General features: G+C 36.0%; 5 protein-coding genes, 2 long non-coding RNA genes and 1 other non-coding gene across 8 annotated transcripts; 3 read left to right on the forward strand and 5 right to left on the reverse strand.

Annotated features, from left to right (window-relative positions):
- Positions 1 to 11,136: 11,136 nt before the first annotated feature.
- Positions 11,137 to 11,691, reverse strand: LOC141831466 (zinc-finger homeodomain protein 11-like). Its single transcript, XM_074718823.1, has one exon. It carries the CDS (start codon positions 11,689 to 11,691, stop codon positions 11,137 to 11,139), a length of 555 nt encoding a protein of 184 aa, XP_074574924.1.
- Positions 11,692 to 29,623: 17,932 nt separating this feature from the next.
- Positions 29,624 to 30,185, reverse strand: LOC141832351 (uncharacterized). The gene has a single exon (XM_074719855.1). The coding sequence runs from the start codon at positions 30,117 to 30,119 to the stop codon at positions 29,841 to 29,843; it is 279 nt and encodes a 92-aa protein (XP_074575956.1). The 5' UTR covers positions 30,120 to 30,185; the 3' UTR covers positions 29,624 to 29,840.
- Positions 30,186 to 35,060: 4,875 nt separating this feature from the next.
- On the reverse strand, positions 35,061 to 36,549 carry LOC141831435 (uncharacterized). The gene is made up of 3 exons (XR_012602071.1): positions 36,465 to 36,549; positions 36,123 to 36,206; positions 35,061 to 35,268 (listed from the first exon to the last, which is right to left on the reverse strand). It is a non-coding gene; the product is annotated as an uncharacterized LOC141831435 (long non-coding RNA).
- An 11,388-nt stretch (positions 36,550 to 47,937) lies between these two features.
- TRNAA-CGC (transfer RNA alanine (anticodon CGC)) lies at positions 47,938 to 48,010 on the forward strand. The gene has a single exon. It is a non-coding gene; the product is annotated as a tRNA-Ala (tRNA).
- Positions 48,011 to 59,235: 11,225 nt separating this feature from the next.
- LOC141831831 (ATP synthase subunit gamma, mitochondrial) lies at positions 59,236 to 64,910 on the forward strand. The gene is made up of 9 exons (XM_074719232.1): positions 59,236 to 59,413; positions 61,388 to 61,434; positions 61,540 to 61,692; positions 62,667 to 62,780; positions 62,858 to 62,985; positions 63,818 to 63,940; positions 64,038 to 64,157; positions 64,382 to 64,503; positions 64,627 to 64,910. Exons 1-9 carry the CDS (start codon positions 59,319 to 59,321, stop codon positions 64,694 to 64,696), a joined length of 972 nt encoding a protein of 323 aa, XP_074575333.1. The 5' UTR covers positions 59,236 to 59,318; the 3' UTR covers positions 64,697 to 64,910.
- Positions 64,911 to 70,372: 5,462 nt separating this feature from the next.
- Positions 70,373 to 74,467, forward strand: LOC141831512 (beta-glucosidase 6-like). The gene is given in 14 exon segments (XM_074718883.1): positions 70,373 to 70,475; positions 70,478 to 70,512; positions 71,023 to 71,089; positions 71,203 to 71,261; positions 71,351 to 71,426; positions 71,869 to 71,940; positions 72,024 to 72,111; positions 72,441 to 72,696; positions 72,975 to 73,090; positions 73,216 to 73,439; positions 73,575 to 73,606; positions 73,722 to 73,824; positions 73,914 to 74,022; positions 74,293 to 74,467. Coding segments are annotated over 14 exon segments (1,515 nt in total).
- Positions 74,468 to 75,746: 1,279 nt separating this feature from the next.
- Positions 75,747 to 84,513, reverse strand: LOC141832293 (putative DNA primase large subunit). The gene is made up of 19 exons (XM_074719783.1): positions 84,372 to 84,513; positions 84,171 to 84,232; positions 83,997 to 84,100; positions 83,836 to 83,917; positions 83,697 to 83,756; positions 83,477 to 83,531; positions 83,200 to 83,219; positions 83,026 to 83,109; positions 82,877 to 82,941; positions 79,414 to 79,462; positions 79,257 to 79,304; positions 79,098 to 79,187; positions 78,966 to 79,025; positions 78,763 to 78,822; positions 78,211 to 78,285; positions 78,050 to 78,135; positions 76,234 to 76,327; positions 76,015 to 76,122; positions 75,747 to 75,931 (listed from the first exon to the last, which is right to left on the reverse strand). Exons 1-19 carry the CDS (start codon positions 84,511 to 84,513, stop codon positions 75,917 to 75,919), a joined length of 1,359 nt encoding a protein of 452 aa, XP_074575884.1. The 3' UTR covers positions 75,747 to 75,916.
- Positions 84,514 to 87,287: 2,774 nt separating this feature from the next.
- Positions 87,288 to 100,021, reverse strand: LOC141831338 (uncharacterized). Its single transcript, XR_012602044.1, has 3 exons — positions 99,911 to 100,021; positions 99,633 to 99,733; positions 87,288 to 87,422 (listed from the first exon to the last, which is right to left on the reverse strand). It is a non-coding gene; the product is annotated as an uncharacterized LOC141831338 (long non-coding RNA).
- Positions 100,022 to 118,315: the final 18,294 nt, after the last annotated feature.

The raw sequence follows: 118,315 nt of genomic DNA on the forward strand, positions 1-118,315 counted from the left end.
ATTCCACAAAGCTGTCCAAGAGGCCTTGCGGCATCAGCCGCACCCACCACCGCCCGCTGTGAGCTTCCCCATTCGTTGGCTCAGCAACCCGCTCTGGTGAGCCTGAGCAGATTCTGCTGGCCTGGTCCGGGGGCTCCTCCGGTTATAGTTTCAATCCACCGGGAGGTGGCTCCACCCCGAGGATTCTCATGAATCCCAGACTAGTGAAGCCCCACGGTACTACCGAAAAGGAAAGGCTCCTACCCCCTTGGAGAAAATCGAAAACACTCCCTTCTCCAAGGAGGTCCTTGATCAAGAGTTGCCCCCACACTTCAGACAACTACAAATTTGGCGAATACACTAATGCTATTAAATCTTGAAGATCACCTTTGCCACTTTGAGAATGCGTTCTTGTTGGATTGGTATACCGACGGTGTAAAATGTTAGGTTTTCTGAACACTATATCGGGCTTCGCTCAGAGATGGTTTAAGTGTAGCTCTGTTTCTTCCACCATCTTTTAAAGACTTCAGGGCTGTTTTCCTGGACTAGTTCACTAGCAATAAAAAGTACTAGAAAACACCTCTCCATTTGTTTTACTCTGAAGCAGAAGCCGCGAGAGACTCTGCAAGAATAATCCCCTGAGCGATTCGATCGAATCGTCTGGGATGTGTCTTCTACCCTGCCCGATATTCTCATCAGTGCATTCACCCAGGGGCTGACACAGGGTGACTTCTTCAGATTTCTAGTTAAGAAACCATCCAGTAGCTACCAGCAGCTGCTAGAATGGGCGACGAAGTATATCCACCTGGAGTAGACCCAACTGGCCCGGAAGGTTGATGTAGGCTCAGCTCCCTGCTTAAACAAGAAACCTACTCCTCACCAAAGCATTATGCCCTACCTAAGCTGCTTAGTTACAAGGATGGGCGTATAGTCAAGGTGGTAGAATCCGTCCTTCTTTTTACGATGGGCCCAAGCCACCCCGAGGAGAAGCCCCTTCGTTTTTGCACATATCACCAGTCTTAGACTCATGATACTCAGGAATGCCGACAACTAACCTAGGAGGTTAGTCGCATAATAAAGGAGATGTAACAAACTAAGGGAGCGGCATTCTCCGGAGTCCGGCGTACACCCATCCAGGAGGTCTGGCGTGAGGATTTCCCACCTTGACGCTATCCTCACTCAACGGGATCAACCACCTCAATGTCCCTCACCGCACAGGCCGGATCAATGTCGTGATGCTCCCCAAGCTAAGGACAATGTGCGGGATCGACGTCGTAATGAACCTCGAACGGAACAACATAACACCCCTAGGGATATGCAAGATAATGTTGCGTACCGAGGAGACATCAATATGATCTCCAACGGGGCTACGGATGGAGATTCCAACCATGCCCGGAAAGCTCATGGCAGGAGGTTAGGGGTATACAGCATCGATGCTGATAAGAACTCTGAAGATGGCCCTCTCATTCACTTCAGACCTCAAGACATAGCTGGAGTCTCCACCTCGAACGATGATGCTCTAGTGATCCGAGCTAGAACAGATCATCCTACCCCTGTCCTTAGGGGAAGAACCTCTACGGTGCACCCGAAGTGTTGTCTTTGCGGTGGTGGATGCCCCCTCCACATACAATGTCATATTGGAAAGGTCGGCCCTTAGCTCATTTTGAGCCATCGTGCCCACTTTCTACTAGAAAATCAAGTTCCTCGTCACTGATGAAGTTGGGATGGTTAGTGGAGACCAAGGCATCGTCCGTCGATGCTACATGGATATGTTCCAATCTGGATTCATAAAAGACATGGACCACTCAGTGGAGTGAAGTCCAATCTCTTCATGAAGCGCCCCCCTCACTGGAAGCCTGCAAGAAGGAGGAAGTGCAAATCGTACCAGGATGCCTCGATCGCTCACACAAATATCATCGGATCTGACTGGCCGAGCTCAAGAAGTCGTTGATCACTTGCCTTATTTAAAATAATGATGTCTTTGCCTGGTCACCTTCAAGAAGTCATGGGAATATCTTCGAGCATCATGGAGCACCGTCTTAACATCCTCCCAAGATCTTGACCCATGCGGTAGAAGAAGCGGAGTTTCACGTCGGTGCAAGACCAAATCATCCGCAAAGAAGTGACCAAGTTGTGGGAGGTGGACACATTCGAGAGGTGCAATTTTCCTTCCTGGCTAGCCAACGTTGTTCTTGTCCCTAAGCTCAGGAGACAAGTAGAGAGTCTATATCAACTTCAGAGACCTCAATAAGGTTTGTCCCAAGGATTGTTATCCCCTGCCTCGGATTGATCAGTCGGTTGACTCTACAGTCGGATGTGAACTCATCTGCATGCTTGACGCCTACTAGGATTATCACCAGATCCCTCTAGTTGTAGAAGATCAAGAAAAGGTTAGCTTCATTACCTTTGACGGTACCTTTTGCTATAAGGTTATGCCCTTCGGACTCAAAAATGTTGGTGCCACCTATCAATGACTCATGGACCGAGTCTTCAGACATCAAATTGGGTGCAACGTTGAAGTACATGTGGACGATATTCTGATCAAGTCCGCGTGAGCTAACCCTTCTAGCAGACATCGACGAGACATGCTCCACCTTGAGGGAGCATGGGCTCAAACTGAATCCAAGAAAATGTGTATTCGGTCTAAGGAGTGGTGTTTCCTCGGATACATCGTCACCGAACGGGGTATAAAGCTAACCCTGAGAAGATCCAAGTCTTGCAGAACATGGCATCTCCTGAATCTCAAAGAAGTTCAGAGCCTGGTTGGGCGCATCACCGCCCTATCGCGCTTCATCTCCCATTCTGCCGAGAGAAGCCTCCCTTTCTTCAAGATACTGCGCAAAGCCACCCGTTTCTCCTGGGACGAGAAGTGTGAAGAAGCCTTCGCTGCCTCAAAGACTACTTGATGACTCTGTTGATCGTGTCCAAGTCAGTTGGGCAGGAACCCCTGTGGGTTTATTTGTTGGCATCCGAGGATGCCTTGAGATCTGTGTTAGTCCGATAAGATGACAATATCCAGCACCCCATTTATTTCTCAAGTCACCTATTCAAAGATGTAGAGACATGCTACACTACCCTGGAGAAGCTGAAGTTGGCTCTGATTCTGATGGCCCGTAGACTCCGACCATATTTTTATCTCACCCCATCACAGTGCTCATTAACAGTGCCCTGGGCAAGGCAATGACCAACTCCCGAAGCCACGGGAAGGATGATCAAATGGACAAGTCTGAACTCAGTGAGTACGACATCCAGTACCAGCCAAGAACCGCCATCAAAGAACAAGCCCTAGCTGACTTCTTGACCGAAGTGCCCGGGCCAGTGGAGCAGGAAGCTTGGAAGGTTTACGTCGATGGGTCAACTACCAAGAAGAAACAGTGGTGTTGGTGTGTTCCTACAATCACCACAAGGCGACTCATTACAGTTGGTCGTCAAGCTCCACTTCCGCACCTCCAACAATGAAGTCGAATACGAAGCTTGCTCGCTGGCCTTCAGGCCGCTAAGCACGTGGGGGTGACCCAAGTCATCATCCACTCAGACTCGCAACTCGCTTCACAACAGCTCGAGGGAACCTTCGAGATCCGCAATAACCGACTTCAGTGCTATGTCGAGGCCTTCGACAAGCTGAAGACTGAGTTCCAAGAAGTCACCCTGGTGAAGATACCTCGGGCAGATAATCACAAAGTCGATGAATTAGCCAAGCTGGCTAGTGCCTTGTAGACATGGACAGTAGAAGAGCCCACAGTCCTGGACCAATTGATTGCTTACATAGAGCATGCCTCCTCCTCCACACCATCGGTGGATTGGAGTACTCCTTTCATTTCTTTCCTCAAGCATGGAATTGTACATGCTAGTCTAGAACACACTCGTACTTTCAAACAAAGGGCCATCCATTTCACCCTGGTCGGGGATGTTCTGTACAAGAAACTTTCTCCGTCCTCTTATGAAATGCCTAGATGATGAAGATGCCGACTATGTTATGAGGGAAATCCATCAAGGTTGCTGTGGAAACCACATCGGAGGAAGGACATTGGCCAGGAAGGTGCTTTTGGTCGGTTATTTTTGACCTACTTTGCAGGCTGACGCTGCCCGTCTTATCAACACTTGCCAAAATTGCCAAAGCATCAGCCCATCCTCCATCGCCCAACAGAATTCCTAAAGGCCTCGGCTGTATCATGCCCTTTTAATCAATGAGGTATGGATATAGTAGGACCCTTTCCTACAGGCCTAAATCAGAAGAAATTCCTCCTGGTCGCTGTTGATTATTTTTCCAAATGGGTGGAGGCTGAGCCCTTAGCAAAGATCACTAAGGATGTTGTCCTTAAATTCCTATGGCGCAACATAGTTTGCAGATACGGTCTTCCTCGTCAAATCATCTCAGACAATGGGTGACAGTTCCAAGGTGTAAGCTGCGCGAGTGGTGTTAAAATTTCGGTATACTCCACACCTTTACCTCAGTCTACTATCCACAAGGTAATGGACAGACGAGGCCGTCAATAGGGAACTTGTAAGAGGATTGAAGGTCTGACTCGACCACGTCGGGGGTAGTTGGGTTGAGGAGCTACACAATATTCTCTGGGCCTACCGCACCACTCCTCACGAAAGCACAGGAATGACTCCCTTCCATTTGGTCTATGGGGGAGAAGCGGTAATCCCTATTGAAGTTGGCCTGCAACCACTCGAATCCAAGCTTATGAAGACTGGAACAGAAATGTGGACAAGCGACTCCTGGAGTTGGATCTCATAAGTGAGACCCGAGACGTGGCGGACATGTGACTCAGGGCGCACCGACAGTGCATGAGCCAAACATACAACAAGAAGGTCATCCCCGTGCTTTTCAGGTAGGGGACGTCATATGGGAAAAGCTCAAGCCCATGGGAGACGTCGGCAAGTTGAAACCCCGATGGGAAGGACCTTACCGCATCACCCGACGACTGGAGGGAGGATCTTATTACCTTACTGACCAGTAGGGAGTGGAGCTGACATTGATACTTCCTCTTCTTTTAAAAGTGAGCTAATGTCCCTTTTGTAAGCAATCCTTCCCAAGATAATAGGACAACCGCTTTTCCCAACATCATTTCGATAGCCCTCTCAACTTCACTCGCCAATGACTCGTCCTTCTCCTAATTCTCTGGTTAGCCCTCTCGGCCCCACTCGCTGACGGCTCAGTCTTCTCGAAAGTATCTCGCCAACCTATATATCAAAGAGTATACAATAATGATGTATTTGATTCATCAAATACATGGTCTAATAATGAACCATTTCATTTTAACATAACATTGAAATTTGTTGATAATATTAGTTGATTATTATTATTTTTTGCTAAATTTGGTTCCAGCAATCAAGTCCATAGTTCCTTTTGAACCCCTACCAAATCAAGTTCACATTTTAAGAATCAATGTCATAAAAATAGAAAGAATTGCATCATGACTCTGTTTGTGCAATCGACCTTTAGGATTTTGATATTTGTTTGACAATATATTTAATGTAGTTTGGTCAATATTGATCTAGTCAAAGAGAAGTCTAGTCAGGTTAAGGTTGATCAGATGACTAATTAGATTAAAGTCCAATCAGGTCAAGGTTGATTGGATAGTTGGCAAAGGGAAAAAGCCCGCAGGTCAAGGGTGATCAAATACTTGGCAAGATAAAAAAATCCTAAGGAATTGAACCTTAGGTAGTGAGAAGTCTTAGAAAAATAAACTCCAATCATAAAGAAAATCTTAAGGAAGTAAACCTTAGGTAGTAAGAAGTCTTAGAGGAGTAAACTCCAAGCAAAAGGAAAATTCTAAGAGAGTGAACCTTATGTAGTGAGAAGTCTTGGAGGAGTAAACTCTAAGCAAGAAGAAAATTCTAAGGAAGTGAATCTTAGGTAGAGAGAAGTCTTAGAGGAGTACAGTATAAGCAAATGTAACTAAAACAAGATTTTCAATCGACCACGTGCAGTTGACCGGACCAATATATTTTGATCAACCAAAGTATAATATTGTTAACACTATTTTACATCACTATTATTGCTATTATACTAATTCGATGTTGTAGGAAAGTCTTAATGGATTGGATCGATCAGAGACTAAGTAGAGAAAGTTCAAATAGATCAACTAGACTGGATGTTTAGTAGGTAAGGTAACTCTTGAAGAGGTCTTTTGTTCTAGAAGGCAGTGAGGATATGCCCTAGTTAGGACAATCTTAAATATTGATCTTAAATAAACAAGCGGAGGTTTCTAAGACGAGATCAGACAGTTGAATGACTGTCAACTGATATTATATTGTTTGTGAGTTAACTCAATTTTACAGGAATCTAGGTGACCTGATAGATTCCAAGTGATTGGAAGTCTAGGCGATCAGATCATTTCCAAGTGCTCGAATAGCATTTTTGGCAATTAGGAACGGATAAGGCCGCACTGGGGCCCTTGGAAGAAAACCCAAGCGACTAGATATCTAGGCCACTAGAAGGATCGATTTTCCAAATAGACACACTGAGGTGGAGTTGCTCGAAATGCTATTTAGGCAATCAGAGTATACATATTAAAGAAGGCATGAGTTTCAAGGCTCAGTATCTATCTCAAGCTTTCAACTCCTCGATCTCTGTGATAATTTCGTCATTTGAGCAAGTTGTACAAGTCTCCGACAACCTACGTCAAAGTTGCATCTTTCATTGTCGGTATTCTTTCATTTGTAGCATTCTTTTATTATGAGAATTGTATTGTTGTTACAATCTCCTACTTCTTGTAATGGTACCCCCTTTTCATAAAGTTCTTTGGATGGAGATTTTAGTGATTTGCCCAATGAGGTAATCTGGTATTATATTACGTGCCGTAGAGTAGCAATCTGACAAAGATTGTGAACCAAATAAATTCTTGTGCGTTATTCTAATTTTCCGTTGCGATGTTTGATTTCAAAATATTTTTAAAATGAAAGAAAAGTTTTAAAACATGAGATTCATCCCCCTCTCTCATGTTTCTTGATCCAACATGCTCGAAATGAATCCAAACTCGTAAAACACAACATAAATCAATATTTAACCATACAAGAGGATAGAAACAAAAATTATACGAGCAAAAATAATGTGATAAAATATTAGTTATTATTGACATTCTAATTACTATTTATTTCTTTTACTTCAATATTTATATACATGCAGGTGGTCTATCCCGAGATATCAGTATAGACTTTTGGAATAATACAAGTATGTCTACCCAAATACGACGCCTACTTTTAAGGCAACTTTACTAGAGAGACCGCTTTCTCAGGAAGACTTCTGTCACGATGTCCCATGGTCATTTAGGTGTCATCCTCTATTTTGTGAAACTGAATCGAGGTCTACTCATGATGCTTTTGTATTAGCCAATGGTTTCCTCGTGAGATTTTAGACTATTTTCGTGAACAATCCCTCACGTCTCGATCTTTATGGGTCAGAGATTTGGATTTATCTTTCAATCCTTCTCTGTGTCCCATGGGACATAAAAATGCACGATTAGTATCAAAATTATATATGCACAATAAAGTCATATCATGGATAAATAAATCATATGGAAAAGAAAGATAAATAAATATAAAAGATGAATGTCAACAATGCATCTGACTACTACCTCATCATAGAATTTAGAGTACAACTCTATGGAGATGGAGTTACAATTGAAAAATAGAGAAGAAGACATCCTACAAACTTAAATCAAAGAGAAAAGAAAATAAGAAGCTTAGTCATGTTGTTGCCGGTGTCTTCCGAAGAGAACAACTCTCCTAGGGTTCCTTGTCACGTGGAAACACCTCCTCCCTCTTCTAGGACAGGGGAGATACTCCAAATCCTAAATGATCCAAAAAATATCAATTACATTCTGATATGTGACTGCCTTAACCAATGTATCATTCAACTTTAGTTTCCTCATCTACTCATCCAAAGTGCTCGGAAAGTTTCCATTTTCCCTTATAATATCCAAGCAATATTGTATTATATTAGATAGTCATTCGCCTATATTACAACCTCTGATCTATGATCTTCTATAATAACCACTAGGCTAAGATTTTATATAACAGTCCTTGGACAGGATCTTTTATGACAGTCTCTATGCTATGATTTTTTGTAATACCCCTCGGGTTGTGGTCCTTTATAACAACCTTCGAGTTGGGATCTTCTATGAAATCCTCCAAGTTATGATTTTCTTTAATAATCTCCAGACTAGGGGTCTTTTATAATAGTCATGTGGGTTAGGGTATTCTTTAACAACCGTTCATCTATATTGCAGCCTCCAAACTATGGTTTTCTATAGTAGCCTCCGGGTTAGGGGTCTTTTTATAACCATCTAGACTAGGACATTCTATAACAGCTGCTTGGCTATATTATAACCTCCAAGCTATGATTTTCTCTAGTAGCCTCCAGGCTAGGGGTCTTCTATAATGACCGTTGATGCTAGGGCATTCTATAACGACTGCTTAGCTATAGTATAGTCTCTAGGCTGAGGTTTTATATATAAACCTTTGGGCAGTGGTCTTTCATAATAACCTCTAGGCTACGTTTTTCTCTAATAGCCTCTGAGCTGGGGTCTTCCATGACAGCCTTTGGGCTATAGTATGTTATAACAGTCTTCGAATAGGGGCATTTTATAACAACCTCCGAGCTATGGTCTTCTCTCATGGCCTCTAGGCTCAATTTTTTCTCACAACTTCCGAGTTACAGCATGCTATAATAGCCTTCAGGCTATATTAGATTATAACAACCTATGTGTTATAGTAAACTATATCAGTCTCCAGGTCAAGTAAAATAGTCTATAAGCTATAGTATCAACTCACATCGTCCGGGTGAACTATAACAACGTATGTGTTATAGTATATCTTAGGGGTCTCCAGACAAACTATAACAGCCTATGTGCTATAGTAAATTACAACAGCCTTCGGACCAACTATAACAATCTATAAGCTATAATATCCTCCAGTAACATCTGGGCTAACTATAATAGCATAAAAGCCTAGTAGGCTCCGAGTAAAGTATAACAACCTATGTATTATAATAAACTAGAACAACCTCTGAGCTAATTGTAACAACCTATATACTAAGTATTTTATGATAGCGTACGGGCTATAGTATCTTATAACAACCTTAGGGCTATAGTACTTATAAGCTCCAAGTTTGCTCTATGACATCGCCCAGCAGAATCGGGTCTCTTGGTCTTATTAATTTGCTCAATAATATCCCTGGGCGGGATATAATTTTGGATCTCATTAATCGGCTCAATGATATCCTTCGGTGGTATTGATTTTCTAGTTTTCTTAGTCTACTCTATGATATCCCTCACTGGGATCAGTTTTCTTATCTTATTAACCTGCTCGGCAATGCCCCCAACGAGATTAGTTCTCTTAGTTTATCAATCGTCTTATTAATATGTCTAGCAATATTCCCAACGGGATGTGATTTTCTTATCTTAGAATGTTGTGCAGTAAAATCCCCAAGCGAGATTAGGTTTTTTTCTTGATATTATTAGAACTCTACTCAACAATTGGTTTTCTAATATACTTGATTGCATCTTGTGCGGGACTAGTTTTCTATTCTGGCAATCTTTTGAACCCTTGGTCTCATTACTTTTTTTTTTTTTATTGGACTTCATTCGACTTTGTTTTTCTGTCCAACTTTGAAGGGGGACATGTGATGTAGCTCGAGGTAGACCGTAAGGGGCCGGTTAGGCCATGCAAGGGCCGATTGATCTCTAAGGGCCTAGTTCTTGATGCTAGATCATACTTGACAATAGTCGATTGTTGCATACTGTCAGACTTCATTCAACTTCGCTCCTCAATTCGACTTGAAGGGAGGACATGTGATAATACCTGAGTTATTTTTCGAGTGGCCGATCTCGCTTTCCGATCGTTCATGCCCAATTCCAAAGACTCCCTTGAGCATAGTAGCATCTCCGAACACTAAGTGTGACGGCATTATCGAACACTAAAGGGACAACATCCCCGAGCACTAAGCATGGCAGCATTCCTGAACATTAAATGGGGCATTATCCTTGACCATTAAGTATAATAGCATTCCATAACATTGGGTAGGACAGTATCTCTGAGTACTAAATTTGTATGCAAAGGTCTTCCTCTCAGGATCGAAAAAAGTTACTTGGGATTTGTTCCCTGAGTAATTAACGTCTTTAGGACTACCTAGTGAAACTCGATCAAATTGGTACTCAGTGCCAGTTTTGGTTTATCGAGCAGACAATCATCGTCCATGTGGAAATTCTCTACGATGGCTGTCACCTCTTAGTCTCTTAACTTCTCACAAATGGATAGCAGGTGAGTACATGACAGTCGACATGAAGATTTCCCCCCAATGATTGCCCCCCAACAGCCTTTTAGAAGGTGAGCATATGAACGTGCGCTACCCAAGAGATATGATTTTCTTCTCATGCATGGAGTCAACTCTTCTCCGTTACACTCTCCTCTATGTTTTCTCTTTCTCTCTAGCATTTTGTAAGTTTTTTTCTTGTTGCGGTCTCGATTCTAACTTGAATGTCGGAGTGGTCACACCGTATAGCCAACCAACCCGACGTACCTTTCCTAGCAAGCCATCGAGTTTGGCCAATCAACATACCATCATAACCTCAATTTAAGATGCGTTTAGGAGAGGAGTTTGAATAAGCGAAAATGACACTATCAATTACCATAATTATCCTAAAGAGATTAAAACTTATTTTTTTCAGACGAGTTGGTCTTCTTCACTAAAGCAACAGAATGGCAAATGAGGGGTCTTGGACATGCAACGAGACATGGGACAATGTGCAGGAGCTTAATTCGTTTAGGGGGAGACAGAAGGGACAAGGAATTAAAGTTCACTCCGTTCGTTGGATGTGTGAGCATGAGGAATAAAGACATGGGAGAGCACAACTCGACCCCTCTTGGGGACGACGAAGCTATGGGACGCTATTGTGAAGGGGAGGGACAAACCCTATGGATTCGAGCTCCCCAATGGAAATCAGATTGGAAAGGTTTGGACATGCATGAATCTTGTCGATAAATCAGACTGGAAATTAAAACAAGAAATGGTTTTCATCAAGGATTCAGGATTAATTCAGATGATGATGATTTATTATTGATAAAAGAAAGCAAGCCCAATCAAACATATATGTTCCACATCTAAACGCACTGCTTGCAGTTACTAGCTAGATAACAGGGATCATCTCAATCCAGATCTTTAGTCTCCTCCTCCTCCATCTCTTCGTCGCCGATCTTGATCACCTCCTCTTCTTCTCCTCCATCCATCGCCGCGCCGCTGCTGGTTGTGGCCTCCGACGATGCCACCTGCGCCGCAGCCGGAGCAGCACTGGAGCTGCCCTTGTGGTTGTGCATCCACACCTTGAACGCCTGCTTACTCACCCCGATCTCACGGCAGAACCTCCAAAACTGGTCCACCGCCTCGTCGGCGCCCATGGCCCGGCCCCTCGGGACCATCCACCCTATTCTCTCCGCGTACCTGGCCATGCTCTGCTTCTGCTCCTCCGTGAACCTGGTCCGCGGCCGCCGCCTCCCGCTCGCCACTGGCAGGGTGGCGACGATGCAGTAGTCCGCGCGGTGGAAGTTGCGGTGGCAGCCACACGCGCCGCACTGCAGTTGCTCGTCGCCGGACGTCGGAATGAACTTGCAGCAGCCATCGATGGTGTAGCTGCCGCCGTGCCTCAGGGAGTGGTTCCTCACGCACTCTCTATACACCTCTCTCACACTCTCGTGGTGCTCCATGGGCTCTCAACTCTGAGGTGTGGTGTGGTGTGGTGTGCGGGCGGAGTTTATAGCGTGGAACATGAAACTTGAAATTACATCCAAGGACATGCCATTTTTAGCTATATGCAACCCTACCAAAGGGGCTCCCCTCTATACCGGCATATCTACCCCATACTCTTAGCACTCGCTTGGTGTTAAAATAGGAAATTCAGGCATACGAAATTCCTACTCCGGGGTTTCTCCGGATATAGGCTCGCATTGATGACAATAATCGAAGACGACAAAATAATATTAGAATGCTTTGATGATTATTCTCACTCAGTTTACGTTACAATAAGGACATAATCTTCCGGTACATTTTTTGTTGATATGTTCGAACACCCTTTGAGACAAATGTGAAATGACTATGAGTGGGCTCATAAAAGATGATTGAATTGAAATATTATATTATCATAATAAATTATTAAATTAATCAAATACTTTCGGATGAAATTTAATTGTGACTCTTATATGAAATACTCATTGAAGACTAGAAAATATAATCGAATCATGAAACAAAAATAGTTTTCACTTCTCTACTATGCAATTTCACACATAATCTAATAGTTTTTTAAAATACATTTTATATAACCATGTTGTTAGGATATATAATATGACTTTGAACAATTAGTTCTTGATGAAGAAGTATAATATTGCATTGGCAAATTAGCAAATTCTTCAAGGAAGGCTTTGGTTGGTGACAAGGTGCTCCCTCATGGTTCATGAATTGAATTATTCTCTTTCCCCTACCTTTTGCTCAATTGGTTCACATGTTCAAGTTTGATCACCATATGAGAAAATGGGGTCATATTATATGCAACCCTACCAAAGGGCTCCCCTCTACCAGCATATCTACGCCATACTGTTAGCACTCGCTAGGTGTTAAAATAGGAAATTTAGGCATACAAAATTCCTACCTTTGGATATAGACTCGCATTGATGGCAATAATTGAAGATGACAAAATAATATTAGAATTGTTTGATGATTATTCTCACTCAGCTTACGTTACAATAAGGACATAATCTTCCGGTACATTGCTCCAAAAATTTTGTTGATATGTTCAAACACCCTTTGAGACAAATGTGAAATGACTATGAGTAGGCTCATAAAAGATGAGATGAAACATGGCTATGAAGGGTAAGAAGTACCCTACCTGATGTATCTAGTTAAGTAGACGTAGCTAAAGCTAACTCACCTAGTTCTAAACTGGTTAGACTAAGGAATTGCACTAAAGCTAGTTAAATTCAAGATTCTTACATTAGCTTTATTTTAGAAAGTGATCGTTGTTCCGATTTCAAAAAGGCCTCTATGCCTCGCCACCGCCTATAAGTTAAGTTAAGAATTTTTTATTTCTAACCCAAAGCAAAATTTGAATCTAACTTAGGATGAATTTTATATTTTGGGTTGGAACCAACACAACCTAAAGACCTACTCTAACTCAACCAAAACCAAATTATAACCCTATGCTAAATGGTCTTGCAAGAAGGTTTTAGCACATCCCATCCTCCACTATTTAATGACAATAACTTTGTATATTGGAAAGGAAGGATGCAATACTATCTAATGAATTAGATAGAAAATTGGAGTATCATCAATGTAGGGTTTGAACTACCAAGACATCCAACTAACAAGCTGGCTGACTTCAGTCACTAGAAAAGTGACACCAAAAAGAAAGCTCAAGTCAATGCTCGAGCCACAACTACACTCCTATGTGGTTTATCTCAGGAACAACTGAGTAAAATCAGACCCTTTAATAGTGCTAAGGAATTGTGGGAGAAGCTGATTAAGCTTCATGAAGGCTTAGCCGACTCACGAACCGCCAAGAAGGACTTATTACTAAGTCAACTTCAAAATATCCAAATGAAGGATGATGAGTCCGTTAGTCAATTGCATAGCTAATTCAAAGAAATCTTCAACGACATTTATGCACTAGCTAGGTGAACAAGTAGATAATTGTGAGTTGATTGGATACCCCTTAAAAGCCTTCCTAAGAACAACCCTATAAGCATCAATGGTGGATGCCTACAAACTGTCTAAATACCTGTCCATAATAAAATTAGGTGAATTTTCTATGATTTTAAACTACATGAACAAACCAATCTAGAACAAAAGGAAAAGGGGATAGCCTTAATGCTAAGAAACCTAAGTTTAAGTCAAAAACCAAACCTAAGGAAGAAATTGAATCCAAATTCAAATCTGAATTATCGACTAATGAAGATGACTTACCTTTAGAAGTCGTGAATCTCATTAAATGAGTGATCTGATTGAAGAGATTCTCCAAGAAGTTTATGAGAAAGGAAATCTCAATAAAGGATCTAGCCAATGTCTGATGTTTTGAATGCAACAAAAAGGGACACTTCAAGACAGATTATCTACTTCTAAATGATAATGAGAAGGACAACAATAAAGATAGAAAGAAAACAAAAAGGCACTAAGTACAAGTCACAAGTCAAATCTTTCCTTAATGAAGTCAAAGACCTTAATAAAAAGATTGCTTCTAACTCATCAACTAAAGTTTGTCAAGTTGGAACCTCAACTCAAGTCTTAAAACTTGAGGAAGAGATTCTAACATGAAGAACCAAATTAATGAGCTTGAGTCAGCACTAAACAAGTTCACATCTGAGTCTAAATATTTGAATATGATGTTAGTAACTAGACGAGCTGCTTACAACAAGACTGGAATTAGATATAGCTCAAATCAAAACCATATCTCTTACCTATCCTTAGTTAATCAAAATGTTAAAAGTAAGATGACCTAGGTTCCAAAGTCATACCTAATCAACCAAGTAGTAATTTAAAATATTTGAGTACCTAAACAATATATTCACATAATTAACACTAATATTTGCATCTTTAACCCAAATAATAAACTAAAGTGTGTTAGACCTCCCAAGTAGGGGGAGCTAATTTTTTTAGTCATGAGACTAGAAACGATTTCAAAACTTTTAATATTTTTGAAAAATATGTATTGTATACTTAATCTAGGTATTAACTTTAGAATGCATACACCTATAGATCTAGATAACCAACATCTCACAAAGAATATTAGACATAACTTCTTTGTGTATTGAGAAACATAGAAAGATGTGAGATACATAGGGTTAGAGCTTGGACTGCCAGATGCTTATATCAGTGTATCAATATGAATCTAGGCTAAAAATATAAATATTAATCAAGTTAAGCAATCCCCAAGTTGACAACAAATATTTCATAAATATAAAACTGAAAACTTATACTTGACTTGACCAACAAGTTGAAGGATTATATATTTTTGATAGATGGTATGAAAAAAAGTTGGACATATTAAAAAGGTTTTCAAAAAAAATTCTTTATAAAAACTCTATCTTTAATATCTATTTCATAAAAGCATTATTGACTTCTTGATCGACTCAGATGTAATCCAGGCGATCAGACTCAAACCATAACGGAGTAAATTAATTTGATGGGTAGGTAAAATGATAGATCTCGATCGATTGGGGTTCTCCTTGGTCGTCTGTAACCCAACCATCAAAATTAAATGATAGTTACTCTAGTCGTAAACATTAGGCACCTTAGCGACCAAGAACCACCTAGTCGCCTGTATAACTTCGAGCAGGCGCCTCAAAATCAGACCCTCCTGGGCAATCGGGAACCTTCTCAATCATCTGAGAACTCTATATATAGGCAACCGCAAGCATCCACCAAAACTCAAAACCATTAATAGAATGTGAGTTTAGTACACTTAGAAGAAGACTTAGACTATGCAAAATAGACTAATTGGGTATTTGACTCATGCTGCTTTTTGTATACCATGCTTTGATTGACTTTTTAGGTTTATATCATGCTGTTAACTTGACTTGGTTAATTTATTTTAACTTATTCAGTTAACTTATGATTATTTAGCTTTTAGTTTATATTCAGTCTATTATAATGCCTATTTTTCTGATTGAAATGAATTTTCTCCATATTAAATTTTTAATGTATGAAAAAATTGGAGTGATAAAATTAGGGAAAGTTACAAGTTTTTTAAAGTTTTAATTTCTCCTTATAAGAACTTAACATAAATTGAGAGTTGTGATTATGGAGAAGATTCTAAAATTCTTGTATGACTGTGCTTAGTATTCTCTAGTACCATACATTGAATATCATGCTCTCATAAACTGTTTCATAACTACTATTTTATAACTAACTTTAACTAAGTTTTTATAGGAACAAAAAGGAGGAGATTATTAGTGTTGGGAGCACCACAGTGAACTAGTATTTTGATGTTTGACTAAGTGTAAAGTTAAGTGATTATAAACTGATGATTTATATTAATTAAAGTAGGTTACTTGGTAGATGGAAGTCCTAATTAGGAATTAAGCAAATTGGCTAAGTCCTATTGAATCTAGGCAAGTGCAAAGTCCTGGATAGAAATTAAATAGTTGAAAGTCTTAGTTCGGAAACCAAGAAGAAAAGTTCTAGTTGAGAACTAGGTAGAACAAGTCAGAGTGTAGGCAGCTGAGAGTTATGGCTTGGCAGACAAGTTCAAGTGGAGGCAACTAGGAGGTGTGACTTGGCAGACAAGTCTAAGTGAAGACAACTAGGAGGTGTTGCATACCAGACAAGTCCAAGTGGAGGCAACTAGGAGGTGTGGCTTGGCAGACAAGTTCAAGTGGATGCAGATGAGAGTTGTGGCTTGGCAAATCACACTAAATTGATCAGTTGGGAGTCGAACATCTAGCTAAGGTAGGTGTGATTAAAGCTAAAATCAATTTTATACTGATTATGCGTATCAAGTATAGAGAAGCAAAGTTCAACGATAAAGGTGATCATGAGGGAGCCTGGGCGACTAGTTGGAGATATCCTTTGACAGTTAAACTTGAGGTCTCATAGGCGACTAGAGCGAGGGCATGACCACAAAGTCTAGGATACCATAGATGCTTCTGGGTGACTGGTATAAATGGAATCCTACTATACGGGAAAGTTAGGTCAAAAAAGAAAGTTGACCTAGCTCTAGGTGATAGGGGAAGGGGGATCCCAGTTGATCAGGATTGCAGATAATATTTATTACTGGATAAAAGTTGTAGCCATGTTAGTAGACTTTCAAGCGATCCGAGATGGTCCAATCGACCGGGAGGTGTCACGTCAGCATCCGAAGAAGGCCTGTATATGGAGCTACGAGGCAGAGCTTTCAAATATTTCTCTCAATCATTCTCAACGTGCTTGTGCTTGCATTCAATGCTCTTCGGATGCTACTTCGGCCACGTGTTGCAACATCGCGCTTCACTTTTTGAATACAACAAATCAAATGTAACACTATCATTACATTGTTATTGGACATTATTGTATTCTTGTGTGTTTTATTTTTAGATTCTTTTTAAGGTTTTTCCACCTCTAGAATCTTTCTAAAAATTAGTTAATCATAATAAAAATTAATTTATTAATATCATGTGTTCTTACAATTTATACTATAGAAATCTTGTATGCTTAACTTAGAAAAAATTATTATCAAGTTAGTCATATACCTAGTTTAATTACTTATCTTTTTTTCCATTGCTTTACTCTATCTATATTATTTAGAGTTATTTTTTATCTTTTAAAACTCATAAAATTTATAACGCTATTCACCTCCCCTCTAGTATCGAGTTTAACCCTACATGAGTTTCATTTCATCCTTTGCTTCTATGTCATCCATCTTTTATTGGTCGCATAAGCTAATAATCTTTTCAAAGAAAAACCTACAAGTTACTCTATAAAGAAGGATTGCTTGACTTTGAATTTTGTTGGAGATAACTCTGTTAGGCATAGAGTGAAAAATTGTACTATTTAAGATAATTAATAGTTTGTAGTGGTCGACTTAATCCTTGTAGAGGAAGGATTATACTATCTCATGGTGTAAGTGACTCTACTACTTTAATGCTTTATAAAAAAAGAGAAATATCATGAAGATGAGTTTCATTTCATCCTTTGCTTTTGCGCCATCCATCTTTTATTGGTACAATAAGCTAATAATCTTTCCAAAGAAAACTTGCAAGTAACTCTATAAACTAGGATTGTTTGACTCTAAATTTTATTGGAGATACTCTCTGGCATAGAGGAAAAAAAGTATACTATTTAAGATAATGAATAGTTTGCCATGGTCGACTTAATCCTTGTAGAGATTGCACTATCTCAGATAGCGAGTATTTTGCTGTAAGTGACTCTACTCTAGGTAGAAGAGTAGAGAAGGTTGTAGTTTCTCGAATAGTGAGTACTTTGTTGTAGATGCCTCTACTCAAGGTAGAGGAGCAGAGAATGTTGAACTATCTTGGATAGTGGGTAATTTGTTGTAGAACTCTACTCCAAGCAGAGGAGTATAGAGGATTACACTACCTTGAACAGTGAGTATTTTAATGTAGACAACTCTAATCCAAATAGAGGAGTAGAGAGGATTGCATTGTCTCGAACATTGAGCACTTTACTGTAGGCGACTCTACTCCAAGCAGAAGAGTAGAGAGGATTGCACTATATCGAACAGTGAGCACTTTACTATAGGCGACTCTATTCCAAATAGAGGAGCAGAGAGAGTTGCACTATCTCAGACAGTGAGCACTTTGTTGTAGGTGACTCTACTCCAAGCAAAGGAATAGAGAGGGTACAATGAATACTTTGTTGTAGATAACTCTACTCCAAGCAGAGGAGTAGAGAGGGTTGCACTATCTCGAATAGTGAATACTTTATTGTAGGATACTCTAATCCAAGAAGAGGATTAGAGGTGCACTATCTTGAACAGTGAATGCCTTGCTGTAGGTGGCTCGACTCCAAGCAAAGGAGTAGAGAGGGTTATAGTGTCTCGGATAGTGAATACTTTGCTATACGCGACTCTATTCCAAGCAGAGGAGTAGAGTACAGAGGGTTGCACTATCTTGAACAGTGAATACCTTGCTGTAGGTGGCTCGACTCCAAGCAAAGGAGCACACACATACAAAGCAGGAATTATACAAGTACAAGGCATGACAGAAAATTAAAATTTATAGAATAGTAAATTATTCTAAACGCATACCTCACGATGACGTTGTGCGATGTTGGTATCAATCGAGCGGTCCTTGTCGGAGTCCAGCCTCTACTGGTGATCCACGTCAAGCTCTCGTCTGGACGGCTTCGAAAGCCACGAGCGTGTCATCGTCTTCGGTACTAGCCGATGATCAATGACGATCAAATCGAGAGAAGTCTTTTATGGAAACCACGCAACAACGTTTGTTGTGATCGTTCCGAGGCTTTCTAACTATCACCGAGAATCGTATTCCCGATGTAGTATTAGGTGGTCAATCTTTGACTGCCAACTTGGGACAAAATTGTCAGAACCTTTCTGACAAAGATGGAATAATTTCGGAAAACTTCGTAAGTTTCCGTGAAATTGACAAATGGTCATCAGACGATCAGGGTTTGATTGGTCGCGATTGGATAACTCTTCACAAGAATTACCAATACGTTTCTTCTCCGACAATGATTCCGGTATTAACGGGGCAACGTCACAAGCTCCCGAGCTAACTTCTCGGCTTCGTGTCCCGGCAAATCGGATGTACTAGGACAAGCACAACAAAGGGTTGCAATCGGGACAGAGAGAAGCTAAACAAAAGAAGTAGGCTGACAGTCCACCATGACTCTGGCAAGCATAGCTAAGGGAAGAAGAACGTAGCCGGCCCTCACTTCCTCTTATGCGATTGGGAGACAGCGCCAATTACTTGGGAAGAGCCGATCGGGGCGGTGGTCTAATCGCCTTAGGGTCTTGCATCCTCCTCCACGTGGTAGGCGGCGTCCGGCGGAGCAGCCGGCACGTGAGCCCTCGCTATCTCCTCTGTTTCTGACGGTGGAACAGAAGACGCGAGAGATCGACCGAAGGACATCCTTGATCGGCCGGAGGGAGGGATCGCGTCTCACGTGATCGGCGGCGATGATTCTCCTGTCTGGCGACGCCCTCACGCGGACGGGAGAAGCGGCGGATGGCGGCGCTCGCACGGGAGGGAGAAGTCGGGAAGAGGCTCTCGTGTGAAGGAAAAGCCGGCGTCCTCCCATGAGGCTAGGGCAGTCGGCGGAACAAGGGAGCGAGCGGGCGACGTATGGTCGGCGGCGAACGCACGAGTTAGGGAAGCTCGCGAACAGCAACACCGAACAGGGAGAGGTCTGTTTTTGTCGTGGCGTGCGTGAAGAGGAGCTACAGGATCCATCAGTTTTTAAATCCTAAACTCGTAATTAGGGTTTGGCTGAACCAGTGAAGCCTGAACCAGACTTGAGTTTTAATTTGTACTGTAGCAAACTAAATTCTAGGCTTTACTGTAGCAACCCGAACTGATTGTTGTAGCAAATCAATTTCATTTTTGGTTTGCTTGGTTCACTAATCAAACGAACTTTGATTTGATCCAAACTAATTTTGCTCGTTTCGTCTTCACAAGACAAAACTTCTCATCACTTCTGTTCTGTCAAAATCTCTTCCATTGCGAACCAAATCAAGTTGGTCCAATTCGGTTCAAAATTGAATCATTTGGTTCACTAACCAAACGACCTCTGATTTAAACAAAATCAGTTTCGTTCATTTTATATTCGTAAGACGAATTTCATCATATTCCTTTGTCTGGTCCAACCAGACTTTATTCCTCTCATTTTGAGAATCCAATTTTTAAACTCGTTTTAAGTCCTTCGAAGAACTTGTAGTGCGTGTGACCCAATAGGTTCTCGGCTATATTGGTCGTCTGTAATTAACCATTAATTATGAAAAGATCATGAGTGACACCTAGTAGTACATCATGATCCATAATTGATCGAAAAATTAATGATCTATTTCAGAACAATTTTAAACTCTTTAGCAACTCCAATTAAACGTGCATCATTCCTTTCACCGTCTTATACCCGTTTGGTTCAGGACATGATCTATGTGTCGGTCCCCACTAGGCTGACTACGTCACACCTAGCCCAAGCTGCTTTCTTGTCCTGTGGATTCAAGTTACTTGTACATGTATCCAAGAGTACTGTATTCTTAACATGTAATGCTTTAGCCAAAGATTTTTAATAACAATCCTGACAAGCGGCCGCAAGGTATACGTCTCCTTTTTCAAAGAGGAGTGAATCCTCTGTGGGTTATTCAAACACCTTCAGGCATTCGACTTATACCCAATCATCTCGGGTCCACATCTCCTCGGAGATGCTTGCTTAAGATGTCAAAGTATAAGCCTCCATGACCAAGATGACTTGAATACCGCAAGTCAAAGGAAACTCGCACTTAAGCTGCACTGAGATCTTCATTGACATATGTATCGAACCATATGAAGTCAAGGCAGGTCACTCCAATGAATCGGTTACTTTTAACCAGCATCCATGTTTAACTCTCAACATCCAATGTCTCCAGCCGTGAGATCAGCTGCTTAGCTAACCAAGGAGTTCAAAACGTGTAGTCTCGACAGAATCGATGATGTTCGTACTCATCAATTTCTCAACTAGGGATAATTTCAATACATTCATAATTATACGTGTAGAAATACTCACTAGTTGTGATCCAATCATAAATTCTCTCACGCTATGAATCGTATTGCGGACATTCAGTATTCGAGTTTAAGATTCACTCAAACACATATGGAATGTGCACTCAAATAGTGAATTGCTATTTATCCAATAAATAGTATAACCATAAGGCGATTGCCTTAGGACACCTCTCAAATCTAACAGATTGTAGTGTCTCGGATAGTGAATACTTTGCTGTAGGCGACTCTATTCCAAGCAGAGGAGTAGAGTAGAGAGGGTTGCATTATATCAAACAGTGAATACTTTGCTATAGATGACTCTACTCAAAGCAAAGGAGTAGAGAGGGATGCACTATCTCAAACAGTGAATACTTTATTGTAAGCAACTCTACTCCAAGCAGAGGAGTAGAGAGGGTTGTGCTATCTCGGACGGTGAATACTTTGTGTTTTAGTTTCCATGAGAAACAACAGATATTATAAAATGATATCTTTATTGAAAGATATAAATAAAAGGTACATAGAGATTATTTCTTCTTTGGCAAAATGAAACAAAAGATATTATTCTACCACAGTCGATAAGGATGCAGATGGAAAGCATTCCAGGGGTGAGTAAGTTGTTTACTCTTTTGATCTTGTAAGATAGTAACTTTCCAAGCTTAACTTCTGACATGATTTATAAGGACCCTCCCACTTGGGTTCTAATTTTCCAACTTTACCTACAGGTTCTTTTTCCAAACAAAGTCACCTATTTGAAAGAATAAGGAATAATCTTCTTATTTTATGCTTGACACATTCATTTCTTGTATGATTGGAGTATGATGGTAGCTTCTTGCTCAGGTTTACTAGGAAATCCAACTCAAGTAATCTTTTTTTCAACATGAGTTATCTTCATCACACGTGCTTAAACAAGCAGTTTTCATCCCAATCTCTATTGAGACCACAACTTCTCCTCCATAAACCAACTGAAACGAGTCATCCTAGTTCTTTAGGAGTTGTTTTGTAAGACCATAACATACTAGGTAGTTATTCTACCCAATTACTTCCTTCTTTGTCCAGCCTAACTTTTAAAACACGTACTAATTCACGGTTCACACCTTCGATTTGTCCATTACTTTGAGGATAAGCCACATAGAGAAAAAAGATTGTTATATTTTTAGTTTTGAAAAAATTCCCACATCTTTTTCCTTGAAATTATCTTCCATTATCTGACATTATTTTTCAAGAGATGTCATACTTGCATATGATATTCTTCTAGAAAACTTCCATATAGCTTCTTCTATAATTGCAGAGAGAGCTTCAGCTTCTACCCATTTAAAAAATAATCTACCTCTACCAAAAAACTTTCTTTAGATTTGGCCGCATAGAAAATGGTCTCACTATATCCATGACCCATTAATCAAAGGGACAACAAGCAAACCATGTTTTCAAGTATTCAATTGAACATCTAATAACATATTGATGTTTCTGACAATTAAGGCACACAGTTGTAAAATACTCTAAATCTTCTCGTACAGTTGGCCAAAAATATCCTAGTTAATAATATTTTTTGAGATAGTGTCCTTCCTCCAATATGATTGCCACAAATACATTCATGTATTTCCCTCATCATATTCGGCTTCTTGTGCAAATAAACATTTAGGTAGAGGTCTAGAAAAAGATCATTTATAAAGGTTTTCACCAATTAGAGTCAAACTTGAAATTCTCTTTTTAAGCAATCGCTTTTGTTTTGGATCTTCAGGAAATTTTCTCCATCAAATAAATAATAATCTTAGTATGCCAATCATCTGTCGCCTGTGGTTGATCCACTTGTACTATCAATTCTACATGAATAATTGGGTATCTAGTCTTCCAAGTAGATAGAGTACTCGCCATTCAAGCGAGCTCATTAGCCTTTTTATTTTTCGCTTGAGGTATTTTCCGTAGTATGACCTCTTGAAATTTGACTTTCATCTTCTCATACATTGCGATATATTTATGAAGTCGATCACTTTTCACTTCATACTTGCCTTCTATCTGTTGTGCTACTAATTGTGAATCTGAATGGATAATTATTTTTAAGGCACCAACATGTTTAGTCTCTTGTAGACCTGTTAATAATGCTTCATATTCGGCCTTATTATTGGAAGCTTTAAAGTTGAGTTGAATGATTAGGGAAATTTCATTCCCTTGAGGAGAGATCAACACAATACCAACACCACTACCTTGTTTGGTTGAGGATCCATCTACAAAAACTTTCCATGCTTCTTCCTTCATTTCCTCCTAGAATTTCCACTAAGAAGTCAGTCAAAGCCTAAGCCTTTATACAGTACAAGACTCATATTGTATATCATATTCATTGAGTTTCGTAGTCCATTTAATTAATCAACCAGAAGCTTCAGGATTAGATAAAATTCATCCCAAAGCACTATTAGTGAATACTATGAAGGGATGAGATAAAAAATATGACCTTAATCGTCGAGCAATCAATAACAAAGCATATGTAAGTTTTTCCAACATACTGTATCTACTTTATCACATCTTTTAATAAATGACTAATGAAGTAAATGGATTTTTGAATACCTTCTTCTTGCTTGACAACGATAGAGCTAATAGCTTGCCTTAAAAGCAACCAAATACAACCATAATTATTCACCTATGATTGGCTTAGCAAGGGTTGGTAAATTTGAAAGATACCTCTTAAGGTATGTAAAGGCCTCTTCACATTTTTCATCCCAAACGAATTTTCATGACTTCCGGAGTATTTTGAAGAAAGAGAGACTTCTGATTGACTAATCTAGATATAAAGTGAGATAAAGCAATAATTCTCCTTGCTAACCTTTGGACTTCCCGAATATTTTGAGGTGATTTCATATTTTGTAAAGCTTGTACTTTTGTAGGGTTAGCTTCCTATTCCTTTTTCTGTGACAATATAACTCAAAAATTGGCCACTTTTGACTCTATAAATGCACTTGTCTGATTATGCTTCAAATTATATCCTGTAAAGTTCAAAAGTTTCTTCAATATCTTTTACCAAAGATTCAACAGATATTGACTTCACCAATATATCATATACATAGACTTCAACATTATTGCCTTTTTGTTCCTCAAATACCTTATCCATTAGCCTTTATAAGTCAGCATACTGCATTTTTAAGGCCAAAGGACATGACTAGATAATAAAAAGTTACATCTGAAGTAATAAAATTAACCTTTTCTTGATCTTGTTGTGCTAAAGGTATTTAATGATATCCTTGAGTATGACATCTAACATATAAATGACTTCATGCCCTGCAGTTGAGTCCACTAATTGATCTCTGATGGTAAAGGATAACAATCTTTAGAGCATGCTTTATTAAGATCTCAGAAATCTACGCATACTCTCCATTTATCCTCAGGCTTTTACATGAGCATTACATTAGCAAGACTTTGACATCTTAAACAAACGTCTATATGGAGGTATGGACCCGGGATGATTGGGTATAAATCAAAATGTTCAAAGGTGATTGAGTAGCCTACAAAGGATTTACTATTTCTTTTATTATGAGACGTATACTCTATAATCACTTATCATGATTGTTACTCATAAATCTTTGGCCAAAGCAGAAATATATCAAGAAGATGGTTCTCTTGGACAGTTGTTTTGAGTAACTTGAATTCACAAGGGACAATTGCTTAGGCTGGGTAACAACTGCTCGTGAGCTAGGTGTGACGTAATCTAGCTTAGTCCACTTTGGGCCTAAGGATTCGTACATAGATCATATCCAAAACTTTTCCATGTACTTTAGAGAGGGGCAACCAAACATAAGATGCATAAAAGGAACAGACCCATGAAAAATTATAGCTGCTGAAGGGTTTAGAAGTGGTTCTGGAATCAAATGATTTTGTGATTTTCATGATGTATTACTAAGTATCACTCATAATCGATCCGTAATTAATGTTTAATTAAAGATGACCAACATAAACTGAGAACCTATAAGGCCACACACATTATAAATTTCTCTAAGAGATATAAAATGAGTTTGAGAATTGGATTTTCAGATTGAGAAAGAATGGAGTCTGGTTAGACTAGATGAAGGACAAAAATAGAAGATATTTTATTAGAACGGAAGCATAGATGGACCACGTCTTTTAAAAATAAAGTGGGTCATCTTTAATTTAATTATAAATCAAATTGATTTGATTTTAATTAAAGGTAGTTTGGTTTTGAACCAACGTGGTTTAATTGTGAATCAAACTTAAGGCTAATGGTTTGGATTTTGGGTTAATGGATGCTAATTTTTGGTTAATGAACCAAACCCATTAGAGATTTATAAATACATCTTTTATGAAGAGTTATAAGATTAAAAATCTAATTGTTAGATTTAAAATCAGCCCCTCTCTTCCTCCTTGTTGTCGCCCAAGCCAAACCCTCCCCTCTTTGTGTTGTTATCGCCCACCTCTTGGTGGTTCTTGTTACCATCGGCTAAAGGAGGCCTTCCAAGCTCACCACCAGACATTTATCTTCCCTTAGATCAGTATCCTCCTAAGGGCCAGCCATCCCACAGCCAAAGGAAGCTACAACCGATAGTGGAAGTAAGGAATAAGAGGAGAAGCAACAATTGCTTCTCCACTAAAAGGTATCACTTCTTCCTTTCGTTTTGGCTATTGTTCAAAGGCAATTGTTGTTGCTAGAACTACCATGCCATTAGGTTCATTGCCCCTTCTTGATAGTGAACTGTTCGACCTTGAACGGTGGTGTGACCATCTCTGTTCAATTTGATTCATATCATCAGATTGCTTCAAGTCACCGAATACGAAATCGGACCATAGGTTCTCTCTCGGATCACTTATCTCTCTCCTTTGATTAGTATCAAAATGGAGACACGACACATGACTTAGAGAAGTCATCTCGAGGAGATCTTGGTATGGATACGATTAGAGGCAACTTTGCTTAATGTTGCTAGTTGATGTCGTTTCCGCTTTGCCTCATCCAAAAGGTATAAATTATTTATCCTCTTATTTATGATTATGTTTGTATATGTGTGTATCCTTGTATGGTTATTATGCATAGATAGTAATAAAATATTTATTACGCTTCCGTTGCATGTTTATAAAAATATAAATTTTAAAATATGCATATCGAAAATCCAATAGTTAGGTTGGAAACAACACCTCTTGGATGCGACCTACTTCTTTGAGGATCTATGTTCTAATAATCTTATCCTTCTTAGCCCTAACGTGTCTTTTTTTGTCTAATCGACTAAACACCTGGTAGTATATTGAGTGTGTGCTCCATTACATGTGTGAAACACCCTGAACTTCTAATGTTGACCAGATAAAAATATCTTTATTTTTTATGAAGCAAGAGATTAACCTATTTTTTAAGTCTTTGGGGAGGTCAGCTGCAACTTTAGTAATTTTATTAGGTTGTCCTGGTTTGATGGATACACTTTATGTTCTTCTTTGAATGGTTTTGACATAGGAATTTCCTCTAGGACCTGAATTTTTGCACTTCACCTTAGATGTTTATTTTGATTAACTTGGCTTTGTCTTTGATTCACTTAGATCATCTCCACATAACACTTGTGCACAGAGATATGATCACCTTCTACCTCACCCACTGAAGATCCAACAGGAAATTTCATTTTTTTTTGGTGGTATGTGGAACAACCACCTAAACAATGTTGATTGCAGGTCTTACCATGATGACATTATAGACGGAAAGAGTATTCACTACTATAAAAATAGTAGATTTGGTCATCTGTAAAGGCTCGCTACCTAAAGAAATAGGTAGCACAATTTGTCCAATAGGCTAGACTTCATGCCCTACAAATCCAAATAAAGAAGTAGACATAGCATAAAATTCTATTATGGATTTGATCTAAAGTATTCTTTAAAAGAACATTAATTGAACTTTTCATATTCACAAACACTTGAGCTAGTCATAATTAGCTATGGTAGCTTGAATCACTAGTGCATCCGTATGAGGCATTGATACGTCTTCTAAATCTTTTGGACAGAAATTCATCATTGGTCCCTTCATTGATTTCTATCCAGTCTTTACACCATAACTTTCTAGTCGTCGACCATGAACTTTTTGAGCCGGATTTGAATCCCCATCGGTTGTTCCTCCTACAATTATATTTATCATGCCTCTTTAAAGGGAATTACCTCAAGGTATCTAATTTCTATTATCTGGATTAAATTCTTAGGGTGTATTGCTATTGAGAACCCCCTCTCCTCCTTTCATCATGACAAATTCGTTGAGGTGTTCTCTATCATTGCCTTTGAGGAGATCACTACTGAGGGGAAAAATATGGTCTCGGAGGGGAGCAAAATTGACCTTGAGTACAGGGAGGGGATCGAGCTCGTTGTTGATGGGGTATGACTTTATCGATCTCCCCTTAAAGACCTAGATATGATTTTGTGGCATGTCCATAAAACTAATGGTAGGTGCAAAATGATGTATTCTTCTATGGAGACCATTATCTAGGAGGCATTGATGCAAAAGGCGTTAGTACAAGAGGTGCTGGTGCAATAGGAGGTGTTGGAGCAGGTCTCTGATATCGATACCACCACCTGTACATCCCTTCATTGATTGATCGCCTCAAATCTTTCATGGATAAATTTTGGCGGTGCATAGTTAAAGAATGGGTTGGAAACTAGATTGAGAGGAAGTAGCCATTTGACTCTTCTTTCAAGTTGAGGCTTAGATCCTTTGAATGAATTCATTTCATTCTTCCTGGCTCATTGAGTTTCTTCTATATGCACATATTTCTCAGCTTTACCCAAAAGATCTTTGAAGCTACCTGGTGGCTTTTTATTAATGATATGAAGAAGTCACCTTCTAATAATCCTGGAAAAAAAACTAATTAATACATCATATGTTGTTGAGGGTACTTTCAATGCTATGCGATTACAACATTTGATATCATTCTGTAGGGTTTCCTAATTCTTTTATTTTATCACAAAGAGGCTAAAGGTTGTCTTTCGGTATCACTTGCTACTAGAAAAATATTATCAAAATATAGTACTGAATTCTTCAAAACAATGAATAGAGTTAGGAGGTAGTCTACTAAACCAATGTTGAGCAGATCCTGCTAAAGAAGTTAAAAAGACTCTGCACTTTACACCATTTGAGTATTGATGTAAAAGAGAAGCATTTCAAATCACCACAAATGCTCTTCCAGGTCTGTTGTTCCTGCATATTCTCCTATTTGTAGTGATTGGAATCTACTTGGTAATTCTTCATCTAAAATAGCTTGAGAAAAAGGAATAATTCATGCAGTTGTTCTTCTCATAATATATCCTTGATTTCTTGGAGTTTGAGGAGGAGGCACAATAGATTCTTGAGACTGTTCCACTCTAGGAGATAATATTTCTGGCATTCCAACAGGAGGTAGGATGGAAACTTGTTGTTGTTGTAATATTTCATAACCAGTAGCCATTATAATTTATTCTATGTTTTCTATATGCCTATAAGGTATAGTTTGTTCTCTATCAGTGGAAGTAATTCTTTCGTCACCTGTGTGGATATCGCCCATCTCTATGTCTCAGCTTGGTTTCCATAGACGATGTTAAAATATTCTGATTTAAGTATGAGGGGTGAATCAAATCCCTAACAAATCATGGAAGATTGATTTTTGAGGATGATATAGCAATAACTTCTGAAATAAAAAGTCGGCTACCCCTAAGAAGACTCAGTAAGATGTAGAAGGAGGTCAAGGTTCACTTTGATATTGCCGTTTCGATACTCAAGTTAGAGTAGTATGGAGAAATAAATGGAGAATGTGAAAATGTTGCTATGATCTAAGAGATTGCATACCTTCAATTGAAAAAGTAAAATACCTTAATAGAGAAGAAAGAAACCCATCTCTTCATTAATTGAAACCCTTTTTAATGAAGTGTCTCTTCCGAATACTTCAACACTTGGGACTTTACGGACGGACTTTAATAATTTATTAGGCGAAAGAAATAGACTCCATAAATAAGTAACTAGTAATCGTCCCTTAGTTTTATATGTGTGCGTGCAATTGACGCGACTGTTCATCTGATCCATTTGTATATGAAGTGGAAAATAACTGCATTAGTGTCTCGACTGTTTACATGACATCTTTTCACTCTATTCAGCTTGTTGTTAGCATCTTATTACTCTAATTTATCTATTGACTTGGTATAGACTTTGTCATGTTTCAATAAGTAATATTTGGATTTCAATGAGTGAGCCTTTAGGAGTGTTGATTTTTTTGTAAATTGAATACTTTTGAATCCAATCGGGATCTTCTTGGATTTTCTGAGTTCCTTAACTATTTTGAACAATGAGAAGCAACCCGACTTTTTTCTATAATGGATCTGAATAAATGGGAGACGATCCAATTTTTTTCTATAACATATTTGAATAAATGGAGGTGATTCTATATCTTTTTATAATGAATCTGAAATAGAAGACAATCCGACTACTTTATATGATAATCCAAATAAATATGATAGATCCAAATAAATAAAAGATGATTCGATTTTTTTCTATAATAAATCTGAATATATAGAAGATGAACTGACTTTTTTTCTCACGGATCCGAATAAATGAGAGACTATCCAACTTCTCTATATGAAAATATCACATACCAATCAAATTTTTAACAATTGCAAATTAAATCCACGAAAAAGAATACCACACCACCTCAAATCTGTAACAAATAAATTAACAAATTTCATCAATTCTTCAGGTCGTCGGACGACAACAAGGAATCCTCCCGGCGAAGCCTTGCCGCCGACGGCGAGACCTCCCCGCCTGGGGGCATGTCAGAGAGCAGGGCCTGCAAGCGGCGGACGCTGACAGAGCGCGCCGGTCGGAAGCTCAGGCTCCTCCTCATCCCGTCGGTGGAGAAGACGGTGGAGGACTTGGAGAGGATGAGATAGACGAGAGCTTGGACCAGAGCAAACAGCGCCACCTTTGTCAACATGTCGGAGTCGGAGAAGAAGCCGTCCATCATTTTCACTAATTAATTAATTCGTCGGGCTTAATCAACAGAGAGAGAGAGTATCAAGATAGGATTAGAGCAGAGCACAGAGGAACTCCTTATATGGACGGCAGTTTTGCTTGTGCGGAAATCTAATCTTTGACTGACACGTCAACTTGGTGATCAAGATTAGGAAGAGGACCAGAAAGAGCCGTCATCGGTAAACGTTGTCGGCTGACGCGGTTACGTTTCGTGGCGGTGGATGGAAATTAAAACGTGCACGGCAGCCGCCACGGGAACTTGTACACGTGTGGATTTCGCGTTAGATTATGTGTAATAATTGACTGGTGCATTGCGTTCCGATTCCGCGTGACGGCGCTGGCGTTTAATATCGGCGATTTACGGAATTACGTATTAATATCTAATATATATTTCATTTACATGATTTGTACGCGTTGTTGACATGGTTGGAATTTTCTCTCCGCATGCATAACAAGTAGAGTCACATTGGTCGAAAAAAATGATGCTCATCGAACAAAATCCGATCCCACCAGCTAACTCTAAAATCCTGTGGGAACTTACGGGCTTAAAACCTAGTATTATTGGCCAATGTTCTATGGCGCATTCAAGACAGGCAGGATGCCCTGTGGATCAAATGGATACACCATAGGTACTTACAAATGGTGGGGCTATGGGAGTGGAGAACAGGCCATGATGATTCCCTACTCCTTAAGCAGCTACTTCATATCAGAGACAGCCTCCTGGGGACAGCAGGGAGCCCAGCAGCATCAGCGGAGCTACTATCATCATGGTTCCAACAGTGGCAGGGAGGCGTTAGGAGGGCATATGATCATTTCAAAGGTGTCAGACCGAGGCAGCCTTGGATGAGGACAGTCTGGCACCAATCCATATAGCTACGTCATGCTTTCACACTGTGGTTGCTAGCACGGGAGACTGCCAGTGAGAGCTCCGCAGGACTACTTGTCGAACAGGCGATGCACATTTTGCCAACACGAGGAGACCCTGGAGCATGTCTTTTTCCGAAGTGGGACCACTAGTCAATTATGGGGCGGATACGTGCATGGTTACGCATGCGGCCAAAGATGATCACATACAGGAGTATGTTCAGGACATTCAGACAGCAGTACTAGAAGACTTTCACTGCCTCACGGGCATGACATGTAGCTCTGGCAGCTCTGGTACATCATATATGAGGGGTCTGTAACCGTAGTATGCATGAGGGGAGGAGATTGGATGAGACGACGCTCATTTGGTGAGTTTAGACACATGTTTATCGAGCGCTGGGCATCTACACGGATTGGGAGTTGAGGCAGGAGTAGGCCACGGTGGACCACGACGTCTTTGGGATTCGATTGTAACGACCCTCCTCCTTTCTAATATGGTTAGGGGGATGTTACGTATACCTTATCATTATTAAATTATTGGTAGAAAATCCAATAGATAAATTCTATCAAAAGGAATATTCTTATAACGGAATAAAACAACTGTTCAATTTAAGATGCGGAAGCCATTGATATAAACAAAAAAAACATAATTGATATAAGGTGTTTATTCATTTATTTATTCTAATCCGCTGTTCCGCCGCCACACACACCAAACACTGCTCCTGCTGCCTCCCGTCACTTAAACCTTTTCTTATCCTCTATCTGCAGTATAAGGAAATGCAACTATAAGCAAAGCTTAGTAAGTACATACCTAGTCTCACAAAACCACGGAAATCATTGCAGGCAACATAAACAGGAAAGACTTGTAATTACAAAGACATGTACTTAAGCAAAAACTACCTGAACATGGAAATACTTGTATTGCATAGAAAATTTCTTAGCTTCTTTATATTTGAAAATCCATACTTTTGAAAATAAGTAAACATACTTATGGGCCCTGGCGAGTCCAATGCGCGCATCTCTGATAGAACTCGGGGTAGCTAGCCACCGAATGCTACCAGAGGACTTATCTTATCAGGCGACCTTTGGCCTGGAATTCCTTTCCTTATGGGCGACCTTTGGCCCGACCGACTTTGTGGTCGTCGACCTTTGGCCTGGAATTCCTTTCCTTATGGTCGAACCTTTGGCCCGGAATTCATTGTGGGCGAACCTTTGGCCCGATACCCGCCTCTTAAAAGTAAAATACATTTCTTTACATATCATAAAGTTCTTATACTTTTACTTACTATATCCTTGTCCTTTCATCAATCATTTATCATGCTTTACTTCCATCCTAAATAGGAAGAATAATTTACATATTCATGGTTAAATCCTAAATCATACTATGGAAAGAACATATATATATTCCTATTTTAACATGAATCATACTAGAGGAAGAACACATAAATACATTCACGTCTAACATAAATCATGTCATGGAAAGAGCATACATATAAATACATTCATGTTTAACAGAAATCATGTCATGGAAAGCTTAACATAATCATGCGAAAGAACAACACGAAAACAACTTATACTGCAGGTGAGAAATGTACTTACCTTGTCCGCTCACTAAGTTTTAATGCTAATATTTGTGAAATCGGAGACCTTCTCCGAGGTGCTCTAGCGCCTTCTTCGCATAATCTAGCAAAACCATTACTATCACTTAACCAAAAGTATTAATCAAATCACTCAACCTGGTTAAGAGTTAATCCTATCCCAATCTAACCAATCATTTATCTAATTAAACTGATTAACAATTACATTATTAACTTAATCAACCTAGATTAATAATTCTAATTAACCAACTTAATCAAATGAACCTTAATTCATTACTTAATTCTCTTAATTAATCCTACTTGATTAATTAACCTAATTACAATCCTTTAATTAAACACTTTACCTTATTTAATTAACCCCGTTAATTGGTTAATTAATCAGCTGGTCTTCGTCTTCTTCGCGTGAACAGGGCAGAATCTGATCGGCGTCGACTTCCTTCTTCGGCGAAGGAAAGCGGCGACAGTGGCGTCGGCAGAGGAGAATAGAGAAGGGATACTAGGGTTTCTGTTGGCTTCTCCCTCCTTTAGCGTGATCAGAAGCTCTAACCGGCGGAGCAGGCGGCGGCGTCGGGATCCCGCAGCAAGGCAGCGACTGTGGGAGGAGGCGTCGGCAGGATGCTCGTTTCCTCACGCGGCGGACGGCGCGAGAAGGGAGGCGGCGGCTGCTTCGGCTTCGTCTTCTCCGCGCGGACCGTCCAGAACAGGGGCGGCACTGCAGACGACGGAGCAGGGGCGGCTGGCAGCGAAGGGCGCGGCGGAGGATTGCGGTCTGCCGGGGACGCTAGGGTTCTGCCCTCCCTTTAAAGCCTCCTATCCGTTCCGCTTCTTCCGCCGGCGGAATCGGGCGCGGCGGCGGGCCGAGCGCAGTCACGCGGACGAGGTCGCGTGGGCTGGGTCTCGCGGCGCAGGAGAGAACGAGCGGTAGTTATAACGAGGAGTGCACAGTAATCCCTATTAAATCTAAATTTACCGGCTAAATTCAATTATAACGATTGAACCGAACCGGGTTCAATTTTGGTTTACTTGGTTTACTAACCAAACGACCTCTGATTTGGTCAAACTTGGTCTCGTTGGATTCGTCTTTGCAAGGCGAATCTTTTCACCTATTTTATTTTATTTTACCAAATTCCCTTCTATCCCTTAACTAAAGAACCTTTTAAAATTTTAAATCTAAGTAAAATTCCTAAAAATATGGAGAAATATTCCGGGGTGTTACAATCTCCCATCCTTATAAAAGTTTCGTCCTCGAAACTTAGAACAACTCCTGTGTATTTTTATCTCATACCTTCTTTACATTCCCAAGTTGCTTCTTTGAACCTTTGATTTTATTTTTTTTTTTTCCACTTTTAGTTTTCAAACTCTAGAATTGTTTCTCCTCTTTGGACATTTCTAAATATATTCTTAGGCATGTGTTTATCTTTCTTCAATAGCTTCCCTAGGTTCCCAATTACCCTCCTATTCTTGGATCAGATAGTCTTATCATGAACCTTTGTCCTAGGGTTATGATGACCATTTATACTACATATACCTTAAGCTAAAATCATGCATAGGTAACTACAACAATGAAGCTTATATCCTTAGATGGGATTGGCCGTATTTTATCCTCTATTATATCGTCCATAATAAAATAATTTTTTTTTTTTTTTCATAGCTAAGTCCCCTTTTTTTTTTTTTTTTCCAGATTGATATGTCTATCAAAGTTCTATGTAAAGATAAAGCTAGGAAAACTTTCATTCCTTTCACTCATTCCTATCAATCATAACATTTTCTAAAGTCTTCTTATCCTCCTACTCCTCAGTAAGATGGTACGATGAAACAGAAAAGTCAATACCTTATTGACACTACTAAAACTTCATTATTACACATGCATGTATCACTTTCATTTTGGATACAAACAATAATCTCTCTACATGTCTAACTTAAAATTCATTCTTTGTGTTAATCATAATAAGCATGCCTAACTTAAGAATCATTTTTTTTTTTAAAGGCTAATAATAAACATGCCTAACTTAACAATTATTCTTTGACTAAAAGAAAGAATATTGTAACAACCCTCCTCCTTACTACTAGAGGGATGCTACTTACTTTATCATTTTTCAATTCTAAATAGAAATTCCACTAGCTAAATTCTATCAAAATCTTGCATCTATTAATCATGCATAACTTAATAATTATTCATAGGCTAATGAAAAACATGTCTACTTAAAATCATTCGCTGGGCTAATCATAATAGCTAGGTTTGACTTAAACATCATGCTTGAGGCTAATAATCAGAAGCATATCTAACATAAAATCATACTAATCAAAATTAAAGCCTAAGTATACTTCTTACTTGGAAGCGGCAGGATTGATGCTGATGTGAGTGTGACGGAAGGGCGGAACCGGCTCTGATACCATTTGTAACGACCCTCCTCCTTTCTAATAGGGGGATGTTACGTATACCTTATCATTATTAAATTATTGGTAGAAAATCCAATAGATAAATTCTATCAAAAGGAATATTCTTATAACGGAATAAAACAACTGTTCAATTTAAGATGCGGAAGCCATTGATATAAAAGACATAATTGATATAAGGTGTTTATTCATTTATTTATTCTAATCCGCTGTTCCGCCGCCACACACACCAAACACTGCTCCTGCTGCCTCCCGTCACTTAAACCTTTTCTTATCCTCTATCTGCAGTATAAGGAAATGCAACTATAAGCAAAGCTTAGTAAGTACATACCTAATCTCACAAAACAACGGAAATCATTGCATGCTTTCTTAGTAATTAAACAGGAAATAACTTGTAATTACAAAGACATGTACTTAAGCAAAAACTACCTGAACATGGAAATATTTGTATTGCATAGAAAATTTCTTAGCTTCTTTATAATTGAAAGTCCATACTTTTGAAAATAAGTAAACATACTTATGGGCCCTGGCGGAGTATCAATGCGCGCATCTCTGGCGACCCTTGTGGTCGTAGCCGTCGAATGCTACTCGAGAACTTATCTTATCAGGCGACCTTTGGCCTGGAATTCCTTTCCTTATGGGCGAACCTTTGGCCCGGAATTCGGCATGGAAATTTCTTAGTTTCTTTATAATTGAAAGTCATACGTTTGAATTGTAACGACCCGGCCCAGCCCATTTGGCGGTCCATTCGGCGGCCCATTTGGCGACCCTTGTGGTAAAATACATTTCTTTACATATCATAAAGTTCTTATACTTTACTTACTATATCTTGGTCCTTTCATCAATCATTTATCATGCTTTACTTCCATCCTAAATAGGAAGAATAATTTACATATTCATGGTTAAATCCTAAATCATGCTATGGAAAGAACATATATATATTCTTATTTTAACATGAATCATACTAGAGGAAGAACACATAAATACATTCACGTCTAACATAAATCATGTCATAGAAAGAGCATACATATAAATACATTCATGTTTAACACAAATCATGTCATGGAAAGCTTAACATAATCATGCGAAAGAACAATACGAAAACAACTCATACTGCAGGTGAGAAATGTACTTACCTTGTCCGCTCACTAAGTTTTACTGCTAATATTTGTGAAATCGGAGACCTTCTCCGAGGTGCTCTAGCGCCTTCTTCGCATAATCTAGCAAAACCATTACTATCACTTAACCAAAAGTATTAATCAAATCACTCAACCTGGTTAAGAGTTAATCCTATTAAATCTAACCAATCATTTATCTAATTAAACTGATTAACAATTACATTATTAACTTAATCAACCTAAATTAATAATTCTAATTAACCAACTTAATCAAATGAACCTTAATTCATTACTTAATTCTCTTAATTAATCCTACTTGATTAATTAACCTAATTACAATCCTTTAATTAAACACTTTACCTTATTTAATTAACCCCGTTAATTGGTTAATTAATCAGCTGGTCTTCGTCTTCTTCGCGTGAACAGGGCAGAATCTGATCGGCGTGAACCAGGCCGAACAGGGCAGAAGCGATGACTTCCTTCTTCGGCGAAGGAAAGCGGCGACAGTGGCGTCGGCAGAGGAGAATAGAGAAGGGATACTAGGGTTTCTGTTGGCTTCTCCCTCCTTTAGCGTGATCAGAAGCTCTAACCGGCGGAGCAGGCGGCGGCGTCGGGATCCCGCAGCAAGGCAGCGACTGTGGGAGGAGGCGTCGGCAGGATGCGTTTCCTCACGCGGCGGACGGCGCGAGAAGGGAGGCGGCGGCTGCTTCGGCTTCGTCTTCCGCGCGGACCGTCCAGAACAGGGGCGGCACTGCAGACGACGGAGCAGGGGCGGCTGGCAGCGAAGGGCGCGGCGGAGGACGGTCTGCCGGGGACGCTAGGGTTCGGCCCTCCCTTTAAAGCCTCCTATCCGTTCCGCTTCTTCCGCCGGCGGAATCGGGCGCGGCGGCGGGCCGAGCGCAGTCACGCGGACGAGGTCGCGTGGGCTGGGTCTCGCGGCGCAGGAGAGAACGAGCGGTAGTTATAACGAGGAGTGCACAGTAATCCCTATTAAATCTAAATTTACCGGCTAAATTCAATTATAACGATTGAACCGAACCGGGTTCAATTTTGGTTTACTTGGTTTACTAACCAAACGACCTCTGATTTGGTCAAACTTGGTCTCGTTGGATTCGTCTTTGCAAGGCGAATCTTTTCACCTAAAGAATTTTATTTTATTTTACCAAATTCCCTTTTATCCCTTAACTAAAGAACCTTTTAAAATTTTAAATCTAAGTAAAATTCCTAAAAATATGGAGAAATATTCCGGGGTGTTACAATAATTTGTTCCCACCAGAATTAAAAATATACACTTCAGTAGGAAAAATGCATCTTAATCTTCTTTACATGCTGCATTGTCTGGATGATCTGGTCTATTCTCCCATGTTGAATCTTTAGCCTAACCAATAACAACTGTTATAAATTAAATGCTCTCAAAAAGTTTGTCAAACTTAAAAGTATCTCGCCAAGATCACTGATATGTTACTATTGTTACACTTATAGAAGATACAATGCACTTTGGTAGGACCTATTTTACTGCTAGGTCCGTTACCATAAGAAAAGATGACACAAATTCAAATATTTTCTATATTAATACATTGAAGTGGGTACTAACTTTCATTTTTCTCTACCATTTCTGTAAAGCTTCTCAACTTCTTAACCTTCAAGGAAGCTTGTTCCAACGCAATTAAGGGTGGAATTTGCATAAAGCCCAAGAAGCATAATCCTTGAAGAACTAAGATTAGCTAATGGCGATTAAGAGCACAATACACGAAGGAAAGATCCCCTATGAATATAGTTTAATGTGAGCATCAATCATGTGCATGCTTTAGCCATTCTAGTCTCATGACTTTCTACCGTGGAAAGCAACCTTCTACAATTGTTCATGTTAGTGCAAGTATTTTGTCTCAACTTTACACCATGCTTTAACCACTCTATGAATTAAGATCATGTTGCATATTCCTTTATTATGATTTTGGTTGCTGTCATAAGATGAAACAAACAAGTGAGTTTATATATTTCATTTCCTTGTGCGATTATTTTGTCTGTTTTTTCTTTGGAGTCAACTAACCTACCTTCTTAGAAAAACATAAGATTTGTTGATTATTTCTCTAGATATGCTCTATGAATTTTGAACCATAATTAGTTAAAAGAATTGTTGTTGATTTCTGAACTTGTTGTTATCTTCCTTTTTCATTTCTAAATGGTGGTTACAAATTTTTTTATCTTATCTTGTTTATGTCTATTTGATTTAGAATATTTTTATAGTTATATGGTGCACGAGACTGATTCAAATAACATATTTAGTAGGTGTTTTTGGGCAGATCATATCCCAAGGAGGGCATATAGTGTATTTGGTGATGTAATTATATTTGATACAACATATAATATTAATAAATATAGATTGATTTTTGTACCATTTGTAGGAGTTAATCATCATCATCAAACAACTATATTTGATTGTGACTTTTTAAGTGATGAGAAAGCTAAGTCTTTTGTTTGGCTGCTTAACAAATTCATTGAAGTCATACCTAATGGTGCACCTAATGTTATCATCACAGATCAAAATCCTACTATGACGAAGGTCATTGCACAAGTTTTTCCTCAAACAATGCATCGATATTGTTTATGGCACATATTGAATAAATTCCTAAAGAAATTAGGCCCTTTGACTTTCCATGACAACTATCAAAGCATAAAGAATGTTATTAGAAATTCTACAACACTGGATGAATTTGAGAATTCATGGAAAGAGATTATCAAGTATGCTAACTTGGAGAAAAATGATTGGTTATCTTTGATGTACGAATTGTTACAAAAGTGGGTGCCAGCATATTTTAATCATGTATTTTGTGCTGAAATATCAAGTAGCCAAAGATCTGAAAGCTCACATGCATTTTTCATGAAGTATATCTCAAATAAGAACTCATTGATGGATTTTATCACCCGTTTCAATAGGGCCTTAAGACACCAAACACACAATGAGTTAATTGATGACCATATTAATATGAATGAACATCTCAGGACTAAGACAATCTAGCCAATAAAAACTCAAATGGTTAAGTTGTATACAAACAATAAATGGATGGAGTTTCAAAGTAAAATGAATGAGAGTCATGGTTATTATGTGAAACAGATATCTATAGGAGTTGATTTTGCAATTTACCTTGTGATGAATTTTCAAAGTTGTTCTTCCTCCAAACCAAGGGTCCTCACGCATGACAACTAGAGAGACTACATATCCTGTAATTGTAAGAAATTTGAGTTTGATGGCATTCCGTGCAGGCATATGTTAGCTTTTTTCCATATCAACCAAGTGTTTCATTTGCCTGATAAGTATATACTTAAACGATGGACACAAAATGCAAAGGTTGGAGTAATATATGCTTTGGGGGAGCAAACTTTCAACGATTATCCAGAAACATTTTTGATGTCAAGGCACTCGAAGTTGTCCTATAAAGCATCAATATTAATTGATGATGCATCCTTGACTGATGATGGGACAAATTTCTTGGATGAACAATTCGATTGTATCTACAATAAAATTCAAGAGATGAATATTAGTAAAAAATGCAATAATGTAAGTCAAAGAAAGAAATCTATAGACAAAATTCCTGTTATTATTGATCCTTCTTTAGTAAGAACAACAGGATGCAAGAAAAGATTGAAATCATCAAAAGAAAAGTCAACCTCAAAGTCCCAACTATGTCATGGATGTGGGCATCGAGGTGTGTCACATGACAAGTGAAACTGCTCACTTTTACAACAAAGTTATGTGTCGATTAATTTTACATTTATATGATAATTTTATTTGTAAATCGATTAATTTTATTAAATGCTATAAATATGATGACGATGTGTCGATTGCCAGATCAAGTATAGATAATCATCATAATAGCGATGACAACACATATGAAGAAGAATTGTTATCTATGGCTGATATTAACAAAGTTTCATTTTATAAGATTATAGTGGTTAATTGATTGAGAAATTGAAATTAATAATTATCTTTATTGTTGTAGGTTCTAACAACATGCTTTAGGATTCAATGTTGTGTGTATTAGGTGGTCATCTCCTATGTCATCTCCTGCATTGTGGTAAGCAGGCCAATATGTGCATATTTCTTTGCATTTCTGGAGCTTATCTTAAGAGTTTGTGTTCAAATGTTATCTCATATTTGTCTTTTTCTTCTTTTATCATTGTTGGACTAGATGTGTAGCAAGTACCCTTGAAGTCAGAGCAACATGCATTCCTTACACTTTTGCACCTTGTATTGCAGTAAGAAAATGTGATTCATTTTCTGTTTCCCTGAACTTTTCATTTCTTTGGCATTAAAATCTCAATTGTGCAGATAATAATAACAAAGTCAGCAACTGGGCCAAGGAGAGATTAACAACCCAACATGGAGGAGGATTAATATCACATGGTATCTGACTAAAAAGTAGAATCTTATGGTTATCTATGTTTTGTGCGTGAGATCGTTGTCAAAGTTTTGATGTATTGGAAATCCGATGATGTTGTTGTCAAAGGCAATGTACTTAAACACGATTACTATTAACTTTTTTTTCAGAGTTACAATTTGCAACGTTAGGGTGATAAATATTTTTGCATGTGTGGGAAAACCGATTATCATGTATGTCTTGTGAATTCTCTTTGTTGGGTTATCGGGTAAAAACTATGAATATAATGGCATGTGTGGGAAAGCCGATTATCACGTATGTCTTGTGAATTCTCTTTGTTGGATTATCTGGTAAAAATATGAATATAATGTGCCTCAATTCGAGTTTAGTTTGCTTAAAACAATTGTTGCAAAGAAAACTAACTCTGCATTTGATATGGATGGATGAATGCATAAATGAAAACGACTGGAATCTAAGTTAATATAAGTTAATATAGTTAATGGAGTGAAAATTATGAAGAGATTGCTTATCAATCAACCAAAAGAAAGCTTTAAACATGTGCTTATCAATCAACATCCTAGAATCACCTAAATATGTTAAAGCCACTGATGCTTTTAAAGATATAAACATGTGCTACTTTTTAAGCGCAGGTCGGAAATGATAAAGAGTAGAGCAGGGTACATGCATGATTTAGGGAAGATTTTCCAAGCAGGAGAAGAAATGAAGCCAAGACAAACATTATCACAAGGGATAATTGGGAAGACTGATATGAAAAAAGCTGACAATATATTGTGGCAATTATGGAGAGAGGACTGCAAGGTTTATATAGCAACAAAAACTAGGGGAAAATAGCTTCAAGTGCAATGCACATCAAGATGAAGCAGAAAGTTGCAACGAATACATCTTGCTAAAGACTGTTAACTTACATTTTCATTGTCACAGGCAATCCTATCACCAAATGATATCTGAAGATAAAGTTAATTCTTGCTGCAACACAACGATAGACTAGATATGAAAGAATCAACTAGCTATTCATGAACAGAGATTTATATAATCACAAAGTTAATAACTGAACCTGATGGCAGACACAATATGTTAGTTCATTTGGATCAATAGGCTGATCCACATCAGAAGATGCCGAAATATTTTTCTTATGACTGCTTGGAGGAGGTATGATCTCAATATCCATTTCTCATTCTCTGCCCCAATCCCTTTCTCTAAACCTCTTTGGTTGAGGAGTTATATAACCCCCCCCCCCCTGCGTTTATCATTAGAAAAGACTTGGAGCGCCTTCTTATTAACAGGCTAAATAAAAGAGAAGCGTAGAGTATATTGGGAAAGATCCCACATCTGGTTAACTACTTGAGGAGTGAAACTCCAGGCTAAAGAAAAGCGAGGCTATGAAACTGTGAAAAAGAATTGCATAGCAGAGGGCGATGAGCTGCAACCTCGGCGATGAGATGCAACCTCGGTGATGAGCTACAACCCTCGGAGTGGCGACGGGTGACTGCGAGAGCAAAGCCGCAGAGTGGCAACGGGCGACTGCGAAGGCGGAAAGCCTAACCTCGGCGACGGGTGACATGTAGAGAGGCGAGCGTGGGGCGACGGGCAACGGGCAGAGAGGCGAGCGTGGGATCAGGATCGAGATCAGGATAGGCAGAGAGGCGATCATGGGATTTTAGGGTTAGCCAGTGGGATGTTTTGTTACGAGCGAGCGTGATTTTTTTTCGGCCAGCGCGGCTCCGTTTGCCACGCACGTGTAAGGAAAATCCCAGCCAGCTCAGCAGCGCACACAAGTCACGTGCAGTATAGTATTTTTGTATATCATATTCTAAAAGATAATATTTTGAAGGGTTATTTGAATAAGTCTATCTAGAGATCGTATCATTCCATCATCCTTCAAAACAACCTTGTCCTCAAGGTTGATCTTTTTCTTCTTCTTTTTTCTTTCGATGATTTATATAAAATAGCTTTTTATTGTGCACCAATTGAAATCTCTTTTTGACAAAGACAAATGACCTTTTATAATTCTTTCTTAAATTTGAAAATTTTCTTTGGGTCTTCGTTGAAAATTTATGAGCATGTCAATATTTTATTTTTCTTCGCTTAGCCTTACGTTGGATTTTGACTTCATGATTAGTTGGATGTTGTTAGAGAAGACAAGGCATTATCGTTTCGTTCACTAGAATGATGGTAGTAGAGATTGGTGTAGATCCAACGACTTCAATTACGGGTGTCACAAAGTTTCACTCCTCATATATATTATCTTTGTAACTATCTCATTGTTGTTCAATGAATCCTCCTTTTATTGTTTGTGGAGGTTGTAATCCTTCTGATACATGAATTGATTTTATTGTCATGACATCTTTTTTTTATTGGCACTTTCTTGTATTTTTTTCTTCATTGATATCATCTTTTTCCTTTGAATCCTCTATTGGTGCATCCATCAATACTCTCCTTTGTGTACATTGATGACTTCGATGCCACTCATCATTTCATATTCAGCAATTTTTGTTCTGACCAATCATAAGTTTGGTTAAAGAGTCGAAAAAAAATAATTATGATATTCTATTACCGTGGTGATCTGTTGAATTTTGGATAATTTCTCATCTACATTATTATATTCTTGAGGTGTAAAATGAGTTAGAAGACCATCTACAAACTCTTCCCATATTATAGATCTATAACATGACATATATAATTGATACCAGTGAAGAGCCTCTCCATCCAAATGCAAAGAAGCTATTTCGACCTTCGAATCATTTGATATATCATATAGAATAAAATATCTTTCTGCTTTAGAAATAAATCCAGTAGGATCTCTACTTCGCCAACAAGGAAACTCATCTTCATAAGATCTCCAATTTGTCATAATTTAACCTTGCTTTGATACCAATTTGATAGAAATCCGTGTCCTATCTTGCGAAAAATCAGAGAAAAAATAAGAATAGGGGATAGGATGATCACTTCGGGGGATCGACCTCCAATAATCAAATAGAATTGATTAATCAAAAGAATTTACTTCATTGCTTGTCCAAAAGATTACATAATGACTCTATATATAACCCTTTAACAATACCAAGTCAATATAAAAAATATTAATAAATCTAATAACCTATTCAAAGGATAATTATTAATAAACCTAATGACCTTATCTAAATTAATAACAAATCAAATAGCATATTCTAAAAGATAATATTTTGAAGGGGTTATTTGAATAAGTCTATCTAGGGATCGTATCATTCCACCGTCCTTCAAAATAATCTTGTCTTCAAGGTTGATCTTTTTCTTCTTTTTTTTCTTTCGATGATTTGTATAAAATAGTTTCTTATTGTGCTTCAATTGAAATCTCCTTTCGACAAAGTCAAATGGCCTTTTATTTTTTTTTCTTAAATTTGAAATTTTCCTTTGGATCTTCGTTGAAAATTTATGAGCATGCCAATATTTTCTCTTTCTTCGCTTAGCCTTGCGTCGGGTCTTAACTTCATGATTTGTCGGATGTTGTTGGAGATGACAAGGCATTATCGCTTCGTTTACTAGAATGATGAAAGTAGAGATTGATGTAGATCCAATGATTTCAATCACGGGTGTCACAATAATGGATGAATTCTTCTTAACATTATCAAAGTTTAACTCCTCATGCAAATTATCTTTATAACTATCTTGTTGTTGTTGTTATTGAAATTGCTGATTTATTTCTTCTTTGATTGGAGTGCTTGAGTTGGAGCCAATGATGGATGAATTCTCCTTATCATTATCAAAGTTTAACTCCTCATGCAAAATGTCTTTATAACTATCTTGTTGTTGTTGTTGCTTTTGCTGTTGAAATTGTTGATTTATTTCTTCTTTGATTGGAGTGCTTGAGTTGGAGTCAATGATACAATCCTTCAATTCATGTACTATTGTGACCAAGGATGCTATAGTTTTTTCTAATTTATCCATCCGTGTCTCATGCTTAGCTTCAAATTTATCCATCCGTGCCTTAAATTCTATAGCCCATTTGTTGTCGATTTGAGCTCCTTCAGTCGTCATATCAGAGTGGATCTTCTTCTCTTGAAGTTAGGTTAAGACCATGTGCTTGTTAGTGGGCGTGTACTTGAGGTGTGGAAGAAATTGATGCTCGAGGATATGCGATGGTGGCGAGGAAAAAGAACTTGGCTCTGATACCAAGTTGATTGGAACCTGTGTCCTATCTCGCGTAAAATTAAAAAAAAATAAGAAAGGGGATAGGATGATCACTTTGAGAGTACCGACCTCCAATAATCAAATAGAATTGATTAATCAAAAGAATTTGTTTCATTGTTTGTCCTCAAAAGATTATATAATGACTCTATATATAACCCTATAGCAATACCAAGTCAATATAAACAATATTAATAAATCTAATAACATATTCAAAGGATAATTAATAATAAATCTAATGACCTTATCTAAATTAATAACAAGTCCAATAGCATATTCTAAAAGATAATATTTTGAAGGGGTTATTTGAATAAATCTATCTAGAGATCGTATCATAGGAGAAGAAAAGGGTCGATGGTGGTTTCACTAGAAGAAACAGAGGTGGTGGTTAGGAGAAGTTGTCGCGCTCCAGGAGGAGAGGTTGACGCTCTTGTTCAGCTCCTTCTCCTCTAGCGGTCAACTCCCGTCTCCTCCTCTGGAATTGGTGATCGGCCAGCACATTGAAGGATGTGGCGGCGCTGGACTTGCCGTTCTTCGGCTTCTCCTCCGGAACTGGTGATCAGCCAATGCGCAAAAGGATGTAGTGGCGCTAGGCTTGCCGTGCTCGGGCTTTCATCCCCGCAGCCAGCGATGCTCGCGCAGACGGGAAGCGGCAGACAACGCCTATGCTCAGGCTTCTCCTCCCCACAACCGGCGACGCTCACGCAGACGAGGAAGCGGCAGACGACACCGCGCCCATGAGCCAAAGCAGAACAGGGCAAAAATCGTGATTCACGTTATATTGAGAAGCTATAGTGCGGTTGGGGCAAGGCTGAACCAACGGAAGAAAATAGGAGAGAACCAGACTGGCTAAACCGAATTTAACCCTAAACACTGTAGCGAACTCATACTGTAGCAAACCAATACTGTAGCAAATCAGGTTTGAAATTAAATCGCTTGGTTCACTAACCAAACGACCTCCGATTTGATCCAAACTAGTTTTGTTCATTTCATCTTCACAAGACAAAGCTCCTCATCTCTTCTATTTTGTCAAAATATCTTCCATCATGAGCCAAACTAAGTTGATTCAATTTTGATTCAAAACTGAATCGTTTGGTTCAATAACCAAACGATCTCCAATTTGAACAAAATTAGTTTCGTTCATTTCATCTTTATAAGTTGAATTCCATCATTTTGTTCTTTGTCTGGTCCAACCAGACTTTATTTCTCTCATTCTAAGAATCCAATTCTCAAATTTGTTTCAAGTCATTCGGAGAACTTATAGTATGTATGACCCAATAGGTTCCCGGTTATGTTGGTCATCCGTAATTAAGTATTAATTATGGAATGATCATGAGTGGCATCTAGTAGTATATCATGATCCCCAATTGACCAAAAAATTAATTATTGATTTTAAAATATTTCTAAACCCTTCAGCAGCTCCAATGAGATGTGTCTCATTCCTTTCACCGTCTTATACCCCGCTTGGTTTAGGACATAGTCTATATGTGTCAATCCCCACTAGGCTGACTACATCACACCTAGCCTAAGCTTACTTTCCTGTCTTGTGGATTCAAGTTACTTATACATGTATCCAAGAGTATCATGCTCTTGACATGTGATGCTTTGGCCAAAGACTTTTAGTAACAATCCTGACAAGCAGCCATAGGGTATACATCTCTTTTTACAAAGAGCAGTGAATCCTCTGTAGGCTATTCAAACACCTTCAGGCACTTTGACTTATATCCAATCATCCCGGGTCCACACCTCCTCGGAGATGTTTGCTTAAGATGTCAAAGTATAAGCCTCCATGACTAAGGTGACTTGATACCGCAAGTTAAAGGAAACTCACACTTAAGCTGCGCTGAGATCTTCATTGACATATGTATAGAATCATATGAAGTCTCAAAGCAAGTCACTCCAATGAACTAGTTACCTTTAACCAGCATCCATGTTTAACTCTCAACATCCAATGTCTCCAGCCAATGAGAATAACTATTTGATAAACCAAGGAGTTTAAACGTGTTAGTCTCAACAGAATCGATGATGTTCGTGCTCATCAATTCTTCAACTAGGGATAATTTTAATACATTCATAATTACACATGTAGAGATGCTCACTCGTTGTGATCCAATCACAAATTCTCTCATGCTATAAATCGTATTGCGGACATTCAGTAAATGAGTTTAAGATCCAATCAAACACATAGAGAATATGCACTCAAATAGTAAATTTCTATTTATCCAATAAATAGTATAACTGTAAGGCGATTGTCTTAGGACACCTCTCAAATATAACAGAGAGAACCCCTACCCTTACCGTAGCTCAGAGTTTCTAGTTTATGCTATCATCAAGTGTTCCATTTGTGTATCTATTTATTGGACCATTCAGGAAGGTGTCAGTAGCATGTAGGTTCGTATTCACTACATTGTTCAATGGCCCTTGCACTAGTCTCTTATCCTAGCTGAAGTTCCTCCAAGACTGAGAAGATAATACCTAAAGATATATCTCGTTGTCTTTCAACTCACCATTGGGGTTCTAGCTTATATAGTAGAGTTCTCATTTTGCATGCGAGAGGCACGGGGTTTGATTCATTGGACCTCCACCAATCTTTAGTTTTTTACTATTCCTTATTATATATCAATTAATAAACAATTATAGATTCTTTCTTACCAGTTGGTAAACCTAAGGATTATAGTAGTTCCAGGTGATCCTTAGGTCGCTAGTTTGAATTTAGTAGGTTAAAATCTTAATTTTTTTATCTTTTAATTGTTTCCTTTTTCTAAAATAAAAAAATTAGTCATGGTCTCTGTAAAATCAAAATGGTACACTCTAGTGGCGACTAGTCTTAACTCAAGTAGTGGAAATTCAGTGGGGCTTTCTTGCTATTACTACTACGTATAGTGAATGATCTCCAAAGTTTTATGTATTTAGAAGGGATGTTTTTTATCAAACTATCTTTTGTGGTTCTTGAAAAAACTTCACTACTTACGCTAATTGATGCGTGACTTTCTTCATCAATGAACATTGGCAAATGGGTTATTCACTGGAGAAGTACAAGAATGGAGAGAGAACCCCTGCCATCACCATAGCTCAGGGTTTCTAGTCTATGTTATCATCAAGTGTTCCATTTGTGTATATATTTATTGTACCATTCAGAAAGGTGTTAATAGCATGCAGGTTTGTATCTACTACATTGGTCTTTGCACTAGTCTCTTATCATAGTTGGAGTTCCTCCAAGATAGAGAAGATAATATTTAAAGTTAAATCTTAATGTCTTTTAATTCATCATTGGGGGTCTAGCTCATATGGTAGAGCGCTCGCTTCGCATGCGAGAGGCATGGGGTTCGATTCCCCAGACCTCCACCAACTTATAATTTTTTATTATTTCTTAACAGAGAAGATAAGTGTTTGTTTCACGTGAGAGAGACACGGGGTTTGATTCCTCTACTAACTTTTTTTTTACTATTCTTCATTGTATATTAATAAATAATTATAGATTTTTTTACCAACTTACAATTTTTTACTATTTTTTAACAGAGAAGATAAGTGCTTGTTTCATGTGAAAGAGACACGGGTTTTGATTCCTCTACTAACTTTTTTTTTATTATTCTTTATTATATATTAATAAATAATTATAGATTTTTTTTCCCAGACAGTGTAGGACTTAAAGTAGATGGAGAGATTCATTTTTATTAACCTACTTTAAGTTTATCTACAACAATATATATAGTTATTTATTGATAGTAGATATTATTTAGCTACAACAGTGGTTACTTTAATATTAGTTATTTTTATAATGATGATGAAGACTTTGATTTTTATGCAAGTAAGTTTTATTATCTTAATATAACAAAAATATGATTTTTTTTCTTCGTTTATGGTAATATTTTTTTATGTGAGTAAATTTAGTTTTATTTTACAAATATACAAATCTCATAACTTAATTAGTTGTCTGATTGTTATCTCATTTTTAAATTTATATATTTTATTTATTAATGTACTGTATTTTTTTTCTATAGATCATTAGAGATTAGAGGTGATATATTGGTGTCTTGTTTCTCACATTTAAATATGATAAATTTTTTCATATTCTTCATTATGCATATGATGAATATGCAATTTTTATTTACTTTATTTTAACAATTATGAGTGATAGTTTTAACGTGGCGCCATAGAGAAATACTGATGGAAGATCACTATCAGAGTCTGCTTCGACACCTTCGCAATCTTATTCTTTTGCTGGCAATGTAAATATAATTAATTTTTTTCCATTGCAACGAGCATTCACTTGGGATAATATTGAAGAGTTAGAAATAAGGAGGATTTTTAAGAAAAAAATATGACGATCAAATTGGACATGTACTAAATCATGTGAAGATCAACGGGAAAAAGTCAAATTGCATCACCAAGGACAATTGAGGCAAGATTCAGAATTTTTTAGAATCTGAGGAGAGCAGACGAAAGAGTCAACAGAATAAAATAAATCAAACTTAGAATTTTGAAGAATCATCTACGACGTGTGCAGGAGGTTTGATCAATATTGGTGAACATAACAAAGATTGATAATTTTTTTAAAACACTAATTTTTGAATCTATTCAGACTATTTCATTATTTCTAATGATATTTTTTATGCCAAGGAAATGAAGACCGAGTCATTATTTATAGACACTTTCATGCATACATTTCAAAAAAAAAAGACAAGATGAGGAGAGAGTTAGAGTAAGTAAGATTTGTAATTTCAAAACTTTCAATTATTTAATGGATATTATCAATGTTAATATGAATGTTCATAATTTAGTTATAACAATAGTCTCATAATCCTATATATCTAATCAAGATTATATACATTTCTATTATATTATATGCATATCTAATCAAAACTTCCAATTTTGTTGTATGCTTAATTTTTAATTTTTTAAAAAAAGATTTCTCCACTCAGAATCTTTTTAGAAAGGAGTTAATCAAAATAAAAATTAATTTGTTTAAATTGCACACCTTTATTATTTGTGCAAAATCTTTGTATACTTAAATAAAGATATTGTTATCAACTTCATTGCATGCTTGAGTTAACTGTTCATATTTATTCTGCTGTATTACTTTAGCAATTTCTATTTTAATTTCAAACTCATAAAATTCGTAACGCTATTTATCCCACTCTAACATCGAGTTTAATCTTGCACAAACGGTCAGGAGAAATGACACGATCTTAGCTGAAAGGCTAGGAAAAATGACTCAATCCTGACTTTTGGCTAGGAAAGATAAGTGGATCCTAATTGATTGGCTGAGAGAGAATGGCATGATCCTGGTCGAAAGGCCAAGATACATGGTTCAATCTTGGCCTTTTGGCTAGGAAAGATAAGAGGATCTTGACTAGTTGGCCAGGAGAGAATGACCAAGTGACCAAGTAGATGAGCGACCAAATTTCTGAATAGCCAGGTAGTTAAGCGACCGAGCAGACGAGTGATTCAAGGTCAGAATGGGCAAGTGGTCGAATGGCTAATGGGTCCAATGGCCGAATGATTGAATCCTAGATGGTTGAATTTCGGATGACTAAATGGTCGAAGGGCTGAATGGATGAATGGTCAAATGGCTGAATGGCTGAATTTCAAATGGTTGAAGGGTTGAATGGCTGAACGATTGAATTTCGGATGGTTGAATGGTTGAAGGGATGAATGGTTGAATTTCAAATGGTTGAAGGGTTAAATGGATGAATTTTAGATGGTTGAATGGTTGAATTTTGGATAGTTGAATGGTAGAAGAGTTGAATGGTTGAATAACTAAATTTAGGATGGTTGACTGACTTAATGGACGAAGGATTGAATGGTTGGCTGAATGGATAAGGGTTGAACGAATGAATGGATGAAGAGCTAAATGTCTAAATGATTGAATTCCGAATGGATGAATGGGCGAAGGGATGCATGGCTGAGCTACCAAATATGGTCAAGTGACTAAACTACCGAATGACTGTGTGGCCGAATAGTTAAGTGGCCAAGTGGTTGAATAATCTAGACGAGCAGTCGAGTATGGCTGAGAGGCCAAATATGGCCGAATGGTCATGCGATCGAATATGCATGAGTGGCTGAATGACTGAATAGTTGAGAGAGATTTATAAATTCCTAAGTATGAATATAGCTAACAATAGCGACTTTAGTACTTTAACTGGGTAAAGAAAGAAAACTGATCAGGCTTTGACGTAACTACTAAATTTGTGTGATATAATAGTGCAAATATACTTAATGAGAGATTCAATTTGATCCGCTCCATTAATTCTAAATTCGACTTTTGCCTACTTTGCTAAGTTGTAGGGTCTTGGGCTCATTTCGCATCATCCATCCAGGAGGGAGAGCTCCTTTATCTTTAGTCTCAGTGTAGCTTAGTTTTTCATGCTTGCAGAGTGTTTGGTTTAATTCCCCTTTACATTATGTTTACTTTTGTTAATGCATTTCAATTCATCTAATTTGTTTTTGTCTTGCTTCGTTTAATACTTTAAGTTATTGTTCTTCATTTAGATGCAAGTAGATTAGGCTAGATTAGAATATTTTACTTTATTGTTCTATTAATTCCTTTGCAAGTAGGATAGATTAGATTAGATTTCTATTTAATGCCATTAGCTTTAGAAATTCCATTTATAACATCAAAAACATAAATCTCATTCCAAATAATTTAATCCTATATTGATATTCACTGACTACATTCTTTAAGAGAAATGATCTAAGTCATCCTTATACTATATTAGTATAGAGAGGTTCGATAATTTTGAATTGTAATCATATCACGATAATTCAGTTGTATCACCTTACCATTGCATCATAGCCTAAGAGGCATCTATTCACCTTTAAATTAGTTGCTGACCATTGCTTGGATATATGTCTCTTCTTCAAGTTGTGAAAATAATTTGATGGATGAAATGATGTGGGTCAAATCCTGCATTATTGTCCCTCCCCCCCCCCCCCCCCATTTTCCTTTTGATCAAGCTACATCTGTCGCTACTTTGAAATTTGTGTTGTCAATCTTCATGGAAGGCCACTTCGCTGTGTCAACCATGACTTTGGGAGACAACTATTGAGAAGAAGCAAGGCGTTGGGCTCAAGGAGATCGGTGGAGGAAGCATTGATGATGGTTCCTCCCTATCTCCCCCTCTTGTAATAGGGATGACTCATTCTCATCATAGTTTTTTGTTCTTTTCCCATAAATGGTGTCAATTTGATAGAGTCCTTTTTCAACGCTTGAGTTATTCCTCTCCTTCTTCCTTGTCTATAGCGGTGATGGTTGTCCTTCAATGAGTCTGTTCTCTAAGCCTTGTGGATCAAAGCACGTCAGTTGAGGATCGACGTTACCAGGGTAACCCCTCTAACGGTCAAGTCATTATTGTGCTGAAAGGAGGAAGGCTTGCTTATGCAAGGGAGCGTTAAGAGCTCAAAAGAGAAAGACGTAGAAGATTAGCCTCCACATGTGAGAAGAAAATCATACTTTCTGTTAGGTCCAGCCTGATGCGTTGCACGTGTTTACATGTTTCGCAAATGTGTGCAGCGAAAAAATAAATAATAATTATATTATTACAACACTTGCAACACACGCATGCATGATACAATAAGTATATGAAATAAATGAAAATTAAAATTTTATAGAATAATAATTTATTTTAGGTATACCTGACGGATGTCATGGAATGGGATTAGCATCAATCGAGCGGCTCTATCAAAGCTCCGCTTCTATCGGTGATCCACGCCAAACTCTCCTCTGGATGGCTTCCCAAGCCACGAGTCACGTCACCATCTTCGATATTAGTCGACGATCTACAACGATCGATATGAAAGAAAATCTTAATATCAAAAAACATGCAACAACACACGTCGCGTTCATTTTTTGGGGCTTTCTAACTATTATCGACAATCGTATTCCTGATGTAGTTTCGGTGGTCAACCTTTGATCCTTCATTTAAGACAAACAATCAGAACCATTTCCGACAAGAATGGAACGATCTTCGGAAGCTTCACAAGCTTCCGTGAAATGACCGATGGTTGTTAGACTATCGGAGTTGATTAACAACGATTGGATAGCTCTTCACAAGAGTTATCAACGATGTTCTTCTCCGACAATTGTTATCCTCAATGAACACTTCGTCGGCCGACGGTAACCCTTCATAAGAGCTCCAACGGTTGGACAATGAGCCCCGACCAATAGCTATAGTAGCTCCAGCGGTGGAGGGCATGCTTTGAGAAGAAGGTAAAAGGGGCGGCCTTTTCCTTTCCAACAATCGTTGTTCACGGGAAACCAACAGTCGACATCCAATGCCGATAATAAGGACACTCTTCCTTGCGATCAACCACAGGTCTTCACCAGGGAGAAGCCAAAGGGCAGTCGGCGCCTAATCCCCTTCTCACGCGGAAGCACCGAAATGGGCAGTGTGCGGTCGGCGAACTCCGATATAGAATCCTACTCGTGATTGGGAGAAGAAGAGGAAGAATGCGGCGCTCACCCAATTGGCTTCTCACGATCGAAAACCCTAAATCAACCTTGGGAGAAGATCGACACACATGAAGGCGAAGGGGAGAATCGCAATTCGCAAACGGAAGGAGGGCGGTGCGATTCATCTTCACGCGGAGATGAAGCTGCGCGATCGATAAAATCGTGATTAAGGGAGAAAGCTATGGCGCCTTTTCTCTCACGCAGAAAAAATCGAACCCCATCACAGTTGGCTTAGGGTTTTAATATAGGGTACTGTAGCAAATCAAATAGGATGAATTAAAATGAATGGTTGTGATCAAACTTGATTTTGATCTCAACCGTTTATTCCTCCTTTAATGTTATATCCCATATAATATTTCTTGTTGTGTTTGGATCCAATCCAAAACCACATCCTTAGCTCGATACCCAAAACTCATATGTCGATCAACTTAAGTTCAGTTCAAAATCAAGCCAAGTTGGTTTAATTTAATTCAAAACCAAATCATTTGGTTTAATTACCAAAATATCTCCAATCAAAACCAAACCAATTTGGTTCATTTTGCCTTCATAAGACGAAGTACATCATCACTTCCGATCTGTCAAAATCTCTTCCATTAGAACAAACCAATATGGTTCATTTCATCTTCATAAGACGAAGCCTATCATTTTTGCCCTTGTCTGATCCAACCAGACTTTATTTCTCTCATTCTGAGAATTCAATTCTCAAACTAATTTTAAATCCTTCAAAGAAATTTATAGCGTATGTGACACAATAGGTTCTCGATTATGTTGGTCGCCCGTAATTAACTATTAATTACAGAATGAACATAAGTGACACTTAATAGTATATCATAACCCCCAATTGATCAAAAAATTAATGATTGATTCTAAAACTATTTCTAAACCCTTCAGCAGCTACAATGAAACATGTCTCGTTCCTTTCACTGTCTTATACTCGCTTAATTCAGGACGTGATCTATATGTGTCAGTCCTCACTAGACTGACTACGTCACATCTAGCCCAAGCTTGCTTTCTTGTCATGTGGATTCAAGTTACTTATATATGTATACAAGAGTGTCATCCTCTTGATATGCAATGCTTTGATCAAAGACTTCAAGTAACAATCCTGACAAGCGATCGTACGTATACATCTCCTTTTTTAAGTAGTGGTGAATCCTCTATGGGCTATCCAAATACCTTTGGATACTTCGACTTACACTTAATCATCTTGAGTCCATACCTCCTTGGAGATGTTTTCTTAAGATATCAAAGTATAAGCCTCCATGATCAAAATGACTTAAATACTATAAGTCAAAGAAAACTCACACTTAAACTGTATTGGTATCTTCATTGACATATCATATATACATAGAACTATATGAAGTCTCATGGCAGGTCACTCCAATGAACTAGTTACCTTTAACTAGCATCCACTTTTAACTTTGAACATCCAATATCTCCGACCAGTGAGAAAACTACTTGGTAAACTAAGGAGTTTAAAACGTGCTAGTCTTAACAGAATCGATGACGTTCATGCTCATCAATTTATCGACTAGAGATAATTTCAATACATTCATAATTGCACATGTAGAGATGTTCACTAGTTGTGATCCAATCACAAATTCTCTCATGCTATGAATCGTATTGCGGACATTCAGTAAATAAATTTAAGATCCAATCAAACACATAAAGAATGTGCACTCAAATGTGAATTTTTATTTATCTAATAAATAATACAACCATAAAGTGATTGCCTAGAGACACCTCTTAAATATAACACCTTCCGCTACCATCACCTAACCTTATATAGCCGAGGGAAGAGGAAGTCTAGGCTGCTACACGAGTCGGGATTCGTAAGTCGGCCGATGGGGAAAAGCTAAGTCGAGCAACAAAGGGGACAACGACGGAGCAATACAACTGGCACATCGAGTCACTCGTCAGGTGTCACCTTTGGTGCAGGTTGTCTTGCCAAGGGTGGTTGTGTCCTAGTGTACAATGATTGTGATCATTAGGAGTTGTCAGAGGTTAAGGTCAAAGAAGGATCAGTTTGTCAAGGACTCTGCATGAGAAAGTCATTGTGGCCAAGTGGAGTTAATAAGGTTAGGTCAGGCAGGGCCCATGAAGGGGCATGCCCACGTGATGCATCTACGTGATCCATTCACGAACCCGAATGGATTGCGCTCTTGAGCATTGTAGCTTCCAAAATGTTGTAGCTGTAGGGAATCTTATGCGATAAAAATAAAAAATCACAGTAGAAATAGGATCTCTCGAGCGATCCATGCGAAAAACTTGTACAAATTAAAACTATAAAAATCTATCTAATAAATTTCACCTTTGATGCATGCCCTTTGCTTATCCCGCTCATCCAAAAGTTGTCGGATCTCTAGCACGTTCAAGTGTCCGTGCCTCTATATGTATCCACACGAACACTCACTTTTAGAGAAAGGTGGTTGTGCTAGCAACCTTTGTGGATTTAGGCCAAGAGGGGAAAGAGGAATTTCGTGCATAATGAGGAAAGGAGGAAGAAAAATGAACCACTCAAGAGTTTTGCAAGAGAAAACTCTTTTATACTCATACTATGAATACCAAGGATTTTTAGGCTTTTGATATTCCTTATCAATGCTTGATTAATCCTATTAATCAAGCATGATAATTCTCATGCATGTAACCTCCTCCTCTTCATTGCATGATTAATCCACATTAATCATGCATAATGAATCAAAATCCAATTTGACTTGATTTGAGTTTAACTCAAATTCAACTCATGCATGTAACTTCCTCTTTTTAATTGCATGATTAATCTACATTAATCATGTATAATGAATCAAAATTCATCTTGGTTTAATTTGAGTCTAACTCAAATTCAACCAACTTAAGTCTAACTCAAGTCTAGGTCATCCAATGAGCTTAATTATTCTTTTAGTCAAACTAAAATGAACACATCTCCAAATATAGTGTTATTTGTGTGTGACCCAATAGGTTCTTGTAACATTGACAATGTTTCTAAAACCTATTTTAGAAACATAAGCAATGAGCGGCATCTAGCAATGCATCATTGCTACCCAAGTGACAAGAATGTCGAGATCCAATATAACCTTCATGACTATGATAATGTATGATCATGTCCTTCTATCCTCGATATCTAGATTGATCAATGAGGCATAGACCGTGTCATCCTCTTATCAACTTTTATGTTTCTTGATCCCCAAGTAGACTCACTCAAGCAAATGAGCTCAATATCTCATATTGACTCATTTGAGCATGACCATGCATTTTGTGGTCCTACTCTATCAAGAGGTCGTAAGATACTACTCCCGTTATATGGGAGGGATAGATCCCATCTACATCACTCGCATCCCTCCGCATAATTTGTTACATACTCAGTGATCGCCTTTATAGTCCACCCTGTTACGGGTGACGTTTGAAGATACCAAAGTATATAACTCTTTATGTAGGGAACCATAGTGACTTCAGGTTTAAGGACTATTCATACTAATAGTTACATGAGAAAATTTATGACACTCATATAACGATCTATGAAACTTTCTCATGACAGGTCAATTCAGTATACATTCTCTAATATATACTCATGTGTCAACTCGATATCTCATATCCATAACTTGTGAGATCAAGTCATCCAGCTAATCCACAGGCTAGTCTCAACGCATTAACATCGTCCCTGAATATTAATACTTGACTAGGAATGATTAAGAGTAGTGTTCTCTATATCATCTCACTATCAATTCAAACAATCGATATGATATAAATTAGAACTAGTTACCCAAGGACATTATTATACTTAGTTATTTAGCACAAATACAAAGTAAGTATAATAATCAAAAGACTTGCATTTATTAATAATAGAATATGATATAAAAAGTCCCTAATCAATCATCATATAATTGGCTTTAGGGCTACTACTGACAGTAGCATCTCAAGCATTGTAGCATTTCAATGTATTGTAGTTTTTTTAGCACTGTAGCTCTCGAACACTATAGCTTCACGGGCACTATAATATTCTAAGTATTATAGTTTCTTGGGTACTGTAGATTCCGAGCACTATAGCCGCCTCAGACACTATAGCTCTCGAGCATTGTAGCTTCATGGACACTGTAGCATTTCGAGCACTATAGCTTTCCCAGACACTCTAACTAGAGTCAAAGCTAGGATTTTGATTCAATTTAAGCAATAATATAATATAATTAATAAAGTAAAAAATATATAAAATTTTATAATCATAAAGCACTATAAAATAATTATCTTACAATTATTCTTTTCAAGTCTTCATATTTTGTAACTTTCATACAATAGCTTCGTTATCATCAAAACTCTAAATCCTTTGTTGCAATAAAACTCGAATACAATCAATCAAAGCATGAGACAGATATGGTGGTCATTCTGCATTTGCTTTGATTGTTTGTGCAAAATTGATTGATGTGTTTATCTTGATTCATCAAAGCTTCACAATTCATTCGAGTTTTATGATGTTCATTATCATGCACCTATCTTTACCCTTCTAATTTATGAATCCTTCGCTAACAAAAGCCTCTTCTCCTGCTTTGGTTCTGAATTAAAATCTATGCATGGTATATATATATATATATATATATATATATATATATATATATATATATATATATATATATATATATAACATCCATGTTAAAGTTCATAATTAGTAATTAGTATCAAATTGCTAATAAGAAAATTAATATATAATTACTAAATTAAATCATAATCTAACCCAAAACATCAAATAAAAAAAAATAAATAACTTTTTAATTCTAAAACTAACCATCTAAATTTAAACATTAAAAATCCTAAAGTCACGAATCAATATGAAATAAATTATATTTTTCATCCCAAATTTTATTCCTCGAGTAAGTAACTAGTATCAAAAGAAATTCTAAAGCATCGTATAGCATAGTGGCTCAAAATCTAAATAATGAAACTATCAAAAGAAGGGAAAAGAAAACTAACTTTAACCTTAGTTAAGGTTTCAGTATGTACAAAAGAAGAGTTTTAATTATTTTTTTATGCTGACTACCGTCAACTATCAACGATGAGTTTGAATTAATAAGAAAAAAATTCTCCTGGATCCCCTGGAATAATTAAAAGAATACCAAATGGCAAAGGATATGCAAACTTGAATTCGACTTAGGAAGAAATTATCATATTGAAGATCTAAAAGTCGCGTATAAAATGCCCCCCGGGACAAAGTTTAATTGGCTATTGCAGGGCTGATATTGCTATAATGGATAAGAATTGAATCTCAATAAAATTAAAAAAAATGTCCTCCTCACAGTGGTCAACTATAACTTCTTGATTTATCTTCTTACAACTGATCATGAAATCGATCGTACAAAATCGTTAGGGTAGCAGATTCTATTTTTTATTACAATTAGAAGAAATATGAGGTCTAGAATATATGAGGAGATCATTTAAGCACCAAACTATTGCTATTTTAACATAGAAAAAGAAATTCCTTGACATGAAAACCCTCTTCGCCACCCTAAACTAGTTATTGTTATTATTCTTTTCATGAAAATTATTATATAACTTTAAAAGAAAAATATTTTATATTTCTATATAATTATTATGAATATTAATATATCTAGTGGCCAAATTGTTACACAATACGAAATAAAAAAAATTATAAACACATTTTTGTGAATTAAGAAAATATTTCTATAGTAATATTTATTACTTTTTCCTAATTATTCCCTTCCAATTAATTTGGACCATAGCAAAGCTAAAAGAATAATTAATTGCATTGAAAGATTAAATTAGAACGTAATTTTTTTCATAACCAAAATAAAAATTAGATAAATTCAGACTCTACATTTTCTAATTCTTTTATTAAATTATTACAAAATACATTTTAATTTCAAAAAGAAAAGTATATTTACTACAATGAAATATTCCAATTTTTTTTTCTTTTTTTGCCGAATACATTCTTATACTAAATATGGAAGCAGGCAACGATGCGGCCTGCTAGCGGCCCAGGAAGCCCAATCCACAATAAAGCCGATTTGACCTATAACTAAAATCATGCATCGCCGTCCATTTAACATTGGACGTTCACGATTGCCAGAGGCATTATCGTTGGTTTCCTCTATATTGCCCAGTTAAATTGGCACGCAAGATCTCGCGACGAGCTCCTGCGACAAGAAGAGGCGATCCTTGGGATTCGAAGCGGACAAGCTTTTCGGTGACGAAACGATGGCGATGGCGGCTCTCAGGAGGGAGGGGAGGCGGCTACTCATCTCTCCTGTCTCCTACAACTCCCCCGTCGCCCGATCAATGATTAATCATGAGTAAACCCTCGATCTATCAATAACCCCTTTCTATCTGTATTCGATTGATGGATCTTACTGCCTGAATGTTAGAAAACTTTATGTTTTTTGTTTTTTTATGCTGTGTATGGATGTGATTGCTGATGCTGATTTTTGTCTTGTTTTATTGATTTATTTTTATGTACGCTTACATGAATGGTTTCATGTTTAAAGACGGGATTTTTTTTGGATCTCTAATGTTTCAGACCTGAAACTACCTTCCTAATGATTCCATTTATCTCGACTGTAACACCTCGATTCTAAGCCACTGTAGCCATCCTAGAAGGATCAGTATTGTCGACGGCAAGCCACCGGGAGGAGTGGATCAAAAACAGCGCTTGGAGGAAGTCGACGGCAGATAAAGGCCAAGCAAAATAGCGAAAATAGATTTTAATTGATTCAATCGTTTTTATTCAACTTTTACGAATGGTTGGGCCTAAAGTGTGCGTAGGTGCTTTTTCAAGTCTGGCGTCAAATTCCATAGCTCAACCTTAGCGGTGGAAACTACATAGCCGGAGTGTGGTAGGGGTGGAGGGAATTTTGGGTTCGAGTAGTGAAATTGTGTTACCGAGTTGTATCTTTATTTTATTGATAAATATATTGGATTTGTCAATAAAATTTGACTACCTTGTGTGGGAGATACTTGTATAGGAGGGGAAATATCTTGGATTTTACTACCTTCATCCACCCCATGGGGCTTTTCTGATGGCTTTCCCTTTTTATTGAATCTTATCTAGGTTTGTATTGTAGCCAAGTTTTCCTCTATTTTCTTGGCTTTTTACAAAAACTAATATCGAAGCTAGAGAATGTCATCCATTGTTGGCTTTGATTCCCACTGATATGGTCACAAGGAAACGACAACCACAAGTGATGATACAGAAGAGAGAGAAATTAAGAGAGGTATAGGTCGAGATTGATTGAGAGGGATAGTGGAGATACGAGAAGAGTAATAAGAAGAGAAGAGACACTTGTATTATTGCTTCTTCTCCTCTATTATGTGATATCTATTTATAAAATAAAATATAACTGGGTCATAATAAAAAATTAATTTAAGATACAACTGAATCAATTAAAAATTATGATATTTATTTTGATTGGCCCTTGTCAACCAAATTTCGTCCTTTTTTGTATCTTGATTATCACACGTGGTTACAGAAGCTATAACAGCTACCTTTGCTACTCTCTGGCCCATGTTACAAGCGTATGATCTATGAATACATGTGTGTTATTTGTTCAATATAAATCACTGGCCTTTTTCATTTTTTAGATCATGTAAAAAAATACGGTTAAATGTTTTTTTTTGTTTGGCTGATTCTAGTTGATCACCACTATGATTTAGTTATACCAAGTGGAGAAAAATTAAGGTATTGGCTATATAGTTGCTCTATTGTCCTGTGCTTAACAAGATCATAAGTTGGCAATTGAACATGCAAGAACTCTCATCTTATTTTGCATTAAAAGCAGCTTTATTCATTAGCTATTCAGTTATTACAAAACAAACATAAACCATGTAAGATGTTTAAGAAAGTAAGGTTAAGGGGTGAGATTTTAGAGAGGGCTTATTCATTAGCTATTAGCTTTATTCACCCTTTTCATGTCTACACTTCTAGTCGGCCCTATCTTCCCACTTTTTTTGTGAATCAACTGAAGTGAGACATAAAAATATGTGCTAACAGGTGAAGATATTTTCATGATTTGGTGGACTTTCTATTTTGTGGACTTTTCCCATGATCCATGAATATACCCATGTCTGAACTTTCCTTCGCATGTGAAAAACTTCATTCCTGTCTCCCCATCCTGCCAAATCTTAACTGAATTTATGTAGATCCATATTTCCCGATTCTCCATTAGATTCCATCTGTCAGAAAAATGCAGGTTTTATGTAAATAATTAGTTTTGTGCTATTACTTTGTTCACGTGGAACACAATTATATCACTAACTCATTTTTCAATCAGCAATGAACTTGGGTTAATAGGTGCACGGGCTGCTTCAACCCAAGCAGGTGTGAAGTCTGTTGATCTCAAATTTCGTTCTTTTTTGTTTTTTTTTTTTTTGAGAATTTAGCCACTTAATTGAGGGTTTGATTGTTGCATGTATTTGTCTGCAGTGAGAAGCCGGATGAAGAGTGTTAAGAACATTCAAAAGATTACAAAGGCAATGAAAATGGTGGCATCATCAAAGCTTCGCGCTGTTCAAACTAAAACCATAAATTCCCGTGGCTTATGGCCGCCATTTACTGCACTTCTTGGGGATGCTCCTAGTATGCTTCTGGATTTCCATTCTCTAGAAATCAACATTTCTAACTTTGACTCTTCTAATCAACTGATCATTTACTCTTCCTAATTTTCCTTTTTACTCTGGTTGACATTGTAAATGTTTATGCATGAATTTGTTGATCTTTGTAGCTGTATACAACAGTTGCACTCTGATTTACATGATTAACCGCAGACCTTGCTTGATGTTTGGGTCTTGTAAGACTTTAGTATTATAGATTTTAAAACTTCGAAAGTCTGCATTTGCTGTCTGAATGTGATTGAGGACTATTGTAACTGGAATTTTTTTTATACAAGCAATAATGGGTGATTGAAAGATGTTTTATATAACAATGTTTTTGAAGTTATCAACTAGTAGAAAAGAAGTTCCCAGTTACACCATTGCTTTATTTTTTCTTCTGTTTAATTATTTTTTACCTTGACAAAGTGAGCAATGGTTACCTAAATGATATATTGGGTTCAAAAAGCCATTGGGGGATGGGTATTAGAGGATAAGGAAATGTTAACTGTCAAGCTAGTTCACATACTTCTCTATTTAGGGAATAGATTATAGTGAGCACCCCTTTTGCTACCAGAAATATTTTCTACCTCCAGGATAAGTTACTCTTGAACTTTCCTGTGAGTCTAAATTAGATGGTGTCATGTGATTTATATAAATTCATACATAACCTATGATTCTTGTCTGTCTGTTAGTAGGGTCTTAACATTTTCAAGGTTTTTACTACTTAGATCAGCAAATATTTTGATGATTGTTTTCTCATTTTTGTTTTTTTTTTCAAGTTTCACTTTAATCAGTTGTGCATTTGTTAGATTAAGTCTATGTTTGAAGCAGTTAGTGTTTTTTCTTTTCTAGTCTGACAAAATTATTCTGCATTCAGCATCCTGTCAGCCTATTGTTATCAGATTTTCCCCCCTTTTTTTACTGATTTTGTCATGCTAACCATATCTTGTTGCATCACAGGTGTTGATGTGAAGAAGAATGTTATTGTGGTTATTACATCCGACAAGGGTCTTTGTGGTGGCATTAATTCCACATCTGCCAAAATCAGCAAGTTTCTTTACAAGTTGACTTCAGGTACTATCCATATATTGGCATACAACATGGCACTAGCATTTAAATTAAGATTGTAATTGACCTGATATTCCTATCAGGTCCAGAAAAGGATACTAAGTATGTTGTATTGGGAGAGAAAGGTAAGGTTCTATTAGTGCGCGAATTCAAAGGTAGCATTGAGTTGACTGTTTCTGGGTTACAAAAGATTCCTCTCAATTATACTCAGGTCAGTTCTAATTATGATTTTCACATGTCCTAAGGATGAAGGCTAATAAATCTTGCCTTAATTTCTTTATTTATTTATGCAATTATCTTTAACCTCCTAGGATGGATCTTCTCAATCTTTTTTCACCTTCATTGATGATGAGATGAGAAAAGAAAGCTTGTTGGCTTGTTTTCTTGAATTTGCACAGAAACTTGTTGTACCAGTTATGGGTCAAATGATCAACAAGAGTGATTGTATTTATTCCGTCATTTTGGAAAGCTAGACTCTAACTAAAGAATTAGGCAACTAATGGCTGAATTTTTTGTCTTCTCTTATACAGCAACTGTTTTTCTGAAACATCAGTTGGTTGTGATCGGACAATTTCTATAATACTGGAGATGGTCAGGACTCTGATAACCATATTCTTAATAGTTTCCTCCTAGAAGCTTTGTTTGACTGACTTCCAACTTTAAGCATTTTCCTTAAGACAAGAATATTCTGTATGGATAGATATGTATTGCAAAAAAATTGAAATATTTGAGCAATGGGAAAATACTGAAAATTAAATTCGAGTTAAGGAGCTGTTCTATGTGAAATTTCTCTCATTCTATATGAAATACCTTTCAAAATTTTGTGCTAATAGTTTTCTAATAAATATTTGTTTTCTGTATGATCCGTTTCCTATTTCACTGGCCCATTAGTAGATATTTACCAAAACTCTCCACTAAATGACTGGACAAGACCAATAAGTCTCAATCATTTTGCTTGTGTTGGAGGATGGTGATCCTTTTTCATTTATTTAAAAATTAATAATTTTTATGTCATCTCATTACATTATGCTGCATTGTTACAGATTTCTGTTCTTGCTGATGATATTTTGAAGAACGTGGAGTATGATGCTCTGAGGATAGTTTATAACAAATTCCATTCGGTTATGTCCTTTGTGCCATCTGTCTCAACAATACTATCTCCTGAGGTGATTTGAGTCTATTTGAATATATAGATGTCATTTTTCGAAGTCATATTTCAGAAACACAGCCATTATAGTATCATATACTACCTTCATTTTTCAGACGGCAGAGAAAGAGTCGGAAGCAGGAGGGAAGCTTGGGGAGTTGGACTCTTACGAAATCGAAGGGGGTGAAACTAAAGCTGAAGTGCTGCAGAATCTTGCTGAATTCCAATTTTCTTGCGTGAGTTTTTTTTCAATAATTTGAAATTTGACTGCTTTTCCTATTTACTGGAGAATTACAATTTCTTCATACATGTAGGTGTTACTGGCTTTGCTACCAACCTGTCCATTAATAATTGTTTAATTTAGTTTACTTGAACGATAAATACATTTTAAGTTCATTCTATATCAGAATCTTCTAATAATTTTGATTGGATGTTGACTGAGATATCCGTGCTGTTTTAGCTTCTGTATAATGCAGCCATGGAAAATGCGTGTAGTGAGCTGGGAGCACGTATGTCTTCCATGGACAACTCTAGTAAGAATGCTGGTGAAATGCTCGATCGACTTACTCTCAGTTACAACAGGTCTCTCTCTCTCTCTCTCTCCCTCTCCCTCTCTTGCACGATCATATGTACTTGCTCATGTACATTATATTAGGAGTGCTCAACTTTTAGAACTGACTTTATTCTTCATCTATTTCTCCAAAGGACTCGTCAAGCTTCAATTACCACAGAGCTGTCAGAGATCATCTCAGGAGCATCTGCTCTTACTGGCTAGATGGAAGCTTTAGAACATCTATTCCTTTCATCTGAAATTTCACATTGACATGATGTTGTCCTCTGCAATAAGTTATGAGGAATTTGTTTTGCCTCAAATGGTATCATGCTCTTGTTTTTCCGGTTGTCTCGGTAATTTTCGACGACGATGGCTGTAATAACTCACTTTGCGATTTCGTTATCTCCGTTTTGATTGCCTCAGGCATCCCTTAAAATCATTTGTAAACCTCATTTCTTATCTGCTCGGTAGAATATTTGTTAAGAATCTTGTGTTCTTTTCGTGGATCGCCATTGTTGTTGTGTCTTTCTGTCCATTCTTTTTACTAGCAACCTTGGTGGTGCAACCCAAACCCTATGGTCATCATCTGTAAATCCCTTACAATAGAAATGACAGTAAATGATCTTCTCAATTCCATAGAGATCACACATCACAATCATAAAACATAGTTCAATGTAAATCCCTGATTCTCTTTTTTATTTAAAAAAAAGTTGTTTGAAATATATATTAATTATTGATGTGCAAATCAAGGGCTTATCTTACAATCTATCTTGTGATATAATTGTTTTTTAAAATAAATTATATTTCATTGTTTGTTTGTTGTACCCTTAAACTTTCACAACTTGTAGTATGTTCTTTCACATTCAAAAGTTATTTTCAAATTCAAAAATTATACTTAAGGAAAAATTGTACTTTATTTCCATTGAACTATGTTGTATGATAAGGATCGCAATTTAATAAATTGGGTAGGGCATTAGCAATTCTAGTTAAACAAATAAATCTACAAAGCCTTTTGTTTGATAGTGTTGTTTAATTATTGAATTGATGGTACTTTGGATTTAATTCTTTAATTGGCCACCATTACTTGATGGCAAAGTATGGCCATTGCCCCCAACAATGGGATTATTTATTATGATGGAGTTTGCATCAAGAAGCTTCAATCGTTTCAAGTGGCTTAGCTTGTTCGAGTAGGGTAGTTGTTGCGTTAAGTCACATTTTCTTTTAACTTCTCCACTTATCTACGAGTGACGATCAAAATCTTATTCGTTTAAATTGGGTCCGATCTCAAAGATTTCAGATAGGTATTTATGATACCCATTAGTTAGATAAATCAAACGAAGAGTAATGGTACCATCATATACATGATCAAACTAATGAAGGGTCTCTCTTTAATCATAAGTATATATTGCTCTATGATTTGTGCACACAACAAATGTTAGAAAGTGACTCTTTATTATATATTCTTGAATTGAAACAAGAAGACGTAAGTAAATATTACATACAAATTTTATATGTGAGCGATCGAGCTCATTCTTGACATCAAAATAATAATGTATACTACACATGCATGCACTCAATTCCAAATGAGCTTTAATTGTTTTGTTCGTCAACAACATCATTTTCATTTTTGCCGTGCGGGCAAAGTGCAAAATGGAGGATTTATATTATAGCTTGTAGTTCCTTGAAGGCTAATTCGGATTGAAGAAATCAACGCACAAAGGAAGGATTAATCTTCTTAATCCTTCATGTTGCTAGATTGTAGATCAACAAGAGAAAACCGCACTTGGATTTGATTTTTCCTAGGAATCAGAAGGACGGCTGTCATATCCAAGGAGGAGCTAGACAGTGCGACCGCCTCTCAATTTTTTTTTTAAATAATACTAATTAAAACTAAAATATACCTCATTTCTTTTTTCTTTTCCTCTCTAAAATATACCAATCGATTCACCGCCATTCATCACTAGAAAATTGAAATTGATCATAAATTTAGAAAGCCCTCGATATAAATTATCCATTGGTATTACTTTTGCACCATTCGTCATCGAAAATTGAAATTGATCATATATTTAGAAATCTCTCGACCTAAGCTATATATCTATTAATATCATTTTTATAAGAAAATATTATGACTTGGAATGAACTTGTCGACTCTTTTCTCTCATTGGAGTGCTCGATGCATTTCAACGAACTTGTCGACTCTTTTCTCTCGTTGGAGTGCTCAACGCATTTCTTACCGTCGCCATGGGTTTTTGTCGTTGAAAATCTTGATTTGAGGAAGCTTAGGCTTGATTTCAATACTTAGAATATGATTTTCGAAGGTTGTGATATGCGGTGAGCGTGGAAGTGAAACACCAACTCACTTTTCGAGTCTTGGTTAAATTTACAAACTTTGTAAAGAAAAGATCAAGACATTGTAAATACTATAATTCTTGTAAAATCAAGCAAACATCAACTGCAAATCATGAAAGATGATGATTAAGATCTATTACTGAATAAAGTTTCTTTATTTTATGTTAAATATTAGGGTAATCTAGACCCGACCACGGGCCGGGTCGAGCCCGGACCCGGTTAGCCGGGCCGAACCGGAACCGGCCCGGCATCCTGTCGGGCCAGTTACGGTTCAAGTCGTTTGGAACCGGCGAACCGCCGGGTTGAACCGCCGGTTTGGGTTTTTTTTTAATTTTATGTTTTTTTTCAACGGTTAAGATCATCATTTTTTTATCAATGGTTATGATTTAGTATCTGTTTAATATATTTGTATATATTATCAATATATTTTTATATAAAATATATTTATTTTTAATTAAATTATAATTTAACACATCGTTGCTGGGATCAAACCAAGACATCTTAGGACACAAGCGCATGTACTCACCACTGTTCTACAATATCTTTTATTTATAAAATTAATATAATTATATATATACTATATTTATATTTATTTAATTCAATTTTAATACGCCGTTGATGGGGAACAATTTTCACCGGTCAAAGACGTAGACACTCACCACTGTACCCCAATGACTTTTATACATAATTTCAATACGATATTATATATAATATAGTTATATATTTATTTCAAATATATTATAATACGCGTGGGGATCGAATCGAGAGTTCCGCATGAGAAATGGATACAGAGACCACTATACTACAACATCTTTAGTAAACTTATTCAATAAATTTATTTATATATTTATTTCAAAATTATATTTACATGACGTTAGTGAGGATCGAATCAGAGTCTCCCGCGTGAAAAAAAAAATACGCACCACTAAACTACATCAATTTTTCTCACTTTTTTCAATATTTCTTATATATATTTTAAATTTTTAATATAATAATCTCGAACCGTCACGAACCATGAACCGAACCGTGAACCGGTGGTTCCGAACCGTGAACCGTGAACCGTAACCGTCTTGGGCGGTTAAGGTTAAGGGTCGACCTGTCATGAACCGTCGAACCGGCGGTTCCGAACCGTCGAACCGGCGATTCTGAACCGTGGTCGGGTCTAGGGTAATCATCTCGCATATGGAAGACTTGTTCGCCTTTCATGAGAAATCACAATAACATATTGAATGAAAGACAAATCTTTACTATTATCGTGTTGAAGTATTTTATGAAGTGATAGATTTACAAAAGTTGAATAGTCGCTTTAACAAGGTAAACATACAGTTGTTGTTATGTATGGCTTGTCTTGATTCATTAAATTTATTTTCTGCTAATGATAAGAGAATTACTTTAGTTTACTATTCCTCTGATTTCTCTTCAACGGAGTTAATGTATTTTGAACACCAACTTGATAACTTTATTTTTGACATGCGAAATAGCAATCAATTATTTGAGATTGCGGGAATTAATAAGTTTGCTAAAAGGATGGTTCAATTAAAAAAATATTAATTGTATCATTTGATATATTTACTTTTAAAGTTAACATTGCTATTACCTGTTGCAACTATAGAGAAAATATTTTCAATAATGAAAATAATCAAAATCTTACTTCATAATCAGTTGGAAAAGTAGATTAATGAATCTCTAATAACTCTTCAGCAAAAGGTGGAATCCGCCACCCCAGCGGCCCCATACGGCCGGTCTCATGACCATATATGAGAAAATAAATCGAGAAGTTATAGTTGGTCACGACGGAGGAAGACATTGCCTCAATGAATCTCTAATAACTCTTCAGCAAAATGTGGAATCCGCCACCTCAGCAGCCCCACGCAATCTGCCCTACGACCATCTGTGAAAAGGTAAATCGAAAAGCTGTAGTTGGCCACTACGGAGAAGGGCATTGCCTCGATTTCATTAGATTTGATCATTGTCCACTTTAACAAGTCTGCTCCGTATTAACCAACTCAATCATGCTCCGAAGGCAATCTAATAACTCAAACTTATAATAAACACATTCGATAGATCAAATTTATTGGGTTTAAATTTAATGGCTTACTACCTTAACATGTAAGCCCACCGATAATTAATTGCATGGTTTTTATGATAATATTTTGATTTCATGAAATTTGAATATAGCCTCAAGTGGCAAAATTTATAGATATATGTATCTATAGAATTTATTTATAATTTATTAAGAAATAACCACATGAAAAGAGTTTTCTTTTAACATTTAATTTGTCAATTGATGAGATTAACTGTATACTTGTAAAGAAGCTCTTGTGAATTCCATTAGGGCAATATGCATGAAATTAACCTTCTAAAATTGATTTTAAAATAATGGGCAATTTACCAAAAAGTACACATCTAATTAAAAATGCTCAAAAGGCATTTCTATAATTACTTTTTTTGCTAAAACATTTCTTTTTAATTATGAAACAACTAGTGGTTGAATTTTTAACAAAAAATATTATAATTTAGAAATTCATAATAATTAAAATCATCTTTAGATTTGATTTTTTTCATTAAAATGAACTTTTTAAATAAAAGAAGTTTGATAAATTACACTTAAAATTAATTAAGATGCTTCTAAAGATCATTTTTAAAAAACTTTAAATAAAAATTTTCTTTTATTTTTATCTTTATCTTTATCTTTATGTAAAAGAGTCTATTTTTGGCTTTATCTTTATCTTTATCTTTAATAAAAAAAAGTCTGCCTAAAACTATTTTCATATTTTTAATTATAAAAGGTATATTTTGTCAAATTTTCTAAAAATATCTACCTTGAATAAGTTGCCTTGTCAATGCACATAATCATTTACTTTTCATGAAAAATCTCTTAAATTAATACCGTTACAAAATTTAACTGCCCAAACTGCCAAAATACCATAACTTTAAAATACCTTAGCTAGTATCAAAATTTAATGCCCTTCAATCCATTTCCACACATTTCGGCATGACTTAAATTCATAATAATAATAATAATAATAGTATAAAAGAATATTTGGGAATCAACTTTAATTCCATTTTACTAATAATCCACCAACTTACTAAACACAATACACAATTAATTAAATGCTTAATTAGAATTAATAACAATTATTAAAATATTAGAGAAAAAAATCATATTATACTTATTAATTAGATGATATAACGGTAAAAAATTAATTAATAATGATAAAATTGAATAATATTCATTTGAATAAAAATAAAAATATAATAAAGGATTTAATACAATGACAAAAAAGAATCCATATATTTGATATATATTCATCTAAAGACTAGTTATTATTGTATTGCTTCACCTTCTTTTTGTTTATAGTAATTTAATAAAGAAAAATAAATGAAATATTTACTGTATTTCCCTTTGAATAATAGCATTCCTTCCATGCTCTCTCTCTCTCTCTCTCTCTCTATATATATATATATATACATTATACTTTCTCCTGCGATCATTGCTTGTCTTTCTCTTTCTTTCCTCTTCCTCTTCCTCTTCCTCTTACTGACAAAATGGTCAGTTGGAGAGGAAGCCTCTCCCTTGTTCTTGTGCTTGGGAGCTGCTTGGTGCAGGCCATTAATGGAAAAGGAGAACTCACCAGAGGGAGTTTTCCCAAGGCTTCGTCTTCGGCACTGCCTCATCAGCTTACCAGGTGCCATTCTTTCTTTCTTTTTTGAGCTTTCTGTTTTGTGCGATGAGTGTGGAGATGAAACGGAGAAGATGGAAATGGTTTGGTGGAGAGGTAAAAGGCAGGGTCACGTGCGCGGTTCGAGGAGGGAGGAAGGACAAGCAAAGCATCCTCCTTGGGATGTGTGTGAGAGAGAAAGGGGATACAGATTTATTTATTTTTGGAATATAAAATTAATTAAGATTTAACTGAAGTAAATATTTATTATGATTATATTGCTCATGGTTTGGTTACCAAAAATAACTAAGTTAATTTTGGATGAAATGATTAAGTAAACTTAAACCTTGAATTTTAGTTTAGAATCATCATGGACAAAGATTGGAAGATGTTTAAATCTGTTTTGAATTCTTTTTAATATTTGTAGTTCAATTGAGAATAATAAGTTTATGCTAATAATTAGAGTCTCTCTTCTTCTTTTTTCAGAATAATAAGTTTGAATTTACATTTTAAGATCTGTTTTTATCTTTTTCACAGTATGAAGGAGCAGTGAATGATGATGGAAGAGGGAAATCAGTGTGGGACACTTTTGCACATTCCTTCGGTATATATTCTCTTTGATTTTCCCTTATCACTAGACATTAAGAGTTCATTTTTCACAATTGAGGTTTAATGGCTACACCATATGAAACCCAATGAATTGTCTTGGATTCACAGGGAAGGTGATAGATTTTAGCAATGCCGATGTGGCAGTCGACCAATATCACCGATTCGATGTATAATTTTTGTTGACTTATCCTATTAGTTTTGCTTAACTTTTGCTAATTTTTGTTGACAATACGAGGCTTGTTTGTTGTGATGACAGGAAGATATACAACTCATGAAAGATATGGGATTGGATGCTTATAGGTTTTCCATCGCTTGGACACGCATTTACCCGAGTAATCGATCTTTCTCTCTACGATAAGTTGCTAGAATCCATGAGTGGATTTAATAGCCATGGAATGGATTTACTGTGTGATTTTACTCTTATGTATCTAATTTGGTAACTATCAATGATGGTCCAATATTGGCCTAATGTTTAATGGTGATCAGCAATAGTTAACAAAGAAAGAGTATATCAGTTTGTGGGTTTTAGGGCTTAGAATGGAAACTAAATTTAACTCGTACATAGCACACAAATGTGAGAATCTTGTTCATTTTAAACTAATTGGTTGATCTAAGTCGAAAGTAAAGAACAAACATACAAACCTTAATTGTATAGACTACTTAACCATGTCTTAACATTATGCACTTTTTGATGCTTCCTTAGATTCCTACACATTTAATATTTCCCTCCTTAAATGGTATCGTAGTTTCATCGTGGAAGTCACAATTTTGCAGATGGAACTGGTGAGGTTAATCAAGCAGGGATTGATCATTACAATAAGCTAATTAATGCTTTACTAGCCAATGGTATGTTGCTTGAAAAGGTTCAAAATTCATTTGTAGCATCTCCTATTTAATAACATTTTGCTTTTCTAATTCTCAATGTGTAGGTATCGAACCATACGTGACGTTGTATCATTGGGACCTTCCACAAGCATTAGCAGATAGAAATAACGGATGGCTTGATCCCCAAATTATGTAATGCTTCTCCACCAATAGAAGTTTCTTTGAGCTTATGCCAAATAGATGACTAGCTATATGTTAATGTTAATCGGTTAACCACTTATGGAAAAAGCTTAAACTGTTAGGAAAGAGGGAAAGAGATCTATTTGCATTATATGTTTAGCAGTATACAAAGTAGATTGTAGTCATACTTTTACTATGAGCTCACCATTTTCCAGCTTTTAAAGCTATGGGTTCTTTATATGATATTCTTTTAGAACATTGAAATTGGTTTTATCTTTTGTCTCATCTTGAAGTACAAAGTACTTCCCTCTTGTGATTTACATCCCTTTTGTAATTCTCAGACAAGACTTTAGTAAATATGCTGAGACATGCTTTAAGGCATTTGGGGACCGAGTGAAGCACTGGATTACCTTTAATGAGCCGCACACTTTCGCAATCCAAGGTTATGATGTTGGACTCCAAGCCCCTGGCCGCTGCTCGATACTCCTTCGACTATTCTGCAGGGGAGGGAATTCAGCAACCGAGCCATATATTGTCGCCCACCATACTCTTTTATCTCATGCCACTGTATCTGATATCTACAGGAAGAAGTATAAGGTATCAAAAGGCTAAGTGTAAAGTATCCTTTTGTGCTCAAAGTATCTCGGTGCCAAGTAGTATTGAGTTTCGTTAATTTATTGGGATGATACATTTCAACCATTTTCTCTGCATGGTACAAGATTTCAAACTTGAAACTATGATTAAGACTCATTTTATCAATGATGCATGAACTAAAATCAATGTGAATGCTTGTTATTTTAGTGTGCTCAGGGTTCTGTGCATGAATGACTCAATTTTGGTTAGTATTTCAGCTGATAAAAGAATTGATTGTGCAGGATACTCAACATGGAAGGGTTGGCATAGCGTTTGATGTCATGTGGTTTGAGCCTATGTCGAATTCGACAGATGATATTGATGCAACACAAAGAGCACAGGACTTTCAATTTGGATGGTAAGGCTACTACATCTGTTCAAATTTTCTATCTATTATCTGATCCTGAATATGGAATGCTTGAAAATGAAGAACCTTAGCAATATCATGCTGCTCTTAAAGACTAAGTCCTCAACTATTATCAGGTTTATGGATCCATTGTTCTTTGGCGACTATCCAAGCTCAATGAGGACAAGAGTGGGAGACAGGTTGCCAAAGTTTTCGACAGCCGAAGCTGCTCTCGTTAAGGGTTCCTTGGATTTCGTGGGAGTAAATCATTACACCACATATTATGCAAAACATAACGAAACTAATATTATTGGAATCTTGTTAAATGATACCGTTGCAGATTCTGGTGCCATCACTCTTCGTGAGTATCAAAATCTTGTTACATGCTCTTTACTGTGTACACTAACTAGTGAATTGGTGGCGTTCTTGTTTGAAGGCCTGCTATGTATTTGACATGATTGTACTTGCCTAACATCGATTTGTTCTCGTTATGCAGCCTTCAAGAATGGACGGGCAATTGGAGATAGGGTGAGTAAATCTCATTGAAGAATTGAGTAAACACTGATGTTACTTTTGACTAGTATATTTATCACTAGTCCTATATCTTATGTTTCAAGACCATGCAATTGATTTTGTGATGCAGTCGTCTTCGATATGGCTTTATATTGTACCCGAAGGATTAAGGAGCCTGATGAATTACATCAAACAGAAGTATGGAAACCCCCTGGTTATTATCACAGAGAATGGCAAGTATCTTGATTAGTACAGATATCAAGATTACCTTCTAAATGCATCTAGTTACAGCAACTTATGATGTTATTATGATTCGTATCAGGCATGGATGATTCCAACAACCCATTTAAATCAATTGAGGATGCCCTCAAGGACGATAAACGAATCAAATACCACAATGATTACCTGTCGAACCTGTCTGCTGCCATAAGGTAATTCCTAGTCTGCCTATGATTTTGACAGTGAGATGCCTAGAACTGAAAGCAATCAGTCTCGGAAACAAGATAAATCATTCTAGTAATGCAACTTACTGTTATGACTTGGACGAAAACTGATGCCGAATGCATACCAATACAGATTATCCCAAGTTTAATGGAAATGAAGAGTCATAGCAACGAGAAAGAAGATGAGAGATACAGTAATTGTTTGGAGTTGACAATGGATTTAACAATTGGAATTGCATGTGTTGTTGTGTTATGCAGGGAAGATGGCTGTAATGTTCAGGGATACTTTGCCTGGTCTCTTCTTGACAACTGGGAATGGGCCGCAGGATATACTTCGCGATTCGGCTTGTACTTTGTCGACTACAAAGACAAACTCAAGAGATATCCAAAGAACTCTGTGGGCTGGTTCAAGAACTTGCTGAAATCTTCCTGAAGAACATGACTACCTAAGTGTTTCCAAAATGGATATTGCATCGCAAGGAATATGTGAAGTAGATTGTTGATCTCACGGGCATAAGAATTGTTATCTTGTTTCATGTTAATTCTTATTCAATAAAAGTGTACTTTGAATATCAATTCTATACCAGTTTTCTAAGAATAGTTGGACTAGATGATTTGATATAACAAAGTGAGACAGTTAATCACTGGGTTTCAGCAACTGCTCTCGCGACGAGATCAGTTAGTCTCCCTTAGCTAGGGGTGAGTATTCGGTTAAAACCGAACCGAACCGAATAAACCGAAAACTGAATAAATCGATTTTTTTCGAACCAACCGAACCGACCGAATTTCCCAATAAAAACCAAACAAACCGAACCGATATTTTATCGGTTAATTCGGTTTTCGACCGAATTAACTGAAATTTTTAAATATTATAAAATTTTTATTAATAAATTAGAGATTTATATATTTATTTACTTAAAATTTATAAATTATTTTTTTTAATTTAATTAATTCGGTTTATTCGGTTTAACCGAATAAGAAAATTTAAAACCGAAACCGAACCGAATTAACCGATTTTTTTTTTTAAAAATAACCGAACTTCCGAAATAACCGAACCGAATTAAAAATTCGATTCGATTTGATCGGTTTATTCGGTTTAACCGAATTTTTGCACACCCCTACCCTTAGCTCGATCAAACAAACTGGACAACAATTCCAAACAAGATTAAGCTTTCTATAGGTCATTGTTGATCATGATGGCTTATGGTTTTGTTCAATGGTGGCCAAGCAGAAAGTTGCTAGATTGGTTGCAGTTACTAAATCAGAAACTCTCCTTTTGTAACAGATTTTCAACCTTTGTGAATCAGAAATCAAGATTTAGCAGCACTTTAAACTCAAGATTGGTTTCTGCATTCAGTTCTTCAAGAGTTTGAGGTTTAGAATGGATTTGAATAAGTTTCTATGTTCAGTTTCTGAGTTCTGTTCATTGGTCTATGTTTATTTGAATAACAACTCCAAAATGAATTTGTGCACAACTTTAAAAGTATTATGTTTCTTCCTTTTTAATTTGGTAGCACCTAGAAGCACAGAAAATACAATTTAATAATAGTCATAATATGATTTGATTGCACCTATAAAACATTTAAATAGCTCAGCATTCATGCTACAGTTTGATAGCCAATTTAGCCTCAAATTGTTAGAAGCATGACCTTTAATGTAACAATTTGCAACTTTCTATTTCACTGCTCCAGAGGCTCTTTAAGGTAGTGACAATACAATGCAAGGTTTACACCACAAACTATTTATCAACCATCAACATACACTTGATTCAACCCCAAAACATTCAACATGGAATAAGAACTAAAACCTGCAAAGGGTCGCATAGTCACTTAACTAATCGCATCGAAGATGGGTCAGCTTGTTGGCCATAAACACATCCAAATTAAGTGCTCTCCATCTGAACCATGAAATGAGATTTACTCTTAAGAATGGCAGAAGCAGTACAAAGGCCTAAAAGGCAGTTAAAAGCTTCAAATTAACCTTATTCTGGAGAATCTTTCGGCTCGCATCAAAGTACTGATTGGGGTGGTTGATGCCACTGTCGCAGGGGGCATCGTGGATAGCCTCGAATGTCAATGTACAAGCTATCTGAGATTGTCACAGTGAAGTTTAGGATCAATGCAATAAAATAAGTCAAAATCTCAACAATTGGAGCTTGTTTGTTGATGCAAGAGCTCTGAGATTTAGGAATTGGAATACCTGATGATGTCTGTTTCGAACTTTATCCAATATGCCATCTACTGAACGCCCACAAACTCCCATTTTAGTAAGAGCAGCTCTCAAATTTTCCTCGCTGTTAAAATAGATGAGACCCAACCGTCAGGAAACAAATATTGGCAACATGTGCATGAAACTTTGGATGACTTGTGCCGATCATTGGATATATTCAAACCATCTGGAGCCAATCCAGACAATGAGGTGAGAAAGAAGCAGTAGAAGAGGGAGTTGGTGACGCCAGATGGATGCAGGAGATGAGCATAGACCAGTAAATCAGCAAGAGTTATAACTTATGTATTACACTTAGGGCATTGAAACAAGCCATGAAGGATCATACTAAGGATTGGAGATGATTTATAGATTTATTCGTATTACCAAATGCAGCCACAAAGGCAGTTGGAAAATTTTAAACAAGAGAAAAAATTGAACAGCGTCAATTCTGCCAAAATTTGATGTGTTTGCCACAATGTAGATATTGAATAGAAAGTCTGGGCATAATGAGAAGTCTTTGATGCATTTATTCAAAAATCCATTCCTAGGAAGCAATCTAAGAGTGGTTTGCCATTCATGGTGTTTAAAACATGTGATGCATACAAAGGGAGATTCATGAAGTCAAATTATAAAGATGGATTTTCCCTAATTGTTTAGTCAGCTAATTATGCAAATTGAGGTTGATTCAAAGATCATTGCACATCTACTATGGTATTTAGCATCTACACTCCATGAGTCTTGGAATCAGTCTGTTTAAATTCCTTGTTCACCATCAAGACCAGGGGTAGTCCACTGCCTGATGATTCAACCAAGTGCCATTTAGGAGCTTTAGGATATAAGGAAATTTAAAAAGACACTATTGACAAAAGCAGTATGAAACACTAATGATAAATGTAGTGTGTTCCAAGACAAGTCTGCTTTCTATGAATAATGGGAATCTAGTTGTTATATCTCAACTTGTTTGACAAGGAATGTCAAATATAGGCGTCTAAGAATAATCCAAATCTGCAAATGAGATAGCTCAATCTCAATCATTGCACATGTAGAAAAGATGAAATCATCCATGCTTGAGTTTAAATCCTGTGGAAAGTAGACAAGTTCTAGGATGGCGTCCTTATATTTTTGGATGATCATTCTAGTGGATACAGGAAATGAATGCTATTATCATCGCACTGCATCATTGCACTAACTAAACCCAAATAAGGAGCTCACCATCAACCTGGTCCAGATATTGAACATTAGCTAATATAATTTTAGCTTAAGTTATGAATATTAAGGAATAACAAAGGGGAAAAAGAAGTCACCCTACAGAGATCATGTTTGCAATGGCTCCACCACCTGTGAACATCAACAGCAGTCAAGGTGGTGCTATAGGATGATAAAAAAGAATGGACCCGAAAACAGCAATTTGGAATTCGTGTAATTCCATTTGTTGCCCATGAAAATTAATCTTTAGTTGATTGAAGACTGGAAGGGAAATTAAGTGTGAGTTCAAAAGGTATGGTTGGCATGTTCACAAGCCAAGGCTATAACGGCTGGGCTCTGAAAAGGCACTGAAATGAAAACTCAAGGATTGGCAGTAGGTAACAATCTGCCTAAAGAGAAAAGTATCATGGTACTAGTGCATGTCTGCTTGAGACACCTATGAGATTAAATAAAAAGAATTTTATTGTATATCGAGCACCAAGAAAGATATTGACACAATATAAACAACATTGTTCTTTTCGAAAGCTTGAATTATAATAAATATGTGTAACAGTAGAAACTAAAACTACCAGATAAGCACCAAAAAAATTGGGTTTCTGACCTGAAATGCCGAAAAGGACAACCATGGTGATCACCAACGCTAGGAGTAGAAGAAATAACTTTTTGGCAAGAGTAAGGAGTGTAATCCTGATCGAGAAATGTAAAGTATAGAGTTGACCCTCATCCTAGTTTTAGAGATATTTATTGAGCAAGGTAACTTACTGTTCGTTTTCCTTCTTTTCCATAGTTGTGCCGTATTGAATATGCATATTCTTTATCAAAACGTTCAGCACCAACCTAAGGCAGAATCTAATAGCTAAATGAGTAGAACATATTAACCCTAAGGTGCAACAAATCAAGTAGCATGATTTAATGTGTAGTTCTAGATAATACAAACAATTCTATGATGAGCACCTTGAAAAATTGGTCATTTTAAACAATAGATTTGGCATGTCAAAGCCACTGAAGCATTTGCTTGGTTTGAATTAGGTTTGGTAGGAGTTTGGGTAAGATATCTTCCAACCGAAATGTGAGTATTAAAAACCTGCAAACAGGACAGCAGGCTAACCAGGTGCTAGACAGCTAGAGAATTAGATTCAGGTCCAATCATTCATTAGGTAGCATATACAAGTTTCCAAGTTGCTAGTTTCAAGTGAGGAACCATTGCCCTTCCTCATATTGCAGTATATTAAGAAATTGCATCTCTTATGTAGTAGTTTACCTGAATGAACAAAATACAAAAGTACAATTGAAAAAGAAAACAATTGGTAGGACCTTCTGAGAGAACTCCGATTTCCAGAATAGAAGAGCATCTTCCAGTCTTAAGCCTACACCCTGCAAATTGAAAAGGTTTTGCAACAAGACAGTAAGTTTGAGTCAAAGCTACAATAGCAAACGAAATACCAAACTGATGTTCATGGCAAATAAAGTTAATTTCATTTTGAAAACAAATCACTGCAACACTTGAATAGAAGTACCTTCAAGAAAAGTCCAAGTTGCATTCTTCCTCCATGTTTTAAATGGTGAGTTTCTCTTAACTACAGGAACAATACAGCTGCTAAGGTAAAAGCAGACAACAGATTTAGAACAAAATACTGGAGATCCATTACCTTATCAAATAAATGGCGCATGCAAAGAGGAAAAGAACTGCTAGCTAGCCTGTCAATGTCTTTCAAAGATATCTCAGCAGAATTTTTAGGCTGCAATAAATACTCCAACAATCATAAATACCTCAATACATTAGATTAAATAACAACAATCATAAATACCTGAGAGTAATCAGGCCCCAGGTACCCAGTGCTTAGTGCTTCGATGATCTAAATTGGCAAAAATATTTAGAAAAGTTAGATGAAATTGATGGTCTTAAATGCAAACTTTTTCCCAGCACTTGCAAAACAAGAGATGGTAAGGTAAGTTTATACTCACAGGAGCTAGCCTGTCTCTTTCTGTGTCTCTAATGGTAGATGTCCATTTTCTGCAAAGAACTCACACCATGTTTGTCACAATAAAAAATCACAAGATTTATAAAGCATGAAGATGTAAATATAATAATAATAATAATGATAATGATAAAGCAGGCACATCAGCGATGAACCACTCTAGCACTTCAAGCTAGTATAGCTAGAACATATTGAATAAGATGCCCTTAGGCAAACGATAGATGCATGGAAAAAGGAAATCACATGAACAAGATAATTAACCCCTTGCAAAGCAGACAGAAAAATTAGAAACAAGGGGCATCTAATATAAGCATGAAATATAAAAGAAACAAATGAAACAAGCAATCCGAGTAAAGATATAAGGGGAAAAAATAGATCATTTACTCCTCACAAGGCTGCAAAAACAGCATACAATCCAAACATAGGATCATAAAATCCTACAATTTTAAAACAGACACATCAGCGATGCACCTTTCTGGAACTTCAAATTTGTATAGCTAAAACATATTGAATAGGATGCCCTTAGCCAAATGATATAGGTACAAAAAAAGGGAATAACACGAACAAGATAACTAACTCTTACAAAGACAAAAAAAAAAAAAAAAAAACAAGGGGCATTTAATATGAGCATGAAATATAAAAGAAACTAATCAAACAAGCAATTCCAGTAATGATATAAAAACAACATTAGATCATTTACTTCTAACAAGGTTGCAGAAACCTGATACAATCTGAGCATAGGGATCATAAGATCCTACAGGTTTAAATATATAAAATTATATTTCACATTCATAAATTATAATATGTATTAGCTTTTAGTACCCAATATTACTATGAGCATTTCAAATTAAGCATCATCCTACTAGCATAGAGAAGAATGGAAATTATCCATATAGCAAATCTAAGAACAACAAAATTTATTAGTGAGCTGTTGCAATTCTATATAACAATGATTAACATTTATGAGAATGATGATAACTGATAAACAAAATTATCATCAATCTCATAAATGCTTGTATATGATAACTAGTAGATTATTTACTTGTTAGTTAAAAGAGTTCCAATAGATAAAGAGTTTCATTAGATGATATTTTTGCATGAAATATATGACCATCTTATGTGAATGTCAATCTTTTAAATGCTTGTGTAAATGTAAGTATATTTCATCAAGTCATGGTTGATACGGATCAACAGTGAAGAAACATAAGATCAGATTTTAGGTTCATAACTACAGTTCTCAAAGAGAAATAGCCTATTTTGGCCATCATGTAGGATAACTTAGCAATCTTTCAAAACAATGACCTTGTAAAAACATCTCAGTATCATTCTCATTTTAACAAGACAACTTCAAAATGGTTCGTCAACCCTCTCACTAGATTATGTGTGGTTGGCTAGTTACAAGGTAATCTTTGATTCGATCAAAGTGAATGAATCAAGTATGCTTGGTTCTTGGCTGGATCAGATTCTGCTGTAGAAAATGTGGGTGCTGAATCGCATGTTGCTTGCTTATTTGGATCAGTATAGGCAGTTTGGTTGTTGATTTCATCTCTATCCTCCATTATGTAATTCTGAAGTGTAATATGGGGCTCCTGTGTCAGCAAACACACTTCACTAATAGAACTAGTGTGAAGAGTGATCGCCTGTAATCTTTTCCATCAATAAAAAAAGATCCTAGATCCAAAAAATCCTGTCTAAATTAAGATTCCAAAGGATTGCAATTTTGACAACCATCCATTGCAATTTTGGCAACCAAGCATTGGGATGATTTTATCATGTCTGGAGTTATTTCCTTGAAATTCGATTGTCAGCTTCATTTTTTTGGCTTATTACCTAATCAGATGTCGTAGACATAGTAAAACAGGTTCTAACCAAAATATAATATCATTGAAAGCCAAGATATTACAAAATTTCATTTATAGTACTAATTGATGTTAGTGATGGTGCCGCAGAGACAATCAAATAATAAGAATTAGTGTACAGTATAATTGCAATGAAATGAAATCATTCTTTTCTATGATCATGCCTAGTTTGTGTAACTGTGTAATAAAAGATTCTTATGACAATTCTTGCTTTGGTGATAGGTCATGTCTATCACATGCCAGAAAATTATAAAAGCAATCCTGCTAAAATTGTCCCTAGTCGATGTGATCTCAGAAAAAAAAAGAAAAATATATCAACTTCATAATATAGGTGTGGAGTTTGAAGAACTCACATCAGACATGGCTAATATGAGAATCCATTTTGTAAATTTACCTAAGTGTCTAAGGGATCACAGGCAAGCGAATGCAATTAGTTGTTAAATTTAAGATCATTACCTATCTTATAAGTGGATTGACATACTTAGATTGGTATGAATTTGCTCCTGTTAAAAGGATTGCATGTGCCTTTGCGTTGAGAATGTTGCTAGCCTTGGAGATAAGAGAATTATCAACATGACTTATCACTTCTGGTACATGGAGATTAGATCATACTGCTAGAATTAAACTTATGTATAGTGGATGCAAATTGAGAATATTTCTCGGCAAGTCATAGCAAAGTCAAATAATTCTAGGAGCATATAGAGTCACACAAAAAGACATGATTCTTTCAACATTGGATGCAGTAGCCAAGGAAGACTGATAAATAATTAATGTTAATTAACTTAGGTCGTTAAATAAATAATTTAATAATTTGATTAATATGAAATTTAATTGGGATAAATCAATACTTAATTTGTTCAATTTAATTGTGGAGGAGAAATTACAAAATAAAGGGTTAATTCAAGCAATACAAATTTGAGGCCATTTTACTCATATTAATTTTACTGGAATTGGAAGAATTAATTTGGAGTGAAACATAATTATGAAATAATTTTACAATGGTTTTAAAATTATTATTAAAATGTTTGAAACTTCTTAATTCATTTTTCAAAATTAATTTAATAAATAAATTAAATGATTTAATTTAATGCTCTTCTAAATTATTAGATCTAATTGAAAATCAATTGAGATTAAATCTCTAACTAATTCTAGATCCAATGGTTAACATTAACCTCAATTGGTTATGAATATATAGCTTAGGTGGAAATGATATGGATGAATGTTAGTTTTTTTTAGAAACCATAGCCATCTCGCTCTCTCCCTTTTGTTGGTGTCATTGATGTTGCCATCCTTGGAGTCGGTTTAGACAGACAACCATCTTCTCCTTGCAAGTTAGACGCTAGCATTCAACGCTATGTTGGAAGATTCATATTGTGTGGAAGAAGTAGAGGATACATGCTTAATGTGTCACCACAAAGGTACTTTAAGCAACTTGTGTCTCTTTTATATCTTCCTTTTGATTTGATATAATATCATAGGTATGGAGCAAGGAAAAATTAAAATTGTCAAATTGCACAGGGCAACTGTGCTCCTACCGCAATGACAATCCCAACAAATGTAATATTGAATATCAATTACATGGACAATCACCTGTTGGTTAAGACAAGGGACTTTGAGAGATTGCTTCGGAATTGAGTGGCAACAAGGGACACAGCCTAAAAAAAGTTCCAAACAATTATAAAGTTATAATCACATCTTATGGAGTTTGAAAGTATAAAGATGATAAATTTAACATGGACCTGATTCATCGCAACATAAGCAAAACCTTTTTTTAGGAAAACCCTGCGGCCAGCAAATAATTCTGGCACTTCTTCAAAGGGTGCCTGCATGCAGACACAGGTCAGTAGAAACCAAGGAGACATTGTCGTAGTAAAAAAGAGAGTTTAGACTAAAAACAAGTAGATAAATGGTACCTTAAAAAAGAGTGTATCAGCTGCAAATAACAATAAAAATTTGTCATATTACAGGACATAACAGTAAAAGCTATAAATGATTGAGCAACTCGTATGCTTGTTACTTTCAAACAGAACAAAACAATTTATAATCGGTTCCCTGGAATTTGATAAGAAGATAAATTGACAAATATATATTGCATCACAAGAGCTTTAAGATGACTTATTGAAGTTCAATCTTGCCCATTACAAGTTACTTGTAGCATCCCAAATGTAAATCTGATAGGTAATGACATACCATTCAACGGTTGACCAATAGACCGTGCAACTTGGTTCAACTTTTCTTTTACAGTCTGCAAAGAAATAAAAATATTTTCCTATAATTACTAAAAGAAATCCTAGATAAAACCATGTCCAAAGAACATGAGTAAAATGCATCAACATAGAAAAAGATATATCCAAAAAATTGTCATATTGTAATATGACCAACAATATGGTGCACAAATTAGCAGTCATACCTCGAATTCTGCACGACTAATAGCCTTATAGGGTAGCTGAAATTCGGACATGAGTGACCTCTACAAGCAATAGAACACAGTTTGGTACAATGAAATTAGATAACGGCTCCAAACCTCATACAAGATATCCAGAATATACCTGTGACTCAGGGCTTTCTAGTCGGAACCGATAGCGGAAAAGAGAAGTCTCCATGGAAAGAAACCATTTCCTTAATTCATCCCTGAGGGGTGAAGTCAAAAACACTCAGGAAAGACAGTGCAATTTCAAAATAAAACATGACCATAAAAACCAAAACCTACGTTCTACAATATACAAGACGGAGCACGAAGTGTGATATGATGTCTTTGTTCATGACCTCTGATGGATCTTGATGCCTCATATGCGCCCTCCATAGTTCATTTACCTAATTTTCCCAAAACAAAACATATATTTAAAAGTAGAATGAGCGATCCAGACAAAATCACACACAATACCAATTTCTCCATCTCTTCGGGCCTTTTTCCTCTGGACAAACCATCTGAAATACCCTGCAGGACTTCATGACAACAATCGAGTATCAGTTACCAACAAAGCCAACCCGACGAAGGATAGGGAAGATGATCCGGGAAAGGGGGAAAAGGTAAACAAGGAAACTCAACCCTAGAAATGGGAAAAGATGAGGTTATGCAAGGTACCTCGGAGGCGATCTATGGCGTAGAGCTCGAAATCTTCCAACCGGACCTCGAGCGCCGGCGCGGAGCGGTAGAAAGAGAGTTTAGCCACCGCTGCCGAGGAGGAAGCATGAGTGGGTTCCCTCTGGGGTCGAACAATCTCCATTGCCCTACGTCTCCGAGTTCTCCCGGCGGTGGAGGACCTGAGAGTTTTTCGACCGCGTGAGGGTTTGGCCGGATTCGCGGGAAAACTGGAAAAAGACCAAGCGGGCGCGGGAAACTTAGGTTAGCATTATTGATTTAATTAAATTATTTTATTTTATTTTAGTTGACATTGGATGTCCGGCTCTTTGAACAATATTGAGTCACTAGTCCAGTCTCATAAATATTTTCTATTGATCATCAAAATAAATCAAAAAAGTATACAACGACTTAGCCTAACAATCAACGTTCTCCAAAGAAAATCCTACAAATTCACCATAGTTGAATTTTGATCTCTAAATATCTAATCTATTATTGACGGACACAATCATCATACTGTACCCATCATGAGATATCCTTTATTTTTATTATCATCAAAATTATACTCCTATATATATACAATTCTGATACCGTGCACATCTTATAATACGTGACTCGTCCGTGACAAAAGATTCGAGGCACCTAGAAGTGTTCTAGGTGTCTGAAACAGTAACAGTATCATTTTATTATTATTATTTTTACTTATGGTTAAACTATTTAAGATTTTTCTTTAGGGTTTAGGGATTGAGTTATAATATTAAGTAAAAAAAATTAAAATGAAAAAAAAATTAATTACTCACAGGATATACTGGGTTATTATCTTACATTTCTTATTCGACATATCCCGTAAGTAATTAAATTTTTTTACTTTAAATTTTTTTATTTAATACTATAACCCAACTCCTAAACTCTAAAGAGAAAATCTTAAATGATTTAATCATAAATTAAAATAAATAAATAAATAAAATGACACCGTTATTGTTTGAGTGCTCAGAACACTTTCGACTTTTCCGAATCTTCTATCACAAATGAGTCATCCATTATAAGGCACGCAGGATATATATGTATAATAATCTCTTACGTGACTCACAGTGCATGACTATGCAAATTTAAATGAAAAACAGACTTAAATTCTCACTAGCTGCGCAGGTAAGGAGTATATATAGATAAAAGGATATTCTATCCTAATTTTTCATTTTAAAATATAATTTATTATAATAATTATATCATGATTTATTTAGACCCCTTTATTCTAATATTATTCTACATTACCAACCAAATTCTCTAATACCCACCTCTAATTTATACAAATCACCACAATGAAAATTTAAAGTAAAAAAAAAGGGTTAAAAGAGGCAAATATAATAGTTGACGAGGTTTAGTTGACAACTTGACATGTTTATGATTTGGGATTTAGGCTTCTTCTTCGTTTTCCCTTAACAATTTTTTTTTTAAAAAAGTTATTATTTTGAAAGGAAAAAAAAACACACTTGAACCAAATTACATTTACTACCTTTTATAATAATTTATGTAAATTTAAAAATAATCACTTTTTTTATTTCTTTCTTTTTAAAGCAAGTAATTAGAATTGATTTCTAATACATTATGGGCATGTTTGGTAAGAAGTAATCAGGTTTGTAATGTAATCAGGATTACATTACAAGATGATTTACTTTGTTTGGTAATATTTTAAAGATGTAATGTAATGTAATTGCATTATAAAAAAAGAGCCAAGATCTGTAATCTCGATTACAAAGGAAATAGTGTGGAATCTGATTACATTACGGATTTCATTTTTATCGTACCAAATATACTCTTCCAATTCTCACTGTCTCAATCCGCACGACGCATAGCCTTCTCTTCCCCACATCTATCCACACGCCGCGGCACACAACCCTTCTCTTCACCGCATTCATCCGCACGTCGCACAATCCTTTTCTTCACTGCATCCATCTGCACGCTGCACAACCCTTCTCCTCACCAATTCCATTCGCATGCCCCGCACAGCCCTCACCGCTCACGCGACCTGTCCTCGTCAGATTTCGCCGGAATGAAGCGAGGTTGTCAGATTTCGCCGCAGAATTTGAGCCTGCCAACGGAGGAGACAAGGTTTCTTCTTCTCGCCTCTTACCTCTTTTCTTTGTTTTTCCTAGTAGCTGCCCTAATTTCCTTATCCTCCTCTTTCCGATGAAACATCTGCAACCTTCTCTTCTTCTTCCTCGTCGATAGCAGCCCCTTCTCTTCTTCTTTTTCCTCGTCGATAGCAGCCCTAGTTGCTGCTCTTCTTCTACAGCAATACAAGCAACAGAAATACCTTTGCTACAGTTTACATGGTGAGCTTCTCCTCCTTCCCTCCTTTCCTTGCTGATCATATTAGCAAGGATTCTAGTGATCTTACATGCCTTTAAATTTGCAATTTTGCTAATATTAGAAATCTCATGAAGATGGTCCCTCTCCGTCCTTGCCCTGCTGGCGCTATCACAAGTGATCCCTCTCCACGAGCCTAATTAGGGAGGAAGGGTATTATTAATATTTTATAATAATAAAAATTATATTTCTTATTGAAAATAATAGACATCAAATATTGTAATGTAATCATCATTGTAATCAAAGATTACATGCATTCCTTCAATCAAACATAGAAGATTATATTACATTACAAACTTGATTACATTACATCCTACCAAACGTAACCTATATAATTTGTTAAATTTCGATTTGAAATCATCCAATATTTCTCCCTTTTCCCCTTTATATTATTATTATTATTATTATCAAGCTTAGTTTCTAAGTGAATATTTATATTTCTTCATAAAAAAATAAAATCTACATAATACTGAGGATTTACATGTAACTTTGTTTTGAGCAACATTAAGAATTTAAAATATATTACATGGCAATTTACAATTTTGCATTATCCTTCAACAAGTGAACGAGGGTACATTGAGAATTGAATATGCACTATTGCCTGTCAACAACTTAGAAAATGAAAATAAAAAATAAAAAATGCAGTGCATTCATCAGAGCCTGTGTAGTCGTCCATCTATGCCCAACCTGAAAAAAGAAAAGAAATTATAAGCAGCAATTAAGTAATTACAATGCCAACTTAACAATTAATAACCGAAATCTAACTTAGCTAGTGACATTCTTTCTCATAAGCAAGCAAAGTGTGGCCCAACAATAAAAAAGATTGAATGGAATTCTCAAAGATTAAATTACTGATGAAAATTAATATAAAATTTATTAGCATCTATAAACAAAGAGGGTAGTTGTCACTTCCTCCTATCGAAATGGTGCCCATGTTTCCTCCTATCAAAACCAGAAAATTCCAAAGCCTTGAACAAGATTATTGCCGGACTGCATCAGCAAGAGCAGTATATCCATGTCCTGCTACAGTAGATGTGAAACACATTTCAAAGAATATCGTTTAGTGCAAAAATGCAAGAGTTTTAAATAACTTGGTTAGTAGGATAGAGAATTAACAGTGGAAATGGAGAACTTTTGTAGTCTTGTGAGATGATCAACTTCTCGTTGAGCTAAAAGAAAAGTTTTATATGATTGTATGGTGTGAGTACTATGCTTTATGAATTGTAGTGTCAAGCTGTTAGGAAGCAACATGTAAACATAGTAAAGATGAGGCTGCTAAAATGAACGTATGGAGTATAATATTGTAGAGCAATTTGGTGTTTAATTCCAATTGATAATAATAAAAAAAGAAAATCAGTTTAGATGGAACGAAGATGTTTAAAAGAGACTAATAGATTCAATAGACAAACCCAACTTGCCAACTAATGATTGTAAACAAAGTTAATGATACGTATGTAATATATGAGAGCATATGTGGTCAGTGAAAAAAAATGCGAAGTTAACACTTACAGAATAACTTGGGATTTTAAGTCAACTTGGTTCATTATGCACAATTCAAATGAACCAAATATAAATTGTTTCAATTGCACATAAGGTTTGCATTGCATCTATAATATGCGACTAATGCATGACTCTTCCACATCCACCTAGGCGACTGTGTAAACAACTTGATAAATGTTGAAATCAGGTTATTTGATCATCAAGTCATATTACTCTCCAACTACTGGATGCATAGAAATTATCCATCTGATAATTATCAGGCTATTTATTAAACTATGCCCTTGGATTATTTAAATAGAATATCTCATTATGACTAATATCTGAAATCTTGTTCCGTTTCAGTTCACATAGGCAAAACATTCAGCTAGTAGATTGAATCTAGCACTGCAACAGCATAAAGAAATTGAATGGAAATGATTGACATGGTGGTACCAGGTGGTGTCAGCCCAATCTAATCTAGTATAGTAAGCCAAGACAAGCTTTGGCTTTCCAAGGAGAACTGAAGAGAAAACTTCGATTGTATAATAGGAGAAGCTTTGATTCTTAAAAGGGGAAGGGAAGTGAAATAGAGGGTTGCAGGTGGTGAATTCAGCCTCAAAAGCGGCGGCGGAAGATGGTAAGCCCTCAAAAAACAATGGAACTCAACTTAGACTTTGGCACAGGATGCCTCACATACCATGGGGTGGAATCATGTGTGAAACTAGGGGGTGAGGGTGGGGAAGGGAAAATATAAGGTTATAAAAATTATCACGTAGCCCTTATAAGTTAGGGTTAATTTAACACTATTACTTATATTAAGTATAAACTATTGATTAGTATTTACATATTTATATCAAACAAACTAATTGAATAGGTAAATATGTTATCAATTAATATTAATTAAATCACTTTAATATTGATTAATATTGGTATTTTGTAATTCTAAGTTAATATTTTGTAAGTAACTTCTATTATTATATGAGTAGGTTATGTTGTTATGCTATAAATTTATGTTAATTAAGTATAGTAGTATTAATATATCAAATTGTCAACCACTCTTGTTTGTTATATTAAATTGATACCCAACATAGAATGATAGATTAAACCTTTATTCTTTTTTTTTACTTCAATGGACTATCCTATCACTATAGTTATTTTTTGGAAGTAAATAAAACTAGAAGGACATTAAAGGAGTAAAAGTCAGACAAAATCATGCACTGCTATAACACATGTTGAAGCAAGTCATGTGTTGGCATAGTACATTACCAAAACTGTGTTGTTTTGATAGGAGACGGCAAAACAACACAATAAATTAGCATGCTATGACATGAATTGCCTGAATTTAACATCCATTACGACTCTAGCCTAAAGAATTTCAATAGGATACAAAAACAAAAAGACAGATATTCAAAAGCTCTCCATAGGGCAACAAGTCTACATACATTTCTTGATTGTTATTTTTTTTCTTATTCTTAGAATTATATTTCCTTGTGGAATTCTACTTATAGAGTTTCCTCACCAACTTTATCCCATAATCAAAGGTTGTTGACAAGTGCAACGATAATATGCTGTATCCTAAGTGTATAATCTATCCTTTGAGTCATATACATGCCGATTTAAGCTCACCTCATAATCTGACTTTTGTAAAAAAGAACATTTTCATTTATCTTTCACATTAATACTTTCATCTATCTCAACATTTGCATCTAAACACTTAACTATATTGTCTTGATTAATAGCATCAATTTGTAATGATATTATTATCATTTTATCATTCATATTAATACATTCATCCATCTCAACATTCGCATCCAAGTACCTAAATATATTGTTTGAGATTATTAGCATAATTCAACTCAAGTATAACTTTAGCTCACTCTTATTTTATAACCTATAATACTATCATGGTGTTACAAACTGCTATTGATCATCATAACCATGGAACTTCTCCTATAATTTGCCATAGCATGTCTATACTAGCACATTTTCTCTAGAAAAAAAAAATGTTAATTGATTCAGATTCTCGACATCCTCTTAAACCTAACAACCTAATCCTATGCAAATATTATTGTTGATTCAAGCTTTCCTACCTATGGAGGTATCCATCTCAATATTACCATTGCAATGCCCAAACATGTTTATGATCATTAGCAGGTAGCACTAATTGAGGAAACAATCTGTTGATTAATATGTTTTAGTTACTTCTCATTTCCTGAATGATATATGCTATTTAAGCATTGTTTAGTTGATTCTCAATACATCGACAATTGATGCATAGATAAGTTTTATCCATTAAGGTGATTGATATTATTGTATGAAGTTACTTCAAAAAATCAAATAAATACTTAGGCTATTTAAAGTCTAACCTTAAAGCACTCTTAATTAGCTAACACTTGCATCTTGCATATATATGCTATGATAATTTGAAAGGAAGTGTAAATAATAGCCATTATGAAATATTATTTTTACAAACTCCATAAGCATTATTTTCTTCCAGCAGCCTCTGACTACAATAATTGATAGTGTAGAACCTTAAAAGTGTTTTATCTATTTTTCATGAGCATAGTCATGGCTGCCAAAGTTAAGAACTGAACCTTAGGATCTTATATTCGAAGGCCCATATTGACCCAAACTATTACATAAATGGTGCATACTGCATTATTTTTAACGACTCTATAAGCTGTATTCTCTGCTAGCAATCTCCAAGTAAAATAAATGAAAATTGCTGACTCCTAATTTTTTTCATGTGTAGTGATGGCGTCAAGATTACTCTCCAGAGCTTGGGATCTTAAATCCTATGACACAAGTACAAGTTAACCTAAATTATCCAAATCCCAGATAAGAAATTGGATTTCAAAATAGACAGTAGTACTGTCTGCTATATATTTCCTATCTCAGGTAGCTTAATAGTATTTTTTTCTATCATCTAGTAATGTTCAAGAAACCAATTGATATTATCATAGAGCTCATACAGTGGTTCCCGCATAATGTTCAACAGAACTTCTATGCGCAAGCAAGAGCTTGCATTGTGGATTCTCACATGGTATAGGCAATGAAAGTGGAACCATTAGCAATAGACAAAGCATTGATTCACAAGAGATGAGGAATTAATTAGGCCACATGTCCACTAAGTGTCGTTGAGCACAGGTTGGTCAAGACATTACTAGAATGTGATGTGAAATCTAGAAAAAGGGAAAAGAATCAAGAGATTGAGGGGAGGGGGTAGCTTCCCCTCTCTGGCCTTTTGAAAAATCCTAACCCTACTAAGGCAGCTCTTATACCATACATGTTAATTTTGGGGAAAAGAAATATTGTATTGCTTTCATATGAGTTAACCATTACAAGAAGATATACAAGACTAATGAGTGCACAATCCTCAACCAAAAACACCAAGGGAGCGAAATTGTCTACACCAATGACCTACTAATATTCTTAACAGTGCTAAAATTCTTATTTAATAAACAATGGATACATGACAACAAATCAAGGAAAAAGCATAATGATAACAGGCAAGGTCCAATAATAAGTATAATCTCCTTTATTAATATCCAGTCCAATTGAGTGCAAGCAATTGAATTTTGAAACAATGCTTAGAGAAAATTAAGTGGATTGAAAGATAGGTTGTGGTTTTAGGTTCCAGCATCTAATCATGTGTTATAAAAGACAGAAACTGTAATATGTCATTAAAAAAAGTGAATTCTAGAATTTAATCAATTAAAATAAAGGAGAAAATATTGAAAGATGAAGAAAAAGTTATATCAACAGAAAAAGAAAACAGTGAAATCATCACAAAAAGAATATATATTTTTTTAAAATGATAACTATAGTCCGGTTAAAAGAAAGAAGAGCAAATAGACAAGCAAAAGAGAGATTAGTAATCTAATATGACTCCGGATTAGACCTGCCCACAGGCCAGGTCCAAACCGGACCTAGTCCAGAACCTAAACCGGGTCAACAGGCCCAACCCATAATCGGCCCATCTAGTGACAGCTGGTTATGGGTTGGGCCCCTAATGAGCCGGCAAACCGCTAATTCAGTTACTGGTTTGAACAGTCGGTTCAACTGCCAATTCAACTACCAGTTTGAACCAGTTTATTAAAAAAAAATTAATTTAGATTTTTTAATTATATTTTTTTATTTAATAATATTTATAATAGTTTAATAATATTAATAGTGTAGTTCAATATTAATTAACCTATTCTACCTTTCTATTTAAACTAATTTTTCAACCAATTTGTTTTGGATTCTCTAATGTCGGGCTATCCAACCTTTCTATTAAAACTAATTATACAACCTTCTGTGGAACTATTTTACCTTAATTCATTAAATTTATTAATCTCATTTAACTCTCTTAATTACTCATTGGTCTTATTTTATCATTGTATTCATTTAATATTGAGTTTATAAACAGTATGTGACTTGTAAGGCATATCCAATAATAAATGTATCAAGGAATATAATTTATTTAATAATAAAATTTTATATATATATATATATATATATATATAGTGAAAACTATAACTTATGAGTATATATATCATCACACTAAAATATAATAATATTAATGTTAGATAAAAAAATTATTAATATCAACAAATAAAAATGGTTCAACTTCTCAATCTACTTTGCTTTCAATTTTTTGGAAGCAACACTAATGATTGAGCAAAGTTATAAAAAATATATATAAGTACAAACTCTTTTTTATATTTTTTATTTTTATAAATTTATAATTTTTTAAAATAAAATAATAATAATCTTATACCGTCATAAATTGTGAACCGAATCGTATCCGACGATTCCAAACCATGAATCATAACCACCTTCGAAGGTTAAGGTTAAGGGTCACTATTTCTGGAAAATGTTCTTTCACAAATGCATAAGCACAATTGGGAAAATTTTAATTTCCTCACAAAACATTAGACATATGCATTGTGTTTGCCTCCGATAAAGCATGTCAATAGTTATGTCACGAAAGAGATTTAACTACAACAAAATAAGACAAGCACTATCAAAGACCTATTGCCATGAGAAAGAAAAGGTTCCATTGATGAGCAATGACAGTGAAGGACTGAATCTAATCATCAACAGTTGAAAGGATGAGAAAAGTCACAGTGCATCTCTCAACCTCCCTTTGAAATCAAGGAGTAAAGAACACCAAATGGAGGGAAAAGTAATTAGAGATTCAAAACCAAGTTAATGAAAGAAAATAAATACTTAGAGTAATCTATGATAAGCAGTATATTCTGCTCCTTAACATGTGTAAATTTAGCATAATTGACATGATGTCAAAAACAAAAGAAATAACATACAACAATAATAACAATAACATTTATCCCACTAGATGGGGTCGACTATATGGATTCTTCTACGTCATTAAATTCTATCTCCTATCATATCATATCTATATTTAAATAAATTTTATCTTATTTTATTATTGCTAACTAAATCTTTTTTTATCTTCTTCTTCCTCGTTTAATTTGCATATTTATCATAGTTTCACATCGCTTAATTGGAATATGTATTGATCGTTCAAGTACATATTTGTATCATCTTAAACGTGTCTCTCAGAATTTTTTCTCAATAGATGCAACTTCAACTTGCTCTTTAATGTTTTTATTTCTTATCCTATCCATCCTTGTAAGTCTGCACATCCACCTTAACATCCTCATTTTTACAACTCTCGTCTTCTGCTCATGTGCCCGAGTCATAGCCCAATATTCAATTCTATATAACATAGCAAATCTAATCGTCATTTTATAAAACTTCCCTTTAAGTTTTAGAAATACTTTACGATCACAAAAAACACTTGACGCTCTCCTCCATTTCAACAATCCTACTTATATTCTATATAAGACATCTCTCAATCTCTCCATCTTTCTACAAAAATATTCTAAAATGCTTAAAATTCTCAATTATAGGCAATTCGTCTTCTCTTATTTTAACAATTATCTCATTATGTCTAATATTATTAAATTTAAATTCTATATATTCTGTCTTTATTCTACTAAATCTAAAATCTTTCACTTTTAGTATTTTCTATCAAGATTCAAATTTAACATTTACTCTTTCACGTGTCTCATCTACCAAAATAATATCTACAAACAACATACACCACAATATCATGTCTTGGATGTGTCCAGTGAATTCGTCCATGATTAGTATAAAAAGATAGGGACTTAAAATTAATTCTTGATGTAACCCTATTTTTATGAAAAACGCTTTAGTTAATCCGCCTGAAGTTTTCACTTTTATCATTTCATCCTTACAAATATTCTTAATTAATTCAATATACGCTACGCTAATACCTCTCTTTTCTTAAATTCTCCATATAATTTCTCTTAGACTTTATCATATATTTTTCTAAATCGACAAATACCATGCGTAAGTGTTGCTTATGTTTCTGATATTTTTCAATTAATTACTTGAAAAGATGTATATCTTTTATTGTTCGTAAGTGTTGCTTATGTTTCTAATACTTTTCAATTAATTGCTTGAGAAGATGTATATCTTTTATTGTTCACCTTCCAAGCATGAATCCAAATTAATTTTCGATCACTGCAGTCTCCTTAGTTTTTTTTCTATTATTTTATTTAAATTTCATGATATGACTTATTAGTTTAAAACACATATAATTTACACAATTTTGTACCTCTCCTTTATTCTTATATAAGGGAACTATAGTACTTACCCTTCACTAATCAAATATTTTTTTATTTTAAATATCAACTTAAATAATTTTGTATGTCATTCAATATCTTATTTCCTTAGGTACTTCCATACCTCTATGGAATATATTCTGATCCAACTACTTTTTTTATTTTACATCTCATTTAAAACTTGCTCTACTTTTGATGTTTGAATTCTATAATAAAAATGTAAATTTTTATTCTCCTTTATTCTACTTAAATTATCTAAGTTAAGTTAATCACCTAAACATTCATTAAAAAGTTTATAAAGTATCTTTTTCATCACTATTTTATTTCATCATCATTCAAAAATACCCTATTGCATTCATCTTTAATACAGCTTATTTAGATAATATCTCTTTTCTTCCTCTCTCTAGCTTTAATTATTTTATAAATATTTTTTCCCTTCTTTTGTATCTAAGTTGTCGATAAGTATTTAAAAATTTCATTATTAATTTCATTTATTGCTTTCTTGTCCTCTTTCTTAGCTACTGTATACTTTTTTAAGTTTTTCTCATTTTTATAATGTAAAATTTTTATAGGTTGTTCGTTTTCCTTTACTTTATTTTGTACTTTCTCATTCCACCACCAAGATTTTTTACTTGATGGTACACATCTCTTTGACTCACCAAGTACCCTCTTGGCTATCATTTTTAACTTTCAACTTTAATATCATCTTATCTCATGTCATATTCAAGTCGCTATGAATTTCTCTTAATACTTGTACTTCTACCCTCTTCTTAAATATGTTTCATTTCTCATTTTTTAAATTCCACCATTTAATTCTAGAAGTCATGTATATTTTCTTTTATTGATATTATGTTTGAGGGCATATCCAATACTACTAACCTATGTTGGATAATTAAGTTTTCTCCAAGGATAACTTTATAATCTTTACAAATCTTTTTATCCTTCTTCCTAATCATACGTTAGTCAATTTACGACATACTATTCTCATTTTTGAACATGACCAAGTATTCTTCTCTTTTTTTTAAAAAATATATCAGCAAATATAAGTTCATACGCTATCGCAAAATCCAATATAATTTTTCCTTCTTCATTTTTATTCCAAACCCATACGCTATCCCCAAAAATTTTCATGCCTAAATCGCAAAACACTACAATAGTACTCGTAAAAAGCTACGATAAAACTCCATAATTTATCGCAAAATCCAATATAATTTTTCCTTCTTCATTTTTATTCCAAACCCATAACTCTTGTACACCATATCATATTTTTCATTTTTCACTCCTACATGCACATTTAAATCTCCTATTAAAATCATTTCGTTTAGTGAAATATTTTATAATACCTCGTCGAAATCATCCCAAAATCTAAATTTGATATTTTTATCTAATCCTCCTTGAGGTGTATATGTGTTAATTATATTAATAGTTTCTTTTGACACCACTATCTTGAAAGTTATAATCCTAACCTTTTTTAATTGCTCTTACAACATCATCGTTTAGTGAACTATCTACAATAATACCTAATCCATTTCTTATTTTACTCCTTCCTATATGCCATAACTTAAAATTCAAATTCTCTATCATCTTTGCCTTCTCTCCTAGCAATTTTGTCTCTTGCATATAAAATATTAATTCTTCTCATGATCATCATATCTACTACCTTCCTTGCTTTACTAATGAATGTTACTATGTTCCAAATCTTAGATAAGTTTTTCTATAATATTTATTTTTATCCAACTTATTATGTGAGAACTATTACATATTTATCACTACACTCAAGTTTTCGTAGAGATGTAGCGATCCTTTCCATGACGTTACAATCAGACCCTATAACACATTCTTTTCGAGAATAACCTAAGATTAGCACAATAATTAGATGGATCCATTCATTGAACATTTGCCTAAATTCAACGTTGGCTGGCAACCTAATACAACTCTCACTCTTTTCATCCGGGCTTGGGACCGACAACAGGAGGTTTAAAAAGAATAACATAACAAAGGTAATTTAATACCCCCACCTCTACATATCCTATAATGAAGCATAAAGCCTTCATTGAAAATGCTCTTGCTATAGTATGTACACAAAATATGCAATATTTAATGATACAAAGCAGGGTTAAAATCACACTTCAAGTTCAAGAAATGAACCGGACACAATTAGTTATTATCCAAATCAAATGATACTAGAGGAATATAATATAGCCCAATGACTATAAGATTAAATGTAACAATCACAAAATCTCCTTACAAAAATGTAACAAAATCTAAATATAAATAATACCAATGTAAAAGTGTTGGGTGTGTGTGAAGAAAATCCAAATCATGCATTAAAGCATGAATCAAGTGGTGTAGGGATCTTAGCTATACTTAAGTGTCGAGTAATTTTTTAAATGGCATTAAAGGATGGCAAAAGAAAGAAAAATTATCAAGCAAATATTAGATGATGGTACAATAACCAGGGGCAAAACTTGAATTGTTTAAAGCAATATATTAACTATTCTGTAATCATAGCTATAATTCATATCCATATTTCTTAACAAGGATATAGTAAGTTGTGCTTCTGTTCTTCCACAAAAAAAAAAAAGGTTCCCTCAATCTAAGTATAATTCAAGGTTCCCTCAATCTAAGTATAAAAAAAAAATCAACACAAGAATTATATTTCATGTAAAGAGATTTCAATCATTTAACATAGTTTTTTATAAAAATTTTAACTGTTTCGGCCACTAACATTGGTGTTGGCATCTGTATATTTCATTCCTCCAACAGGATATATATGCAAATGTATTCCATTTAACTAGGATTACCCTGAATTTTAATGATTTAATTCTTCCTATAAGCTATGTACAGAGAGAATGCATTTGTTCTCAAATAAGTCATAGATTTTCTGTACGTAGAAAATGTTTGAGTATAGAAAAAAGACATGCATCTGTTATTAGATAAATCACAGATTTTAAATCCCTAAAAAGCATATAAGTAGGCAAAACAAAAAATATATATATCTACTTGTAGGGCTGTAATTTCTTTTTTATGAGCTTGAGTTTGGTTCAAGCTTGCCTTGAACTTGATTCGTCTAGATGTTATATCAAACTCTCAATTCAAGCTTGTTTAATTGTTTAAAACTTTTACATTTTAAACTTGCTTGGTTGGTTATTAGGCTTGATAATACAAATTTATTTGTTCATTTCAAAATTTTCATTTTTGTTTAGCATGTTGATAAGTAGGGTTGTAAACAAGTCAAGCCGAACCAAGCTTCATGATATTCAAACTTGTTTGATAAGATAATCAAGTCAAGCCTAAAATGAGCCAAGCTTTGAAAATGATTGTTCAAGCTTGGCTTGGTTTCTTTTTTATGAGCTTGAGCTTGGTTTAAGCTTAGCCTGAGCTTGGTTTCATTTAGATGTTATCAAGCTCTTAATTCAAACTTGTTTAATTGTTTGAAACTTTTACATTTTAAGTTTTTTTGGTTGGTTATTGAGCTTGATAATACAAATTTATTTGTTCATTTTGAAACTTTCTTTCTTTATTTAGCAAGTTGATGAGAGTTTTATTGATGAACATAGTTCACAAATATTTTTCACGAACATTGTTCACAAACGCTATTCACGAATGTTATTCGCGAACATTCACAAGTTGAACACATATGTGTTCAAGCTTGTTTGTTTAATTTAACAAGTTGTTCGAGCTTGTTTATTTAATTGATCTTGTGTGTATTGATCGAATATAAATAAGCTCTTACGAAGTCGTGCACCAAGCTTGTTCACAAACATTTGATTCATTTACAGTCTTATTGATAAGAGTTTTATCGATCAACATGGTTCACAAACATTGTTTACAAATATTATTCACGAACATTAACGAGTTAAACACATATGTAGTCAAACTTGTTTATTTAATTGATCTTGTGTGTATTGAACGAGCATAAACAAACTCTTACCAAGCTGAACACCAAGCTTGTTCACAAACGTTTGATTCATTTAAAGCCTTATCTAGTTGTAGAGATAAAATATAGATCAAGAAACCAAGCCCTAGGAGATACATACTGAATGATTGATGAAAAGTAAAATAATTAAGCATCAGCATACAATGGCATGTAACTAATACAAAAACATAATATCCACCAAATTCCAGAATCAATAAATAGCAAAATAGGGAATGAAGGTCAAGAGAACTTATAGAAGAAATTTTTTTGCGAAAGTTTTCTTTTTTAAGCAATGGTTGCAAGCCAAAAGCGACCTTCACAATTTGACAGATAAACCTATGCTGTAATTGTAGTAGTAGGGTCGAATGTTTTGAGAAAGGACGACAAAAAAATAAATAAAGAGGTTATCTTATGGCTTTAATGTAAGAAACGACAAGCATTTACTACAGGACTATCAATGTGATGGCACGAAACCTTACTTTCCTTCCACCAGTCAACCACACCACAACTCAATCTAAACGCAAACAAAGAAGCAGAATGAAGTAACTAGGGTTCGAAAAGGTACCGATCCATCAACTCACGGACAAGGCGAAGAACAAGACGCTTGACAAGGCAAACCGGGTGACAACGAGGAAGAGCACGCTAGTACAAGACCATAACAGCCGGTATGGACTGTGGACCGGCGTGCTCTCTCTCGTTGTCAACCAACCAAGCCCATGCAAAGGGGCTAACGAGCAAGCATCACCATACCTTCAACCTTATACACACCTAAATCACAAGAATCAGCGAAATTTATCATGAAAGTTTACAGCTTCAAAAACAAAAAAAAAAAATGGTACAAACCTCAACGCGATGGCCAGGTTTCACGATCCATCCGTTCCCATAAGTTTCAAATCGAACCAGATAGGATATCTCATTCATCTCTAAGACAAGACGGTGAAAACCTATATAAAACATCAAACTAAGGAAACATCATGCAACCAAACCAAAATCCAATAAAACAAAGGGAAAAAAAACCTATTTCTGCTCAATTAATCCGAACTAGAACACGTAAAAAAACCATCAGTATCGATCAACATCCCTCTACGGATCATAATAATAATAATAAATTCCTCGCTTACCAAATCACCAGGAACATATGCGCAACGTGAAACGCCCCGAGAATCGCAAACTCTGAAATTCTGCCTTCGGAGATTCACAGTGGGCGCCAGATCCACGACGAGTAGAACAAAAAACAGAAAAGCCATGGATGAATGGCGAGCGAGAGACGTTTTCTGCTTTTTGTAGTCCACTCGCTCACCTCCCTCTTCCAACCCTAAAACTCAAAATAATACTTCTTTTACTTTACGGCGCAGGACTCTGTCATTTATTGGACGGAAGCGAAGCGGGTGCCACCGCCTCGTCCGATAAGAACGCTGGTACCGTACTGAGTCAATGAAAGTCCAGCCTTTACATTTTAAAATAATAATAATAATAATAATATTTAAAAAAGGACGGTTTTGAATTATTTTTTTCTACCCGTCTCTCACACCAGGGCTGCGGGTCCCGCTCCGTAATGCGATGGCAACGCGTGGGTTACGATCTCCTGCGTCGATGTAGTGTGGCTCGGGGTGGGGGCCTCGCCAGCGTCCAACCGAGAGGCGAAACGTGTGCAGAGGACTGTGGGCACGATTGTACGGGTATTCACATTTTTGATGCGGCGAAATTACGGTGATACCACTGCACAGAGGCGCGACGTGGGCCGCCTGTTTTGGTCATATCCGAAAGAAATCAACGCGATGTGTACAACTTAAGGTACCGGTCGGTCCTGTCCTTTCGCGTCGCTCCGGGAATGCGATGCATGCGTCCGGACCGAAGGCAAACCGTGAACCGGCTCTCTGTTTCAATACGGGAGAGACTGTTTAGGGCGTCCTTGCTTGAACCGGCTTTCTGTTTCAATACGGGAGCGACTGTTTAGGGCGTCATTGCTTGGACCGGCTTTCCAATAAAAGACGCATTGAAAGTTACGAAATATGTATGTAAATGGAATTCCCCTAGTTTTAATATCCGTTGACTGGTCAACCCGCTTTATCATAATTTTTCACATCAAAATAAGATTTTTATTTTTATTTTTTAATACATTCAATTTAAAAAATATATATATTTTTTATAATTTCATGTTAGGATGTAAATTGTAATAAAAAAATTATGATTTTTAAGCTAAATAGTCTAGACCAATCTTTAACTCTATATATGACTAAAAATGTTGAATCCTCTTGGATTCATGAGTATAAATGTCTAGCCTCTGGGATATAGTTAAGTTGGTTACGATGGAATAGAATTACTGAAGTGGATAAGGATCGAATCTCGACGAAGTCGATGTAATGTCCTCCTCTATTGTGATCAACTGTAACTTCTCGATTTACCTCTTCATAGATAGTCGTTGGACTGATCGTGTGAAACTGCTGCGGTGGCGGATTCCACTTTTTGCTGAAGTGAGTATGAATTCCACCTTTTTATGTGTTAGTGTCCCTCCCCTCCCTCAACAAAGTTCTACTCAAGCTCACACGACCCATGGCTCGAAGGTAGCTACTAATTAGTTATAATATGATCATGTTACATGGTTATAAGCATCAAAGTTGAAGATGCGCCTAAAGGCATGCACATAGAGGAGATGGGAACCGAAACTTATTCATATAGCATTAGTATGATCATAGGTGGTTATGATTAGTTTAATCCAATGGAGAAATATTAATTAGAATGATTTTAAGGAAGAGATTAGAAGATGAATCATAGGTCAAGATATAGACTAAGATGGTGAGCCACAAGTAGATCGAGAATTAAATACTCGAGTTCGAGGCATTATTGCATTCGTTAACTCAAGCAATTTTAAATGTTTTGTTATATCTCTAACCTTAATTTATTTGAAAAGGTATTTAGAAATACAATGCATTTTACACAATAAGAATATTTCTTAAAGCAATAAAAATTTAATTAACACTTTACAGTTGTATTTATATTGCACTACACGTTAAATAAACTTTGATTTATTCAAAAACAAATAATTAATTTTAGAGATTTTGAAACTATTTCTACTAAAAAAACAATGCTTTATAGAAAGTAGATTATATATATATATATATATATATATATATATATATATATATATATATATATATATATATATATATATATATATATATCCATTGAATTTGTCACATCTTGAATTTTTATATACAAGATAAGCTTAATTAGAATAATATATAAATATATTGTAAAGGAGTTAGATTGTTCATTCATCAATCTCAATGATTCATTATTTTAAAAAGTTTTATAGAATTATACATGTTCAATATGATAAAATACTATATATCACATAAGTGGAGCTTAACCTACCTTATGTTTAAACTAACCTTACTAGCTATTTAAGAACTCTTTGACAATCTATGTAGCCAATAGATGTTTTAGTGTTAGGAGTGACTATTCGGTTAAAATCGGATTAAATTAATTGAAATCGAACTGAATCAAAATTTTTTCAACTAACTAAATCGAACGAATTTTTAAATAAAAATCGAACAAATCGAATTGATAAAATATCAATTAATTCCATCGAATTAATCAAAATGATCAATTTTTTTAAGTATTATAGAAGATTTATCAATTAGTTAGGAATTTATAAATTCACTTGCTTAGAAATTTATAAATTATTATTATTTTTAATTAATTTGATTTAATTGAATAAGAAATTTTAAAATCAAAATCAAACTAAATTAACTGAGTTAATCGATTTTTTTTTAAAAAATAAAATTTCAAAATAATCGAACTGAGTTTTTAAACATTAGTTCGATCAATTTATTTAATTTAATCAAAATTTTACTCACCCCTATTTAATATTAACCAATTAGTATACATGATATAGTACTAGTGTTTTTGTTTAAAAATTATAATTTTATAAAGTTATAAACAAATTAAGATATATTATTCTAATATTTCTCATATTGTTTGTACAACTTATAATTTTAGACCTAAAATTAAAAATATAAATTGCTATAATATTATAACAATACTATACAAAAAATTAAAATTAGAAAATCACAATAAAAATATTAGAAATTATATTAGAACCCATGCGAGCTAGAGGGGATGAATAATTTCGACCGTTTCTCATTTTGATCTTATGGTCGTCGTTTGATTACATAACAAAATTTTTGAATCAATCTTGATGTCACATGCACAACACCTTGGTTTTATTTGATATCCATCTCCTTGAGGCGACTAATTCAAGAGTCCACTCATACAATCTCTCCACTAAGAAATCCTCCTTTTGGATAATTTTCGAAGGAAGAGAAGTCTTTTATAATCCTGTTTTTACAATAACACAATAAGAAAAGCAAAAAAATCAAAAATAATTTTACAAGAACCTTGCTTTGGATGCTTTCTTGTTGGTTGAAATAATCTCTTATTGAACCGAAAATGCACTAGCAACCTCACTTTGGAGTCTCCAAGAACGTCCAGCGACTTCAAATGAACATGAAACTCCATTTTCTAGGATTGCAATCAAGTTGATGTCTGCCTACTAATCAATTGACCTTACTTACTAATTGATTATCATGTCAGATCCGACCGTTTACATTTCCAGAATGGCTATTTCAATTACACCAATCGATTGATAGTTCCTAGTCGAACTGGTCAATCGATTCTGAACTCTTCTGTTCGCTAGCTAGGGTTGAGCATTGATTGCACTGTTGGGATCGTCCCGGTGCAATGCGCGTGTTCTCACGTTTCTTAAACGTGCGTAGCGAAAATAAATAAATAATTAAAACTAATTATCATCACACACGCATGCATAAACAAGAATTAACAGCGTACAAGGCATGACAAGAAATTAAAATTTACAGAAAACTAAATAATTCTACTCGTACCTCATTGATGATGTTTGAACGGTGTTGGCATCAATCGAGCGGTCCTCGTCGTACCCTATCATCCGGACATCTTCGGAAGTCACGTCATCGTCTTCGATACTAGCCGATGATCGATGACGATTGAATCGAAAGAAGCCATATTCCGGAAACCACGCAACAACATTTATCGTGATTGTTTCGGGGCTTTCTAACTATCACCGAGAATTGTATTCCCAATGTAGTTTTCGATGGTCACTGATGAATTGGGATTTTATTAATTTTAAATCGATTTATTCTTGGGCTTTTACATGAAAATGATCATTTATTGAATCAATTTAACCATATTTGTCCCATATTGCATAATTTGAGGTTTGATATAATTTTTGTGATTTAATGGTGATTTTTTGGCATTAAATAGATTTTTATTGATTTTAGGGCTAAATCGGATCCGACTCGAGCTCAACCGGGTCAAATCAAGTCAAATTTGTCAAATTGATCAAGCCAACATGAAGGACATGATCTGGATCGAGCCTGATTAAAATTTCTGAATTTTTTGGAAACCCTAGACTGCCCTAAAGCCCAGATCAAATGTGCACCGTCGGATCAGAAATCAACAGCCAGGATTGATTGATTAATCAGCCGTATATAAGCTAAAAGATTAATCGATGAACAGTGCCGCCCGACACTGTTCATCGTCCCCGCGAGAAGCGAAGTTCTGCTCCTCGACGTATCAATCGGCGCGCCCTTATCCTCCCAAATCAATTCCATTGCCATCCTTGATCAACGGGGAGTTCTAATCCGGTTCCTTGGGTGAAATCCGGCAGCTGGAGGAGGCTCGACGGCGGGGGTTCTTCCGGCGGTGCCAAATCCGGTTCCTTCGTGCTCCGGCCACCGGCTGAAAAATCAGGCGCCGAGTTCAAAGGAGGGGTTCTCCGAGATACGGCGAGCAATCCTAAAGCATCAGAAAGCCAATCGGAGCAAGGAAGGAGCTCGGAATCCAGTTTTGCCATTTTACAGCCATGCGCCGACGCTCTGTTTCTGTCCGAAGAGGGTTTCTTCGAGCCGAGCAGCGTCTGGATTGCAGGGAAACCACACCAGAGACGACGTGAAGACTCCTTAATGATCAGTGAAGCTGGTTTGACACCCAGCTGAGGAAACAAAAGGGAGAAGAAGCCGTTTCTGCATTTCATCGTTTCTGCATTTCATCGTTTCTGCATTTCTGAAATCCTGTTTCTGAATTTTGTTTTCGGTTTGTAATTCAGTTCTAGGATTGCTAAATTGGTTTCATAAGTCAATTCCTAATGCTAGGTTGGTTGTTTTTGAATTCAATCTCATGCTCTTAGCTTCGATTTCACAGTATCAGCTGATTTCGATTTCTGAAACTTGTTTCTGAAATTTGTTTCTGAAGTTGCATTTCCGATTAAACTCTGTCAATTCCGGTTAACTGGTTAATTGTTGGCTTTGTTTGAGATTTAGATTTGCCTTAGAATGTTTCCTAGCTTAGCTTAAACCCATTCTCGAATCCAAAAATCTGAACATCTGAACATGCTTGTTACTGTGCCATGCCACATGAAACCTGCCCGTGCCGAATTTTCTTCCATGTGTTTGTTTGCTAGGGTAGGCTATTTTCAGCAGGGATTTCATTGCTAGCTAATTTGGGATGAAAGATTAAATTGCATAAGCTAATTGCTCATTAGAACTGCCTTGTTTGCATTTCATATTTTAAGCTGAGTTTCATGGTATCGGTGGTAGGTTGAGTTTCACATGAAAAGTCTTAGATTTTAGATTGATCCATGTCTCATACAATCTGTGCAAAGTCAACGTTGAATGTCATAAATTGCTCAAGAGCATAACTAGGGTAAGTTGAATTCCTTTATTTTGAATCGCATTGCATTTTAGGAGATAACTTGATTTCAATGGCATTTCATCAAATCATTGCATTTGGCATTTTTATTTCATTTGAAAAATACCAAAACCCCCCATTTTCATAGAAAACCCCAAAAAGAACGACACTTGAGCTCGATTCAAACAATTTGTCTACTAGTCCTTGGAAAAACACGACTCGAGGCCCCTATACTTCATTTATTTGCATTTATCGTGGGTTTTCGATAAAATCTATAAATTCTAATTTGAAGCCTTATCGTGACACCTAGTTAAGGGCTTTTCAGTCACCCATTGACCGTCAAAATAGTACAAACAACCAAAAACTCTTTCCGATAATGATGGGGCAATCTCCGGAAGCTTCGTAAGCTCCCGTAAAATTGACAAATAATCGTCTGACGATCGAGATTTGATTGATAACGATCGAAAAATATATCCGATGACTGAAAATAATTTTCGATAATCATACAGTGAATTTTGACATCAAAATCGTAATACAGATAGACATCCTTCTCTCTCTTTTTCCTACACAACCACACACGAACAACATCTCCTCCTCTCTCTCTCTCACACTGCCGAGAACAGGGGACGGCCGGATACTAGGAGCCATGACAGCAAGAAGGAAGGCGGTAGACTCCGGAGGTCGGCGTCCTTCGCTGGTTTTTGGCTTCATCTCCTTCCTTCACCTCGGGCGGTCGTGTCGGGATCGCGAGAACCCTTCTCGCGATCTTTGCCTGCGGCTCGGTTAGGGTACTCCACACGCCGGTGAAGAAAACAGCAGTTGCAAACAGAGAAGGAAAGGGGAGAAGAGGGATCACATCTCTCGAGCTACGGATAGCGACGATTAGACTAGGGTCTCGCGTCTTCCTCTCCGGTAGATGCATGATCAGCGGCGACCTCGGCTCTTCCTTCTCAGGCGGATGCACGATCAGCGGCGACTGTGGCTCTTCCTCCTCCGGTGGATGCACAATCAGCGGCGACCGCCGACGGTGTTCGCGAGCAGCGAGGAGAAGAAGAAGAGGAGTCGGGAACCCCTCCTTGCTCACGACCGACTGTCGTGCTCACGGGGAAGGGGTGTCGGGAACTCCTCCTTACTTAGCCGTGCAGCCGACTGCCATGCTCGCGGGGAAGGCACGTCGTAGTGGAGAAGATGAGGAACAGAGAGCATGGCGCGGGGAAGAGGTGAACAGAACTCGCGATGGGGGAATTTGAGGAGCTACAGTAATATAAATCGGATTAGTGCTGAACTGGATTTTAGGATTTTTCTCATTATTGTAGCGAACCCGAATGAATCGGTACTGTAGCAAATCGGATTCAAATTTGGTTCGCTTGGTTCAATAATTAAACGATCTCCGATTTGACTCAAATTAATTTTGTTCAATTCGTCTTAATAAGACAAAGTTTCTCATCGCATCTGTTCTGTCAAAATCTCTTCCATCATGAGTCAAACTAAGTTGGTTCAATTTTGATCAAAACTAAATCATTTGGTTCACTAACCAAACGACCTATGATGTAAACGAAATTAGTTTCGTTCATTTCGTTTTCATAAGATGAATTTCATCATATTGTCCTTTGTCTGATCCAACCAGACTTTATTTCTCTCATTCTGAGAATTCAATTCTCAAACTCATTTTAAGTCATTCGGAGAACTTGTAGTGTGTATGACCCAATAGGTTTTCGGTTATGTTGGTCATCCGTAATTAATCATTAATTACAGAACGCTCATGAGTGACACCTAGTAGTACATCATGATCCCCAAATAATCGAAAAATCAACGATTAATTCCAGAACAATTCTAAACCCTTCAGCAGCTTCAATTAAATGTGTCTCGTTTCTTTCACCGCCTTATACCTGTTTGATTCAGGACATGGTCTATGTGTCGATCCCTACTAGGTTGACTACGTCACACCTAACCCAAGCTGCTTTCTTATCCTGTAGATTCAAGTTACTTGTACATGTATCCAAGAGTATCATACTCTTGACATGTAATCCTTTGACTAAAGACTTTTAGTAACAATCCTGACAAGTGACTGCAAGGTATGCGCCTCCTTTTCCAAGGAGCGGTGAATCCTCTATGGGCTATTCAAACACCTTCGAATACTTCAACTTATACCCAATCATTTCGAGTCCACACCTCCTTGGAGATGCTTGCTTAATATGTCAAAGTATAAGCCTCCGTGACCAAGGTGACTTGAATACCACAAGTCAAAGAAAACTCACACTTAAGCTGCACTGAGATCTTCATTGACATATGTATAGAATCATATGAAGTCTCAAGGCAGGTCACTCTAATGAACTGGTTACCTTTAACCAATATCCACGTTTAACTCTCAACAACCAATGTCTCCAGCAGTGAGATCAGTTGCTTGGTTAACCAAAGAGTTTAAACGTGCTAGTCTTGATAGAATCGATGATGTCTGTGCTCATCAATTTCTCGACTAGGGATAATTTCAATACATTCATAATTGAACATGTAAAGATGCTCATAAGTTATGATCCAATTACAAATTTTCTCATGCTATGAATCGTATTGCGGGCATTCAGTATTTGAGTTTAAGATCCAATCAAACACATATAGAATGTGCACTTAAATAGTGAATTATTATTTATCCAATAAATAGTATAACCGTAAGGCGATTGCCTTAGGACACCTCTCAAATTTAACATGCAACAATCAATCGCTTAACATCAATCGATTGTTGCAATCAATTGCTTGCCAGCAAACTTGAAATTTCGAGTTTAGGGTTTGCGATGATTGCTGACCTTAATTTTAACCTTTTTCAGGCTGCGTTTTATCTGATATCCGATTAACCTCAACCTACTAAGACTTTCTTTATTTGACATCCAGTTATCTGTGACCTGTTGGGACTTCCCGTTACCTAACATCCGATCAATCTTGACCTGCTGAGACTTCATATTGTCACCAAGTGTCCAGTCCTCCATTACCCACTTAGACTTTTCCACCTCATGTCAAGTGTTGGTTCTATATAACCCACTTGAACTTTTTTTTTATCAATTTTCTGTTGGACTTCCGATCACTAAATGTTCAGTCAACATTGACCCACTTAGACTTTCCTCTTGCCAATTTTCTGTTGAACTTTCGATCATCAAGTGTTTAGTTAACCGTGATCCACTTGGATTTTCCTTTTGCTAACTTTCCGTTGGACTTTCAATTACCAAGTGTTCGATCAACTTTGATCCACTTGAATTTTCCTCTACTGTTAAATATTTAGTCAATCTTGATCTACTTGACATCAAACTAATATTGATCAAACATCGAAATCTAGCTAGAGTCAACTTGAACTTGATCAACCTGGTCAACCTTGAACTAAGATTGATTGCACCAACAATCTTCCCCTTTTATATTTAACAATATGTTTAAGTTAGACTAACTCGTTAGCCCAACTTACTTCTTCATCCTTCATTTTATGTCAAAGCATGAATGAGAGTTTTCTAACTTAAACTCTACATTCTTCCTCTTTGGCACACATCAAATTTTTTTTCCAAGATTCATTCATCTTATCGAATCCTTCCTTACTTACCCAACTCATGCCTTTAAGGTGAACCTCCTCTTCAAAGCATCCTCCATCTTCAACCATTGCATCAACAATGATTTTGAGTTTCTAAACCTTTAGGAAACTTCAAAATAGAAGTCATGAAGTTAAATATTCAATCTTGAATCTAACCCTCTTTCTCAAATCCCCCTTCTACTCTTTTTACCATCTCTTTTTTTATTTTATTCAAGAGAACCTCTTTAAATATCTATCCAAGTATATCAAAGGGTTTAAGATAGTTAAGAACTCTAAAATGAGGTTTAATGGCTGAAATAAACTCATTTCAGTCAAAAATACAGCTATCAATCAATTGATTACATTCACTAATCAATTGATACGGGCACCAATAGATTGGTAACTGCAATCAATAGATTGGTGGCCTGAAAATCTAAAATTTTAATTTTTAAGCCGAATTTCAAAAATACATAAGTAATTCAACTCTTTTCAAAAAATTATGAAATTTCATATAAACATTAGTTATGTCATATTATCATAAAAAAATAATTTTCTATGAAAATATATTTTATTTTTTAATGTTACAAAGTTGAAAACCATTGAAAACTTCAATGGTTTACTCTAATTTTGTGTCAATTTAATCAATGGTGATTTCTATCAATAAATAGATTTCACTAAGATCTTTCAAAATACTTTTTAAAGCATTTTCAAAACTAATTTTCAATCATGATCTATGAGCTAAATGTACATGACATGCATATTAGCTTTCTCCATGATTAGTCAATACCAAATTCATTTGGTTTGATGAAACTAAAACTCATTTTGATATATCAATTACATCTTGAACTTAGTTCATCATTTTAACATCTTACTCATATCTAATGTATCTCAATATACATACAAGTTAACCCTATGATTTTTGTGAGATGTAAAGTAGATTTTTCCTAAATCAAGGGATCATGCATCTCTATCTAGGCATTTTAAAATTCAACCATCCTACCAAGGATGTCAAGCAATGTCATTTTTGTCCTTAATTATAAAGAATTGAAATAATGCATGTAAATGAGTATGACGTACATCAAATACATAAAATATATCATAACTTAAATGATGCATGCATGATATGCATTTTTTATGACAATATGAATATATGATATGTTGTTATGACATGTGATATGACACACAACGCATGACAATTATGGTACACTAATAAAAACATCTAGATTTTCAATTTAAGTGTTATCAACTAATCTTTATGTCAAATACATAATTTGACATAAGTGACCTTATCTCCCTCGAATGTGCCAAAAACCCACACTTGACATATTTTATGATTTTTTCCTATGGTGCCAATTTTTTAATCAACTTAAAAATTCATTTCTTATTGGCATACTAGAAAATCTTCCAAGATAAGATTGAAATTTCCATTTTTAAGATATCACAATATCTTAAAAATGCTCTAACATACCAACTTCACTATGGTTGAGTTAACTACCCTTTTAATTAGGGTTAGCACACCCTATACACATCTAGTGTGAAGAGATCACACTCTTAGGAACTCAATACCTATTGGAGCTCCTTGGGTGCACTAGGTGCTCACTAGGGATAACCTCCTTAAATACACTTCTTAATGACTCTCCTAGGCTTCTTAGAAGCCTTAGTCATGCTAGTCTCCTTCAAGGTCAACACTAGGGATAACCTTCCTTGTAATATTGACTTGACTCCTAGACCTAGGGTTAGTTCCATAATTATATGAAACTCTATGATATGAGGTCATGTTTTCCTTTGACTTAGATTTGTATCCCAAACCTATCTTGTCCATAGATGACTCTTGTCTTCCCAAACCTAGGTTTTGCTTCTTGGACCCTTTAACATTATTTGTCATTTTCTTAAGGGTCTTTTCTAACTTATCAAGTCTTGACCTCAAAACTTGATTTTCAATTTCTAAGTCATTAACTTGACTTTTTATCTCTAGCTTGATCATTTCTTTTTCTAGACATGTGTCTAGTCTTTTTAAAATTTTTACCTAGATTCCTCCTATCCTTAGGTAGGGTAGTTCTAATATGATATGATTTATAATTGTCCTTATAATTTTTTCTATTTTCTATGTTCATGATACTTTACATTAAGATGATAAAATTTATTTCTAACATGCTTGTTATCTTGAAATAAAGAAATAGCATTAACTAATGGTACCTCAGATCTTGCCTTAGGTGCTCTCCCTTGATTTGAGTTTTCTCCCTTTTCTTTACTTTGGTGCCTCCCCCTTGGACATTGATTCTGTAATATCCTTTTTGATTGCATAAGAAGCACACAATATGCTCCTTGTCTTTGTGTATCAAGGTTCGACCTTCGTTGGCTTCTCCTTCACCTTGGGTGTCATCTTAACCTTCTTCTTGACTAATTTTGGACATTTTTTCTTATAGCGTCCTTTCTTTTTACGCCCAAAGTATATTATATGATCTTTATTTTTGCAAATTGAGTTTGTCTTACCTTCATAAATTGAGCTTTCTCCACTCGTAGAGGTGATATGAGCTTCCTCATTAGCTCTGGAAGTTAAGGTTTCTTCTTATTCTAATGTCAATGGCGTACGCTCCCCCTCAATCCTTAAGGCAAATGCCTTTTCAATATCCTCCTCGGATGTTAAGCACCTCTCAACTTTCGAATCATCGTGCTCTAGTGTCAATGAATTTCTCTCCTTGGGCTCGCCTTCACTTTGTGCCGATGACGAATCTTCATAGATCATGACTAATTTGCTCCATAGTTCCTTAATATCTTTGATAGGTACCTATCTTACACAAAATATTTTTAGGCAAAATATTAACTAGCAATTTAGTTACATTTTCATTTGCCTTAGATTTGTGAACTTGTTCCTCGTTCCATTTGTTCTTTCAAAGAGGTTTTCCCTTTGAATTTCTTGGAGCTTCAAAATCTTTCATTAGAGCAAACCATTACTCTATATCCATCATCAAGAAAATTTTCATTTTTGATTTCCAAAGATCGAAGCCTCCTAATTCAAATGGTAGTGGAACTTAAATATCATATCTAAGTCCATCTTTGCAAACTTGAGCTCCATTAATGACTCCTTCAAATATGAGAATTTATCTTCTATCTCTATCTTGTGCTCCAATGGAGGTTAATCTAATGAAGAGCGGTCTTGCTCTGACACAACTTGTTACGACCCATATGAGCTAGAGGGGGTGGGTAACTTTGATTGCTTCTCATCTTGATCTCATGGTTGTTGTTTGATTGCATAGTGGAATTCTTGAATCAATCTTGACACCACATGCACAACACTTGACTTCACTTGGTATTCGCCTTCTTGAGACGACTAATCCAAGCGTCTACTCCTACGATCTCTTTCCACTAAGAAATCCTCTTTTTTGAATAACTTCCAAAAGCGAAGAAGCCTCTTACAATCTTATTTTTATAAGAATACAATAAGAAAAGCAAACAAAAACACAAATGAAATTGAAAATGACTTTACAATGAAACCTTACTTTGGATGCTTTTTTGTTGCTTGGAATAACCTCTTGTTAATCCAAAAATGCACCAGCACTTCACTCTGGAATCTCTAAGAACTGACAGCTTCAAATGACCATGAAACCTCAATTTCTAGGGTTGCAATCAGTTTGATTTTCGCCTACCAATCGATTGACCTTACTCACCAATCGATTGCCACGTCGGATCTAACTGTTTAAACTTGTAGAATGACTATTTTACTTGACTAATCAATTGCACCAATCGATTGATAACTCCGAGTCGAACTAGCCAATCGGTTCTAAACCCTTCTATTCGCTAGTCAAGGTTGAGCAATCGATTGCACCAATGCTTGCTAGCAAATCAAAAATTTTAGATTTGGAGTTTGTCAATCAATTGACGAACCTCACTAATTGATTATTAACTCTAATTTTAGCTTTTCAAGATTGAATTCGTGTCTTGTATGGTATTGATTGATCTCAATCTATTGGGACTTCCTCTGCCCAACATCCAATTATCTACGACTTGCTGGGATTTTTCGTTGCTTAGCATTTGATCAACCTTGACTTATTGAAGCTTTCTATTGTCACAAAGTGTTCGGTCCTCCATGCCTTGCTTGAACTTTTTCATCTTGTGTCAAGTGTCTGATTCTTCATGATCGACTTGGACTTTCCTCTTAAGTCAACTTTTTACTTCCGATCACCAAGTGTCCGATCAATCTTGACTCACTTGGACTTTCCTTTTACCAACTTCCCATTGGACTTTGATCACTAAGTGTTTGGTAAATCTTGACCCACTTGGATTTCCCTCTTATCAACTTCTCGTTAGACTTCCAATTATCAAATATCCGATCAACCTTGATCCACTTGGACTTTTCTCTACCATTAAGTATCCAATCAACCTTGACTTACTTGACATCAAACTAACATATTGATCAAATATCAAAATTCAACTCGAGCTTGGTCAACCTTAACCTAAGATCAATTGCATCAATAATTAGAAATATGTTAAATCAAACATATTCAATTTTCCCTAAGATTGTTCAACATCTATCTTAAACCAAGTGGCCAAGGTTGATTGGGTTGACATTTGACAAAAGAAATTCCACAAGTATAAGCAGAGTAAGAAAATCAAACAAGTATTGACAAAAGAAATTCCTAAATCATTGACAAGTTTTTTCATATTGTAAAAATCATTAGACATTATGTGATTATGCGGCAATATCTCTCCAATAACTTGAATAAAATCATTAAAATAATCTTCAGACACATTGTGCTCTACTTTGACATTCAACAGTCTTACTGTGAGAAATAGTTTAGTGTGATTGTCACAATTAGGCCACAATAGTTCATTTGCAGCACTCAATAATTTTTAAAATTAGAGATATGATTCATTATTCACATTTTCACCAACTCCTAGTACTTTTGTCTCCTTCAACAGTGATGCATAAGCAGTAAATATTTGTTCAACTATTGGAGAAAAACTAAAACTTATACCACTCGGTTCAATAATGAAATTCTCACCCACTACGTCAATTATCATCCTCTGATATAGATTAAATTAATCATAATAACTTTGATCCTCATTGACTGAGACTTAGCTGTTTTGTCCATAATTCTCATCAGATATGAAGAGTTCACCATGATAAGTCCAATTATAGTAATTGAGGGTGAAACTAAATCTACAAAGATGTTCTCAAACTTTATCACACTGTAAAAATTTATCATTGTGACACTTTCTGACCGAACATCTTATCCTATCTTCATCCATAAACTCAACATTACTTGAAGTAAAATCTAAAAAGTATTCTAACCCAACAATAAATTTATCAGTTAAACTTCTATGTTCTGGTAAATTCCTTTTATACATCCAACTTCTTGCTTTCTGTATTTTTTCTGAGTCTAAAATTTTTAAAATATTAAAATATAATTAATTCCTACTAAATTAGAATACCTTTTATTTACTATAAATAAAAACTAATATAGACCTTCTCATCAATTGCATAATTAATTTCTACTAAATTAGAATAACAAAAACTAACATTCAAATAACTATAATTGTAAATATATCTAAAGCCGATGAACATTGACAATTATCTCTCCAATTACTTTAAGCCCAAGCAAATTATAGACTTGCACAAATAACATTATAAAATCAACAATTAAATATAATGTGCACAAACATATAACGAATTTAAAGTCAAATTTTCTATCAATTTTGGTTAAATTTTATGAAGTTAAATGTTGAGAACTAAAATTTATCGATAAATTAGTAGAAAATAACCATCAATTAGTTTTAAACAAACATTAAAAATAATGTGAACTCAGATTTGTAGTTTTGCTAATGAACTAATTAGGCCGTGTGGAGTTTGATCAACTACTACAACTACTTAAACCAACCACAATTTCTCTGATTGTTGGAAAGTAGTTGGATTTCGACCTCCAAATCCTACCAATTACTCGATCTTAAAAGTAGAGGTTTTGATAGGAACCTGCTGTTGATGTGGCTAGCGAATGCCTTTCTTATTCCTTCTAGGTCTAGAGGTGGTTCGTATAGTGATTGATACCCTACTTAAAATTTGGTTTTTTGGTTCTATAAAGTCCCTCAACCATGACACCTTCTAAATAAAGAATTGGATGGATTTTCAAATCCTTATTGGTCGTCCCTTCACCTTAACTAGAACTATTCAAGGTCCTCGGTACGAGCGAGAGCAACGAAAGCAACCCAAGCAACAGAAGGAGGAGCTGTTGTCGACGTCTTATAATGAAGAGAGGGTTCTATACCTTCACCAAATTCAACTCTAATAGCCAAGCAATTTGATTCAATTCAAAAGGGAAGATCTTAAATTCACTAAGCAAAGCAAGCGGACGACACTGAGGACTCCTATTAGCTTTTGCCCTCTGACTTCCTAGTGATGGTTCCAAATGGGAAAAGATATATTCAACTGCCTCGGGAGTGGAAGAAGACAAGAGGAGGCTGAGGCAAAACCTAAGCTTCCGCTCTTGCCCTTCGGAGCGCATTGCCTTTGACTAGATTAGCAGTAGTGGGATCTCGTCCATTTCCTTCACCTTCACTCATTAGGTCCATGGATCTAACATCAACCTATTACAAGCCTATCCTGCTCCTGCATCTTTATTATCCTAAAAGGGGTTAGCATCATTATAAAAAGTTCCTTATTAGGTCAGTCGCCGTCGGGCTCTGGCCAACGGCCGTCGAGGGCCTTGACCAGTGGCCGTCGACTTGTGGCCCATGGTTCCTGGCAAGCTGCCACCAAGCTACGGCCCGCTGTCCGTAGCTAGCAGGGGCCCCCAGCACTTGGCCTGCAGTGGTTCATCGACGCCATGTGGGGAGAGGGGAGAGAGCTCGACGAGAAAGACACGAGAGAGAGAGAGAGGAGAGGGAGAATACCAAAGGTGACGACAGCCTTCACTCATTAGAGAGATTCGACCAACAGCGGAGAGGTGACGGCGGCGACGACGGATCGTGGATGCGCGCTAGAGGGGCGTGAATAGCGCGTATGTCGTTTCTCTTTCATTTTTATTCTATTAGAAATCACTAAGTAGCAAAATTAGATAAACATGTAGAGACACACGGATTTTACTTGGTTCCTAACCTCTAGGGTTAGTACGTCCAAGGCCTATGTATGGGAGGCGCACATCCACTAGTGGTCTCCTTTCCGAACCTTATTCGGAGGAGGAGAAATTCGTCTTACAATCCAATAAAGAATATAACAATAAATAAAACAAAGTAAGACAAGTAAGGAATTAAACCAAACAAGTGACTACCAATCTAAAAGTCCTGAGCGTCGTGCACTCCTCCTAGAACTTTCTCGGTTGCATGAGCCTAGTCCCGTTCGTGTTCAGAATCATCACTAGTTGAAGAGGATGGCTTGTAGAAGTTGTGAGTTGATGTGCATGTTCATCCTTCTTATATAGCCCCTTCCAGGCGACTAGAAACCTTATCCAGGCGACTGCATAAGGTCTGATCCAATCCGATCTTCTCGATCTTATCTGAGCTGAGTCCTCCTGATAGAGTCGCCTGGATCCACCTTTGAGTCGCTTGGACCGTCCGATCGACTGGATCCATCTGACTCAGGTTTGATCTGAGTTGACCCTAGGCTTGGTTCAACTGCTTTTGTTTGCTTCACTTATGTTTTCTTCATCTTGCTTCCAGCTCCTGGTTCCTGCAAGACAAACATACAAACATACAAGCAACCTAAGCCTTACCATGTAGGTCTAACTTCGGATTTCTACTGAAATCTTGGGTTAGTCTGACGCTTACTGTTCCCACACTAGGAACGCGCCCTTATCCACTCCACTCAGACTTGTTGGACTTCCCGCTTAACCATGATCCTCGACCCCCAAGATTTGCTGCTAGCCTACCGATCCACCTGACCACCTAGACTTCCACCAAGCCTTGATCCTCCATACCTGCTTGAATTTTTGTCATGCTTCCTGGTCCTCTTAACACTGCTTGGACTTGCACCTGGTACACTTGACCTTGCTAAGACTTCTGTCTGATCCTCCAAATCAGGACTTGCCTTTACCTAGTCTACAACTAGGACTTTCTCTGCCTAGCTTCACTCACCAAGACTTTCTTGCCCAATCTTCCAAATCAGGACTTCCACTGCCTAGTCTAACCGACTAGGACTTCTCACTAGTCATCTAGTCAAACTGACCTAGACTTCACTCACATCCAAACATTAGGTTTTGTTTGGATCAACCCTTGGTCAAACTGATCAGACCTAGGTGTATTGTCAAACATCGAAACTTTAGGATCAAATCTAGTGCACCTTGCACCAACAGACGACATACGGAGATTTAGAGAGCACAAGCGAGAAAGAAAAAAGGGATCGCAAAAAAAGGGATCGAGATTAGGGTTATGCCCTAAATTTGACGACGAAATGATGTTCATTGCCAAATTCATTACCAAATTGACGACAAATTGAATACGAAGCAAAGGCAACTCATATAGATCATAAAATATTTATTCTACAACTTTCAAAAAAACATCAAAGTGTTATTTATTTATATTAAAATTATGTGACTTTCAATTTTGTCTATTAATTATTTTACTCTCTAATTTTCTTTACTATTATTGTTTCTTGCTTCCACGTTGTTTTTCTTCTCTTAACACTAGTCACATTTTGTTGCTGCCTTTGGAAGTTTCTAGAATGAAAAAAATATAGTAGTCTCCATGGGATGATTCACCTTGAGAGATATATGTCATAGAGTAGAAACTAAAGGCTTCTGTAAAATATATTTATTATTTTTTTATAATTTATTATTCTTAATTTTTTTTATTTGCATAAATATGGTGTACTGCATTACTTGTAAGTTTTTTCAAAATAAGATTTTCACTATGTACCTTTCTAACACTAGAAATATTTTATCATAATTTTTGAAAACCCTTTTCAACTCAAGCTTTTTACAAGTATTTTTTTAAAAATATTTCTTTAAAATAACTTTTAATCAATTTTAGATTAGTCTATCTTGATCCAATAGTAATGGGTGTAAACCTCTTACAATCCCACTTAGAATGTTTTTACGGTCAATTATCTTCTTTCAAACAAAAATGAAATACAAGTTAAGTAAATGAGAACACCAAGAGTTTGAGTTAAAATCATCAACCTTATCCACTTTAAGATCATTGAGTATTGTTAGCACAAAATAGGAGGAGAATAAAGAGGTATTCAACCCACATGCACCTAGCTCAAATCTCTCCAAAAGCTTTCATCGAAATCTTATATTCAATTGACTTTATGTTTGACTAAGGT

Source organism: Curcuma longa, chromosome 7 (genome assembly GCF_044706935.1).
Source record: "Curcuma longa cultivar G26 ecotype Majalengka, Jawa Barat chromosome 7, ITB_CL_G26_1.1, whole genome shotgun sequence".
Taxonomy (NCBI): Eukaryota; Viridiplantae; Streptophyta; class Magnoliopsida; order Zingiberales; family Zingiberaceae; genus Curcuma; species Curcuma longa.

What these genes read in the sequence shown, in the direction of transcription:
- LOC141831466 (XM_074718823.1), bottom strand. Translation starts at nt 11,691, where the DNA reads ATGGAGCACCACGAGAGTGTGAGAGAGGTGTATAGAGAGTGCGTGAGG.
- LOC141832351 (XM_074719855.1), bottom strand. Translation starts at nt 30,119, where the DNA reads ATGATGGACGGCTTCTTCTCCGACTCCGACATGTTGACAAAGGTGGCG.
- LOC141831831 (XM_074719232.1), top strand. Translation starts at nt 59,319, where the DNA reads ATGGCGATGGCGGCTCTCAGGAGGGAGGGGAGGCGGCTACTCATCTCT. An exon ending in ACTTCTTGGGGATGCTCCTA is followed by an intron (nt 61,693 to 62,666) that starts GTATGCTTCTGG and finishes GTTGCATCACAG; the next exon opens with GTGTTGATGTGAAGAAGAAT. An exon ending in CTTACTCTCAGTTACAACAG is followed by an intron (nt 64,504 to 64,626) that starts GTCTCTCTCTCT and finishes ATTTCTCCAAAG; the next exon opens with GACTCGTCAAGCTTCAATTA.
- LOC141832293 (XM_074719783.1), bottom strand. Translation starts at nt 84,513, where the DNA reads ATGGAGATTGTTCGACCCCAGAGGGAACCCACTCATGCTTCCTCCTCG. An exon ending in CTTATGTTGCGATGAATCAG is followed by an intron (nt 82,942 to 83,025) that starts GTCCATGTTAAA and finishes AACTTTTTTTAG; the next exon opens with GCTGTGTCCCTTGTTGCCAC. An exon ending in TGCGCCATTTATTTGATAAG is followed by an intron (nt 79,026 to 79,097) that starts GTAATGGATCTC and finishes TTGTTCCTGTAG; the next exon opens with TTAAGAGAAACTCACCATTT.